We start from the raw sequence: 144179 nt of genomic DNA on the forward strand, positions 1-144179 counted from the left end.
TGGGAAAGGTTGAGGGAAGGCACAGTTGAAGCCGCACAAGCCGCATGGGAGGGAAGGGGGACAAGGGACAGCTCATTTGGGGGCCACAAAAATAGCTTGGGTGGGGGAACAACAAGGGACATTGCAGTTTGGGCCACATAAGGCACTTGGTTGGGGGGGACAAGGAACATCATAGTTGGGACTGCACGAGCCCAAGGTGGGAACAAGGAAAACTCAAGCCCCTTGGAGGGGGTGGACGAGGGACAGTACAGTTGGGGCTGCATAAGCCCATTGGGAGGGAGGAGGACGGGAGACAATACAGTTGGGCCACACAAGCCCCTTGGAGGGGGTAGACAAGGGATAGTGTGGTTGTTACCACACAAGCCCCATGGGTGGGAATGGTTGAAGGACAGCACAGATGAGGCCACACAAGCCCCATGGGAGGGAAGGGGGACAAGGGACAGCTCAGTTGGGGCCACACAAATAGCTTGGGTGGGGGCACAACAAGGGATAGCGCAGCAGGGGCCGCATAAGCTCCTTGTTTGGGGGGGGGTGCGGCACAGCACAGTAGGAACCACATAAGCTTGTTGGGGGAGGGGGGCCACCTGAGTGAAGGACAACGTGGTTGGAGCCACATAAGCCCCTTGGAGGGGGGTGAGGGACAGTGCATTTGGGGCTGCACAAGCCCATTGAGGGGGATGAGGGACAGCACAGTTGGTAAATGGTGGGACAAAGGACAGCGGGAGGTGGAGGACAGTACTCACTTTTTACAACTTGTCCCCTTCAAGTGATGCATACTTCTACTATTGTAGAATGAGGAGTACTCTGCACCTGCTGGGATGTGATATACATTGTGAAGTTTAGAAGCTGCAGTTATTTGTGTTCTCATCCTCTTTCTCTGCAATGATAGAATACAACTCCATACTAAATTAAAAAATGCCTATAGAGAGGGTAGGGGGAGGAGGACTGGCCATGTCTACAGGATCTTAACGCCCTCCCCTCCTCCCAGTCACCTACTGCATCTTAAAACACCATTAACTAAAAAAATGGAGGTGGTACACAGCCCTGATCTACCAGATGGTGCATGAAGTAGGCAACTTATATGTAGAGATGAGCGAGTACTGTTCGGATCAGCCGATCCGAACAGCACGCTCCATAGAAATTAATGGATGCACCTGGTACTTCCGCTTTGACGGTGGCCGGCCGCTTAACCCCCCGCGTGCCGACTACGTCCATTCATTTCTATGCGAGCGTGCTGTTCGGATCGGCTGATCCGAACAGTACTCGCTCATCTCTACTTATATGGTAAAATGAGATGTTAGAGGGTTTTCTGCAACTGTGATATTGGTGACGTGTCTTTAGAATAGGCCATTGGTATCAGGTCTGACTACAAACACTCACATCAAATCCTTCCTGAGATTGTGGATGTTGGTGATGCAGCTCTAACCTTCATGCAGCGTTTCTGACAGTTAGCCAGAGACGTCCTTCTTCACAGCACAGCCAATCGTGCTGTACTGTGGAGCCGGGAGGAACGCCCCCTCCATCTGCTCGCAGTACTCGTCCATAGACGAGCATTATCAGGGAGGGAGGGGGCGTTCCTCCCAGCTCTCACAGCACAGCGCGATTGGCTGTGCTTTGAAGAAGGACGTCTCTGACTGACTGTCAGAAACACCCTTCTGACCATAGAAGAGCTACGGTACCGGACCGTAAGCTCTTCACACCGGGCACAGATCGGGAAAGCCGACAGTGTGCTGAACTCAGTGCACTGTCAGCTTTCTGGCAGTATATAGAACTGCCTGTGGGCAAAATGGTGAAAGGTCCTCTTTAAGGTACTGGTGGGGAATGGGGGGGAGAGATGTGGGGTGCAGGGTGTACTGTGGGGGGGATGTGGGGTCCAGAGTGGACTATGTGTGGGGGAGATGTGAGGTGCAGGGTGGAATGTGGGGGAAGAGGTATGGGGTGCATGGGTGTATTTTGGGGGGAAAGGTGTGTGCATCGGTGTACTGTGAGGGGAGAGGTGTGGGGTGCCTGGGTGTACTGTGGGGGGGGGGGGGGGAGATGTGTGCATGGGTGTACTGTGAGCAGAGAGGTATGGGGTGCATGGGTGTACCGTTGGGGTGTGAGCTATGGGGTGCACTCTGGGAGGAGAGATGTGGGGTGCAGGGAGTACCCAAGGAGAAATGCATGGAATGGGCGGAGTCAATGTAGGAGTGGGTGGGGTTAAATTTGCCACGGTCCGCCCACATTTTGTCCCTCTTTCTCTCCTCTAAAACTTGGGAGGTATGGGATACATGAAAACGAATTGTGACAGACACAGAATAGCACCAACGCCTACAATGATCCGAACGACTACAGCATCTCCCCCATATCCATCACCATGCACTACACAGCAGTCCCCGGTGCCGCGCTGTCGCCTCGTACTCCTGCGCTACCTAACTAAAGACACAAACACATCGCGCCATTGCCCCGCCCACCCTGTTCCTGTTACGTCACGTCAGCCCCGAGAAAGCTTTGCTAGACTACAGGCTGAGAAGCGCGCCCATGGTGTCACGTGTCCCCGTGTTGTGGTGAAGCTTCTGCAGAATGAGTGTAGGTTTCTGCGCTGTGTCTATTCAAGCTCAGGACGTTACATAGCAATGGACATGTAGTCATAAGATGTCATTGTGTTCATGTTTTAGGGTCCTGCACAGAAGTACGTTTATACGCCACTAGACCAGCTGAAGGAGGGCACGGTGGCCAATGTGTTTGGTGTGGTGATATTCTTCAAACTTCCATACCGTAGTAAAGGGACAGGTGGGTATTCTACTGCTGTGTGTGTATTGCTATAAAAGCTGGACTGTGCATTATTTCCTGGACTGGTTATGGAAGAGCAAGTGTATGAAGACTAAGCGCCGCCCAAAATGTCTGTGCCCGCCCACTACTGTCACAACAACCACAGGCCCCTCTAATTTACTACTGTGTGTGTGTGATTACATTACTTTATCATATTCATTTCCTTTCAATTTATTTAATATTTTTTTTTTTATATCTACGGAATGGCGGTGCGGATTAGGCTTCTAAAGTTAGGAGAAGAATAACCTTTCTGAAGGCTATTTCTATGTGTTAGGGAGAAAAAATGGGATTCAAATGATTGAATCATCCCTTTAAAATGTACAGAAATCTTACTTCAGCCAGCTTGCAAAGATTCAGCCCTACAGCATGGCCTACCGTGCTACCTACTATGATTTATCTGGGCTTGGAGTTTACGTTTATGTCTCAACTCTATTTTTGGTATGAATGGTGGCCTTTAAAAGAGGGTTATTCAGTTTCTAACAGTACAGCTCTTGGTAATTTTTACTGTAGCGGCCAGTTTAGATACTAGAGCACTGTCCCATCTTATGAAGTCTATGGGTCAGCGCTGCAGTAACTGCACAATCTGCAGTATGTAAGTATTACAAGAGCTTTGCTGTCTCTATACAGCTTATCTTCGGGGGGTCCTGAGTGTCCGACACCAGCAGATCTAAATTGGTCCCCTAGGCCATCACTGTTAGAAACCGGGTAACACCCTTTAACTTCTTTGCTCTGTCTGTCAGTTTTTCCATTTTTCAAGGTATACTCTGTGCGCAAATCTTTCTAATAATCGTGATACTTAAAGGGGTTGTCCTCTGTATAATCTTTTTAGTTACTTTGTTTCTATAATAGGCGTGCAGTTTTAATAAAATACATGTATTTAATATTCTGCTTGCTTGGTAACCCTTGTCACCACACTGTGGAATGCTATAGCTCAGGAGTGTCAAACTTATTTACACCGGGGGCCACTTTAGCCTCATGGGGTACCTTGAAGGGCCAACATTATTTTAGATGTGAGGAGATATTGGTGCTAAAAATAACAGCACCGATATCTACTGCTCTGGGACACTTACTGGAAAAGCCGCTGAATTTAGTGCACTGCCGGCTTTCTAGCGGTATATAAAACTGCATGCGCAGGGGAACATGAAAGGACATCTTTAAAGGGATCCTATCACTTGCACACAATTTTTTATAGGTACCACGTCGGAATAGCCTTAAGAAAAGCTATTCTTCTGCTACCTTTCGTCATCTTCTCTGCGCCGCCATTTGCCTACAATCCCGCTTTTCTCGGGGCGTCCCCAATGCTGCGAGAGAACTCTCTCCAGCGCCGCCTCCATCTTCGTCAGCAGCATCCTCTTCTTCCGGCGGTGGCTTGTAACTTCTAGGCCTTGGGCAGAGCAGACTGCTAATGCCCACAGGCCATGAGAACATGGACGCTTACAATACTGTGCAAGCAGCCATTTTACCCTATAGATCTATACAATAGAGCTATAGTACAATCCTATAGTACAAATAGAATGCATAACGTTATATAGGGTGCATGACAATTTTTTGAACATCATGCATCCTACTTATACAGTGTAAATCAGGGGTGTTCACACTTTTTCAGTGTTTGAGCTACTTTATTAGCTGACCAGGGCAAAGGATCTACTAGAGGCGGGCGTGGTCGGGCATGTGGGCGGGGCTAGGCGGATCGTGACAGCGGCGTTCTGTGGCTGCCCAGGGATCCCCGCTGTCTGCTTATTCACAGCGCAGGCTGAGAGTTATCTCTGGACACTGGCAGGCTGGGTCTGCGGCAGCCCCGCCTGCCAGTGTCCGGAGATGACTCTCAGCCTGCACTGTGAAGAAGCAGACACCGGGGATCCCTGCATCCTGCGGTCGACCCATACGTCCTTTGCGATCTACCAGTAGATCGCGATCGACGTATTGGGCACCCTTGGTGTAAATACTATGGGGCTGATTTATCACAGATTGTGTAGTAGAAAAAAGTGGTGTATAAGCCATTTAAAAAAGACAAGTTTTTTTTTTATTATTTATTTATTTAATTCATGGCTTATTCACCACCTTTTTATTTTTTGCCCTATGCTGGCATAAAGATGGCGGCCGCTAGCATAGCGCAGCGGTTAAGATGGCGGCTGTCGTCTTTATTATTATAATATTGCCTGAGGCCAAGTGCCGGGCCGGATTTGGCCTGCAGGCCTTGAGTTTAACACTCGTGCTATAGCTGATGAACCAGTCCTAAGTAATGTATCCATAAGCTTTGCTGTTCTTTGTGTACTCCCGATTTCTGAGCATCCTAGTCCTACCCCACAGTTGGATGTTAGTAATGTATTTACTTTTCCTATTGTAGAAATGATAAATTTTATTTATGTACTATTACTGCTTTCTCCAAACAAGGTTTATATGTAAGGACTATTTTATAGTCTTACCAAAGACCTTGTTTCGCACCTTTTTCAGCCGATTTTTCACGTCAGTGCTTTTACTGATATATTCTTATATTTATTTATATGTACAATGGCAGAATACTTTTTTCATTCATTCTTTTATTCATTCATTCTTTTCTTTTTTTTTCTTTTTTTTTTTTTTGGTGTTTTTACTGTAAGTTTGTCTTCCACTGAAAATATAGGACCAGTTCTGTGTTGCCTATTTTTTTTTTTACTTGCAGTAGGAATCTTATTAGGCAGAATTGTCCTCAATAATACATTTTCAATAAAGTGCCTAGTAATAATGTAAGACTAATTAAATATTCCAAATTACCCAGCTTTTCCTTGAAGCTACAAAATAATGAGAGCTTTGCAGGAACATAAATAAATTATCCTTAAAATGCTTTTTAGTTATGTAGAACTGTAAGAATTTTTGAGGACCAGATAGACTATATAATGAATGGTTTCATACTCCGTTATTGTATGCCTTATAGACGTCTGTAGGATATCCTGTAGTTATTGAGAGGTAGGTTGGTGATTGAATTTTCCTTTCTTTATAGGGACTTTTTGGTAGTTTCTGAGTTCTCAGAGTTCTTGTGTGAATATTTCTACTTTTTTTTTTTTTTTTTTTTTTTAATTAAAGGGAAGAATCTTGTATTTATTTATTATTAGTGAGAAACCAAAACCAAATGTTATGTATCATATGTAAATAAATACTCTGTACATAAAAGGGTAGCGGGGTGTGAAAAGCTCATCGGGCTCTGAGTGGAGGTCGCAGTGGTGAGCATTTTATGTGTACCTGCAGTCATTTAGCATGCATGTGTTTGACATGCTGTTAGATATAGTTAAATGTGCACTATAGCGTTTGTACTATAAATTTTTCTGCTATGTTCAAGCACTAATATTACTGGTGTGGCACGCCATTGCTATATACATTTAAGCTATAATGCTTTAATTTTCTGTATAACTATGAATAGGTGTGTGCCCATAAATTTAGCTTTACAGTGACCACACATGCACTGTTTTTTGACAATCTTTATTATGAGTCTGATGTGAATTATGGTGTATTCTATACAGTACCTGACCATACGTTTTGGTTCTACACTGCTACCTCCACTCATATATTGATGCGTTTTTTTAATTGATTTTAATGTGAGTCTTCTTTTTTCTCTATCTTTTGTATCATTAAAATGTATTTCTGGATTAAATTCGATTTCTTTGTTATTTTGTTTTTGGGTACTGATACCAGATCGGATTATAAAAAGAAGCACTTTGTCTGCAGTTGTGTGGTCACTGTAGGAAGCTGGTATGTGTCAAAGTAATGGTCACAAAATATTTTCCAGCAACACATTGTCCACACCATGACAATGCTTGCCTTCTTCCCAATGCTTGCATGTTGGTGCCATCTCTTCCCCAGGTAGTCCACATGATGTAAAAGAAAATGTAATTTAACAGACCAGCCCACCTTTTTCCATTTATCCAGTTGGATGCTCATTGTAGGTTCTTTGGAGCTATAGATGGGGGCAGCATGGGCACTCTGACCAGTATTCAGTGCCATGGAAGCTATACTGCACTGTGTGTTCTGACACCCTTCTAGCATGGTCATTATTAATGTTTTCAATAATTTGTACCACAGTAGTTTTCTGAGGAACTGAGCCAAAAAGTCTAGCCTCCATTCTGAATGTATACCAGTGAGCTGCTACCAGTAGACAGGTTGTCCTTGAACTTCTTTTAGTAGGTACTAACCATGGGACTGGGAGAACTCCATAAAAACTGCGATTTTTAGAAATGCTCATACCCATTCATCTAGAGATCACAGTTTGGCCCTTGTCAGAATTACTCAAATCCTTACAGTGCTTTTCCTGTTGTCAATACATCAAGATCTGACTGTTTACTTGCTGCCTAATGTACGGTATTCCAGATCCTGTGTCACAGGATAACCACTGTCAAGATGCTTTCACTTATGCTTTGTTTCAATCTGTTCTTCAGTTTCGTTGTAAGAATGACACAACGGACTAATAATAATACATACATTTTATTTATATATCGCCAACATATTCCGCAGCATTTAACAAATTGTAGGGTTCAAAGAACAGACAAAAACATACATTACAGAGTAATAGTCAATTCTCACAGTGAATACAATACAGTGAATACAATACTGTGTAAGCAGCCATTTTCTCGTGGCCTGTGGGCATAAGCAGTCTGCTCTCCTGGGGCCTAGAAGTCTGAAACTTTCTCCGGAAGAAGAGGACATTGCTGTCGAAGATGGAGGCGGCGCTGGAGAGAGTTATCTTGCAACATTGGGGATGCCCCCAGTGCTGTTTGAGTGCTGGGGCCTGCCCCCAGTGCTGCGAGAGAAGTCATTTACATACCGACAAAAACCAGGATTTCAGGCGAACGGCGGCGCGGAGAAGGCAACCAAAAGTAGGAGAATAATAGCCTTTCTTAAGGCTATTCCGACGTGTTACTCAGAAGAAAAAAAATAAGTGTTTGTATGATAGGATCCTGTTAATGTGCAGTTAGACCCTGGACATATAAACTTACATTAAAGCGAATTTGTCAGCAGTAAATGTATAACCCTTGTAGAGGTGATTCTATAGTTTCCATGGAGGAAAAGGTGTTACATTCAGGTGAGCCTATGTGACCTATCTACAGTAACTGTGATGCTGATTTAATATGTTTCAAAATGGTGAAGGACTCCCTTTAAAGGGGAATAATAGGTCATCAATATTCAATCAATAGTGGTTCAACACACTCTTCTCTGCCTCTCTCAAAGTGGATGATTGCCACAGAAGTAGCTGGTAAGTAGTAAGGATTTTTCTGCAATGAAATATTAAAGTATATTTTTTCCCACAGATTTTTGTTCCATTGTCACTATAGTGGACCAGTCCAATGTCAAACTGAAGTGCACTTTTTTCAGTGGAAATCAAGATGCTCTTCCACGAATTTATAAAATTGGTGATATTGTACGATTTCATAGAATAAAGGTATGTTTTATTAGACTGCATAAAAATCATTCATCCGTAAACTACAAATGCACCCTGTTTGTGGAATGTGGACCAGGTAGCATCCAATATCATAGAATATAGAAAGTTAAAGGTGTTGTCCAAGCAAAATTGGCCAACTCTTTTAAAGTTTAAATATGCTAGGAGCAGTGAAAAAAAAAAAAGCATACTCACTTGTCCCCGTTGCTCCGGTGTGCTTCCGTCCTTCCCGTTTCAAATACTCCAGTGGCGTTTTTCAAACTTGTGCTAAAGCCTCAGCAACAGGCCAATCAGCGAAGGGCCTGAATGTCACTACCTGTGACATTACAGGTCCTCTTCCTGAGGTCAATGATTGGACTTAGCGGTCACATGACTGCTGAGGCCAATCAGCAGCTTCAGCACAATGCCGGAAGAGACCTGGAAGAGCAGCCGGACCAGGAGACTCAGGATGACAGCGGAGCAACGGGGACAAGTGATTAAGTATATACTCGAGTATAAGCCAAGGCCCCTAATTTTAACACAAAAAACTGGGAAAAGTTATTGACTCGAGTATAAGCCTGGGGGGGGGGGGATGCAGCAGCTACTGGAAAATTTCAAAAATTAAAATGGTCTGAGTTTTTGGGTGCAGTAGATGCTGGGGAAGGGGAGGGGGTGTTTTGGTTGTCTGTCTGCCCCTTCGCTAAGCTTGAGGACTGTTTTTTCTTCCCCCACTTGGAATTCAGTGTGGCTGAATATAGGGTATCTGCAGTGCTCCTATTAACCCCTTCCCGATGTAACAGGAGCAGATCCCCTATATTCAGTAGACCAGGCACTCTCAGATACAGGGATACCTAATGTGTATGTGTTTCACAGTAATTTTCTACCTGTATGTATTCTAGGGAAAGGAGGGATTTACAACTTTTATTTTTTTTCTATACATCGATATTGTGGCTGGACACAGACCCCCCCCCCCCCTCCTGAAAGAAAAAAAAATTGCTGGCTCGAGTATAAGCCGGGGGGGGGGGGGTTTGGGGGGGGTTGGGGCTTTTTCAATACAAAAAAATGAGCTGAAAAATTTGCCTTATACTCGGGCATATACGGTGTGTGTGTGTGTGTGTGTGTGTATGTATGTGTATATATATATGTATAAAATAAAAAATTATATATATATATATATATATATATATATATATATATATATATATATAATTTTTTATTTTATTTATTTATTTATTTTTACTTAATTTATTTTTCACTATTTCGCTGCCCCTAGCTTATTTAAACGTTAAAAGTTTTGTCTGGACAATCCCTTTAAAGTGATAAAATGCTATTACTATTCTACATGTTGCATATGTCTCCAGATAAGTAAAATTCCACTTTAGGTTTAATGGTGAAATCCCTCTATTAAAAGTATCTGTATGTTCACATGCGACTGACTTGCTCATTTGATACATATGAATGGCATTCTTCCAGTTATTTTTATTTTCCTTTTATCAACATGATGCATGGTACTACCACTGAAGTTTTACCCCTTTCAAAAGATGAATTTATTTTGTACATCCAAGCAAAATATATAGCTTGTCATGAAAGTGTTAAAATGTGTGTATACAGATGCTATGGTATTTAACATTATACAGTTAGCAGGTTTCTATAGACAGTAATATTACTACAATGATAATGTAGCTTTACATAGTTTGCATTACATAGTATAGAAATAAACTATCAGGGCCACAGTCTGTACATATTGCATACATAATCATCCCTAGTAGTATGAGTGGAATGAGTTATAAGTAGTAGTGGATCTCTAAATCCCTAGTACAAGCCATTCCACAAGTGGCTTATCCCGGATCGGCTATAAAGGGAGGACTGAGGACTGTACTTTCTCATCCTGACATGAACAGAATGATCAGAGTAAGAATGTGGGGAAAAATGTCTTGTATGATTGGAAGTTTGTAATCTTTTAAATGCATGTGGTGTTCCTATTGCAGTTTTACTAATGTGTTGTATGAATAAACTTTCCAGTCCTAATTTAGATATGGGAAGAATATTCGGGTTTTAGTGAGTAAAATCTTGTGAATTTTTTGTTTTCCATGTTTACACTGTAAGACTAGGTTCAGATCTACTCCTGCCTCTCTGTTGTCCGGGTCCGCCTACACAGTGGTTACCCGTGAACACCAGGTGTCTGCCATTTTTATACTAAAACCTGTTCCCAGGACTTTTCTTTCCACCAATTTCCTTTAGTTTCTGCAGTGGAGTCTTCAATGCAAATGTGAAGTTAGCCTAAAACCTTCATCGTGTATAATAGTAATAATAATAGTATAATAATAATTTGTTCTGGTTTTTTTTTTTTTTTTTAATCCTTTGCTTTTTCCTTTTAGATCCAAAAGTTTAACAATGACTTTCAAGCCGTCAGTAGTAGTGGGTTCTCAGCATTAGTATTTGAAGGTGCTGTAAATGCTCCACTTGTTCCAAGGACTTCAAGTAAAGGTTACAGTTTCACTTCAGAAGATCGTAAAACTATAGAGTCCTTCCGAAATTGGCAGTTTGGACTGCAAAGTTTTTCTAGCTCAAGACGGAATTTATCAGATGTTCAGCCCGGGCAATATTTTGATCTGCTCTGCCAGCTTGTTGGTAAAGCTAAGATGGATAAAGCCTCATATCTCCTTAAGGTATCGGTAGATAATCTTTTGTCAACTTTCCTATGAACTTGTTTTGATATAATATTATACTTATATAATATTATTAATCTTGTGTTTGATGTTGTAATCTAATGTGTAAAGAAATAGTGTTGTAATCAGTTGTCCAGGCAAATGTTTTATATTTTATACAGGCTGGGGATATATTTTTTTTTTTTTTACAAATTTGCTGCAGTTTTTTGAGCCAAAGCCAGGAGTGGATTAGTCGGAAAGGAGAAGTATAAGGCTCACACAGAGTTTTTTGGTCAGGTATCCGCCTCAAAATCAGCCTCCCAATAGAGTTCTATTGGGAGGCTAATTTTGAGGCTGATTCCTGACCAAAAAACTCTGTGTGAATTCAGCCTTAGAACTTTCTATATATTTCCCATTCCTTTTGTAGCCATTCTTGGTTTTGGCTCAAAAAAGCTGCATGTTCGCAATTTGGGGCCTCAGCCTTAACCCTTTCGCTGCCAGGCACGTACACTGTACGTGCTCCCAAGGTGGCACTTCAGTAGCGGAGGACGTAGTTAGTACGTCCTCCCTACTAATGCCGATATCTCTGGACTGCATCAACATATCTTGATGCTTTAAAATGCATTTTAAAGAAGAGACTCTCATCTTTAAAATGATACCAGGGACTTGATGATTTTACTTACAGTCTTGGAACGATTCACTGTTGAAAACACAATTTGGCATTGAGATCCAACTGCAGATCTCAATTCCCGACAGCGTTTCAACAGTGAATTGCTCCAAAACTGTACATCCAATCATCGAGTTCTTGATATCATTTTAAAGATGAGATTTTCCTCTTTAAAATGCAAGATATGTTGATGCAGTCCAAAGATATACAGCTCCAAAGTGTCCCCCCCCCCTCCTGTCTAAGCAAGCAATTTGCGATCTAACAAGAAAGGAAGAGAGACACAGAGCAGTGCAGCAGAGAGAGAGAGACAGAGAAACGATCTGACTCTGTATATAACTTGTATGTGACAGCAGGAGGGGGGTGGCAGGGACTCTATTGTCCCTATTAACCCTTCTCCTGCCAATCAGAGCGTATACTATACATTTGTCTCTGATTGTCACATACAGTTATAATGTAATTTCCCCCTGAGCTTTACTAGTGGGGTATTCTTATGTTATACCTCCTGAACATAACCAGGAAGTTTGTTGGCGCTGTGACCCAGACGTTTACCATTGTCCAGGTCGCAGAGCCCAAAAAAAAAAAAGTCGCACCAAACACTTACACAACATATACATAAAGTCGCAAATAAAGTTTACATTTCACCCAATACCTGTCCTGTCTATACCTGAGCTTTCTACAGTAAAATACGTCTCTAGTGATGTCCGTTACACACTAAAATAATAGTAATAATGATTATCACTAGAGATGAACGTATAGATTGCTAAAATTATTATAGGGGGATGGAAAATAACATTTTTATGTAAAGTCCTATTTAATTTGCATGCACAAAATGGGATGGCGCATTTCTGCGATTTTGGCGATTCTTTAACACCCGCCCCTGTAAATATATACATGTGCGGTATGTATGAACTCCTCACATATTGCAGTTTTATGGACAGTACATTATGTTTGCAGAAAGGGATTTCTTGAGCCGCACTTTAGTGGCAAATTTGAATTTATGCGCAATTTTTGCTAGCAATCTCTGTTTGCGGCAAAGTTGAATGAAGGTGGTTGTATATATAAACTATTAAATTGTGTTTTTATATACGGTATGCTGTGTACTCTGAAAAAAGTTAGATTTTGGTATCACAGTCACAGTTTGGTAGGTGCAGTATAGCTTTTTAACATATTAGTGAACAACAGCAAAATCCTGCTTGTCTTCTGTATTCGTGTTTTTGGGAGTCCGAGCTCTTGTTGTAGTTGATGTTTGCGGTACATATAGTATATATATACACTGTATACACCATAAGCTATTATTTTAAAAGTATTTTGTATATGAATGTGAGATTGAACATGAGTTTTAGGTGCAAATATGTGTTTTAGCGTATTTTTTCAAAAAATTATTTATGTTGGTCGCAAAGTTGCATGAAGGTGGATGTGGCTATCGATGACCCATTAAGACATTTGTAATCTTCAGGTTGTCTACTTTCAAAAAATATATAGGGTTTAGGGGTTCAATTTTCATGGTGTGTAATCCCTACATTTTATAGGATGATACTTTTTTAACATTTCCAGCTTCAAAGCAGAATTTTGTTCCTTCCAGTTCTAGCGATTTTCTGAAGACACGTGCATGCGGGTTCAGGCCATAGTGATATGTATGAACTCTGCACATGTTGAACTCTTATTTTTAGGAGGTTTGGTGCATTTAATTTTTTGTTTGGTTTCCACTTTTAACAACTAATATACATTTATTTGCATTTTTTCATAAAACATTCACTTTAAATCAAAATTGCATGAAGGTGCCTGTTCGTATACAGTACCAAGTGGCATTCTAACAATGCTGCAGGTGTCTACTTTAAGAAAATATATAGGTATGGGGGGTTGGATGCTTTTTTAATGTTGCAATTTAGGTTTGAATTGTCCATCTCAAAACTGTGAAAATTGCTCTGGCTACTGGTGGTGCAAAATTTCCAGTGACCCTTGGCAGCGAAAAGGTTAAAAAGGTTTGTAGTAGCGCTTTGTGAAAAAAAAAGACACGTTCCTCCTCTTGTTTATATTTTCCCCGATTATAAAAAAAAAAAAAAAAAAAAGAAAATTAAAAACCATGCAAAAATAAAAGCCCTATATGTCAACGGAAAAAACACAGAAATTAGTTGAATAACCCAAATGATAAAAATGTTACAGCCCTCAAAGCAGTACATACAAAGAACCCGAAAATGTGTCTGGTGTAGGGGCTATGCTTGGTATAGCTGCTTGGCTACTTTCACTTGAAAAGGGCTAAGTTGCCTCTTATTATATGTGACCAATGAACATAATGTCTTCATCACGGAGAAGAGGCCACAGCATTCGTCAGTGCTACAGCCTATTTAAACACCTGATTGGTCTTGGGTGTTGCAACCCCACTGATCATAAATTCTTGAGGTCATTAGAGTCCAGGAAAACTCCTTTAGGCTAAGGCCCCATGGGGCCGTAATCGCAGCGCTAAAGCGCTGCGGAAAGAACCGCGGCATGAATGCATTGCGGTTCTTTCCGCAGCGCTTTTAAGAGAAAGTTCACAGAGTTTTCCTCTGCGGACTTTCTCTTAACATTAGATCTACGGGAAGGCCGCCGGCGTTTCCGTAGATATAATTGACATACTGCGATTTGCAAAGCCGCAAGGGCTTTGAAAATCGCAGCGTGTCCGCACTGCGATTTCTACCGCAAAGTGGGCATGGGATTCGCATGAATCCCATCCCCTTTCCTTGCACTGTAAAATGCCGCAATTTTTCCCGCAACATCTCCACTGCGGGCAAATCACGGCGTTTACGTTCCGTGGGGCCCCGGCCTTAGGCTGAGGCCCCACATTGCGGAAATGCATCTTCTTTTGTTGCATATTTTGCTGCGGTTTTTTGAGCCAAAGCCAAGAATGGGTACAGAGGGAATGGGAATTTGTTCTGGGAAAGGTGACCATCTCATAGCCAGACTGTAGGTAAGGCTGGAGTATCAAGTCTTGGATGAGTAGAAGATGCGGTTGAAAGACTCCCCAAATGTTCAGTAAAAACTGTTGCTAGGATGAATCAATCTAAATGAAACATGTGCTCATCACTATTTGGAGTTTGAAGAAGGTTTCAGCTTTTGAACAATGCTGACAAAAATGCATGCAATTTTGCCCTTCTTGTAGTTCTTTGACAAGTTGAATACCTCACAGTCTCCTATGCCAATTGTCTCGGAGGTTTCGTAGGCCACTGTTCCAGATGGTGTTACATCATTGATTGTGTCCTGGAACATTTTTGGACGGCCTTAGCCATGAGAAGGGATTAGGCTAGGTTCACATCTGCGTTCTGGTTTCCATTCAAGGAGTCCGCTTGAGGAGCCCCAAGTGGAAACCTAATCCGCATAAAAAAGTGGTTACCCTGGGAAACCTGCAGATCCCATAGATTATAATGGGGTCCATGTTGTTTCTGCGTGAAAAATGTGGAGAGAAAAGTGCTGCTTGCAGGACCTTTCTCTCCACATTTTTCATGCAGAGAGAGGAACAGAACCCCGAACACAGATGTGAACAGAGCCTTAAAGGGATTGTCCAGGATCAAATTAATTTTCTATACTAATGTAAACACCTTTACCCTGCCTACTTTCTAAATTATGTACTTTAACAAAAATGTGTACTTACTCATATCATGTCATGTGCCCCAGTCACATTTTCTGATTATCTGGAGATCTTTCATTTCTCCGTTTCCAGGAACAGAACGTCACCAATACTACTCCCCCTAACCTCATCGTACTTACCTGTCTTTTTGTCCAGACTCCCTTCTGCAGGGATGGCTCCTCCTCTTCTTTGACTCTGCTGGCATGTGCACAGTAGTCCTGGCCTTTTGCTGTAGCCAGCACTATATCTCTGCTGCGCAGGCATCGGAGGCACCTCCGGTCTGTGCACGCCACGGCAGAGTCAAAGAAGAGGAGGAGCCGTCCACACAGAAGGGAAGTCTGGACAAGAAGATTAGTAAGGGGAGTTGGCTGAGTTATTTAGTAGGAAAGGGCTAATAATGGGTGGTATAGCTATGGAGACAGGGAGGGGGATCCAGTAGATTCAACGCAATGACTGAAGACTTACTGCTTAATGCTGTATACAACTATCCTGTCACGAAGTCAAATAAAGTGAAAGGATACTGGGGTATAAATCTGGAAGTTACAAACAGAGCTTAAATCATTCTGACTTTGATCATGATCATTCTGATCATGGATTGTTCAAAGCTCCATAAACTGATGAGTACTTTGCACGTTGTTTTTTTTTTTTTTCCTTTAGGTTGCTTTGTTCTAGTGAGAGTTATTACAGAATATTAAGGACCTCTTTTGAATGAACCTAGCTGTATTTGAAGCTTATTACTCCGTATATGGAGAAACTCATAAGCACAGAACTAACTCCTCTTGGGATAGCTCAAGATATGGCTCTTATAATATTTCATAGGACATTTATTTATCCTTATCTCAAATGACCTCTTCAGGGAAAAATTATTATGCAAAATATTCACAGACATAGTTGCTGATGTTCTTTAAAGGGATTCTACCATTAAAACCCTTTTCTGGTTGACACATAGGAATAGCCTTAAGATAGGCTATTCTTCCCCCTACCTTTTAGATGTCTTCTCCGCCCCGCCGTTCGGTATAAATCCCAGTTTTCGTCGGTATGCAAATGGGTTCTCTCGCAGCACTGGGGGTGTCCTCAATGCTGCGAGAAAACTCTCCAGGGACACCTCCATCTTCTTCAGGAACATCCTCTTCATGCGTCAAGTAAGTGGCCATTGTCTTGTGGCCTGAGGGTATGCCCAGTTGGCTCTGCCCGAGACCTACAAGTTAGACCGCCTGTGCTGGAAGAAGGCGTGTGAAGAAGGGGCAACATGGTGGCTCAGTGGTTAGCACTGCAGCCTTGCAGTGCTGGAGTCCTGGGTTCGAATTCCACCAGGAACAACATCTGCAAGCAGTCTGTATGTTCTCCCCGTGTTTGCATGGATTTCCTCCCATTCTACACAGACATACTGATAGGGAAATAAATATACATTGTGAGCACTATATGGGGCTCACAATCTATATTTAAAAAAAAAAATGTGGGGAGAAAAGTTCTGCTTGCAGGACTTTTCTTTCTGCATTTAAAAAAGAAAAAAAATTCCATAGAGTTTTCCTCTGCGGAATTTTTAATAATAATTAAAAAAAAAAAAAAACACAATTTTTTCGCAGTTTTGCCTCTGATTTAAAAATTTTAATAAAAAGTGATCAAAACAGTAGACATTCCCCAAAATGATATACCGTATATACTCGAGTATAAGCCGACCCGAATATAAGCCGACCCCCCTAATTTTACCACAAAAAACTGGGAAAACTTATTGACTCGAGTATAAGCCTAGGGGGGAAATGCAGCAGCTGCTGGAAAATTTAAAAAATTAAAATGGCCGAGTTCTTGGGTGCAGTAGATACTGGGAAAGGGGAGGGGGTGTTTTGGTTGTCTGTCTGCCCCTTCCCTGAGCTTGAGGACTGGGTTTTTTACCCCCAGTTGGAATTCAGCTTGGCTGAATATAGCGTATCTGCAGTGCTCCTATTAACCCCTTCCCGACGGAATAGGAGCACTGCAGATCCCCTATATTCAGTAGACCGGGCACTTTCATACACAGGGATATCTAATGTGTATGTGTGTCACAGTCATTTTCTACTTTGAGGGCAGGTTCACACTAGCGCCCAATCTCCGTTATGCATAACGGTTTCGCCATGGGCAGCAGAAGACGCTCACCAACAGACACTGAATGCCGGTTTCTGTCCTCTCCCGACAGAAAACGGAAACCTGCATAACTGAGATCAGGTGCTGGTGTGAACCCGCCTTTATATGAATTATAGGGAAAGGAGTGATTTAGAACTTTTATTTATTTAATTTTTTTATTATATATATTTTTTTTTAACTTTTTTTTTTACAATTTTTTTAGCCCCCCCCCTGGGGGATTTGAACCTGCAGTCATTTGATTGCAAGTCCCATAGACGGCAATACAAGTGTATTGCCGTCTATGGGAGATTCTCTACATTACTATTACGGCTGGTCATAGACCAGCCGTAATAGTAATATAGCGATGACAGGCCTAGGAGCCTTCATTAGGCTCCCAGCTGTCGTCGGAACAGGTCGGCTACTGCGAGCTCGCTGCGCAGGAGCCGGCCTGCACCTTTAAAGGTATGGGCCAGGCCTAAGGGAGGAGGACATCTCCGGAGGGGGGAGGACATCTCCGGAGGGCACCTCCGCTGTAACGCTTACAGCAGAGATTCTAAAGCTTATGCCTACAATCAGAGATCGCAGGCATAAGCTTCAGCATCTCTGTTGTATGCATTACAGCGGAGGTGCCGGTTTCTATGGCGACCGCTCTGCAGAGCGGCGCCATTACACTTACATACCCGGCATCCAGACGGGGCGGGTGCCGGGGCCCAAAGCATCGCCGCGCTCCTGCTAGGAGCGCGGCGATGCTGTACATTAAGAGCTGCAGAAGTACTTACGGTACTTCTGCTAGCAGGGCAGGAAGCAGCCACACGCCGGGTGCGGGCCTGAGCTTACGTGGCCACGTCACCCGGCGTGTGATGGAGTAGTGGGGGGGCGGGGTCTGCTATCCTGGCCTGCTAGCAGAAAATTACCGTAATGACCCGAATATAAGCCGAGGAGCACTTTTTCAGCACAAAAACTGTGCTGAAAAACTCGGCTTATACTCGAGTATATACGGTAACTAAAAAGTACATCTGGCCCCACAAATAAAATACACCCTATGGATCCCTGTACACGGAAATATAAGAAAAGTTACAGGTGTCAGAATATGACTTTACGACAACTTTTTTTTTTCCCAACGTTTTGGATTTTTGTTAAGGGGTTAAACTGTAAATAAAACTATATAACTAACTTTGGTATCCCCAGAATTGTACCAAAACATAGACAACAGGAGGCATGTAATTTTGGCTGCACAGTGAACCCCATAAAAACTAAGCCCATAAGAAAGTTGCACAAATGCACTTTTTTACCAATTCCACTCTACTGTACAGAGTAGTAAATGGTACCATTAGAAAGTACAATTTGTCCTGCAAACATTATGACCTTATATGGCTCTGTGAGAGGAAAAATTAAAAAAAAAAAAGTTATGGTGTTTGGAAATTGGGGAGTCGAAAAATTAAAATTGCAAAATGTCACCAGTGGGAAGCGGTCGAGTCTCCTTTCTCAAATATTTCCAATATCAATGAGGCACTGGCAAAGTGTTTCTGTGTTGACAATCTTTTAATAAATATCAGCACAGATCAGCTGTTCCAGCAGCCTCTTGACATCAGAATCTGGTGCATGCGCAGACTGTTTTTATTCAAGTAATAGGAGTGGTGCTGCAATTCCCCTGAACCTTTGCTATACAGTAGACAGGGTTGCTGCGCACGCCTGTGTCCATTCTTCATCCTCTATACTAGCCAGCACATACAGGCTCTTGGAACAGCTGATCTGCGTGGGGTGCAGGTGTTGAACCCCCACTGATCACATACTGCTTACCTATTCTGTGGATAGGTGATCAGTATGAAAACTCCATTTGGGGGCTGAAAGACCCCTTTAAATCCCAGTCTTTTAACAGTACGCAAATCTATGTATGGACAGAAGACCATTATATTGTTATAACATGGATTTGCAGGTAGTTATGGGGGAAGGAGTGGAGTTGTAGTTTTATTACTGATACAGCTTTGCTTAACTTTGTCCTCACTTGAGTTGCTTATTGGAATCTGTGCTCTCTCTAACCTCCCATGTTTTATTGTTTATACTTAGTATATAAAAGTTACCAAAAATTAGTATTCAGAGAAAATCATTTGTATTTACTTTGTTCCTTCTCTCTTCAATAATACAAGATTTGTAAGCTAGTCAAACATGAACATGTGACATCTGCTTCAGTATTCTTATTTTTCTCTGTCTGATCACTCGCCAAGGGATTGGGAACAGAATTAAAGCAAACTTGTTACTCTGAAAATGCAGTCCAGTTTGCAAGGCGCATGTTATGGACCAGGAGTAAATAAACAGATTTAGTTATAGTTTTCTTTGTGGCCCTGCAGCTGTACAGGGATGCCTAGGGCATCTTTATTGCCGGGCCAGGTGTACCTTTTAGTTATACCATTATTGGGGAATGTCTATTGCTTAGATCACTTTTTATTCAAAACAGAGATGAAACCGCAATAAAAAAAAAGGCAGCTTGACGCTTTTGAAAAAAAAAATTTTTTTCCCCAATTAACATTGACCCTATGGGAAAAATATTTTTGTTTGTTGACCGAGCATTTTCAGACACTAGGAAACCTAATATATATGTCATTTATTGGACCTGGAGGTGTGGGGGGAGGGGGACAGGCCATAAATTTAGAAATACCAGTAGGTATATTTATTTAATGGGGATAGAAAATGCCACAATTTGGTCTGTTTTGTGACATTAGTGTGCTTGGGCTTGTTCTATTCTGTTACGTGTGTGCTACCTAAGTTTCAAGGTATTTTCCGATTGTTTGCTTTACAAAGTTGAAAGGATTTAATGCTGACTTTGATTTACTGCTATTTAACAGTCTCACACGATACTGCAGCATGCACTCTGTAGTGCTGTCTTTAAGATTTTCTTCTGTAAGATCTTAACTCAGTAGGTGATCTTTGAAACCATATGTGCTGCATTGCTGATGAAACCATGAAACAAAATCGCCTGTAAGCTTGGCCTTTTGCATTGTTTTCTGCTATTATACATTTAGTCTTTACAGTGACATTTTAAACAAAAATATTCTGTAGAGAAGAACGTATAAATCCTGAATTCTCTTGAATGCAGTGGGAGGCTGGGCTTAAAGGATTCAGTGTTGTTCCAATCAGTATGGTTGCAGATTTCATTATACATGTGCAACTTCTCAAACAGGATTTTTTTTTGAGTGTTCTAGGGGTACCAGGCAAGGGGGAAAGCTTATATGTGCAGTCTTTGCAGTGGATAAGCTTTCTTACTTTATGTATACATATGTGCATGTGCTCCAGATTTGTGGAACACAGCGGGGGAGACCAGAAATCTCTTTCCTCTGCCTCCCCTAGGAAAGGGGTGTTCGTCGCTCTCATTCGTCATAGGATGAAGAATTTGTGTTGCATGTTTTCTTTGTTAGAAATCTAGGAAAGCGTAGAAATGTTGAAGTTGTTACCTGGTTTTTAATATTGGCAGTCTATCATTAGGATAGACCATCAATATTAGATCTACGAGGGTCCCGGGTCCCACCTGTCCAACCGGATAGCACTCTGTAATGTTAACAAACTGCTAGCTCTTCTGCTCTCACGTCATGCAAACTGTAGTGGAAAGTGTAGGTACTGCAGGGATGTTCCATTGAAGACTGTGTGTCTGATAGGATAGGCAATCAATACAAAAAAAGAATGACTCCTATGGTTATATGAAATTAAATTATCGTACATCAAGTTTATGCCCCTATTTATAAATAAGAAAAACTCTGATAATCACTTGTCCACCTCTCTAATGTTCTATCCTCCAACCTGTGATAGCCTGCATTCTATCATAGGAATGTGTTATGTGAACCATTTATGGAGGAGTTTGACTTTTCAACATGACCGCCCTTCTTGTGTGGACTCTGTTAGTATTGGAAGTTATTCATCGTCTCATATCCTCTCATTTCAGGTTTGGGATGGTACTAAATGTACCTTCCTACCCTGGAAGATTTTTGTAGAAGATGAAGCACTTGAAGGAGATCGAGATTCTATCAGTCGGCTACAAGGCATTACTGTAGACATTTTGGTTTATGACAATCATGTGGAACTTGCAAAGTCTTTAAAGGTAAACTATTTAGAATCTGTACTGTTTATAATACTCTTCTCTCTAAGCAAGGATCTGGGATTACCAGTAATTCATACAAGACCAGAAAGGGGTATCCCCACAGCAACAAAAATAAAGATTAAAACCTAACTTTTATTAAAGTCATTTAAAATAAGTCTATGAAGTTCATGTGTACCTCCTACTACCACCTAGTGCAATAAAATCACTATTCCTCACTGAGTGGCAAGTCTTTTTATGCAGGCGTGTGTTCTGTGATACCTAATCCGTTTGTCGGGTGTTCACCCTGAATCTAGGTACTTGTTCACACCACTCTTTCTAGCCCTCCTAAGCTGACAGGTGCTCGTTCTGACCGCTCCCTCTCCCCTCCTCAAACAATTGGGTTTCACATTGACTGTGCTGGGAGTCTCTGCCTGAGCCTGGACACTTATGAGAACCTGCAGCTCTGGACCCTGCTAGTTATTCTGCCTGTGTCTGTGAGGACAGATTGATATTCTAGGACATCAGATATGTTTGTCCCTTATATTATAGCGTCTCTACGCGTTTCATCAAGATCATCAGGAGACGATTAAAATTTTTGCATGCTGCCCTAATAACTATAGCCTGCCATCTAGCCTATTGCAATACCAGCGATATGGCATGTGGTAAAAACCACAGTTGAGACCGGGACCCTGATGGTGGATCCCGGTTGTAGTAAAGAGGCTGACAGACTTTATTTTTGTTGCTGTGGGGATACCCCTTTCTGGTCCTGTTTATAATACTCCTTGTAACAGTGAAAAACTTGTTGTTTTAGGAGAACGTTTATTCACCTCCTACCATATTGGCACTACCTAAAATAAATAATTTCATCTGGCACTTCTAGAAAAGCCAGACATTGTTATCATGCTAGCAGTTTCTTTTTATTCTTCTGATGATCGGAAGATTTTAGTGAACTAATGTATGATTAAATGGAGCAAAGTGTAGTTACCATTGCCTTTTCAAGCATTTGTTCCAATACGTTTTAACCAGTTCAGGACCATGACATATTTCAGTTGTGTGTTTGTCTTCTAGTTCCATCTCAGCAAAAGCCATACTTTTTTTTTTTTTTTCCATACACAGAGTTGTATGATGGCTTATTTTTTGACAGAGGCGTGAGGTGTTCACACACATCAAATATTAGGCTGTGTGAATACGGACTTGACACACCCATTATCAAAAGAGCTGTTTACCTTTGTGAATCTATGTGAGACTTGTAGTAGTGAGGAGAAGTGGTTCAGGAATCAGTACATATATTTAATTCTTTTATAAAGGGAGAGGGCTTGGCGCCTGAATTTTAGATACAATTAATAAAAGGTATATTTTATTGTTTATTGAGGACACCCACTTTTCTTTAATGCCTAGCATATGCTACTATGCATGTCACCTATATGACAACGGTCCTTTAAACTAACAATTTCTGGTATACTGGCTGTCAACATACAGGTGAAATACATAGTAACATGTACTACTTATTACAGCAAATAACCATGTGCAGTTCTTCAGCAAAAAAGCGCAGAGTAAACCCAGACAAAAGACCAAAAATGTGGAGGAATAGAGCAGTTACTATACTTTGCTTAGATAGTTTGTTTTCAGTGTTTGGTTTTTTTAGAACTTTAAATATTTGCATGTAAAATATCCAGAAACCCAACAGAAATCCTACATAATACTGCATACATTATGTACATATTTTTTTCACTCATGTTATTTTTAAACTATGTTTAGTAGTCAAGCGAGATAATGCTGCCCCTTTGTGGCTTATTATAGTCTGTTAAACATGTAACATGGTTGTTCTCTAGCAATGTAACTGAAAAGATAGATAGATAAATAGATAGATAGATAGATGGACTTTTTAGTTCTACTATTTTGAGGAATTTGCTGTATATTGTGTTAATCACTTTTTAAACAAATTTTTGTCATAGGTGAAAGAACAGATCTAGCAGACAATTCTTACAATGGGAAAGTACCCACTATATGCAGTACAAGCAGGATTGTGTTATACAGTCCAGGTCTTGTGTCTGTCAAACTTTGTTAATGCTGAAGTCTTCTGGTTGACTGGAGCAGAACCAGGGCACTATTGGAAACACTTGACTTTGAGCTCTGTTGGCATGTACAACCTGCCCTTAGTAAAGATAACAATTAGAAAGAAACTGTTGCCTTTAGAAATTACTTAACCCATTCCCGATATCTTCCATAACAGTACTGCAGTTATCGGGTCTATAAAGGATGGCAGCCGCTCTGCTACAGCATGGCCACCATAGCTACTGGGTCTCCACTGTAATGTATAGTGGAGATTCTGAGCTGTTCCCATGATCAAACTTCACTCTGTTCGCAGGCATTACAAGACAGGACCCCATCCCCCCCAAAAGTTAAATAATTGTTACTGTTACATGCCGGCTCCCACACATTGAAATCTCTGGAGCCAACCTGTTCCTATGACAGCTTGAAGCCTTATGAAGGCTCTCAGGCCTGTTATTGGAATATTGCCATTGAGACAGGTCTATGTATTGAATGGTTAAAATATATATATATATATATATATATATATATATATATATATATATATATATATATATATATATATATATATATATATATATACATACACACACATTTGAAAAAAAAATCCTGCTGCATTTCTGCTATGTGGGTTCTTGACCTAAAAGGCACAGCCTATTTTGACAATCAGGATTTTTTTTTTTTTTTTCATTTTTTAATGTATCCGTCACACTAGCCATTTGCAGTACATACAAAGTGTTGAAAAATTATATTTTTGGGGGGCGTCACAGAAGGATAAAGACGACAACAATTCTGCTGCATTCACTGGGAATGCTAAATAACAATGATGGTTCAAGTCTTTCAACTATGATAACTCATTATATCTCATTGGCAACCCACCTTCATGTTGCTGTAATGGGGGAGCTCATAGGGTGACGCTGGGAGCTCCCTTTCTTTTCCAAATTGGCATAATCCGTGATAAACATTAACCCCAGTCAACAGTCCATGTACACATAGGTTGACAACAGTAGATCTGTGTCATTCAGGAAGATCTGTATTTCCGACTCCAACCAGTCATCTTTTCCTTCTCTCCCTTCAAGTAATGGCACTACTTCTTTCTGAACAGATTGGTCAATTCCAAGTACATGCTAGCTAAAAATGGACTAGAGTGTTTAAGTAAGCAGTGTACAATTTTTCTTTTCATGCACATAGACACACCGGATACAGTAGATCTAGTGGATTTAAGCTAGTCCTACTCTCTGAAGTCTTGAGCCTAAATCACAATGTAAGATCACCTGCACAATGACTTTATAGCCCTCATGGCAGCACTGTGCTTCATTGTGGGGAATATGCAAATCTGTTTCCCAGGATGTAATTAGGAAAACAGTGCCTTTGTACGCTGCCTCATAGGCTGTGCAGATGAGATCCAACTAGATCGAAACAGCACTGTCCACAGCTGGGATTCTGTTCCTTTTGGAATGGATATACTAGTTTGGCAATAACCCCGTATCATGTTATTAGGCTTATTGAAAAAGTCATGCATGATGTTAAGGGGGCTGTCCTAAGAGGCAGCATACAGAGGCAATGTTTTCCTATTTACATCCTGGGAAACAGATTTGCATATTCCCCATAATCCCCTAGTGTAGCAAAAATGGCTTTGTAAGTCTCCATATGCCTGCAAAGGTGCCCACTCCTCAAGGAGTGTTATTATCCCCTGACCCTGTGCCTCATTGTGTTACTGCTATATTACATCTTGCTTGTTATCAGAAAACACTTAACTACAACTGTATCTGAGGTTGCTGTGGGACCATAATAGGTTTTGTGTGTTCATTCCCCCTAATGCTTGTTGATGCATATTTAGGGTATGGGATATGTTTAGCATTCACACTAGCCCTTGTTTACAGTATGGACTTTTAGATAGCATTTAATAAGAACTTTAAATATTTCAGATTGGAAGTTACATTGTAATTCAAAATCTGCACGCAAAAGTACACAGCTCAGCCAATGAAAACCAAGGACATGATACATATGTGGAATTTCACCTTCATGGGGGTACATGCTATGGGCGAGGAATCTCAGTGCTTCCAGAAGATGATTCAGATGTTAAAGAACTGCAAAAGTAAGTTCAGCATTGGTGGATACCTTCACATGACCCCTAAATTCCATCAAGTAAAGCTAAATTTCTACATGTGTAACTCTTGCAGTTGTCTGATTCTATTATGTTTGTGTCATTTTGTTACGCAGGGTCTGATTTTGTTTGTGTTTAAATCAAATAGTTTAAAGTGATTTCCTGCTTAAAGGTAGACTGTCCCCAGAACTCAATCTATCAACCCAGCCTTACACAGAGGTTAGGATCACCTGAATCAAACAGTGTTTTCGCCTTGCCTCCATTGTCAAGATTTTGCTGTTTTGGTCAATATGCTGATTAACTCTTTGGAGCAATGAGAGCAGTGTCTTTGCTCTAAAGAGGTAGGCAACAATGTCCTTACTGCTCCAAAGGGCTGTTTTGCATATTGACAAAAAAAAGGTGATCTGACAAGGGACACCGATTCACAAGAGGAAAAAAATTGATTCAAGTGATACTAACCTATTATCTATCTGTGGGGTTGGGTTGGTATTCTAGGTTCTGGGGACAGGCTTCCTTTAAGGCTACGTTAACATCTGCGTTGAAGTCTCTCTGCCAAAAATCAGTGGAGAGAAAAGTCCTGCTCAGAGGCATTTTTTTTTTCTCCACTGGTTTTAGTATCAAAAACTGACTGAAGCCTGACTGACACTCAGCATTATAATCTATGGGGTCTGTGGGTGTCCACGGGTAACCACTGTTTTAGCGGACAGGCTCTCCATTGTTTGGCACAAGTGTGTGCCTTATTGTCAAAACAATAAAGTGATAACTACTTGTAGCTTTTGATAACAAATGTGTCCCATGTCCAACTTAATATGAGTGAAATTGTGGTATTGAAATGAAGGTGAGCTACAAGAACCAGTTATCTCACTTGAACATTTTGTAGCTTTTGTTCAGTTTAGCATTTTTGCCTAGGAAGCCCCTTTTTAAATGTGTCAGAAAACGGACTTCCTTTTTGTGCACTTTTATTTTTCTAATGTGGCTAACTTTGCAAAGTACCTTGGACGTCTGTATTGCAATTGTTTTTGAGCCTTCCTCCAGTTATACTGTATTCATTATTGGGCTTCATTATGTTTGTTTTATGTAAGGGTCCTAGGTGCTGTCAAACTACAATCAAATCCACCCTTAGATCCTGTGTTTGATGTAACCACTTCAGATACGCAACTAAGTACGTATACAAATTAATATGCTTGTGTCGTTTTGGACATAATATAGTGTTTATAAGAATTTGCCAGGTCCAACATACCCCCTAAGTTAATAATAACACTCTGTTGGGCCTTTCATAGGAGCAGAAACTTGCTTTTGTGGCCATAACCTGATGAAGCAATGCAGAGAAAATCATCTTCTTATATATATGCAAATGAGCAAGTGCAGCGGGGGCAAGCCTGACCTGCCACATTTACCTACAGGCAGCTGGAAGTGCTTTGGCTGTAAAAAGATAGTCTCAATCAGTGGCTACTCTATTTGCAGATAACACAGAATCCACTAGTAACAATAGGTAATTTCACATTTTATGTCCTCCCGTCTCTACACAGGTGAAAGAGCATGCCTAGAACACTCTTCCATAAGGAATCAATTGGGTCTTCTCCAGATCATTGTGTCTATGGCCTATAGTTCATCTTCAGGAAAAAGGAAGTGACAGAGTATTTTAGTTGAAAGAGTTCTGAATGTAAAAACATAAAAAAAAAATTCTAAAAATATGTTTTAACATAAATATGTGATTTAAGCAATAGGTTACTTACCGGCAACATCTTCCCTTTAATGTATTCAGCCTGATACCCCTGGGTCACCTCCACCAATTAACCATATCAGTATAATATATGGGTGGTTTGTACTAATTCCTATATTACCATTGGCCCCTATAGTTTGCTCAGATTATCTTCAGAGAGAGATCTCACCCACTCACTCACTCACCCACTCACTCACCCACTCACTCACTCACTCATATTTTCATTGTCTCTAATCACATAGGATAGTCTGTTTCTAGGTTTTTGAGAGTCATGTGTAAAGGAGAACTTTCTTTTCTTTACCCCCAGAGTCTTGATAGTCTAGTAGAAAGGATCAACCAGATTTTTCAGCATTTTCTTCAAAATTATGCCAGTGTACACCAAGATATTGGGTTCAGAACTTTAACTTTGGGCCATGGTTTCCTTTTTCCTATAAATATCTAATATTTGAGCCTCAGGCAAAAATCTTGTCTGTGAGGCAGTCCGTTACTGATTTTCAGTCATTATTCTTCCTTTCATGTTGCACTGTCAGGTACTAACTGTTGCAGATGTCTGTAGAAAACCTCAGAATATTTGGACAGAGGTCCATAAAAATGTAGTCATTTTCTACTAATTCAAAACGTCTACTGACAAGCGCTGTCATTATATTCTTTATGGACTGTAACATAACAGTTTAGGCAATTCTAAACGTAAACATTTTTGTAACTATTAAAAGTTTTGCACACGGGGGGCGGATTTTGGCACCGAGAGTGATGCGGAGAGCCACGTCACTCTCGGGTCAAAACCCGCCTGCCACAACAGTTGCGGTCGTGGCTTCCCCCTCGAGTCGGCTCAAATGAATGGACCAACTCCGGGGGTTGATGCTGCCAGGCGGAAGTCACAGCTCAGTGAGATGAGAAAAGGTAGAGGAGAGGCGGAGTAGAAGAAGAAGGAGGGGAGAGAGAGAGAGAGAGAAAGAAGAGAGAGGGGGACAGAAGGTGAATCCAGGATAGGCAAGGAATTACATCTGGGGGTGAGATTGTTGCGTGGATCTCCGTTATGTTAACATTGATAGATTTATATTCAGTGGAGTCTTGCTAGGGAAAAATGTTTTGTTGTCAGCTGGAATTTTTTTTTTCTCTTGTTTTGCAGTAAATCAAGTATGTTTAATATCAAGAGATCCCGAGTAGTATCAAGAACTGTTGTAGAGATACAATCATACAGTAAGTTCTTTTCTTTTCTTTTTATCTTCCATGCAGGTCAGATGTCGCCACCCTTTGATGCTCTGGAGAGATACCAGCAGCTTTCTGTGACAGGTAAAAAACCATTAATGGATTAGAAGATCACAGTGAGAAAAGCTTCCTGCACAGTAGGTTGTATAGTTATCTACAATGAGCAGCTCTCTTGTTGTGGGGCTCCTATCAAACTAGGTTTTGGATAAAGGAAAGTGATAATCAGAGAAGATAAAAACAAAACTGATACAACACTTTTTTTTTCTTTTTTAATATGGTGAACCTGAGCAGCTGAAATAAAGAAATTATTTAATTCCACCTAGAATAAGAAATAGAACCTCTTAGTTTCTTATTTGCAGTACTTCTGTGGAGTCTGTTCATTTCTGTGCCTAATTCACTAACGGGGAAGATTTTATTATTGTATTGTTACAGTTATTGTGGAGATGCAGCTAAGTGTAGTGCACAATATCTATAAGGGTACACTCACACTGCCTTCACTACAGTCCATGCCCTGATCTGATGTAGATTGGACTGTAATCTGTCCATGCCATCTTTTTTTTATTTATTTTATTATAATTATATATATACAGTTTTTTAGTGAATGGGGATAGATGAAGATGCTTTGTCTGCATCCATGGGCGTAACTAGCAAAGACTGGGCCCCATACCAAACTTTTGTCAAAAGCCTCCCCACAGCATAGCACACCCTTTCCTGGCCCACACACAGTAGAACGCCCCATTTTCACACACTATAATGTTCTACAGTGGCCCCTCCACACATTATAATGTTCCACAGTAACCTCTACACGGTAGTATGTCCAATTGTGGCCTCAACGAATACCTGAACCTGAAATTTTTAAGGTACACCACCCACAAACTATTATTATAATCTGAGGTCTTATAATGATCAGAGGCCCAGTGGTACTCCCCTCTCCTGGGCTCCACCACAGTCCTCTTTACTTACGTCACAAACGTGGGTGACACCGTCCTGAACCACGTGACGTCTGTAACCTCACTAGAGGCTGAAGAGGTGGTGGAGCGCAGGAGAGGTGAGTAACATTGGTTTTTATGTTCGCTCACTTGCCCTGGACTTCCGATCATTATACTTTGGGTTCTGAAGAAACTCCAATGTACAATAATAGTAGTTTTTGTTGGGGTTCGCTCAGTAAATACTCTTGCAGTGGGCTCGCTACTTTACTTACTGCTCCCTAACTCCTGCTCACGATGGCCTCTACTTTCCCTTCTTCCCTCCAGGGGGCCTCAGTGATATGATATGAGACGCATGGAGCCCCCGAGAGGACAGAAGGGAAAGTGGAGGAGGCCATGAGCAGGAACACAGATCGGTAAGTAAATGGGTCCCATTACTGGGATTAGTCCAGCAGGTAAGGGCCTATAAACAGAGAAAAAAAACAGGGTCTCGGGGCCCTGTGGCAGCTGCTACTGTGGTACTGATGCCACTGTCTGCATCAGTCATTCTGTTGGCTCTACATAGGAGTGTGAACATACCCTAAGCATGCTTACTCACAATATACTTTCCCCTTTGTGTTAGGACGCTGCTATAAGCTAATTGTATCAGTGTTAAAGCTATTGTATATAGCTTGAAATTCCCGGTTTTGGTAAAACAGTCATGTTGTACACTCTGTCACCAAGAGCTGTGTCATTATATGGTTACTAAGGTTAAAGAAAGACTCAGGTCCGTCAAATTCAACCTATAATCTTAGAGCAATGATGCAGAGGAAGGGCAAAAACCCCTATGAGGCAGACACCTATTGCCCCATATTGGAAGAAAAATTGTTTCCCCTGCTTTGCCAGAATTAATTTGTCTTTATTTTGGTATGAACTATGAATTGTAGCCTTATTTGTGAATACTGCTTTTACTGCAATTTGGAGTAATGAGTATGAATGTTGCAGTGAAATTAAATATTTCTGTAATATATGGTTTATTTATGACTTTTACTCTGAAATTTCTTTTTGTAGTGCTTCCAGTTCGTCATCAATGGCAAATAACACCTCTCGCTGATATCATTAAAAACAAGGCTCCACAGAAATATCGTATCAGGGCAAAACTGAAAAGCTTTCAACCTCGTCACCTGTATCAGTCTGTTAAGCTTCACTGCACTAAATGTAATTATTTGTAAGTACAATTTATATGTTGCAAATTAAGCCGGCCATACACTTACAATAATTGTTCTTGATATCCATAAACTTATATGCTTGGATCATCCAGTTATGCAAACTCACATGGCACTTTTTGGGCTAAGAAGTACAGTCCGTTTATTGACTGTATTTGCCAACCTGTCTGCAGTCCTCAGAAATGAACTCTCAAAATCTTATTGATTTTGTGATGCTGCATTTCCCTAACCTGAGACAAGCTACTGCCGGACTCCTTAAAAGGAGTCTATCATTTGTAAATAAGCCAATCATTATATAGCCTTTAGAAAGGCTATTCTAGGCATACCTGTGCTGAAGAGATTCATTCATCTGTTTTCTCCCAAAATAGATTTTTCTGATATGCAAATGAATTTTCTAGGAATATAGGAGGCGTTATCCCTGTGCTCCAAGCTCACCTGCGTCATCATCCAGGAGCGTTGTTAACGGCCCCCTTCTTAAAATCAGGACACCATCACCGCCTCCTCTTCACTGCTTTCAACAGCAGCCTTTCTGGTTGGTGCGAGTGAAATCTCGCGCATGCGTTGTACGCTTGGCCACTTTAGCTTCAAGGCATGTCATGCTGTGCTGATGCATCATGGGATAGATAACACTGTACAGAGCAACAGAAATAGCAAAGTCAAGTTGGAGACTGATCAGGAATGAGGAGAAGCTGGATTGTAGGTATATGAGGGCAGTATACAGTGGGGCAAAAAAGTATTCAGTCAGTCACCAATAGTGCAAGTTCCACCACTTAAAAAGATGAGAGGCGTCTGTAATTTACATCATAGGTAGACCTCAACTATGAGAGACAAAATGAGAAAACAAATCCAGAAAATCACATTGTCTGATTTTGTAAGAATTTATTTGCAAATTATGGTGGAAAATAAGTATTTGGTCACCTACAAGCAATCAAGATTTCTGGCTCTCACAGACCTGTACCTTCTTCTTTAAGAGTCTCCTCTTTCCTCCACTCATTACTTGTAGTAATGGCACCTGTTTAAACTTGTTATCAGTATAAAAAAACACCTGTGCACACCCTCAAACAGTCAGACTCCAAACTCCACTATGGTGAAGACCAAAGAGCTGTCAAAGGACACCAGAAACAAAATTGTAGTCCTGCACCAGGCTGGGAAGACTAAATCTGCAATAGGCAACCAGCTTGGATTGAAGAAATCAACTGTGGGAGCAATAATTAGAAAATGGAAGACATACAAGACCACTGATAATCTCCCTCGCTCTGGGGCTCCACGCAAAATCTCACCCCGTGGGGTCAAAATGATCACAAGAACGGTGAGCAAAAATCCCAGAACAACGCGGGGGGACCTAGTGAATGAACTGCAGAGAGTTGGGACCAATGTAACAAAGCCTACCATCAGTAACACACTACGCCGCCAGGGACTCAGATCCTGCAGTGCCAGACGTGTCCCACTGCTTAAGCCAGTTGATGTCCCGGCCCGTCTGAAGTTTGCTAAAGAGCATTTGGATGATCCAGAAGAGTATTGTGAGAATGTCCTGGCCAGTCTCCAGTTCTCAACCCTATAGAAAACCTTTGGAGGGAGTTGAAAGTCCGTGTTGCCAAGCGACAGCCCCAAAACATCACTGCTCTAGAGGAGATCTGCATGGAGGAATGGGCCAACATCCCAACAACAGTGTGTGCCAACCTTGTGAAGACTTACAGAAAACGTTTGACCTCTGTCATTGCCAACAAAGGATATATAACAAAGTATTGAGATGAAATTTTGTTACTGACCAAATACTTATTTTCCACCATAATTTGCAAATAAATTCTTACAAAATCAGACAATGTGATTTTCTGGATTTGTTTTCTCATTTTGTCTCTCATAGTTGAGGTCTACCTATGATGTAAATTACAGACGCCTCTCATCTTTTTAAGTGGTGGAACTTGCACTATTGGTGACTGACTAAATACTTTTTTGCCCCACTGTACATGAAAGAAGCCTGGAGGATGACAGACAAGTCAGGTGAAGGGGGCAGGGATAGAAAAAAGGGTTTTACCCAGAGTGCTTTTTTATGGAAAGGTATGTTTAAGATAATGTAGGCATGTTGTCTCGACTGTAAATGACGGGGGGCTATAGGGAGCAGATCATATGATAATAGAGGGATATTCTGACAGAACAGGTCTCATTAATTCTTAGAAGAAGATGTACCGTATTTTTCGGACTATAAGACGCACTTTTTTTCCCCCAAATTTGGGGGGAAAAGAAGGGTGCGTCTTATAGTCTGAATGTGGCGCCTGGCATCCGCTGTAATAGAGAGGCGGAAGCCGGCAAGTGATAGACGCCATTACAGGTGCCGGGGCCTGCGACATCGCTGCGCTCCTCTGCCCTGTATGAAGCCAGCAGCGGGAGGAGTGATGCTGCTATTCCGCTCCTCCGTCCCCCCGCCGCTGGCTTCATGCAGGGCAGGGCAGCGATGTCTCAGGCCCTGGCGTCTATCCCTCCCCGGCATCCGCCTCTCTAGTACAGCGGATGCCGGGTCTGCAGTCTGTATCAGCTCCCCTTCTCCCCCGGGGCCGGTCCCCACCGGCCTCGTACATGTAAAGTTGCAGGCCGGCTCCTGCGCGACGATATCGCAGGAGCCGACCTGTTCGGGTGACAGCCGGGAGCCTAATGAGGCTCCCGGGCCTGTCACTGCTGTATTAGTATTGCGGCTGGTCTCTATGACCAGCCGTAATACTAATAGACAGAATGTCCCATAGACGGCAATACAGTTGGGACTTGCAATCAAGTGACCGCAGGTTCAAGCCCCCGGGGGGGGGGGAATAAAATAGTTAAAAAAAAAAGCTTTAAAAATATGAAATAAATAAAAGTTCTAAATCACCTCCTGTCCCTAGAATATATATATATATAAAAGTAGAAAATCATATATCATAAACCACCGGGTTTTTTTTCAATAAAAGGTGATCTAAGAAATAGATATTCCCCAAAATGGTATAACTAAAAAGTACTTCTGGCCCCGCAAAAAAAACACTCTATGCATCCCCGTACAGCTGCAGGGTCACCTGTCAATGTGGCCTTGCAGCTGTTGCAAAACTACAACTCCCATATATTAAATATTTTACCATTTTTTGCTTCAAAATTTTTTTCCCTATTTTCCTCCTCTAAAACCTAGGTGCGTCTTATAGTTCAGTGCGTCTTATAGTGACATTGACGTGACATGACATTTAATAAGAGGATTGTCCTAATTTCTCATATGTATGGCAGGAAAAAAAGTAGAATAGCATAAAGAGATACTCTGCCCACTTGCGGTCTATGACTTGTACGATATCACTTCCCACTCATATATCCTTTCTTGAGCTTTGCACGGACAAGTGCTCCCTTGGTTCGGAGTGGTACGACCAATCCACAGATTGGTGATTCTGGCATTGGAGTTCAGACTTTGAGGAAGGAGGTAATCCGAAACGCGTCAGTATGACACATCATTCCTACAATATGTGTGTATTACCGCTTTTATGAGAAGGTACAATCAATAAAGAAGGAGATTTTTTACTTCTACTATTAATCTCTCATATACTTAGTCTTTAGTTTTGTTATATTGTAGTTTGTACATTGCTATATAGTTATATGCTAAAAACAGTTACCGGATGTCATCCTTTCTGATAGACCTCTGCCAGATTTATGAAAGATTCTCTTTGAGTTGTTTACTTGTTAACCTCCATTAACATAACTATTTTATACTGACCTCTTGTTTAGACTGGATACTCCAGATGAAGAAAAACTGAGCAAAATTTTTGAAGATCGCTTTACCGGCAGTCCTAAAACAAATACCCCAGATACTTTTTGGTATCGGTCAGCAGTATGGAACACAGTAACTCTTGATAAACGGGCTGTAGCTATTCATTTTTTGAAAAAATATGATATTTTGCAAAGTCCTGAAGACTCTCTAATCCTAGTAGAAGGTAAGAATCCCGTATTGAAAGCCAGGCTTGTAGTTCACAATGGAGGCCTCTGGGTGGCAGCATCATTACATGGAAATATTATATTCTGTGACTTGGTTATACAGAAGGCTAATGAAATGTTCTTTTTTGCTTGCATCACTTGCGTTTATAGTTTTCACTGAACCCTAGGATTGATTGTACTTTTTTAGTCAGCATGAATGACCACACTATAATCCCAATTATCCTACTGAATAGGTCTTTACTTTGAATTTGATAAGGATTGAAGGTTTGTTCGACAGCACACATGTAAATGATGCATATTCATTTCATAATGTTTCCTAATTTATATTTCTAGAATCAATTTTAAATATTTTTCTTGTTGTCAGTGGTTCTTGATTATTACTTAACCCTTTCCTGCCGATGGCATTTTTTGATTTTCGTTTTTGACTCCCCTCCTTCTAAACCCCATAACTTTTTTATTTCTCTGCTCCCAGAGCCATATGAGGTCTTAATTTTTGCACGACAAATTTTTCTTCATGATGCCACGATTAATTATTCTATATAATGTACTGGGAAGCATGAAAAAAATTCAGAATGGGGTGGATTTGAAGAAAAAATGCATTTCTGCGACTTTCTTACGGGCTTTAGTTTTACGGCGTTCACTGTGCAGCCAAAATGACATGTCCCCTGTATTCTGTGTTTCGGTACGGTTCCAGGGATACCAAATTTATATGGTTTTATTTACATTTTGACCCCTTAAAAAAAATCCAAAACTGTGTTAAAAAATTTTTTTTCTAAAAGTCGCCATATTACGACAGCCGTAACTTTTTTTTATACGTCAGTGTACGGGGATGCATAGGGCGTCTTTTTTTGCGAGGCCGGGTGTACCTTTTAGTTCTACCATTTTCGGGAAATGCTTTTGCTTTGATCACTTTTTATTAAAAATTTTTATCAGAATCAAAACAGTGAAAAAACGGCGGTTTGGCACTTTTGACTATTTTTCCCGCTACGGCGTTTACCGAACAGGAAATATATTTTTATAGATTTGTAGAGCGGGCGATTTCGGACACGGGGATACCTAACATGTATGTGTTTCACAGTTTTTAACTACTTTTATATGTGTTCTAGGGAAAGGGGGGTGATTTGAATTTTTAATACTTTTTATATTTTTTTTTACTTTTATTTTATTTTTTTGCATTTATTAGAAACCCTAGGGGTGTTGAACCCCAGGGGGTCTGATCACTAATGCAATGCATTACAATACTAATGCATTGCAAAAAATCATCCTTTCTTTTGCAGGCTGCATAGACCAGCCTGCAAAAGAAAGAATTTGCAGACAAGCCTGGGAGCCTTGTAAAGGCTCCGGCTGTCATGCCAACGTGACGTCGGCCCTGGAGCATGCTCCAGGAGCCGACGATCACCACCAAAATGGCGGTGCCCATACGCTGCCGGGAATATGGCGCCTCCGGCGCCTTTGACCGTGGCGCCGGAGGGGTTAATGCCTCCGATCGGTCCGGGGACCGATCGGAGGCATTCGAGCCGGTTGTCTACTGCTTAAAGCAGTAGACACCCGGCAGCTATGGCAGATGAGACAAAAATTTAACTTTTTGGCAAGGCACATCAGATCTATGTTCACAGATGGAAAAATGAAGCATATCTTGAAAAGAACACTGTCCCTACTGTGAAACATGGAGGAGGCTCTGTTATGTTCTGGGGCTGCTTTGCTGTATCTGGCACAGGGTGTCTTGAATGTGTGCAGGGTACAATGAAATATCAAGACTATTAAGGGATTCAAGAGAGAAATGTGCTGCCCAGTATCAGAAAGCTTGGTCTCAGTAGCAGGTCCAGGATCTTGCAACAGGATAATGACCCAAACACACAGCTAAAAACACCCAAGCATGGCTAAGAGGAGAACATTGGACTATTCTGAAGTGGCCTTCTATGAGCCCTGACCTAAATCCTTTTGTGCATCTTTGGAAGGAGCTGACATGCCATCTGGAATAGGCGCCCTTCAAACCCGAGACAACTGGAGCAGTTTGCTCATGAGGAGTGGCCCAAAATGCCTGTTGTGAGGGCCAGAAGTCTCATTGACAGTTACAGGAATTGTGTGATTGCCTCAAAAGGTTGTGCAACAAAATATTGTCCAGGACTACTTCATGAATTTTATTTTTAAAAGAAATTCTGTTGAAGCGAAAAGCAATGTCTGACTTTCATTTGTTCATTTTTATAGAATTTTTATCTATTACTTTTGTCAGATTCAAGTTATTTCTGTGACCGTTGTGGGTTTTTCTTTCATTAAACGAGGGGTACCAACAATTTTTCCATGTGTATATACTCTTAATCAGGACAGATTTACTTCTGCTGAAGATAAAAACTATTGCATTAATTGTCTGCAAGTAAAAATTGTGAAATAGGGAAAACAATTTAGAAAGTTGTATTTTTATGTTGTACAGTACAATACTGTCAAAAATCTCACAGGGGTGAGTAGGGATTGGCAATTATGATCCAAATCAAGATTGACTATTTTACCTCAATTATGATTAATGAACATTTATTTTAGGACACTCCTGTTACATGTTACGTCCCTTATTTATATGCCACACCATGTCACTGAATCTTGATTTGGTTTATTCACATATCACAATCCTGATTGAACAGTGAACTGTTAGAGACTTATCCTTTAGCGAATTAAATGAACCGATGTTCAATTTTGCTTATTTTGTGATTAATTGTCCAGCCCTACCACAAAGCTGGACTGTCTGGTGAAATATTATGCAGCTTATTGTGGAGTTAAAATACTCACTAGAGGCTGTAGCTGAATCTCCTTACTTCTCTGTCAGCTCCCCCTACCCATAAACTTCAGTAAGCTGCAGCAGTAAGCTGTGTTACAAAGGGCATAGTACAAATTTGAACATTGAGTTCAGAAACTGATTAGTGTAGATAGAAGGGTCATGGAATTAACAGGAAAAAACATTTTTCGTTGATGAAATGTATTTTTTTTACTAGCTTCTGCCCGCGACTTCGGCTGTGTGTTGTTGGTGTCGATAATCTGCCTGCTTCAGCATTTCGGCAGTTCTCAAGCTGGCCTGCCGCTAAACTTGTTCCTCATGTCGTGCCTGTGATTGTTCCAGCATCTTAGCAGTTCGCTGGGATGCCATATAATGAGTGTGTTGGCATCGATGATCCACCTGCTCCAGCGATTTAGCTCCTCTAAGAGCTGCTTGATGCCTAGCTTGCTCAGGCCTCCTCAGCTCCGCTTGAGGAGAAGTCTGTTGACTTCTGGCTACCTTCATAGCTTTCGTTTTATGAGAATTTTGCAACAAATAAAATTTTTGTTTCCCCAGCATGTTTAAAATTTGGAAACTGCCAATTTGGATTAAAGGGGTTTTTCCATCTCAGTGTCTCAGCACTCTGTCTGCAGTGTCTGCTTCTCACTTCCTTTATTTCTCCCCCCCCCCCCCACCCTTCCCTCTGGCTGAACAGTACACAGAACACTTATGCAGAACAGATAATATGCAGATTATTGTACATAATGGACTCAGTGTTATCTGTGTGTTTACATACAGAGATAACAGACTGGGCTTTATCAGCAAACTGAAATTAGCTGAGCTGATTGTACTTGCGGGCAAGAGCAGTTTAACATTAGTAGGATACATAAATTGGTAACAGTTGTGAAGCCATGTCAATTACTGGGATAAAAAGTGTCCTATATATTAGTCCAGGTTACAAACTATGTGCCAAATTTCATACAAACACACACACATACAAACTTTCACATTTATAATATTAGTAGGATAGTCTCACTTGGATTTCATTCACATCAGTACAATTCACTACTTCTCTAGATATGTACTGCATGGACCTAGGGCTGTTTCTGAGGGAGTAAAAAACAGTTATAGAGAAGATTCTTTTGTACTCACTGTGAAGTGTATAGCAGCTAGTTTATACCCACTAGCTCAGAGAGAACTGCAATCTTCAGATATAGTATGTAGAGTGGGAAACTGGTAAAAACTACAGAATATGCAATATAATGACCAGAAATATTGTTACTCCTCATTTACACACAACAACTTATCCTGAAGTTAAATAAAATGTCATAAATGTCATGTACTTTTTAAAGTGTAAGACCTGGTTCACATCTGAATTCGGTATCTTCTCCCCCCACCCCCAAATGGAATACAGAACGCATTAAAAAGCAGTTAGCTAAGAAACCACACGGACCCCAAAAACTATAAAGGGGCCCGTGTGCTTTCTGCGTAAATCATGCAAAGAGAAAAGTACTGCAAGCAGGGTCTGTGCAACCATTGGCTAAACTGACAGCAAAGTGTGACCTCTGACCTTATGCAGGAGGGATGACTTAAGTCGTCAGCATCTGCAGTAAGAAGGAGGACGCTTTTCATGGGACTGCATACTGGGTTAGTAGCTTATACTACTATGTGGGGGGGGGGCTACTGTAGAGCATATTATACTGTGTGTGTGGGAACAGGCTATTGTGGAGCATATTGTGTCCCCAATGCTGTGAGAGAATTCTCCAGCGCCACCTCCATCTTCTTTAGGAACGGCCTCTTCACATGTCTTCTTGTCAAACTTCTAGGCCTCAGGCAGAACCGACTGCGCTTGCCCACAGGCCACATAAAAATGGTTGCTTACTGTGTAAGCGGCCAATCTTTCTTGTAAACAAAGTTCCTAAATGTAGCTTTAATTACTTTGTGGGTTATAAAGTCTAAGATGGGATCATTTAATGGGGTCTGAATTATATAACCACTTCAGAACTGAATTGGTTCCTAAAAATTTGCAAATTTCTTGAATATTTGAAATTTTTCTACTAAATTTATAAGCCTTTTAGCATTCTACAATATGTAAATCTTGTCCAGGATAAAATTTTATTTTAAAATTAGGCCATTGAAGGGGGGGGGGGACACTCACCTGTCCTGGAGGCTCCAATGCTCACAGCCGGCAAGGACTTCTGCCTCAAGAAGACATTGGCGCAGCAGGACAATATCGCGCTAGGATGTCACCAGGGACAGGTGAGGGGATTTTTTGGTTCACCTTCCCTGGCCTAATTAAAAAAAAATATAGATATATTAATTACCGTAATATAAATTTTAAGAAATAATAAATTGGAAGGTGACAGATTTGTGCTTAGGAATCTTGTATTTTTTGCATTTACATACAAATTATCTTGTAATTATTCTAGGTGCCTCTTTTAAGGAGCTTTGTAAGCTGTCAGGTCATTTTAACACTATAATACCTGTGAAATCGAAAGAGGAACACTTGGAGGTAGACCTCTCAGCTCCATTTCTCATCCAAGGCAAGAAGTGGCTTTATGGGTAAGTAGAGCTTAATGAGTGAAATGCAGGCTACATCTAGACGTACATTATATTTGTAAAAGTCAGCATGTTACTCAAAGTTAATAATGTTTAATAAATGACTAGTGTTTGACAAATTAATGAGAATTGATTATTAAGATGCCAGTATTTCTTTATAGGTGTATGAAATGTTCCAACTTGAAGTCCTTAGAAGAGCTGAAGTCCTTATCACTGGAAAGAGGATGGAATGCTAAAGAAATAGCAAAAGGTAAAAAACAAACTTCTAACCCTATGATTATGTATTCTCATATTCTCCATGTTCTGCCCACAGTCTGCTGCTGGAGCTGACTTCTTAAGCCTCCCTTGATGAGCAGATTCTCTGCAGCTGAGTTGCTGCCAGAACATCCCCAAAGTGTTGACTGGGGGGGGGGGGCGGTGGAATGACAGGTCCCACTGCCAATCTACCTGCCATTCTTAAAAATCCAGCCCAGTACTGAGCATTTACCAAAATGCTCAGCAGACAAAAGTTGTCCGCTGAGAACCAACATCATTCTTGGACTTTTCTCATCTTGCCCACTTCCGTAGTCTGGGCGAGATGTACACCCCCTCCATTATCTGTCCGGCCATCGGCTTACAGTACTTAAAAACAGAACTGCAAAACAGAATTTAAAGACTGCATTCACATGGCCATCATTGTCTATTCACTCCAATATGTATACAGTATTTTCTCCTCCTGAATGCACTATATAGTATGTTTTGCAAAGGTCCCAAAAAGTTGTTCTTGGGGACTGCACTACACACTTAAGGAACTGTTAGTACTTCCTGTCTTCAGTTCTACTAAGATTGGTTCTTCAAATCTCAGACTACGCATTTAACCCTTTCACTGCCAGAGGTCTCTGGAAATTTTGCACCTCCGGTAGCCAGAGCAGTTTTCATAGTTTTGAGTTAGACAAATAAAACCTAAATTGCATAATTAAAAAATAATGCTAACCCCCCCCCCATACAAAAATGTATTTCAGTTGCTAAAAGTTGAAACCAAACAAAAAATTAGATGCACCAAACCTCCTAAAAATAAGATTTCAACGTGTGCAGAGTTCATTCATATAACTAAGGCCTACACCCGCATGCACGCGTCTTCAGAAAATCACCAGAATTGGAATGAGCAAAAGTCTGCTTTGAAACTGGAGATGTCAAAAAAAGTATCATCCTATAAAATGTAGGGTTTACACGCCATAGAAAGCAAGTGAACCCCTAAACCCTATATATTGTTTGAAAATAGAGAACTTGAAGGCAGCAAGGCAGGCCAGCAAGATTTTGTTGTTATTCACGAATTTGTTAAAAATCTATAATGCATCTAGCAAACTGTGACTGATACAAAAATCTAACTTTTTTGAGATTGCACTGTATAATGTATATAAAAACACAACTTAAAGGGATCCTATTTTTCAAACCCTTTTTTTTTCTAACACATCGGAATAGCCTTAAGAAAGGCTATACGTCTTAAGAAAGGCTATATGTCTTAAGAAAGGCTATACGTCTCCTACCTTTCATTGTCTTCTCTGCACCGCCGTTCGCCTAAAATCCCATGTTATGTCGGTATATAAATGAGTTCTTTCACAGCACTGGGGCGGCCCCAATGCTACGAGAGAACTCTCAATCACCGCATCCATCCTCGTCTGGAACGAGGTCTTCAGCGCGTCTTCTTCCGGTGGTATCTTCTAACTTCTAGGCCTCGGACCTAGGGCAAGCCGACTGCGCATGTCCGCCGGCCACGAGAAAATGACTGCTTACAATACTATGTAAGCGGTCATTTTTCTTGTGGCCGCCAGCATGCGCAGTCGGCTTTGCCCAAGGCCTTGTTAGAAGGCCAAATCCAATTCAACCGACTGATAAGAGCTCAGAAATCCTGGAGTTCTCTGAGAAGCTCCGCTACTTAAAAGATAGAGATGAGCGAACAGTGTTCTATCGAACACATGTTCGATCGGATATCAGGGTGTTCGCCATGTTCGAATCGAATCGAACACCGCGTGGTAAAGTGCGCCAAAATTCGATTCCCCTCCCACCTTCCCAGGTGCCTTTTTTGCACCTATAACAGCGCAGGGGAGGTGGGACAGGAACTACGACACCGGGGGCATTGAAAAAAATTGGAAAAAGTCATTGGCTGCCGAAATCAGGTGACCTCCATTTTAGACGAATAGTGGATTTCAAATCCGGGTCATATGAGAATGTGAACTTTGTGACTATGAGACAGGGATAGCTGTACAGGCAGGGATAGCTAGGGATAACCTTTATTTAGGGGGGAATGTTATTAAAAATAACTTTTTGGGGCTCTATCGGGTGTGTAATTGTGTTTTTTGTGAGATAAACTTTTTCCCATAGGGATGCATTGGCCAGCGCTGATTGGCCGAATTCCGTACTTTGGCCAATCAGCGCTGGCTCTGCTGGAGGAGGCGGAGTCTAAGATCGCTCCACACCAGTCTCCATTCTGGTCCGACCTTAGACTCCGCCTCCTCCAGCAGAGCCAGCGCTGATTGGCCGAATTCCGTACTCTGGCCAATCAGTGCTGGCCAATGCATTCTATTGGCGTGATGAAGCAGTGCTGAATGTGTGTGTTTAGCTCAACTACACCGGTGGAGTAGTTGAGCTAAGCACACAGATTCAGCTCTGCTTCAATCAGCGCTGGCCAATGCATTCTATTAGCTTGATGAAGCAGAGTGTGCACAAGGGTTCAAGCACACCCTCGGCTCTGATGTAGCAGAGCCGAGGCTGCACAAGGGTTCAAGCGCACCCTCGGCTCTGATGTAGCAGAGCCGAGGGTGCACAAGGGTTCAAGTGCACCCTCGGCTCTGCTACATCAGAGCCGAGGGTGCGCTTGAACCCTTGTGCACACTCTGCTTCATCAAGCTAATAGAATGCATTGGCCAGCGCTGATTGAAGCAGAGCTGAATCTGTGTGCTTAGCTCAACTACTCCACCGGTGTAGTTGAGCTAAACACACACATTCAGCACTGCTTCATCACGCCAATAGAATGCATTGGCCAGCACTGATTGGCCAGAGTACGGAATTCGGCCAATCAGCGCTGGCTCTGCTGGAGGAGGCGGAGTCTAAGGTCGGACCAGAATGGAGACTGGTGTGGAGCGATCTTAGACTCCGCCTCCTCCAGCAGAGCCAGCGCTGATTGGTCGAGTTCCGCACTCTGGCCAATCAGCGCTGGCCAATGCATTCTATTAGCGTGAACTGAGTTTGCACAGGGGTTCTAGTGCACCCTCGGTTCTGCTACATCAGATTGCTACATCTGATGTAGCAGTGCCGAGTGTGCATCAGATGTGTAGTTGAGCAGAACTGGCTCAGCACTGCTAAGTCTCTGCATTCGCATAGGGATGCATTGGCCAGCCTTCGGCCAGTCAGCGCTGGCTCTGCCGGAGGAGGCGGAGTCTAAGGTCGGACCTGAATGGAGACTGGTGTGGAGCGATCTTAGACTCCGCCTCCTCCAGCAGAGCCAGCGCTGATTGGTCGAATTCCGTACTCTGGCCAATCAGCACTGGCCAATGCATTTCTATGGGGAAAAGTTAGCTTGCAAAAATCGCAAACTGACAGGGATTTCCATGAAATAAAGTGACTTTTATGCCCCCAGACATGCTTCCCTTGCTGTCCCAGTGTCATTCCAGGGTGTTGGTATCATTTCCTGGGGTGTCATAGTGGACTTGGTGACCCTCCAGACACGGATTTGGGTTTCCCCCTTAACGAGTATATGTTCCCCATAGACTATAATGGGGTTCGAAACCCGTTCGAACACTCGAACAGTGAGCGGCTGTTCGAATCGAATTTCGAACCTCGAACATTTTAGTGTTCGCTCATCTCTATTAAAAGACACAAACAGCTCAGATCTGCTCCGAGATCAGGCAGCTACATCACTTGACAAATGAGCAGATAATCCCAAGGGCTATAGAAGCAGAGTGTAAACAATGAAGTGAATAAATTAAGATAGCGGCCAAACAAAGCAGTTTTGATAAAGCAATGCATTTAGGAAAAGTCTTAAATCCACATAAACTTGCAGTATAGATAGGATCCTTGTGGTGTGACAACCCCTTTCAGATGCTTCCTGATACAGGGTGGGGCACTTTAGAGCCCTATATCTCAGGATATAGGATGAGAATCCCATCTTTAAAATTATACCAAGATCTTCATGATAACACTTACAGTTCCGGAGTGAATCGCTGTTAAAAACGTTGTCGGGAATTGAGATCTGCACTTGGATCTCAATGCCGAATAGCGTTTTCAACAGTGAATCACTCCGAATCTGAAAGTGTTATTGTAAAGATCTTGAAATCATTGTAAAGATGAGATTCTCTTCTTTTAAAATGAATACAAAATCATCTTCATAGCGCCAACCAGTCCTGAGATATTGGCATTAGTGGTAAGAATGTATTAGATATATCATTGCCTACAGAAGTGACACCCTGGGAGGACATATAGATAAGTGGTTGACAAAGAAAGGTTCAATACATAAAATATAACTTTACTGGATGTCGGCAGCATTCTCATGCCATATTCAGTTGTAGTAAGTACACTTTGTTGTGTGTTAGAAATAATAAAAGTTTTATAATGATATAGGTTTGTAGACTAAAGCTCATAAAGGGGCTCTATCAGTAAAATTATGTTGTATGAGCCCTACACATGCCTGAATAGCCTTTACAAAGGTTATTCAGGCACTGCTAATCTTAATTTAACCCCCCACCCCCTCCGTTTTAAAATAACAACCTAAAAACAATTATTCAAATGATACATACCGTGCATGGTGGACGGTCGTGCACTGTCAGACGTCATCTTACTGTCACGTCTTCCTCTTCTTTCTTCTTCCAGCGACGCCCTCCTGTCCTCTCTCTTCCACGCCTTGATCTTCTTTTCTTCCAGCGGGTTGTGTTCAAATCCCGCGTGTGCGCAGTAGCGCTCCCTCCGGCGCTATTTTTGTTGTAGTTCTAAGTACCCCTTAGAACTACGTGAGCATACTGCGCATGCACAGCACGCTCGCGAACTTCTTAATTCTGGAAGAAGAGCAAGGTGTGGAAGAGAGACGACAGGAGGGCGTTGCTGGAAGAAGAAAGAAGAGGCAGGCATGACAGCAAGATGATGTCCGACAGTGCACAACGCCCACCGTGTATGGTTAAGTATCATTTGAATAATCGTTTTTAGGGTATTATTTTAAAACGGGGGGGGGGGTTTAAAATAAGGTTAGCGGTGCCTGAATAGCCTCTTTAAAGGCTATTCAGGCATATGCGAGGCTCATACAGCATAATTTTGCTGATAGAGCCCCTTTAAAATATTTCACACCTCAATTCCATAACACGTCTAAGTTCCAGTCAACAGAATAACCTATGGGTTGGACATCTTTTCTAGCCAATATAGCACCAACATGTTAAGCAGCACCTTCAGTTGACGAAGTTGGCAACACTTATATTGAAATCTCTTTGAGACAACCACCCAAAATTGTTATAAAGTGGTGCTGTAGGAGAGTGATCTGCTCGAAGATGGTTCATATGGAAAACTGAATATCCACCACAGAAAATGTGATCTGAGTAAAGGGGTGGACTTTGGGAGAGGGTTCACTGTATGTTGTTAGAGGGCAGCCTAGTAGAGCACCAGAATTAAGGCTGGGTGTAGATATGTGTCAGAGTCACTGCTAGAGATTATATCACAGAGACCACCGAGAATCGGCAGACCCCATTATAGTCTTTAACTGCTGTTGTAGCAGTCCAGCTCTCTGTCATTAGGTTGCCCTGATGGCCCTGAACAAAGGAAAGTCCGACGCTAGAGTGAAAGAGGGGGTCTTGAAAATTACTACAAGTGTTTAATAATATTTGACAATTTTTTTGTTTTGTTAGTGTTGAATCAAATATCGCATGGTTTATATATGGCTTGAGTACATGTATAATTTTTGTTTTGATCTAGTTTTGGGTGTTGAACTCTTAACGCATATGTTTGTTATGAATCTCACCCTTGAAGATGATACTGGATCTGTAGATGCTTATTTGTGGCGGCATTCTGTGAGTATAACATTCTTTACCCTAAAAAAATGTAATTCAGTCTAGTGGTTGTTGTTTTTTATCCTGCACCTCATGTACTTTCTTCTTTACGTATGAAGTTTCAAACAAACATGCTGACTACAGTCTCTTAATACAATCCGCTTTACTGCCATGGTTTCTGTGACGACTGTACTGACTTTCACTTACCCAGGACTAGGTACCAAGTCTGAAAAGCCCAATGACATACATCATTTGATAGGTGCACCACTCTGAGCTTTTTGGTGTTTGGTTTATTCAAGTCTGTTCGGCTCTTTTACTGTTGATGAAAATGAGAATATAATAGCCAAGTAAACATTAACTCAGTGGTTTATTTGGGGGTGGGGTCTCTTTGTGGTGTACAATACAGTGTCACTGCCCTCTTGTCTAGTCTAACCTAGTTTGCATTGTATTTTTGTTTACTGAACTTTTTTGTGTTAAGAGCATTTTCCAGGCAAAAAATGCTAGTGCCGTAACTTAGTGTACAGAGCTGGAAGCAGCCAAGTCCATCCACTGTGTTGTGGCAGTGTTGTGGGCTGCAATAATAACTAATTACCATGAGACAGTGGATGGAGCTGTCTGATTCCAGCAATCGTGTTTTAACAGCTCTGCAGCTACTGATCTCAGCTGATCAGTAGAGCTATTAGGTGTTCGACCCCCACCCATCTGATATTGAATAATAGGTCTTCAAAATCTTTGCTTGGAAAACCCATTTAGGCTAAGGCCCCACAGCCCCGAAGCACAGCACTAAAGCGCTGCAGGAACAACCGCGGCATTAACGCATCACGGTTCTTCACACGGTGCTTTGAATAGAAAGTCCACAGAGTTTTCCTCCGCGGACCTTCTGATACAATTATATCTACGGGGAAGCCGCAGACAAATCACGGCTTTTCCGGCCCATGGAGCTCTGGTCTTAAAGTGTTTATTTTAAGGGTAAATTCCAATTCCCTTTTTTTCTAGGCTTAAAATAACAAACTGGCGAATAGAAACGGACACCAGCTCTGGAGCTTGCTCCGTGTGCTGGCGAACCCCAGGAAAATGGCCGCTATTAAATTGGTGCCCCGGTCAGCTTTGACTGAGGCACCAGAGGGGTTAATGCCCTCGATCGTGCGGGCATTAGCGTCAGTTGTCTGCTGTATAAAACAGCAGACACCCTGTGACTATGACAGCCGCCTGGTTCCTGAGCGGCTGCAATCTTTAAAGGGGCTCTATCAGCACAATTATGCTAATAGAGCCCCACATATGCGTGAATAGCCTTTAAAAAGGCTATTCAGGCACCGTAAATGTTATATTAAACCCCGGTCCCGTTTTTAAATAAAAGTATTAAAACATATATGCTAATCGTACCTGAATGTGCACCATGGGTGGGGATGCACGGTGCGACATCAGCTTCAGGCACGCCTACCTCTTCTGTCTTCTTGTAGTGACGCCCTCTGGTTTCGTGTCTTCTTCCGTCTTCTTGTCTTCAAATCCCGCACCTGCGTAGTAGCACTTCCCTCCGGAGTGCTACTGCGCAGTACACTCGCGAACTGCCATTAAGTAAAATGGCGAGTGAGTCTGCGCAGTAGCGCTCCGGAGGGAAGCGCTACTACGCAGGTGCGGGATTTGAAGACAAGAAGACAGTAGAAGGTAGGCGTACACCGATATTCACAGTTTTCGTAATTATGCATATGAGTTTTCTCGCAGCACTGCGGGCGGGCCCCTGCTCTCAAACAGTCCTGGGGCATCCCTTGTGCTGCTTGAAAATTCTCCAGCGCCACCTCATCTTCTTTTGGCACACCTTTCCGCCACATCTGCATGTGCGGTCCGCTCTGCCATCGCATTTCAGGCAGAGCCGACTGCACAAGGCTGTGCGGCAATTTTCTTGTGGCCACTTACACAAGCATACTGCATGCACAGTACGCTCGTGTAAGCAGCCTCAAGAATAAAGCTGCAGACATGCGCAGTCTGCTCTGCCCGATGGCAGAGCGAACTGCAAATGCCTGGGATTTAGATCTCAAAGACACCGCATAGGACGCAGCGGAGAGTTGGGCCAGAAGATGAGGCATCGCTGGAGAGTTTTAAAGCAGCACAGGGGACTCCTCCAGTGCTGTTTGACCACAGGGGAACACCCCCAGTGCTGCAAGAAAACTCATTTGCATAACGGCAAAATACTGGGAATATCTACCAAACGGCAGCGCGGAGAAGACTTCTAAAGGTAGGAGAAGAATAACCTTTCTTAAGGCTATTCCTATGTGTTTAGTAAAATATGGGATTCTAATGATAGATATCTAGTGTAAAGACAATTATCTTCTATTGATATCTACAGTACTAAATATTGTTGTTGTTTTTTTATGTACACACAGAAACAATTTTTTCAGATTCCTCCTTCTGTGGTTCTTATGGATAGAGATCTCCAGGAAAGACTTCATAGGATCATGAATGAATTGTGTCCATCAACAAAACAAATTAGTAAGTATTTTATGTCTCATTTCATACCGCAAGTTGAAGCTGGATGTTTCCTTTTAATTTTCTTTATTTAATCTCCATCTATTTTACCTTTATTTAACTATAGATCTGCCACTGCCTTCAACAGCAGTTTTATTATTGGTTTTTTTATTGTTATTAATACTCTTTCCACCCTTGTGCAAAGTAACAACCCTTGTTGTCCCTGGTTAGACCCAATGGACAAAGCAACACTTACACATGGAGGTTAAAGGGATTGGCCACTTTCAGACCAATATTGACAAACAAATGTACAATAAAAAGATATACAGTTTTCCAATATACTTTCTGTATCATTTCCTCAAGTTTTTCTAGATTTCTGCTTGCTGTCATTCATTCTGTTACTTCTAGTGGATAAAAGTCTGACCATGGTCATGTGACTTACGGTCCATAGTCATGTGATGAATACACAGGTGCTGCTCGTTAGAGTCACAGCACAATAATCAGACATCTGCCTGGTAATCAGCTGCACACCTGTGTACTCATCACATGACCATGGACCATAAATCACATGACCATGGACAGAGTTTTATCCTCTAGAAGTAACAGAATGAATGACAGCAAGCAGAAATCTAGAAAAACTGTGAGGAATTCATACAGAAAGTATATTGGAAAATTGTATATCTTTTTTTATTGTACATTTGTTTGTCAATATTGGTCTGAAAGTGGCCAACCCCTTTAAGAAAGCCCATGGTAGCTGTGTCCGTCAATATTCCATATCTTACTCCTAGAGCGCCATGGTTTTAGCTTTTACACTACACAACCCCATTAAGGCAGGCTGCATGGCTAGTTACTTGACTTTAAAATCGTTAAAATTGAATTTTTTCTCCCTAACACATAGGAATAGCCTTAAGAAAGGTTATTCTTCTCCTACCTTTAGAAGTCTTCTTCGTGCCACCATTCTGTAGATAACCCGGTTTTCTTCGGTATGCTAATGAGTTTTCTCGCAGCACTGGGGGCGTCCCCATTGCTACAAGAAAACTCTCCAGTGACGGCCTCTGTCGTCTTCTATCACACCCTCTCTGTGACGTTTTCTTCCAATGTCGTCTTCTGGCTTTAAATTGCACAAGAGTACTGTGTAAGTGGCCACATAAAAATGGCCGCAGACATGTGCATGCGTGCCATTTAAAGCCAGAAGACATTGTGGAGACAGCGTGCCAGAAGAAGACCGAGGCCGTGGCTGGAGATTTCTCTCGTAGCACTGGTGACACTCCCGGTGCTTTTTGAGTGCTGGGGACCGCCCCCAGTGCTGCAAGAGAACTCATTAGCATACCGAAGAAAACCGGGATATCTACAGAATATCCAACAATAGCAAAGGAGAATCCAGCAGGCTTTCTTCCAGATAAAAGAATTCTTTGTTTTTTTGAATAACCATAATTAAAAAATATATATGTGCTCCAAGGAAAAAAGATTTAGACATGAGACATAGTGGTCAAGGACTGACGTGTTTCGAACTAAACGTTCTCATGTCCAAACCTTTTTTCCTTGGAGCACATATATATTTTTTAATTATGGTTATTCAATAAAACAAAGAATTCTTTTATCTGGAAGAAAGTCTGCTGGATTCTCCTTTGCTATTGTTGGATATTCCCTCAGAGGTTGTTTCCTGGGTCAGAGGAAATGTTGGAGGTCCGAGTAGCATCTCCATCCAAGGAACCATGAGTGTGTCTCATTTTCAGTATTTAGTGCTGAGCTCTGGGCTGTGTTTCCCTCTCCCTCATTCCCTCTTTTACGGACATTATATCTACAGAATGGTGGCACGGAGAACACTTTTAAAGGTATGAGAAGAATAGCCTTTCTTAAGGCTATTCCTATATGTTAGGGAGAAAAAAAATCCATTTTAATGTTTGAATCCCCTTAACTATTATTACATTACACCATATGTGTGTCATAAGTATTGCAGGTGGGTTTGAATTTATATACTTGTTGTTTTTTTCTTTTTAGCTGAATATCCCTGGATGAATTGTTGCATAAGATCATACAATTCTTGTAATGGAGGCAAAGAAAGAATATGTTATGAAATATTTGACACAATACTTTCAGAACCAGATATGGACATATCCCCATAAAGTACTGTTTTCCATTTACTGCATCCATTTACAAATTATTTGTTCAGATGTTTTCATGACACCAGAATCCTGATAGTAGACCCTGAAGTAAGTTGGTGGAATATGTCAGAATACATTGGTATGCTGGTATGGCTCTGGTAAAAGTGTAAGCTATGATGGTAGTATAACCAGAGCTTGAGCTGAAAATCTGTTGTGGATTCATCTGTATTAAACAGAGAAGCTGAGAAAAGAGAAATGCTCTAAATCTATTTCATGTATGGAACTTGGTTTGTACGATTAAACTCATGTACATTTCTTTGTTAAATATTCCACCTTATTTTTTTGTGTAATTATGTCTCTCAAAACCATATTGGAAGGAGAAGCTTTTTACTCCATATGTAAGTGTTCATCGAGTTATATTTCAGGACCTTTGGGGTAAATAAAACAAAACCCTAAAACAAGCCATTAGCACTGTTATCCCATCAGCATTCCACAACACAGTACAGTATTAATACACCTAAGGAAATAAGCCACATCCTAAAGGCCACAAATATCCGCACCCTTAAATTGTGCCTAAAATTAACATTTTTGATGTTCTACTAGCATTTGTGTCAGTAGTAATTAATGTAATATACCTTTATTAATAGAGATGAGCAAACACCGTTCGATCGAATAGGTATTCAATCGAATATCAGGCCGTTCGAGGTATTCGTTCCCAATCAAATACCACGTGGCATACGCAGTAAAAATTCGGATCCCCTCCCACCTTCCCTGGTGCGTTTTTTGTACCAATAACTGTGCAGGGGAGGTGGGACAGGAACTACGACAACGGAGGCAGTGAAAAAAATTGAAAAAACCCATTGGCTGCCGAAAACATGTGACCTCCCATTTATAAGAACGGCCGCCGCCATGTTCGCCAGATTTGCGGGCAGAGATAGGGAGAGAAACATATCTGCTGAGGGCTAGATAGGCATTAACTTCAGATAGGCAGGGAAAAACCAAAGAACAATAACAGCTCTTCTCAGAGCTATGCGCTGCAGGGACAGGAGTCCAGCATTCCACGGACGGTTTAAAACAGGGATACAGAACAGTTATTTGTTGCTATATACGTGCACACCAACTTTTCTCTGGGGTGTCCCCCACAAAATAGCAGGAATCCACAGCAGTTACTTCTTGCTATATACGGGCAAATCAGCTTTTATTAGGGGTGTCCCCCCACAACATAGCAGGAATCCACAGCAGGTACTTCTTGCTATATACGTGCAAACCAGCTTTTATTAGAGGTGTCCCCCCACAACATAGCAGGAATCCGCAGCAGGTACTTCTTGCTATATACGTGCAAACCAGCTTTTATTAGGGGTGTCCCCCCACAACATAGCAGGAATCCACAGCAGTTACTTCTTGCTATATACGTGCAAACCAGCTTTTATTAGGGGTGTGTCCCCCCCCCCCACAACATAGCAGGAATCCACAGCAGTTACTTCTTGATGCAAAAAAGATTTTTGGAGCTCACCACACATAGTCCTTAGTCCAGTTCGGGGTGCACGCTAGGCTTTCGGACCAAAAAAGCCAGGGAATAGTAACAAACAGAGAAATCTTTTTCATTTCTTTGTATAATGTCTGTATTTTTAACTCTTAATATGGATTAAAGAAAGATTTTCACCGTCCTCGGAGTGATGCCGATTTCTCTACATGTTAGTTACTTCTTGCTATATACGTGCAAACCAGCTTTTCATTTGGTCAATCCATGTATGGTCATTTGGATTGACCATGTATGGTCAATCCAATTTTTAAGGGTCTACCCCCCAAAGCTAAGTGGGAGACACAGCAATTCAATCAGGCTATATGAGCTCAATCCAATTTTTTTGTTCAATCCAGTATTGTTTACTCTCCATGATGTGAACTATTCCTTTGTCTATTGAGAAGCAACCCAACATGAAGTCAGCCGTGTGTGCCATTGTGTTACTTGGCATGACTTCGCTGCCCCAACTGTAAGGGTCACTCTCCATTTCCTCCATTTTCCACTCCCCTTCACACCATCCGTGCTGAAGCAATGGGATGCACTGAACTTCACCCTCAAGCCTCGTGTGGGATAGTGACATGAAATGCCACTTCATCCCCATCGTCTTCCTCCGCCAGCCAATGGTGCGAAGATGACAGGAGTGTGCTCTGAATGTTTTCAGCCTAGCAGAGGCTACTTCTCACTTACGAAAATGGCCGCACTTTGACGTGTATATCAGGTACAATGGTGTAGGTTTCAAAGAACCTTTGCACCAACAAGTTGAAAACATGGGCCATGTGTGGACCGTGTTTGAGTCTGGCAAGCTCCAAATCTGCTACCAGGTTGCGGCCATTATCACATACGCAAACATGCTTGGGCCCAGATGCAGCGGGGAAAACCATATTGCCATATCATCCTGGATGGCATCCCTCACCTCAGAGGCAGTGTGCTGTCTGTCCCCCAAGCTGATGAGCTTCAGCACATCCTGCTGACATCTCCCCACGCCAACGGTACAGCGTTTCCAGCTCGTAGTTGGGGTCAAGGTTGCAGCGCAGGAGTAGGCTTTCAGAGAAACCCTGCCATGAATTTTGGACTGGGAGAGGAGATAGGCCACCCCAGTTTGCACCCTGGGCCCAGACTCCACTACATTCACCCGGCCTGTCATTAAAGATAAGCAGCATCCCTGACCGCAGGCACTTGTTGATGCATCGGTGGTCAAGTTATAGAAACTGCGATTGGCATATTAATATTCAGTTGCAGCTGTTCCAAATCCCTGCCTCAAATTCACTATATTACACCTAGTCAGTAGCAGTGAGGATAACAGGGGCCAATTACAAGGGCAAGAATACACTGAACTACTTTCCTGTCTGCACAATCCCTGCGGAGATCTGGCGGTAAGCACACGGATCCCATTACAGTCTATGGGGTCTGTGTGCTTTTACAGCACAGTGCTTTGCGCTTGGTATTCCGTGCTGGGGGTCGCCATGCAGACTTCCCGGACGGAATCCAAATGCTGATGTGAACGAGGGCTTAGACTGTATTTCAGCACAAGCTTTCACTTTTGGGACGTTTCTGATCTCCCTGCACTTCGCTCTGTGCTGTAGATTACCTCCTATAACTGCTTCCCAGCACAACCCACCATCCTTTCATTGAAAGCTGTACCCTGGGGGATAGCCGGGCAGCAGTTAGGGAAGGTAAAATCTACAGCACTGATTGAAGCCAGGAAGATGAATAACAGCCCAAAAGTCCTTTTCACCTAATCTGCATATAAAGAAAACGGTAATTTGTCTCAGTAATGGAGCTGTAATACTGAATAACAGGCAAATGTGAATAGTGTATAAAGAGTACTAAAAGGTACTGGAATTACTTTGATTACAATTTTCCTGCTGACTGACTCCCTTTAATGTGGTGCTGAACTTGTTTCCATCTTAACTTTTATTTCACATTTGCTGTAATTTCAGCTATGCATACTACTCCAATATACTGTTTGGTTATTTCTTCCTCAATTACCAGATTAAACATTTTTTATAAGTTATCTGTATTCTCATTAATATATTCTCTTAATATATTTAGTGGCAACGTTAAAGTGATGATCCCATTTTTAGAATTAAAGGCAAATTACTTAGTGCAAGTATGCATGTCTGATGCTTTTGTTGCGATGGTTTATTTGCAAGTATTTTTCTAGTCTTTCTATTGCCTACAGTATGTGGTATGAATGCAGCTATTGTCCTAATTAGTCATCCACTAATAATGACGTATCTTGAGGATGTTGCTTTTAGATGCATTGTCCATTTTCAATTGTAACAGTGCTAACAATTCTTCCATTATTTATCGCTTCACTGAGAAGATTGACTCTTCTAGGGCATTCCCTTTTCAATCCGATAATGCATTTTTATGATGTGTCCTGAAGTTTACGTATTTGCTTTGGAAGCTTGTAAAATAAAGTGATCTTGTACAGTGGGCATGAATAGATTTTAAAGGTTATTACAATATTTGTGAGGGTCAATCTGCAATTTTGTTCGGGCCAAACATATCCAAACCAAAACTGCTATTATTATACTCTGGGGTTTCTTCAGACTGCAGAGTATAATAAGTGGATGTCTGGTGATGTGATTAAGTTTAATACCAGTTTTAGGCCGGGTTCACACGGAGTATCCTGGCTCGTGATTTGGTACGTAGACACCGTGGAAGCTTTTGCGGGCCGTATACGCTCCCATTGTTTTCAATGGGAGCCGGTACCATATACGCAGCACTATTTTGCTGCTGCCGCAAAATCACAGCCGCAAAATAGCGCCGCGTGTATGGTACCGTCTCCCATTGAAAACAATGGGAGCGTATACGGCCCGCAAAAGCTCCCGCGGCGTCTACATACCAAATCACGAGCCAGAATACAACGTGTGAACCCGGCCTTATTCAATCGCTGCTGGCTTCAGATTTTATGACTGATGTTCAGAAGACAACAGGGAGTCGTGCAAGAGCATAAGGGAGGTGAGTGACACGTTGTTTTATGTTTGATCACCTCCCATGTCCCTCTGCTTTTTATACTCTGGGACCTGAAGAGACCCCAGAGTATATTAATAGCAGTTTTTGGTTCAGACAAATTCACAGCATGCTATTGTAGTGTATTTTAATGGAGACTTTTGTGAAGAAAATAATCAATGTAGAAAGACCAGGGTTCACCATCCCTCCGGCATGTGTGCCAAGAGTGGCAGGCAAGACATAACTTTGTGGCACAGCAGCTTCCTGCCTGCATGCTGTCACCTCCGCTCTACCATAATTTTGTAAGCCTCCGACACCCAAACATAACAATCCTGTGCAAAACTTGGCACTAAGCGTAGAGCACTTCACAGAGAGAACTAAATGATCCTGAAGGGTTTTTTTGTTATGACTCCTACTATCTTTTTTATCTTGCTATTCTGAGCTTTTGTATGTTGTTTTTATTGTATTATTATTGTATGTTGCTGTAACACGCTGAATTTCCCCATGGTGGGACTATTAAAGGATTATCTTATCTAACTGTGCTCATCACTCAGGCTCCTCCAGCACTCCTGATTTGGTTTGCAGAGTGCAGTGGGATACTATAGGCACAAAGTCCTCCACTATGCTATGGACAGGATTGCTAGGTGTGGGTGCTGGATGCTGAAAAAATGGGGGGTGAGGCGGTCATCAGGGATAAAGCACAAGGTAGGTAGGCAATACTGTGTATAGGGGGCTAATATGGACCATTATACTATGTATAGGTGGCCAATATGGACCATTATACTGTATAGGGGGCCATTATGGAGCATTATACTGTATAGGGGGCCATTATGGAGCATTATACTGTGTATAGGGGGCCAGTATGGAGCATTATACCGTGTATAATGTGCCCAATAAGGAGCATTGTACCATATATAGGGGGTCCTGGCATTCTGCTGCACTATTTTGTTAGATTTTTTTTTTTCAGGCTCATACAGCTGTGATACTGGTAGGTAATCTACTAACTGTATTACAGCTACAAATTGTGTTTATAATAACTTGTGTAGGGTTTAATGACATTAATTATTGGCACGCCGTACATAAAAGGTTGCCTACCCCTGACGTAGACTATTCTTTCTCACATATAAAGTAATTTCACATGCCCCTTTTGTCTTTTGGGTTTTTTTTGTATGTTACATCTCATAAGCCTTTCTTCATGCACTCTAAATGACTGCTTGCATTAAGCATAACATATTTGATCTTTTCCGTTTCACCCATTGCTATCTTTATTGCTGCAGGTGTATATTCTCTCTGTGAAACATCCACGTACTCTGGCTTCTTCACTGTCCACTTCAATCAGCTCAGAACTCTGCTTGTTAAGCTCAGCTGTCGCTTGTGTCTAACGCCTAAAGACATTGCAGGGTAAAAATACTATTGGGGAATCATCATGGCTTGTATATGTGTTTAGTACTATCAAACAAAAGCTTTGTTTCCATTTTGGTTCCATTCAGAATTGTATTTCACACTTTTTATATAATTTTGCGTACATATTTGGTACGGCTTAATAACTTGCAATTTTTCAAATGTAAAGCTAAAGATATATTCCTATCTGAGACATTAAGGACAAATCCACAGGATGTGCCATAAATGTCCAATAGACTTGGGTCCTGCCTCTGGGACGCACACATCTCGTCTGAAGATAGGCCTTGAATAGGCATGTTTTTGAAGCGGCCATTCTAACTATTAATAAATATGGGTCATGTTTGTAACCAAGAAATCTGTATTTTTATTTTTTCTTTTGTGCTGGCCGTGGCCTAGGCAGCATAAAATCCCAAACCGGTTCCTTTTAGGCAAAGCCCCACAGTGCAGAAACACAACTTTTTTTGTAAAGCCAGGAATGGATTGAGCAGAACTTGTAAGTACTTCCTCTATATTTCCCATTTCTTTTGCAGTCACTATTGACTTCGGCCCAAAAAAAAAAAAAAACCCTAAATCTGCAATAAAAAAAAAGCTTTGTTTCAACAACGTGGGTCCTCAGTCTAAAGGTTTTTTTTGGGACTATTAAATTGGCATCACATTCATCGGTCTCAAGTCCTTAGCTCAGTTCTATTCAAGTCACTGACCCCTCGTTCACATCTGCGTTGGTATTCCGTCTGGGGGAGTCCGCATGGGGACCCCCCGAATGAAATAACATACGCAATTGCAAGCGCTGTGCAGTGAAAGCACACGGACCCCATAGACTATAATGGGGTCTGTGTGCTTACCGCGCGCTGCCGCACAAGTCATGCGGACAGGAAAGTAGATTGTGAACTACTTTTCTGTCCACATGACCCTTGCGGAGATCTGGCGGCAAGCACACGGACCCCATGATTACTTTTACTGCACAGCGCCTGCAATTGCTTTTGGTATTCCGTTCAGGGAGGTCCCCATGCGGACTACCACCTAAGTGAATGCCAACACAGATGAAAGCTACGATATGAAACACAGCCACTGCACATATGCATAGCTCTGTGCATGGTAAGTACGCAAATAGCTGCAGCTTTGACCATGAGTGCCAAAGCTCAAACAACTGACCAGTTGAAGGCCTGGAATAGGTCAACAATTAACAAGTCTTGAAAAACCCCTTTATGGCTGAGGCCACACATTGTAAAAAAAAAAAAAAAAGCAACATTTTTTTTGTTCACTCTTAGCTTTGGATTAAAAAGATGCTGCAAAATTTGCAACAGTTTTTTTTTCACACTCTGTCAATGCAGCCTGAAATTTTCCAGCATAAAAACACACTTTTTCAATTCCTCACTAGTCAAGTCAATGCTGTTGCATTGTAAAACCAAGAATGACAGGGGAACATGAAACTCTTTTAGCACTAGATTAATGGGGATTTTAAAAAGATATGATGAAACTGTATGATGGATCTGTTAGAATTCCCCAAGACAGAAAATGAATACAATAGTTTATGTGGTAAGTACTGCCGCATGCAAACACTAATAAATGTACTTTATCATATTGTCAACACATTTGACAAAACTGCTTGCAAAATTGCAAATGTAAACACAGCTTTTCGGTTTGTATGCATTTTATGTAAAGATGTATGAAATTTGTGTAAATTAATTTAAGTGTCATATTATAATTTTAATAATTTAAAGTACCAGAAAGAACTGTTTATTTCTAGTGTTAGGACGGGTTCACACCCGCGCCCGGTCTCCAATTTGTAGGTTTCCGTCTTTTGCCCAAGAAACTGGACAGGAGACGGAAACTCGGCAGTCAGTGTCCGCCCATGAGCGTCTTCTGGTCTCTGCTGAATGTCTGACTTTGTGTCCGCGGAGAGGCAGAAGATGCTCATGGGCGGTCACTTTGCAAAACCCATTCAAGTCCAGTTTCTTGGGCAGAAGACTGAAACCTGCAAAGCAGAGACCAGGCGCAGGTGTGAACCTGCCCTTATGCATTTAAATAATGTGTATATGGACAGGTATTATATGTTGTAATATACACTGTGCACGTATGTGTGTGTAATAAAAATATATATATATATATATATATATATATATATATATATATATATATATATATATGTGTGTATATACGTGTATATATATGTGTATAATATAAACAAATTCTATTTTGAAATTTGGGCTGTGCAGATATACAGTATTTACTTGATTGCTTGCATCTTCAGATCTAGTTTAGTCTGTTTTATTTTTCACATTTATACATTCCAAAAACATGTACTGGATATGACTTGCAGTGTGTTTTCACCTCTGTAGACCTGAGAGGCTGCAGGCTATGTAAAGTTTGGATTTTAGCTCCTCCTGTAGTAATTGATGTTTTTTTGCCACCCTGTGCTAAATAATCCTGGCCAGGAGCTATGTGTTTTAATGAAACATTTTTGTTTTAATACAATTGTTAGTTTTTCCTAATTGATTTGATAGATAGATAGATATATTATTTTTATTTTTTTTTATGAACACCAATGTCAACAATGGGGTTTCCTCCACCCAAACATGCATTGCAAATCTGGAACAAAGAGACACTTACAAATGTGTAACAAGGCATAGATTATAAAATTAAAGGTATCACCATTTTGGCTTTACTGCAGAGATTCGGTATTACATGGAAAGAATTCAGCCAGCTGCTTCTAGATCTTACTTGCAGCATTAACAGCTTCTGTTCATTCCCCCACTCCCCCTCCTGCTCAGCCTTTGTGTCAGCTTTAGTGCAAAGAGAACTAGCTCTGCTTTGCCCAGACAGAGAATGGCACCGCTGCCGCAAGTACTACTACAATGTAGTGAGGTAAAGGATTATCTTTTCTTTGTTTGAAAAATCCCATAGAGCATGTGATCCTGCCTTAAAAATGCCAGTCTTGGTTTTAAGTAGCCTCCCTTCTTGTCGGAGATGCATGCAGATACATGTGAGGGCACCCAGCAAGGTGTGCTAATTGTTCAGAGTGACATTAGATGGAGAGATAGTGTATGGAAGGGAGGAGAGAGGCTGTCTCCTTTCCAGGCACACACAGGCGCAGAGAATAGGCTTGTAAACCCTGCAGGCGGGGCTCTCTTCAGTGACAGCAGCAGTACAACCAGGGAGAAGCCTTCAGAAAGAGAGGTCCTTCTTCTTCTGCACCTTGACAACCAACAGGGCTCCTTCACCTAATCCTCAGCTACACTACCTACAACTCAGACAAAGGAAAATTGAAGAAAATTGCCAAGTCTGCTTTCTTTTCCGTCCATGAAAGCCTGTTGTCTGTCTTTTTATGTCCAGCCTTTAATCTGATCTGATGACATCTCTGCAACCTGTTTACTCTGAGCCTGGGAGGGATTATTTTCATTTGTGATTATTAGGACGAGGAAAAGCCGTCCCTTGATGTCTTTGCAATGAAGCACTGAAAGAAAATTTAAATGAGCAGCCAGGGGAAAGCTAACAGTTCTTACAAAGACAGTGGCACGAAAAGGGTGGAGCCCTGGTATTTGTATGAATGTACAGCATTGGCAACCTGAACTTTTTCTATCAACAGCTTGTGCACTGATGCTGGAATGACTCCCACTCATTGAACTGCAGTGTCATTTACACTATGTTGCAAAGGTGAAACTTTACTCCAAGGAGTGTGTAATTTATTTACACCATATTATTTCTCTGTCTGTTCTCACTGCTTTTGTCTGGCACCCTGGAATCAAGTGACATGCACGGAACCAGCTATTTATTTCTTGCTTTGTAACTGAATGTTTCCTTTTAAATATGCAGTTACAGTTTTACACGATATTTTTTGTCTTTTTTGGAGCATCGATAGTGAGTAATCATAAACTGCAAGATGATCTAAACAAGGCAGAATATGAAGATGGCACAACCTGGTGCCATGATCTATCTCCTTTTCCAGATAAAGTTTATGCTAAAAGGACAAGTAGTCCAACTGTTGATGAGGAGTCTACCCCAGACAGGGTGTTAAGGAACATTCTTTGTAAAATTTTACATCCAGGCTTAAGCAAGCCTATAGACTCTGCATTGATTGAACAGGATTCACATCAGCAAAATGGCAAACAAGAACAGAGAACACCTGCATCAAGTATGCAATCTGAAACCTTTCCCGTGGAGCATAGAAACACAGTCATGGAAACCAGGTATAAGGCAGAAACACCTGAACCGCATCCTAAGGACCGTAACGCTATGGTATATATCCGTGCAAGATATAAAAGGGAAACGTATGAACATCAGTGGAAGAAGGGAAATGACAGCTCGAACAAAACCAACAGCGAAAAGAATTTCTTAATGGATTTGAATGAAACTTTGCAGAGTTCTAATGGTGGAAAAGAGAGAGAACCTCAAGCGTTGTCCTTGAATGGATCAGGACCCTTTGCTACCAATGATTTAAAGATGTTCTCTGATAACCTGGAAGTTAACCAAGCTTTAATACCAAAAAACACAACAAATAAAAAGCTGCACATAAAGAATCCATTTTACCCTTTAACGGAAGATTCATATGGCGCATATGCAGTCATGTGCTTATCCATCATTATATTTGTTATTGGGATTATGGGTAATATGGCTGTAATGTGCATAGTCTGCCATAATTACTATATGAGAAGCATATCCAATTCACTTCTGGCAAATTTGGCATTCTGGGATTTTTTGATCATTTTCTTCTGCCTCCCATTGGTAATATTTCATGAACTAACAAAAAAGTGGCTGCTGGAAGATTTCTCTTGCAAAATCATTCCGTATATTGAGGTAATATTTCTTAAATGTATATATTGTGGTCCATACTAGGCCAGTCTATACACTGGTATACATTTATAGTGCACTAGCTGTTTTTAGCGCCAGATTGAGTATTGCAAACTGTTTTGAAAATATTATAATTTTATATTTAATATATTGTTTGGACTAAGCTGTAGTGTTGTAATAGTACATACAGTAGTACCAAATGAGTACCTAGCTGGGAAAGGCGGTCACCACCAGCACCTTGTAAAGCAGTCAGGTGACCTCCCTTACCAAAACAGGAAGGAAGTGTTTTATGCAGCATGTGTTTTCTCTTGCATACCCCCACAGTTAATAAGTCAGAGTCAGAGGACCATTTGCTTTGCTATGATTGGAATGGCTATATTAGTGGTATTAAACACTCCCTACTTAGATGGTTAAACAATGTTGTGGGTAAAGCTTCATTTTTACCCACTGCATCATTTGGCTATTGGCCACTATGGACATACCTCATAACTTTTTGGTTGGCCAAAGAGGGACAGTTATAGTTCATTGGGTGAAAGCTTAACATTTGTTGGCATAGCTATATATTTTAACAGGTTTTTATTAAAATATTACCACAAGCGATATATGAATATAGGCATTTTAAGGTACCATATAGTTTCTGTCATTAATGTACATCTATTTCCAGCATCAAAAAAATGGACATTTGCGGAGTAAAGAGGGTCTTGAGTCAGAAGTATGGGCTGTCCTTCCAAAAGAGGGACACTTGGGACATATGCATGTGGGTGGGAAGGATCTCAGATGTATCTACACATTTAAAGATGATTTTTTTTTTTCTCTAGAAACAGTTCATGTCCTGTCCATGCGTAGTGTATGGAAATTCATCCACATACAAGTGAATAAGCCTGAATTGTAATACTAGACACAACCTGTGTACCAATGTGGCACTGCTTCTGTAATAAAAAGGCATACCTCTTTTTTTTCTTAATCTATGAAACTCCTTTATTAGATCAGTATAAACATATAACTGATTGTGTCTATGTCCTTTATTTTATGCGCTAGCTTTCTATGTATGTGTAAGTAATACACTAATATTCACTAACATAGAGTTTCACCTAACCAGTAACAACTGGCACATTATCTAGACAGGAGAGAGAATATGCCAAGTTTTCATCTCCGCTTTGGCATTAAATATGGACTCCTTAAGCTGTTGTGCTTGTCTCCAATTGCCATGCATTTTTGTTCCTTATTTAAAAGTGACCAGCTTTATATCAGTGCCAGTTTTGTGCCATTCAATCTGGATCCCTGCCAACCTCACAGCTAACTGGCTATAGTCCACTATAACTCACATTATGCATGATTGGAAGACAAAAATTGTGGATATTAAACATCCGTTAAGCTATCCATTAATGCTGAATTTCATTATTTAGAAAGGTATATAGTAAAGATGTTTTGGGTTTTTTTTACCCTAAAATATTTCTCTTCTCAATTTTTGTAGTGGTTTAGTCTCAGTTGTAGATTGCTGGAATGCACATTTTTATTACTTGTAACAGCTTGTTTTTTTTGGTTTTTTTTCCATTGAATTATATAGTCACACATTGAAGCTACATTTTAAATGTTTTATAGTTAATTTAGTATTTGATATGATATATAATCTTGAAAAGAACTCAGTTCTTTACAAAGGCCAACAACTACAATAATTTCATATAAATTATAGGAATGATATTCACTTTCATTTTATTTACCAAAAAAATACAACATACAGTATACCATGATAGAACTTCATAGGAGTGATTGTTGTAATTATTCAACTTGTATGAAAAAAATATTGAATAATTTATTATGTTGACCTTAATGTGGGTCATTTGACTCACATAGGATCTGCACAGTTAATTAACCTAGTTTATAAAACCCAACCTGTATACATAACCAGTCTCAGCCAATTAGTATTCTTTGTATACAATTGCCGTAAAACAACCTTCTAGTAGGATTGAGCGATCGGGATCGGATCTCGATCAGCGATCGAGTAAATTTCGCGATCGGGTTCCAATCCTGCCTAAAAAGATCGGAAACGGAATTCCAATCCTGATCGCTCAACCTTACCTACACAGAACCGCTGCCGCTCCCCGGAGCTCTCGGCCATTGTTGTCTGTTTTCTCCTCTGTCATTCACACACCAGCAGAGCGCCATACGCGCCCCCGCCTCCCTAAGCTAGTGTTACTGATGCTGGGATTAGGTGCCTTCTCCCAGCATCTGTAACACTAGTCTAGGGAGGCGGGGCGCATACGGCACTCTGCCGGCGTATGATTGACAGATGAGAAGACTGACATCAACGGCCGGGAGCTACAAGGAGCGGCAGCGGTTCTGTGCATGTAACCGGACAGCAGGGGAGGACTAAGTAGCCGTCGGATTTTTTAATCGATACACATCCTGGAGTCCAAAAATTGAAGCCTTCAATTTTTGGACTTTACGCTGTGTAGTGAATAGGATCATTTTTAAAATCCGATTTTCAATCATTAAAAAATCCCATTGACTTGCATTAGGATCGGAATTGGGATCGGGTTCGGATGGAAAATGATCGGAAATCGGATTTTAAAAACGATACTGAAATCTCAATATCGACTTAACCCTACCTTCTAGTTCACAATAAAAAAAAAGGAATTCAGAATAATTACATAATGGATAGTTAGGATATAGTGGTCCCTCAAGTAACAGTATTACCATATTTTTTGGATTATAAAACACACTTTTTCCCCCAAATTTGGGAGGAAAATATGGGGTGAGTCTTATAGTCCAATTGTGGATGATGGAGGAATCAGAGGAGCGGGGTCACTGCATTGTCTGACTCCTGCTGCCGCTGGATTTCAGCAGCGGAAGGAGTGGGACGATGTGCTCTCCTTGGAGGAGCGAGTGTTCCAGCGAACCCATCCAGATATCCACCGTGCTATTACAGCGGATGCTGGGCTTGTAAAGATGATGGTGGCCGCTCTGTTGTAGAGCAGTCGCCATAGCTACCGGGTCTCCAGTGTATTGTACAGCAGAGAACCGGAGCTAATGCCCACAATCAGAGTCCACAAAAAAACCCAAATTTGCTAAATTTTTAGGACAAAAATGACAGTGGCAGGAAGGATATGTGTAAGCATATATCACAATACACCTCAGATATAGAGCTTACAAGGGAAAAATACTATAAGCGACCCTCAATCATAGGAGCTACTGGAAACTAAATTAAACACTATTTATTTTTAAAAAAGCTTACTATGATAAATCCTCTAAGTGGTGTAGTTTCGAAAATGGGGGATAAGGTGTCAGTGGAGTCCACTGTACTGGCATTTCACATCCTGATCTTAATAAAATCTTTTAAACTGCTGTGGTGTCTAATGCTCAAAGGTACCGTATATACTCGAGTATAAGCCGACTTTTTCAGCACGTTTTTCATGCTGAAAAAAAAAACCCTCAGCTTATACTCGAGTCAGCGTCCACAGAGCACAGAAAACTGGAAGGACTTGCATAAATTAAATGAAGGGGTAGGTCCTTTAGTGCTACAGCTCTGTGATTGGTTTTGATTAGGTCACGTGACTGTGATGCCATCAAAGGTCCTGTAGCCACTGGTATGTAACATCTGCAGATAAGTCAGTGGCCATTTGGTGCAGGATTAATTGTGTCTTATAGAAGATGTCTGTCGTATGGAGGAGAGGAAGCTACTATAAAGTGAAAGTAAAACATACAGGTACCTGCTGGTGTTACTATTCCTAGTAATGTCAGGCATTTGGGGTTAATAATTTAGTTTTAGTAACTCCATGTGCCTCACATTAACAGCAGATAACCCCATCATGTCCCTCACATTAACCTGTGTGCCCCATATAATGGTTACTAATATGTGAAACACATGAGGGTACTAATAAAGGACCTTAATTATGAAGATACCTAATTATTACCTCCATATGTCCCACATATCATTAACTCTTATGTGAGGCACACAGGGGTTAATGTGAGGGACATGACGGGGTTAACTGCTATTACTATGAGGCACATGGAGTTACTAAACTGTAATGCACATGACCAGACTTTTTATCTGCAATGGTGAATCCCCCCCCCCAGGCTTATACTTGAGTCAATAAGTTTTCCCAGTTTTTTGTGGTAAAATTAGGGGCTTCAGCTTATATTCGGGTCGGCTTATACTCGAGTATATACGGTAAATTCCTGAAGGGTTATAATCTCCAAAATTGGGTCATTTTGGGAAGGTTTCCATTGGACTGGTGCTTTATGGGGCTTGGGAAATGACATGGCACCTGACAAATATTCCAGCAAAATCTGCTGTTCAAATGCCCTGTGGCACTCCTTCCCGTTGGCACAGTGCTTTCTGGCTAAACAGCAGTGGAGTATTTCCGTGCTCAGGAGAAATATATAACAAATTATGTGATGCATTATCTTCTTCAACCCTGTGTGAATATCTAATGTATTATTGAAAAAAAATTCAATGTCTACATTTGACTTACATGTTATTTAATTCCTGCTTAACACTTAAAGGATTAGCAAAGTTTCCAAACGCTTTTTTGAATTATTTGAGTGGTTTAGTTTCTAATAAGTTTCCCTGAACTGAAGAGGTCCCTAGGAAATGGGTTTGGAAAATTGCTGTTGGACTTGTAAACTTTTTAACATCCAAAAATAAATTGAAGGATGATTAAAGATTAAGCCAATATAAAGAAGAGATATGGTAGATAATATTTAGTAACTAATTCAGATAGTATAACTATCTGAAAAGCGGAGCATTCCATGTTTTGAAAATTTGTAGTTTTTCCAAATGTTCTCCAAATTTCCTATTTTTTCATAAACACACAAAATATTGACCGAAGTTTACAACTAACATGAAATAAGATGTGTTACAAAAAAAATTCTCAAAATCAGTTAAAGCCCAAATTTATTTGGCCAAAAATTGACCCATGTCAAGTCGTCATGGGTTATTGAGAGAGAAAAATCAGAAGTGGAAATGTTTGAGAGCTTCCTTTTATATTTTTCACTCCTTTTTAAGCCACTCCTGACTTTGTTTAACCCCTTAAGGACCAGGCCATTTTTTGGTTTCGCATTTTCGTTTTTCCCTCCTCACATTTCAAGAGCCATAACTTTTTCATTTTTCAGTTCACAGAGTCACATGATGGCTTATTGTTTGCGGGACAAATTGTACTTTGTAATGGCACCATTCAATATGCTGTGCAATGTACTGGGAAGCTGGAAAAAAATTCAGAATGAGGTGCAATTGGAGAAAAAATGCATTTGCGCCATTTTCTTATGGGTTTAATTTTTACAGCGTTCACTGTTTGGTACAAATGACATGTTACCTGTGTTCTACGTGTCAGTACGAACGCGGTGATACCAAATTTATATAGTATTTGAAATGTTTTGATACTTTTAAAAAAAAATGATAAACTTTGCAAAATAGAAAAAAAAATTGTGTCATCATGTTCTAACACCTGTAACTTTTTCATATTTCCATGTATGGAGCTGGTTGTGGTGTCTTTTTATGCGGGACAAGATGACGTTTCTATTGATACCATTTGGGGAAAGATCTGATGGTTTGATCACTTTTTATTCAATTTTTTATAGGAGGCAAAGTGTTGAAAAAAACGCTTTTTGGCTGTTTTTTTTTGCCGCTACGCCGTTCGCAGTACGGGATAAATGTTTTAATATTCTAATAGTTCGGGCATTTTGGAGCGCGGGGATACCTAATATGTTTATGTCTAATGTTCTTTAATTACTTTTATAGCTAATCTAGAGAAAGGGGGGTGATTTGAACTTTTATATTTTTTTTATTTTTTTAATACTTTTAAAAACTTTTTTTTTTCTTCTGTTACATTTATGATCAGACCCCTTAGGTACCTTGAAACCTAGGGGGTCTGATCGCTCATACTATTCACTGCAATACTACTGTATTGCAGTGAATAGCAAAATCCCAGCACTTCTATTAGACGACAGTTACGTCAAGGGTCGCTAAGGGGTTAAAAAAAAAAAAAAAAAAAGCAACCAAAGATACGTAAATTGTGCAGCACAAAAAGAAAGAAAAACACAGCATTTTACAGTACCTGCAAAATGGGATTCTAATAACTAAAAATATCCACAGTGGACATCCTGCAATTTTAAAAACCATTGCCATGTAATTGCAGAGTTTTCCTGTGAAAAGCACTAGATGAAGATGCAATGCTTTTTCACTGTGGCTCGCTATGTGAGGCGTTAGGCTAAGGTCCCAAATTGCGGAAACGCAGCTTATTTTGTTGCGTTTTTTTGAGCCAAAGTCAGAAGCGGATTGAACAGAAGGTAAAAGTATTAGAACTTCCTATGTATTTCCCATTCCTTTTGTAGCCACTCCTAGGTTTGGCTCAAAAAAATGCAGCAAAATCTGCAACAAAAGAAGCTGCGTTTCCGCAACGTAGGGCCTCAGCCTTAAGTTGTTTTTAAGCCATGTCTCAGACCACATTAAATCATTTTGGCACAATTACAACTTTGCATTGAAAGGGAATCTGACAGCAAAAAGTATCACCTTCCCCAAATACCACATGGCAGAAGTCTTGTGCCTTTAAAAATTGACCCTGCAGGCTAGATACAGGCTAGATATAGTTCAGGCTAGATACTGATGCTAGCCAAAGCATGAGTGCCTGGTCTGTGCATGTGCCAGGTACATTTGATTAGCCATAACATGAAAAGCACTTGCCTACTATTAAGTCACCCTTAGGTCTTTAATATAATACAAATCCTTCAGGAAATGCACTCTAAAATACTTTTTATACAGCCCCACTAAGGGACTTGACCCTGCAATCATGTCTGTTAGGGGTCATTCAAATCTATCTATCTACCGTATTTTTCGGACTATAAGACGCACCGGACCATAAGACGCACTAAGGTTTTAGAGGAGGAAAATAGGGAAAAAAAAAATTTTAAGGAAAAAAAATTGGTGAAATATTTAATAACCTAATAATATAATATTTCACCAATGTAAATAGAACCAGGGGCTTTCGGACACAGGGATACCAAATGTGTATGTGTTTCACAGTAATGTTTTTGTTTTATATGTATTCTAGGGATATGGGGGTGATTTGAACATATCTATCTAATCTATCTATCTATCTATCTAATCTATCTATCTATTCTCATCCATGGATGGAAAGAGACACCCTGCAGTGAAGCTATGCAAGAAGAGAAAAAGGGGCGGGCCAGACGGGTGAAGGAGGTGTGGTTTTCTAAGCAAACTTGAAAACACGCCTCTTTCACCCATCTGGCTCGTCCCTCCTTCACTGCCTCTCAGATCTGGCTCTTGCAATGAAGCCACACAGGCAGGGAAGTAGGGGCGGGCCAGACGGGTGAAGGAGGCGTGGTTTCGAGCTTGCCGAGAAAACCACGCCTCCTCCTCCCGTTTGGCCCGCCCCTCCTTCCCTGTCTGTGTGGCTTCATTGCAAGAGCCAGATCTGAGAGGCAGTGAAGGAGGGGCGAGCCAGACGGGAGAAGGAGGCGTGGTTTTCTCGGCAAGCTTGAAACCACGCTTCCTTCACTTGTCTGGCCCGCCCCTACTTCCCTGCCTCTCATATCTCGCTCCTGCAAACATGCGACACAGACAGGGAAGGAGGGGCAGAGCAGGCAGGCACCGTGCTGCTCTCCGTGCTGCTCCTCATAGACAGGACACAGACGCTGCACGCTGCATTCGGACTATAAGGCGCACACACATTTTCCTCCCATATTGGGAGGAAAAAAAGTGCGTCTTATAGTCCGAAAAATACGGTATATATTTATTTATTTACAAGCAGGACTGTTTTGATACAAAAAAGTGTTAATAGACTTTTGTTTGTAAAACAGATGTCAAAAGTGCAAAGTCTTGACCCGTTTTATCTCCATGACATCCTAATCTGTTGTATTTAACGGACAGAAAGCCCATTCCCTGGCCTGTTCTGACCGATGAATGATGCCACACACACACAGGTAAATCACAGGTAAATTCACTTGAGTGCACACTGACAACTGAGGCTCAATCACAGGTGACCCATCCAACCCATGATGTCACTCAGGTGCTGGAAGAGACCAGAAGAAGTAATCGCCAGACAAAAAGAGAGGTGAGGCAAGGTTAGATATAGCTGTCTTGTTATTTTCACTCTCCTCCCCTGAGCACATTAGGTAATGAACTAGGAGGAAAAACCTCATGAATATTTGGTAAATCAAATCTCGTGGCGTTCACCCATCTATGCATTGCCCTGTTCAACCAAATTTTCTTACTGTAAAAACGGATGCACATTTTATTACACAATTTCTCCTGAACACGTCAATACCCAAATGTGATAATACACTGGTGTACAGGCAAATAGCAGCGCTTGAAACAGAAAGAGCACTAACTAGCTTTTGCTGGAATAGTTTTCAGGTACCATGGCCCATTTAAAAAGGGCTCCCAAAAGGGCTACAACAGTGGAAACACCAAAAATGTGACCCCAATTTGTAAACTAGACCTATTAAGGAATGTATCAAGGAGCTTTAGAGCTGTATGGGCACACGGTGGTGCCCATACAGCTTACAAGATATGAATAAATAGGGAGAAGTCAGAGGGCTTGTTTGGTACAATGGTCCATCCATCTTTTAATAAATAAGGTTGTATAACTGAAGCTGTATGAACCACTCACCAGCTAGTATCTATGAATATACAGATGTTAAATGCAGGGAGCACAGGGTAACTTCTAGATGGAGGGGTTAAGTTCGAAGGAATAAAATACAAAAGATATCATAGGATAAAAAATGTATGCTAAGTGTGCAGAGGTGTAGAACAATGTGATCAGGTCATTTGAAAATTCACCTAAATATATATGATTTTAGGGCAGTTTTGAAGTTGCTGTATTGGGTATTAGTTTGATTATCCAGGGTAAAGCATTTAAGTGCAATGATACAGCTCAAGAAATGTTTTGGAGACTGGAGTGGGGTGTTTGGATAAGAGCATGCAAGTCTACGGTTATTGGCAGAACAGAGAGGATGGTGAAAAGGAAGGAGATGTTGGAAGGTACAGTGCTATGGATGGATTTGTGGATGAGTTTTAAAACATTTTTTTATTGTACTAGCCTATGCCTGCACTTCGTCTGCGTGTTGGCGTCAATGATCCGTCTATATTCAGCAAATTGCTGCCATCGATGGTTTGTCTGCTCCAACTTTTCGGCAGCTCTTAATCTGTTCTGCTGCTGAACTTGTTCCTCACGCCGTGCCCATGATTGTCCCGGTATCTCAGCAGCTCGCTGGGACACCATATAATGCTCGTGTTGTTGGTGTTGATGATCCGCCTGTTCCGGCGTTTCCACATCTGTCAAGCTGGCCTGCTGCTGAATTCATTCCTCGCGCTGTGCCCATGATTGTTCCGGCATCTCAGCAGCTCGCTGGGAAGCCATATTATGAGCATGTTGTTGGTGTTGATAATCCACCTTCTTCGGGGTTTCGGCAGCTGTCAAGCTGGCCTGCCGCTAAACTCGTTCCTTGTGCTGTGCCCGTTATTGTTTCGGCATCTCAGCAGCTCGTCATAACAGTCGTGAGGCCATGTGATTTACCGGGCTAAAAGAAGTCTATGTTTTAATTGAGGTTACAAACTATCGAAGTGCCAAATTTCATCCAAATCCATTCAGCAGTTTTTGCGTGATTGAGTGAGTAACAAACATCCAGACACACAAACTTTCACATTTATAATATTAGTAGGATTCTGTGGTGGCCAAAACAGTGGAAACCTCTAAAATGTGACCCTATTTTCTAAACTAGACCCCTCAAGGAAATAAATTAAATTTTTCATTAATTACTGCATAAGAAAGGTTGAAAGTTAAATCAGTTGAAGTATATCATGCTATAAGGAGGTGATAAACCATGGAAAATGCATTTATAAAATTAATAATCCATTGATATGTGGTACAATCTGAAGCACTCCTTCATGCATAGGCCAACTCTTTGGGGTCGTTGTTAAACTGATAAATGGGGTCGTTGTTAAACTGATAAATGGTGTCTTTCCTTTTGGAACACACTCTGCACCTTTTTTTGGGGGGTCTTGCCTTTATTTCCAGATTGTGATACTTCACTTGGGAGGTGCTGCCCTACTACAATACGGGCTTCTGCAGTTCCAGAAGTACTGGAGCCTGGTCCCCAAATATCAGGGTCCTGATAACTTATTTCTGAAACTCAAGGAATGTTCCTGTCCTGCACATTGTAATATCACATAAGCGTTATACAGTGTCATCTGTACAATGTGCATGGCCAGCTTTTTATACCACACTCTGGTTTCTCATGGCGCTATATGGCTTCAAAACATGGTCAGATAGATTAACCCCTCCTATATACTTATTATAGGCCAGGATGCTGTTAGGCTTGGAGGTAGTGATACTGGTACCACATATAGGGGCACTACTGTTACCATGAATTGTGGTCAGTACAAGGACATTCCTCTTGTCCTTATTCTTGATCCCAGCATGTTCTAAGGGCTGCACAACCTGTACCCTAGGGAGGCATCTCTGCTTTTTGCGCAGTCTCCCATAAGCTGCAGTTCCTCTGTAACTGAGGCACCTAAAGAGTGGGATGCTGTTGTACGAATTATCCACATAGGGGTGATAACCCTGGTCCAGCACAGGGTTCAGCAAATCCTACACTATTTTCCCATTAACTGAAAGTCAAATGAAAATTACAGTACAGTGAAAGGGAGAAATAGTCGGTAATGGCAGGAGGCACTACAAGAAGCTCACAGTAACTGTCCGGCTCACTATTCTCAGAGGGAGTGATGTGAGTGCAGCTACTGTTGATTTGACCTACCTACCATGACTGAAATTTGTCTGTACAGATTGCAATGATCCAGGGGGGAGGGGGGAATTCTCTCCTAATGCTCGGAAGTTATTGGTGCTATGTATATGTGCTATTTTGGATACCAGCTTATCTGCTAGCACATCATTGGATCTGTGCTGAAAAGCTGCTATTGGCCGATCAGATTTGACAATCGCAGTTGCGGGAAGGGGGTAGGAGGGAATTGGCATGGTATAAACCCAGAAATGGCTGCTGGATTGTCCATTGTCATGGACAGCAGCAATTCAGTATGGAAAACTCGGCAATATAATATAACAGTGGTGTTGCGCAAAGTCAGTGAGTTTCCGTGGCTTAATAATACGACTGGCTGTATTCCAGTCCATGAGTAAACAGTTTTTGAGGCATACCAAAGGCCAGTCTTAACAGACATAAAGTTAAGATAGGCCTGGGACCTTTCAGGAATTTAGTTCTCATCTGTACCGCATCCTCCATTGGACACTCCATCACAATATCCTGTTTTATCAGTTTCAAAATGCCGACACCTAATGGACCTCATTATAATCTATGGGGTCCACATGGCTCTGTGTGTAATTGCTATTACAGTGGTCTACTTGACTGTTATTTCTAGTTTGAGAATGGTCCTTTTTGTTTCACCGTGACTGCTCCCCAAGGTCTTTAGAGGCATAGTTGGGTGAGTTTGTGGAAGGCCCTTTTCTGTTCCAGCATAACTTTCCACAGGGCCATGGTTGAGCAAGTTTCTTGTGGAAGAATTTGGTTCACACATTGCCCTTACCTCAACCCCATTGAAACGCTTTGGGATAAACTAGAACAGAAATTGTGAGCCAGCACTTTGGACAAATATTAAGTTCTCACAGGCACACTACTTCCCAGAAGAATTAGAGTAGGATGTAATTAAAGTTTCTGTAGGTTTCCCATATAGTGTATGTGTGAATATCTATATATTGCAAAAAAAATAAAGTATACCCTATCTGAATTATTTTGAACTTAATAACAAACATCTGGTCCTTTTTAGAATTGGGTGATCTACCATTTCATTATTTATTCAAAAATTAAGCCAATATGGAAAAGCCAGTTGGGAAAAACGAAGTACAGCCCTCATGAACCAATAGCTTGTAGATCTACCTTTAGCAGAAATAATTTTGAAGTAATTTTTTACATGACTTTTACCGGTTTCTCATTGTTCTGTAGGAATGTTTTCTAAGCTCATTGAGGTTTGTTGGCATTTGTTTATGCACAGCTCTCTTAAGGTCCCGTGATACCATGATCAACTGGGATGAGGTCTAGACTTCGACTAATGCAATGGGAAAGTCATTAGATGGCCTCATATTTGACTGAAGAATACTTTTTGTATATAGAAGGCTAAATATCTCCACTTGTCTATCCAAAGGGCCTTGTTCTAGAAGTCTTGTGGTTTGTTTTGTGGTAACTTTTTAAACTTAAAGGGAGTTTGCCATTCTAATAGTAGACCATCCATATAAAGGTCTCAGAAAATCCCTTTAATAGCAATTTCATGAACTTTTAAAACAAATGTTATAAGAGATCTAAGAAAAAAAAAGAAAGATACTGTTTTATACACAGCCTATATTAGTACTTAACCTGATTGTAAATAGATCCAAAAGTAATTATTCCCCTCTAAGAATGCATATATACAACCTATCTTTAGGATAGGTCAACAATATCTGATTGGTGATCATGTGAATGGAGCTGAGCAGTACCAAGCACAGCCCCTACTCAATATACAGCACAGAGCTTGGCATTCTGTGGAGGTGTCAATACTCAACTGAACACAGCGGTCTATTCAAACAACTGATCTGCAAGTAGTTAACTTTTGTAAAACCCCTTTAGGCTAAAGAGACAGCTAAAAAATGCAACTGAAAACACAATACATTTATGTTTTAGATTGCTTTTTCAATGTGTTTTGCAGTAGTTGCCTGCAGTTGTCTGTGGTTTTTTTTGCCACAAAGTAGAGATGAGATTGAATGAAAAAAAAAATCTCATTCACTTTGCAGGGACTGTATAACAGATTTTTTTAGGAGGAGATGGTAGGGATATGAGGGGTGAGATCAGTGCTTCAGGGAGCTTAAGGCTGGTCTTACACTACTGTAATGATTCTACGGTCAGCATGTTGCTGATCAGCAACACTAGTTGCTGATCGGCAACATACACTCCGCAGATGTCCGTGTCCTGCCGCACTCACCCATAGAGTTCTATGGGCGAGTTCGTGCAGTGCCGCAATTCACGGACATTATGAACATGCTCTATAAATTGTAGACCACAGTTGCGGCCCAGCCACACCACGGATAAAATATCCAGTGGTGTAAGAAGCCGCATTGAGTATAATGTGTCCGCAAATGATCCACAATTGAAAACCCTTACATTACGGTCGTGTAAGACCAGCCTAAAGTCTGACCTCAGTGCACCAATTGCCTTATTTGCATATCTTTATATTCTCTATATATTTGCTACATGGAGCCTAAACGTGGAATGTGACATTTACGGTAGTTATTTTGGGCATTTTTATTTTCTGAGATAACCAGAGAGTTACTCTCCTAAATACACCTAGAAAATAAGAGTTAGTTTACATGCCTTTTTCCAGGGGCCATATCTTTTAGCCCCTTCCCACCACAAGCATTTTTCGATTTATATTTTTAATTCCTTGTCTTACAAGAGCCATAACTTCTTTATTTTTCTGTTCCTCCCCGCTCCACAGTACAGCGCGATAGGTGCTGCTGGGCAGAAGGGCATCCCTGGCTAACTGTCAGAAACGCCCTTCTGACACTAAAGCGCTACGGTCCCGGGACCGATAGCGCTTTACATCGGGCACAGATCAGGAAAGCCGATAGTGCACTGAATTCAGCGCACTGTCAGCTTTCCAGCAGTATATAAAACTGCATGTGCCCGATCTGATGAAAGGTCCTCTTTAATGTCTTATTTTCGGGGAAACACGGTACTATCACCTTATCTAGTATTGCTGAACCATTGTGAACTTCTTTTCTTGGTACTTTCTAGGCAAAAGCAGGTGGGATGATTTGCCTCAAGCTAAACTTTGTTGCACCAATTGGCTGTGCTGCAGGTATTAATCTTTTCCATGCTGCAGCCTACTGTTTTACCATCACACTGGGGACAATGAACTACACTAGGAGTTATGTTCTTTTTTTGAAATCCTGTCTGGAGACTTCAATTGCCACCCATGCACTTACATGTCTGTGTAGAGTGACCATAGTGTAACTTGGGCAGTACGTTCCGTGTGAGTTGAGCGCAACCCTGTATAAACAGGGACACTGCTCTGTGGGTTTGAGACGCCAATGCTATCTGAAAAGGCTGTTACCTGCTTTCAGTGAAAATGCTGTGTAATTTCTGTGAACTGCTACAAAGTACTGCTGTAATCAAAAACTACCCCAAGCAATCTGCTTGGTGAAACTGTGACCTGCAAGCATTGATGTACTTTTTCAGTTGTAACTTATAGAAACACTGGTGTGGTGTGGAGCTGTCTGCCCAGATTCTCTCTTTGGGTAGGCTGAAGTGAAACTGTGTACAGTGTTGGACATGGATGTCTAGGGCCCACCAGTGGAATATTTTCTAGAGGCCCACCACCAGGACCCGTACAGAGCAGCTGCACCAAAACAGCGTGGCTACAGGTAATAACAATGCCATGCTTCTCACTCGCCATATGATGTACACCACTGCACTACCTTAACCCTCCTCTATGCTATGTATGGCAAAAAAAGTAGCGTGGGGGCCACACGGTGGCTCAGTGGTGAGCACTGCAGCCTTGCAGCGCTGGAGTCCTCGGTTCAAATCCTGCCAAGGGCAAAAAACCATCTGCAAGGAGTTTGTATGTTCTCCCCGTGTCTGCATGGATTTCCATCCCATACTCAAAAAAGACATACTGATAGGGAAAAAATGTACATTGTGAGCTCTATGTGGGGCTCACAATCTACATTTAAAGAAAAAAAAAAAAAGTAGCGTGGCTCCTGGAATTAACATTAATATGGCCCATACAAATATAGTACCCATAACTGCAGTCATCAGGAATATGGTGAGTGAGCAGTGCCCAGCATGAAATCTAGGAGCTGCATGTTTTGGGCCCCTGCTGATCAACTGTTTGAAGGGAGCATAGTGCTTTTGTGAGCGTCCTCACCCCTTCGCTATTTACATTGCACGGATCTGTTTTATAGTGACCATACAATGTAATTAGTCTGTGATATCACATGTCTGCTATAAAATAGATGAGGTGTGATGTAAATATGAAGGGGTCTCACACAGTATAATATGCTCCACGGTGGCCCGACACTTTATAATAAGATCCACAGTGGCCCCCACACAGTATACTGTTTTTCATGGTGGCCCCACACAGTATAATATGCTCCTCAGTGGACCCCACACAATATAATATGCTCCACAGTGACCCTACACAGTATAGTAAGCTCCCAAGAATATTTGAGGTTCGGCAGAACCCAGAGTATAATAATCAAAGGCCGAGGTAAGTTTAAAGAAAATAACAAACATTTATACACACCTTGCCTCACCTCTCCTAGGCATACTCTCTCCATACGGCTGTCTTCAGCATCTTGTTTGGTCTTCTTCTGCCTGCCACTGAGGTCACACACCCCCATAAGTCACTGCAGGGGCCTGTGATTGGGCCTCAGTAGTCAAATGGGACATACTGATGTCATTACGCTGGCTCACTCCACGTGATGTCTGGTGCCAAATCTCAGGCCTCAGCCATGACTTCTGGGGCGCATGAGCTCAGTCACAGGCTGGAAGACCCCAGAAGGAGATGCTGTGAGCCATTGTAGTCCCAGGAGAGGTGAGTAAAAGTATTTGTTATATTTAATCACCTCCCCTGGGTTCTTCGATTATTATACTCTGGGGTCTGAGGTGACCCCAGTGTATAATAATGGCATTATTGGAAAGGGCCCAAAATAGGGGTCCAGTAGTGCCCTCTAAAGACATGGAGTCCACCAGGGAATTCACCGGTTCCCATTTGGGCCAGTCTGACCCTGACTGTATATAATCATATTCAGTGTATGCACAATTACATATAGGCTAACAATGTGATGTACTTCACCCCCATCTCTTCATCTTGTTGCTATCCTGATTTAGCTTTGATTTTCAGGTCAGTGCACACGTGCATGTATGTAGTAATAAATTTATAATACTCTTACCCTGACATTTGCCATGAATAACTTAATGATGCAGAAATATTTGTTCTCTGAGTATTAGGATAGTGATTACGTTGCTGAATGGCAAGCATGTTTTTGGCATAGGACCACAAAGTCAATAATTGTGTCATAAAGAGGTGGAAGATTTGCATAATTCAGAATACTGTTGACTTCAGACTATAAAACCATGCAGTGTTCTGACTGTATTGTAGGCAGGCATCTTTATTGTTTAGTGCCTCAGCATTAAAGCTAGTAAATTGTATTCCTGAATGTTCTAAATGCAAGTTAGGAGGTTACAACTCATTAAAATTCATATGGAAAATACCGCCATGGAATGCATTATGCTTTACTACGTCGGTTTATGCTTGGGCAGAAATGCTGTATAAAAATTAGTTTAACGAACTTCATAAATAATGCAGAGTAAAGCATTTTGCTTGTGGTCAAGATGTGCATTTATTAATGAATTGTTCTAATGAATGGCTCAACAAATGTCCTCTGTTTCACCGCACTATGTCAAGTAACAATGCGCTTTGTTATAGAACTGGTGGGAAAGTACACACGCTTTGTCAAACCATTAATCTTTTACTAAGCATCCAAAAACTAATTGCACGGGAGGTTGTTTCTTATCTTGTCATATCACGCATCTTTCAGAATGAGACCGCAAAGCGTAACGTCTTGTAGAATGGCCTGACATATAATAGTTATAGTACTAATATTTAAAGCATTTGTTTTATAGTGTAACATAATTTCAACAGAAAAGAAACCAACAGCAGAATATTAAAATTTTATTAATATTTTTTTTAATTTATTTTCTATTCCTTTATTATAAGAATGATGTCATTCCTCATCAATGATACTGTACATATGGCACCATCACTGAGATTTTCTGTTATATGATCCATTCTTGATATTGGTTTAAAAATTGCATGAAAAAGTTTAAGAAAATATATAAAAGTAACTACATGCAGGTTTCCATTTTAAAGACGGCCTTTCACCGTTTGGGGCACATGCAGTTTAATATACCGCTAGAAAGCCGAAAGTGCGCTCAATTCAGCGCATTATCGGTTTTCATGTTCTGTGCCCTCAGTGAAAAGCTATCGGTGCCGGTACTGTAGCTCTTCACTGTCAGAAGGGCGTTTCTGACAGTTAGTCAGGAACGCCCTTCCTCACAGCAGCATCTATTGCGCTGTACTATGAGAGAGGGCATTCTTTACCGCCCATTGATAACACTGGGTGGTGAGGAACACGCCCCCCCCCCTACCCCAGTACTCGTCTATGGACATTCCTCACTGTTTTAACGTTCAGAATCAGTCAGCGTATCCATAGTGTGAATGGGCCCTTAGGCCGCAAAAGGCTTTAACCAGCACTTTAGCACCTTTATACAGTAGCAGTGGGATGCTGATGCAGGGCATTCACATTCTGTCACGGCTTTCCCCTGCTGATCAGGCCCAGATGAATGGCCCTAATCAGCACAGAGTCTCAAGCCACAGAATCCAAGGTCAAATAAGAAAATAAGAAATTTATTATTTTATTTTTTTTTAGCATCCTGCTATGTTCTCTGCCTCCTATTGTAAACAATGGGTATCAGAATTTGCACACAGATTTGGGGGACGAATCCACATGCAAATCTGTGTCAAATTCCTCAGTGTGAGCTTACACTTACCCCTGGTTCACACTAGTGTATATATTCCATCCGATTAGAGTCCGCACGGAGACCCACCAGACGGAATACAATCGCAGTTAGGGGCAACATGGGGTTCAGTGGTTAGCAATGCAGCATTGCAGCACTGGAGTCCTGGGTTCGAATCCCGCCAGGAACAATATCTGCAATGAGTTTGCATGTTCTCCCTGTGTTTGCATGGATTTCCTCCCATTCTACAAAAAAATACTGATAGGAAGAAAAAAAAAAGTACATTGTGAGCCATATATGGGACTCGCAATCTACAAAAAGAAAAAAAAAAGGAATACAATTGCAAGCGCTGTGCTGTCAAAGCACACGGACCTTATAGACTATAATGGGGTCCATGTGCTTGCCACGCACTGCCCGCACAAATGATTTGTGTGCGGCAAGCCCACGGACCCTGTTATAGTCTATGGCGTCCGTGCACTTTGACAGCACAGCACTTGCAATTGTGATTGTATTCCGTCCGAGGGGTCTCTATTTGGACTCTCCCCGGACGGAATACATATGCTAGTGTGAACCAACCCTTAGGCAGCCCATCCACTTTAGATAGCTGTTTGACCAAACAGTTTTGTCAAACATGTATCTCTCCCAACATTCCCCCACTTGTGCATAACAATTAACAAGGAGAGGTGAGAGACTGGCTCTTATCCCTGAACACTGTTGCCTGACAGTTTTGTGTTTTTAAAATTAATACTCTATGGCAAATGGATAAGACTATGTACTTGGTCAGTATGATAAGCCAGCTTGTATGTATTGCTTCCTTTTCATTTTGATCAGAAATACTGGAAAAAACTGATGACATTGAATAAAAAGACTATATAATTATAAATATTTGCAGCTTGAATATACATATTATTGTGCATTACATATACACCATGGTAGCTGTGATTATTTTATGGAAAGATAACAATTCATACCAAATACAAAAATTCTAACCTAATGTAAGAAAACATTGTAGGGTTTCCTGCCTGAACAAACCTTTGTCTATATCCGCTATGTCTTTGGACATACTGTCCTTGGATGTCCCCAATATTTCCACTAAATGACCTGTAATGGGCCACTGGTTCAGAGAACTGCTGACATGGCATTGCTTTGTAGGTGTGAAGAGCAGTAGTAGCTGGTAGCACATCACTGGCTGTTTTCACCTGCCAAATGCAACACAATATACATTGTCAAAGAAAGTGCTAATGGAAAAGTATAATATTGTAAAGTGAGGTCATTGAAACTGAAATGGTTACTATTAAAAAAATGCTAAATCATTGACAATGAAAAATGTGCATCTCCAAAGAGGAGTAGGGCTTTACTGTAATGTCGAAGACTAATTCTGAACCCATGGCTTATGGAAATAGTTCTAAACCCTGGGGATGAGAAGCTTTGCTCAGCATATTAATTATAATTCATTAGGAAAATAATCTGCCAGAGAGAAGCTCTGAGATAAAATAAGCATTTATAGATATCTTAAAGGAATTTTACCTATGGCAGAACATGTCCAGGAAAAGGCTGCTAATGGCACAGAATAATTATTTTTTGATGTTTTTCCACTATTCTATCCTTTGTGAACATGAGAACATGCTGAAATGTGAGTTGTAAAAGTAGGCAAAAATGTAGCATGGATAAATATATGGAAAATGGAGTCAAAAACTTTTCAAGTCTCTGAAAATTAAATGAAAATAAGCATACAAATTATTTTGTTTGTTTCAAGAACAGTGAAACCTCTTTGAGATAAATACAGGTGATGAGGTTTTGGTAAGGAGGCGGTCTTCGTAAAGCGGTTGTCCGAGATATTTTGAAATCCCTACACTAATCTTAACCCCCCCCTCCTACTTTCTAAATAACATTATTAACCCCTTCCCGACATGCGCCGTAATAGTACGGCGCATGTCGGGTCTGTAACTATGGCGACCGCCCGGGAGCCGGGCGGCCGCCATAGCCGCCGGGTGTCTACTGCTTTAAGCAGTAGACAACCGGCTCTAATGCCTCCGATCGGTCCCCGGACCGATCGGAGACATTAACCCCTCCGGCGCCGCGGTCAGAGGCGCCATTTCCCGGCGGCGCATGGGCGCCGCCATTTTGGCCGGGATCGCCGGCTCCTGGAGCATGCTCCAGGGCTGACGTCCTGTTGCGATGACAGCCGGGAGCCTTGTACAGGATCCCAGGCTTGTCTGCAAAGCCTCTCTTTTGCAGGCTGGTCTATGCAGCCTGCAAAAGAAAGGATGCTTTTTTGCAATGCATTGCAATGCATTAGCATTGTAATGCATTGCATTAGTGATCAGACCCCCTGGGGTTCAACACCTCTAGGGGGTCTAATAAATGCAAAAAAAAATAAATAAATAAAAAAAGTTAAAATATAAAAAAATATAAAAAGAATTAAAAGTTCAAATCACGCATATAAAAGTAGTTAAAAACTGTGAAACATATACATGTTAGGTATCCCCGCATCCGAAATCGCCCGCTCTACAAATCTATAAAAATATTTTTCCTGTTCGGTAAACGCCGTAGCGGGAAAAATAGTCAAAAGTGCCAAACCGCCGTTTTTTCACTGTTTTGATTCTGATAAAAATTTGAATAAAAAGTGATCAAAGCAATAACATTTCCCGAAAATGGTAGAACTAAAAAGTACACCCAGCCCCGCAAAAAAAGACACCCTATGCATCCCCGTACACTTACGTATAAAAAAGTTACGGCCGTCGGAATATGGCGACTTTTAGAAAAAAATAATTTTTAACACAGTTTTGGAATTTTTTTAGGGGTCAAAATGTAAATAAAACCATATAAATTTGGTATCCCTGGAACCGTACCAAAACACAGAATATAGGGGACATGTCATTTTGGCTGCACAGTGAACGCCGTAAAACCAAAGCCCGTAAGAAAGTCGCAGAAATGCATTTTTTCTTCAAATCCACCCCATTCTGAATTTTTTTCGTGCTTCCCAGTACATTATTTAGAATAATTAATGGTAGCATCATGAAGAAAAATTTGTCCCGCAAAAATTAAGACCTCATATGGCTCTGGGAGCGGAGAAATAAAAAAGTTATGGGGTTTAGAAGGAGGGGAGTCAAAAACGAAAAACGAAAATCAAAAAATGCCATCGGCGGGAAGGGGTTAATAAAAAAAAAAATTATATTTACCCATATCCCTGAGGAAGGTCATGTGACTGCCCCAGGAACATTATCTGATTATCCAGTGATGATCCATTTACCCATTTCTGGAAACGGATCATAACTACTACTCCCCCATTCACTCCACTCATGCTTATCCATCCATGGTTTCTTCGAGAGAGACAGCTCCTCCCTCTGTACTGGCAGGGTGCACTCTCTTCTCCTAGCAGTGTGCGCAAACTGCTTCCAGTAAATCACCTCTACTGCGGGTCTACACAGGTGCAATAGAGGTGACTCGTTGTTGGAGAAAGAGTGCGCACACGGTACAGGAGGTGGAGTGGCCATCTCACAGGAAGAAGCCATGGAGGGTAAGTATGTAATATGGGTTGGGGGTTGGGCTGATTAGGTAAGGAAGGACATATAGGATAGGTAGAGAGACGGGGTTAGGAAGTTACTTAGCAGGATGTAAACAAAAGTAAGAGACACAAGGGGCCCCTAGAAATACCCATATCACTCAAAACACACTGAAAAGTATATAGTGTAAGCCAATGGCTGGTCAGGTAATGGAGGGGGTGTACATCTCACCCAGACTACTCAGGTGGGTAAGATGAGAAAACTCCAGGAATGTTTGTTCTCAGCAGACAACTTTCGTCTGCTGAGCATTTTGGTAAATGCTCAGTACTGGGCTGGATTTTTCGGAATGACAGGTAGATTGGTAGTGGGACCTGTCATTCCACCCCCCTCCAGTCCACACTTTGGGGATGATCTGGCAGCGACTCAGCTGCAGAGAGTCTCCATGTCAAGGAGGCTTAAGAAGTTACTCCAGTAGCAGACCTTTGGCAGAGCTTGGCTGGAGAGCTGACAGAGACAGGTCATATTTTTGAAGCTATGTCCTGAATGATTCTACTGTTTTTGGGGGGATTTCTGTTATTCTAGGTGAGGTAACCTATTCTATGTTCAGTTAGAGCCTAGCCGGGCAGGTATTTATTTTTGTATTGTTTCCTTTTGTTGCTACACTACCTTTTTGAGTGAAAATAAACTCTACCTTTGTTTTGGACTAAAAGAAACTGGACTTGTGTGTCTATGCCACCCCACCTAGCAACCCCAGACCCTGACAATAGGTACATTTATTACCCCATTAATTGCACCAATAGATTTTTTTAAAAAATGCCCGGAAAACCCCTTTAAGGAGGTGGTAATTTGAAGATGTTTCTGGACAGTTGAACAATTTAGTGTTCCTTATGTAGGAGGCAGATATTGTAAACATTATTATAAATGATTTTTTGTTTTTAAGAAAAACATTATATTAAATAGAGATTGCTAGGCATGGTTAAAACGTAAAACAAAAAAGTTAAGAACAGGATTGTCATTGCTGCATGATCAGGTAGCATACTGTGATCCTGTGTGTGGGGGAACCTTCACTTCATACACCCGAGTTAGGAAGAAAGCGATAAGGCTTTGTGAAAGGAAGTGATTTCTTGAAAGGAGGAAAACCAATGTTCCCAGATTTCACAGACTCTATCTAGGGTATCCAACTATGTGGGATGACCATTGACATTAGCTGAAGCTAGAGAGCAGAGGCGCTAAAGAGAACATTAGAGGAGTGTAAATGGAAGAAAAAGGAAGGAAAATTAGACATTCCTTCAGTGATTATTGACCATATAAGATTCAGGTGTATACCAAGTTAACTGTGAATATCATATTTAATGTGGCATTTAGGTTTATGTTACCTAGCACACTAAAGAGCTTTACCACTAGAAATACTGAAGGCATATCCAAGATTATAGTTACATAGTAGGTGAGGTTGGATGAAGACATCAGTCCATCAAGTCCAACCTATAACTCTACAATCTACTACAGTGTTGATCCAGAGGAAGGCAAAAAAACCCATGGGGCTCATGCCAATTGTCCTATTTCAGGGGGAAAAATTTCTTCCGGATATACATGTCATCAGCAGTACCGTATATAATCTAGTACCAATCTGAAAATTGCAACTCAGCCCAACTTGCTTGACTATCACTTATATTTTACCCAAGAGAAAACTGTGAAAAGTATTGTTTTCTTTTATTTTTGTCATGATTACTTTGTTTCCTCTTTATTAATTTTAGATAATGTATATATTAATCTCAACATGCACTTCCAGTACTGAAATGTATTGGCTCCAAAATGACCTTCTTGGGTAATATCATTTTAATTATATATTCCCACCAGTTAACCCATTGTGATTGAAGAATCCTTGTTTTCACTGCCACCATTGGATTTTACTTCAGTAAGAGAAATGCTTTGGGCTAATATAACGGCATTCAGAATTCTAACAAGCAGCGTGTTATCTAGGGAACTCATCTGATCTTATCCATCTCTTATAGTTAGTTAGGGATTTAAACGGCATAAAACAGTATTTGCAATTGCCTCACTTGAGGTTTCCTTTTTATTTCATATAGACAAAAGAGTGACAATTGTATTGTTTCTATCTGCCTCACACTGATGTAATAGGTATCAACTTTCCAGCTGACACTTGCTAAATATTTGTACTCGTAATGATGTATTGCAGCGTTTTACATCAATTTGGGAATATATAGCCATCATGTTATTTGTGCTCTGTACACCAGTCTTGCAGTGTTGCACAATAATGCACAGTACAGTTACCATCAATGGTTTGGGAAACAAACCTACAAAGCAGAACAATCAGGTCTGAAGATTTTCTTAGTAAGCTGAAAGGTTCTAAAAGTAAACATTCTCCCTTCCCTTTAAGTTAGGGCAGTGAACCACTAGGCTCCCGTTTCATATACTCAATATTGAGAGATGCTTGATAGCTAAATATTGGAAGCCGTCTACATCCCCATTGGCTCTCCAGAATTAAATAAGTTTGAAATATAGAATATTTGATGGCTCTATTGAATAAGATAAAATGGTTTAAAGTGATCTGCTCAGTAGAGGATTTGCTAGGCAAGCTAAACCTAAGACAGTTTTACACCCCTTAACCCTTTCCTGTCTTGTATGATATGTTTAGATAAGAGTTGGTAAATTGGTAAAGCTCAACTGGTCAGAGAAGTCATCCATACAGGGTAGACCTAGAGTAAAATGATTCACGACTGATACTCCATTCTAGTTTAATCTTCTGTTAACTTTTCTCTTTTCAGTTCTCTTTTTTTTCTTATATAGAAAAATCTGAGTCAGTGAATCTGAGGACAGTGATGTGTTGTAATGTAAATTGCTCTATGGACATGCCATATTTGTGATTTATCATTCTTGGCTTGACCATAAAATACAGTTAAAAGACAGTAAAGATTCTGTTATTTCTAGTAATCCCTTCTCCTGTTTTCCATTTACATGAAACACTATCAACATGGGACTTGTAGTTCGCCAGCCAGAAGTCTTAGTGTTTACAGGAGCAATCACATGACTTTAGCCACGCCCCCCGTGGGCGTCAAATGACATGTGAATAGTCACGACCAACCAGAAGGCGCCATGTCATAGGAGGCGTCCACTGTGGGCATGGCTTAGCTTTAAAAGGTCTGGCTGATGGTGCGCTCATCGGCAGACCTACACAGTACCACGTCCTACCACTAAGGGTGTATCTATCCTCCTGATGAGCTAGACTTTCAGGGTAACTAGAGAAACGCAGCGTTGAGGAAGTGTTTTCTATGCACATATACTTACCTGATTCCTTGTTGTAGCTGGGTCTAAATACATCAACATCATACATAGACTGATCTGCATATGGGGGCTGTTTTGTACTAGGAGCAGTGGATACTTGCTAAGGGCTATTTGCTATCCTTATTTGATGGACCTTTGACCTAGGTGCAATCTATATATCTCTATAACAATAGCCCTTGCTAAGTGTTATTTACTATCCTTATCATATGGACCCTTGACAGGGAGCAATCCACATATCTCTATAACAATAGCCCCTACCTGCCCCTGGAATCAGCAGTGTAGCAGACACTATAATCCATATATATCTACTTAATTTTGGGAAAAAGGAACTTGGGAGTATGTATATATAATAGGGGTTGGGGTTCTACCTACTCCATCTCCATTAACAGATATACGCTCCCTCACTTGTTTTTAATCACATTTTGGGCACTTGTTTATTTTTAACATACCTAATAAAGGTTAAGTTTTAGATTTACTCCTTCAGTGAATGAAACTATCATGCACACTGAGATAATTGTCTCAATAATTCAATTATTATTTACAAGTAAAAAGGAACAGCTCACAGCCAGTAATGTAAACTAAAAATCCATATTCATTATATATCATATATATATATAGAGAGAGAGAGAGAGAGAGAGAGAGAGAGAGAGACAGGTAGCATAGTAAGTAAACATCATAACGCTACCATCTGCCAGTTCATCAAACCAAGACTTTAAGATAAGGGCTCGTTCACATCTGCGCCCAGTCTCCGTTCTGCAGGTTTCCATTTCCTGCACAAAACAGAGGCAGGAGACGGAAACCTGCAGGACTCTTTCATACCCATTCATTTGAATGGGTTTGAAAGATGTCCAGCCGTGAGCGGCGTTTTTTTTTAAAATCGGACACAGAGTCGGACATGCAGTACTCTGTGTCTGATTTTAAAAAACCGGTTTCGCGGCGCAGAGCATAAAACGCTCACCGCCGCTCACAGGCGGACCCGCTCTGACAGCTTTCCGTCTTCTGCATGCAGAAGACGGAAAGCTGAGAACGGAGATCGAATGCTAGTGTGAACCTAGCGTAAGTCTGTTGGTGCTGCTAGATTGGTTATTTTTCATTTGAGGCTGAGCTGCATGGTTCAGGACAAGAAATTCTAGCAATGTCTACTGTCAAAATCAACTGCAGTTCTTTTTGGTCAGAGATAAAAACTAACTGTATGGGGATCTTACTGTATATTATTCTAATAGTGTTCTACAGGCCCAAAATAATGTAAGACTTTTAGTGTGCTCCACTCTTGACCCCCTCCAGTTTGCCTATCGGCCGGGCATTGGGGTAGATGACGCCATCATCCACCTTCTTCACAGAGCTCTCTCTCACCTGGAGAAACCCAGGAACACTGTGAGAATAATGTTCTTTGATTTCTCCAGTGCGTTCAACACCATTCAGCCAGGGTTATTGAGGGAGAAGCTGGACCTTGTTGGAGTGGACCATCACCTATCCAACTGGATCCTAGACTACCTCACAAACCGCCCCCAGTATGTGAGAGCCCAGGACTGTATGTCTGACACTGTGATCTGTAGTATGGGGGCACCACAAGGTACAGTTCTTGCCCCATTTCTCTTCACACTGTACACTGCTGTCTTTAGGCACAACTCATCCAGCTGTTACTTACAGAAGCACTCCAATGACTCTGCAATAGTAGGCCTCATCACTGATGGCGATGATAGGGAATACAGACACTTAAACCGTGTCTTTGTTGAATGGATCCAGCTGAACCACCTCAGGATTAATGCTGGGAAGTCCAAGGAGATGGTGGTGAACTTTAGTAAATGGAGAAGTGCTCCGACCCTGGTGGAGATCCAAGGGACATACATTGAGATAGTCAGGACCTATAAGTACCTGGGTGTGCTCCTCAATAATAAACTAGACTGGGCTGATCACCTGGAGGCACTGCACAGAAAGGGTCACAGCAGAGTCTACCTGCTCAGGAGGCTGAGGGCCTTTGAAGTCCAGGGGCCACTTAGGGCCTTTTTCAACTCTGTGGTTGCTTCAGTCATCTTTTTCAGTGTGGCGTGCTGGGGGAGCAGTATATCAACCAGGGACAAAAATAGACTTGACAGGCTGATCAGAAGGACCAGCTCTGTCCTGGGGAGCCTCCTGGACCCAGTACAGGTGGTGGGTGACAGAAGGATACTGTACGAGGTGAGCTCCATGTGGGAGAACAAATCCCACTCCATGTATGAGACCTTGATGGCACTTGGTAGCACTGTAAGTGACCATCTGCTTCACCCCAGATGTGAGAAGGAACGCTATCGGAAGTCTTTCCTTCCAACCGCGATCAGGCTACATAATCTACATCAGACCAAGCGAAGATCACCCCGCTCAGAAAACTAAATGATTATGATTATGAAGTCTTCCTTCTTTCTTCCTCTGTTCCTTAGCTGCTATAGACTCCTAGTATATCTTCTCTTCTCAGCATATGGGTGTCTACTTCCGTAATATATTACTGTGTATTATCCTGTATCTGTACTACTATGCTGCTGTAACATACTGAGGTGGTTGCCGTGTGGGTTATGTTGACACAGAAAAAAACACAACATGAATGACCACATCTGAAGACCTCTTTGAAAGCTAAGAAGTTCTGATCAGTTTTGTGATTTATTCTTGTCTACATGGGGCTGAAATGTTTTGCAACATATTGCATATTAGATTCATAAATCTGAAAAGGGAAAACTCTTGTAAGTGAGGATTACTGTATGCGCAATTGTTTTGAGAACAAACCAAGCCTTAAACAAAGCATTTCATTACAAATTTAGTTATGAGGTACTACTTGTGAATTTTTTGTTGTGGCTTTGAAAGTGCCAATGCCCTTCTGTGGGCAATTTTGGCTGTAGATTTGTAATAGTGTTTTTCTTTAAACCTTTAGGCAGGAATTTTGGCTTGTAGGTTGAAAGTAGTATCGTTTGAACATTATTTTGAGAATTGTCCTTTCATGTTAAATTCTCTTTAAAGAATAGTTTTGAACCAGGGTCAAAATGAGCATAATTGAAATTCAAATAACTGTTCACGTCCACCATTTTACAAAATTTAGAGATGAAGAAGGTACCTTGGGCAGTCTTAGAAATGACCAGGTTAGAAACTCAATGGCATTGTGAGAGTACTAGTATGTGAAAGAAATACCTATGTTGTTGTTATGGATTTTATCGGAACAAATTATTACCCATGCTTTCATTGTCATCCCAGATGAAGAACAAGTTGTTGATATTTCCGCAGCAGAATAAAATATTAAAATGTTCTTGTACTTGGAGCTTTTAAAAGGAAAGAGGTTGGGGCCACACGGTGGCTCAGTGGTTAGCACTGCAGCCTTGCAGCGCTGGAGTCCTAGTGTTCAAATCCCGCCAAGGGCATAAAAACCATCTGCAAGGAGTTTGTATGTTCTCCCCGTGTTTGCATGGATTTCCATCCCATATTCCAAAAAAGACATAATGATAGGGAAAAATGTACATTGTGAGCTCTATGTGGGGCTCACAATCTACATAAAAAAAAAAAAAAAAAGGAAAGAGGTTATGGTCTAGGATAATCACGTCTTACAGAATGTGTCCTCTTTGAAGACTAGGCTTGTGGGAGTTTTTCCTGAGAAAGTCATTCATGGCCATTGGTTTGAGAAATATAGAATGTTGGAATGCTGATACATCTGTTGAGAGTGGAGTAATTGTCCAAGGGGGAAATTTAGAGTTTCAGATGGCCTAGTTTCCTAAATGCTTAAGTAGAGCTCTTGAGGTAGGAGCGAGGGTGGAGAACCAGTTTTTGCAGATGAAAATATATGAAATAGATTATTGGTAAGAAAGTTGATGCCGAATATAATTGGACATCCCATTGGATCTTCTAAAGATTTTTGTACTTTGTAATTGTTGGCTGCTGCTTATATTGCTAAATGTATATGGATAACAGAATTGTTGAAAGAATTTTATGTGTCAGTTAGAAAGCAGATGGCTTCCCCAATGTAGACCTCGTGTTCTTGCATAATAATACATCTGCTTTTGTCGGCAAAGATTATCACTATGTTACTGTCATTAAGGAGTTTGATGGCAGCCAGTTCTGGATGTATGAGGTTAAGTTTAATTTTACATGTGTATTTTTTTTTTTTCTAAAATTTATATTGACCAAGGAAAATAAACTGTCAGTAGTTGTGCCTATGTGCTGTGTGATTTTGAAGTAGGACATAAGATGGACATTGACTGGAACTGGTAGAGTGAGCCAAGGACTGGTTGAAGTAGTAATGGGATGAATTTATCATCTGGTAAATGTTTTAAGATCTTAAAGATAACCTTCAGGAAAGGAGGTGGGACAGGAGAGTCCCTTGGATAGCAGTATGGTCTCTTCTTGCAATAGGTAGTGTAAAAGGTTGAAGAGTTTTACAAATTCGACAGAACACTTGGATTTATGATCCTTTCTTTATTTGTGCTCATGTTTGGTTCATCCTCGACGTCCCCTTGGTCTACTTTTCTTTTCGTATAAACTTTGTGACTGAGTAATGAGACGAGACCTAAAAAAAACTAGTAGAGATGTTACTGTAGAAGGGCAAAAATTATAATGGGAGATCTAAAACTGGTGAATCGAGAAGAATAATAGACAAATGCCAATGCAATCCTTCGAAGGAGATGTTGTGTCCCCATAGGTGGATAGTTGGGAAAGATTGATATAATGAATTGCTGGGTATCGGTAAGTTTAAAAAATTATTAGGGTAGTTCAGATGAACTTAATGCATTTTGAGAAATTGGGCCCAATGTGGAAAGCGGTATAGGTATTGGTAGGGGGAGGTATGCATTATAGGGCTGATTTCAAGTAATTTTTTGCATAGGACAAAAGTATCTAGGAAGGTTGGAAGTGAAAGGTAGAATTGATTTTATTTCTGATGAATTGGGGTTTGTGAGCGTATTGGAAAGGACCTTTCCAGTGAATACTTGAGTTCCAGTCCCAGACTACCTGTTCCTTGGTTAGATATTGATATATTCAATTATTTATTAATTAATTCTAACTGTATATTTCTACTATATATATATATATATATATATATATATATATATATATATATATATATATATATATACAATTGTAAATTTATTTCACAGTTCTTATCTGGTCCTTTTCTTTAGATTGTAATTAGCATTTCTAATATGTACACACTAGAGATGAGCGAACACTAAAATGTTCGAGGTTCGAAATTCGATTCGAACAGCCGCTCACTGTTCGAGTGTTCGAATGGGTTTCGAACCCCATTATAGTCTATGGGGAACATAAACTCGTTAAGGGGGAAACCCAAATTCGTGTCTGGAGGGTCACCAAGTCCACTATGACACCCCAGGAAATGATACCAACACCCTGGAATGACACTGGGACAGCAGGGGAAGCATGTCTGGGGGCATAAAAGTCACTTTATTTCATGGAAATCCCTGTCAGTTTGCGATTTTCGCAAGCTAACTTTTCCCCATAGAAATGCATTGGCCAGTGCTGATTGGCCAGAGTACGGAACTCGACCAATCAGCGCTGGCTCTGCTGGAGGAGGCGGAGTCTAAGATCGCTCCACACCAGTCTCCATTCAGGTCCGACCTTAGACTCCGCCTCCTCCGGCAGAGCCAGCGCTGATTGGCCGAAGGCTGGCCAATGCATTCCTATGCGAATGCAGACTTAGCAGTGCTGAGTCAGTTTTGCTCAACTACACATCTGATGCACACTCGGCACTGCTACATCAGATGTAGCAATCTGATGTAGCAGAGCCGAGGGTGCACTAGAACCCCTGTGCAAACTCAGTTCACGCTAATAGAATGCATTGGCCAGCGCTGATTGGCCAATGCATTCTATTAGCCCGATGAAGTAGAGCTGAATGTGTGTGCTAAGCACACACATTCAGCACTGCTTCATCAAGCCAATACAATGCATTAGCCAGTGCTGATTGGCCAGAGTACGGAATTCGGCCAATCAGCGCTGGCCAATGCATTCTATTAGCCCGATGAAGTAGAGCTGAATGTGTGTGCTAAGCACACACATTCAGCACTGCTTCATCAAGCCAATACAATGCATTAGCCAGTGCTGATTGGCCAGAGTACGGAATTCGGCCAATCAGCGCTGGCTCTGCTGGAGGAGGCGGAGTCTAAGGTCGGACCTGAATGGAGACTGGTGTGGAGCGATCTTAGACTCCGCCTCCTCCAGCAGAGCCAGCGCTGATTGGCCGAATTCCGTACTCTGGCCAATCAGCGCTGGCCAATGCATTCTATTAGCCCGATGAAGTAGAGCTGAATGTGTGTGCTAAGCACACACATTCAGCACTGCTTCATCACGCCAATATAATGCATTAGCCAGTGCTGATTGGCCAGAGTACGGAATTCGGCCAATCAGCGCTGGCTCTGCTGGAGGAGGCGGAGTCTAAGATCGCTCCACACCAGTCTCCATTCAGGTCCGACCTTAGACTCCGCCTCCTCCGGCAGAGCCAGCGCTGATTGGCCGAAGGCTGGCCAATGCATTCCTATGCGAATGCAGACTTAGCAGTGCTGAGTCAGTTTTGCTCAACTACACATCTGATGCACACTCGGCACTGCTACATCAGATGTAGCAATCTGATGTAGCAGAGCCGAGGGTGCACTAGAACCCCTGTGCAAACTCAGTTCACGCTAATAGAATGCATTGGCCAGCGCTGATTGGCCAATGCATTCTATTAGCCCGATGAAGTAGAGCTGAATGTGTGTGCTAAGCACACACATTCAGCACTGCTTCATCAAGCCAATACAATGCATTAGCCAGTGCTGATTGGCCAGAGTACGGAATTCGGCCAATCAGCGCTGGCCAATGCATTCTATTAGCCCGATGAAGTAGAGCTGAATGTGTGTGCTAAGCACACACATTCAGCACTGCTTCATCAAGCCAATACAATGCATTAGCCAGTGCTGATTGGCCAGAGTACGGAATTCGGCCAATCAGCGCTGGCTCTGCTGGAGGAGGCGGAGTCTAAGGTCGGACCTGAATGGAGACTGGTGTGGAGCGATCTTAGACTCCGCCTCCTCCAGCAGAGCCAGCGCTGATTGGCCGAATTCCGTACTCTGGCCAATCAGCACTGGCTAATGCATTGTATTGGCGTGATGAAGCAGTGCTGAATGTGTGTGCTTAGCACACACATTCAGCTCTACTTCATCGGGCTAATAGAATGCATTGGCCAGCGCTGATTGGCCGAATTCCGTACTCTGGCCAATCAGTGCTAGCCAATGCATTCTATTAGCTTGATGAAGCAGAGTGTGCACAAGGGTTCAAGCGCACCCTCGGCTCTGATGTAGCAGAGCCGAGGCTGCACAAGGGTTCAAGCGCACCCTCGGCTCTGATGTAGGAGAGCCGAGGGTGCACTTGAACCCTTGTGCACCCTCAGCTCTGCTACATCAGAGCCGAGGGTGCACTTGAACCCTTGTGCACCCTCAGCTCTGCTACATCAGAGCCGAGGGTGCGCTTGAACCCTTGTGCACACTCTGCTTCATCAAGCTAATAGAATGCATTGGCCAGCGCTGATTGGCCAATGTATTCTATTAGCCCGATGAAGTAGAGCTGAATGTGTGTGCTAAGCACACACATTCAGCTCTACTTCATCGGGCTAATAGAATGCATTGGCCAGCGCTGATTGGCCAGAGTACGGAACTCGACCAATCAGCGCTGGCTCTGCTGGAGGAGGCGGAGTCTAAGATCGCTCCACACCAGTCTCCATTCAGGTCCGACCTTAGACTCCGCCTCCTCCAGCAGAGCCAGCGCTGATTGGCCGAATTCCGTACTCTGGCCAATCAGCACTGGCTAATGCATTGTATTGGCGTGATGAAGCAGTGCTGAATGTGTGTGCTTAGCACACACATTCAGCTCTACTTCATCGGGCTAATAGAATGCATTGGCCAATCAGCGCTGGCCAATGCATTCTATTAGCGTGAACTGAGTTTGCACAGGGGTTCTAGTGCACCCTCGGCTCTGCTACATCAGATTGCTACATCTGATGTAGCAGTGCCGAGTGTGCATCAGATGTGTAGTTGAGCAAAACTGACTCAGCACTGCTAAGTCTCTGCATTCGCATAGGAATGCATTGGCCAGCCTTCGGCCAATCAGCGCTGGCTCTGCCGGAGGAGGCGGAGTCTAAGGTCGGACCTGAATGGAGACTGGTGTGGAGCGATCTTAGACTCCGCCTCCTCCAGCAGAGCCAGCGCTGATTGGTCGAGTTCCGTACTCTGGCCAATCAGCGCTGGCCAATGCATTCTATTAGCCCGATGAAGTAGAGCTGAATGTGTGTGCTTAGCACACACATTCAGCTCTACTTCATCAGGCTAATAGAATACATTGGCCAATCAGCGCTGGCCAATGCATTCTATTAGCTTGATGAAGCAGAGTGTGCACAAGGGTTCAAGCGCACCCTCGGCTCTGATGTAGCAGAGCTGAGGGTGCACAAGGGTTCAAGTGCACCCTCGGCTCTCCTACATCAGAGCCGAGGGTGCGCTTGAACCCTTGTGCAGCCTCGGCTCTGCTACATCAGAGCCGAGGGTGCGCTTGAACCCTTGTGCACACTCTGCTTCATCAAGCTAATAGAATGCATTGGCCAGCACTGATTGGCCAGAGTACGGAATTCGGCCAATCAGCGCTGGCCAATGCATCCCTATGGGAAAAAGTTTATCTCACAAAAATCACAATTACACACCCGATAGAGCCCCAAAAAGTTATTTTTAATAACATTCCCCCCTAAATAAAGGTTATCCCTAGCTATCCCTGCCTGTACAGCTATCCCTGTCTCATAGTCACAAAGTTCACATTCTCATATGACCCGGATTTGAAATCCACTATTCGTCTAAAATGGAGGTCACCTGATTTCGGCAGCCAATGACTTTTTCCAATTTTTTTCAATGCCCCCAGTGTCGTAGTTCCTGTCCCACCTCCCCTGCGCTGTTATTGGTGCAAAAAAGGCGCCAGGGAAGGTGGGAGGGGAATCGAATTTTGGCGCACTTTACCACGTGGTGTTCGATTCGATTCGAACATGGCGAACACCCTGATATCCGATCGAACATGTGTTCGATAGAACACTGTTCGCTCATCTCTAGTACACACATGTATTTTTTACATTATTATCTTGCCTGATGAAGACCAATTCAAAGTTGAAATGTATTGCAACCTGCAACTAATAACATTTCGGTCAAGTACCTCTTTGCATGTGTTTTCTGAATGGTCTATCTCCACACCTTAGAATCTTTGCTTTTCCCATTGCTTCCTATTTAATTTTTTAATTCACAAACTATATAATTCCAGAGCAGGGAAAGGGCAGCCAGCTGCAGACCCCACAGTCCTAAGGAACCTTATTACAACACACGTTTACCGGTGTTGTGTCTGTTTCACATAATTTCTCGACGTGAGCATATTGCCTAGCTCTTTTTGGTGGCTCCTCACCTTTAAACTTAGACAGGCAGTCAGAAAATGCATCAGATTTATCACTGTGACTGAATTATATATATGTCATATCGTTAGACTAAAGACATACCACCTCTTAGTTGGCTTACTTTGTACTAAAATTTATGCCAAAATTTTTTAGCTCAACAAGATGCACTGAGATGTGCAACGTTTGCAGTTTCAGCATTTGTTCAGTTTGATCAATGCATCAAAGCTGGATTCCTTATGCATGAGGCTGTATCTAAACCATAAGGGTAGAAATGCATATAATACGAGACTTGCGTTTTCTTTATTTTGAATTCTAGAAATGTATACTTAAAGTTTCAATTAAACATCTTGTGTAGTGAATGGCATGAAATGTTAGCTGGCTTTATATAGTAAATAGATGTCATGGTTAGGGTAGAGAAGTACAATAGACATTCTAGGATTTATTCACTGTAATATATACTCTGACAATATTTTCTGGAATGCTTCGTTAACTAACAAAGTTTGTTTGGAAACTCCTTTAGCTTATTTAGCCAGGCTACAGATGTCATGAGGAGCTGCACTCTGCTACTGGTAGAGACTTGTTCTCAGCTCTTCTTCCCTAAGTCCCTAGTAACTCCTGCTCATAAAGGAATATGTATGGTTCTTATATGAGATACTTCTAACTCTGTTACTCTCCTCTATATCATACTAGATATATTTCATGCTCAGGAAATCGAAATCTTGATGTATGTACTGTTGCCGCTCTAGAAAACTGATAAAACTGGTGACACTTTCAAAACACACACTCACCGTCTCACACAATAGTAGCAGAATAATTTACAGTGTATTCATTATCATGTTAATACTGACAGTGTTAATTGGTTATGAACATTAATTGGGACAGGAGGTGTAATGCCAAAGTACAGAGTAAGGAGAAATGAAAGTTTCTATGGAAGCATTCTCATATAAACAAGAAGGGATTTCCCCAAGACTGGCCTTACATACACCGGTCTTGAACTACTCTGCACAGGAGTGACATGTATATCTTCATCTTCCTGTGTGTCAGGAAGTCAAGTCTGTACCAGTTATAGCCTATTACAAATTTGAGCTATAATTTATGCCATTTCCTGGCACTAATTCTAGTGAATTTGCAGGGTAGAGGCCATACTCCTCTATTATGCTATCCCCAACTCTCTACATTAAAAAATGCAAATATTCCTACTAAACTAGTCTTAAGCAAAACTATGCAACTTTGTATTACTATAAATGAAAGTGTGATATATTGTGGTACGTTTCTGAAGAAAATCTACATTCACATTTATGCTGGGAAGTAGATTCTTCTGGTCAGACACAAATGGATCCCGAGGGATCCCGTTGACTATAATGTGGTTTGTCAAGTGTCCATCCATTTTTTTTTATCTCCAGACAATAAAAAGTCAGGCTTACAGCACTTCTATGCCTGTCAATTTCTGACATACAGGTATCTACACCACATATTCTTCAGGGTATACGCCAAACTATTGTACGATGGTTTATAGTTACAGCTATTGTTATAAATATTTAATGAGTATCCTCATATTACAGATTCTAATGTTGCCCTTGTTCCTCCTGATCCCAAATTTTTTAAACCTTTTGAAATCCATGAATCCCTGTAATGCACAAGCTAGTGACTCACATTATATGGCTGTATTACACCATGTCATTCTCAACCTTGTGTCCATAAATCCCTTACACTAATCATGTAAATGGCGTCATCTTCTACCATTTTGATAACGCAGGGAATATTAAGACACTCTTTAAAAGTTCTCAGTCAACGTAATATATATATGGAGACCCGCTCTGTGAGGTTGTAGATTGTCCTATGATTGTTTATCCCCAATAAGGATTACATAGACTGACGCTTGTGATTGCATGTTTTTTTATGCTTCTCTGAATGTTTTATCCGACTGTTGTTACTAGTCATGTTCTTGTTGTTAAAAGGTGATTTCCATTACTGTTTATAAAGAGGACTTCATGTTGAGTTGTGCTTATAAATAGAACATTTTTAGAAGGATATGTTGATCCACTGATAAGTATAATGGGAGTTTCAGACAAGTATATGAATTGGAGTAATAACACGAGCATTGTTACTTCACTGCATGTAAATGTTACCATTATCACTACCCTTTATTTTATCACCTTTACGGTACTTGACTTGTAAAGAGAACATACATTATATAGTTCTATGTTCATCTTATTAAAAAGTAAAATGACATCCATGGATACAGGATACATGTAGAAAGCCATAGATACATAAACAATATAACCTGTACAACATTTCAGGCACAAAACCTATTACCTTAGCCTTACTATAGTAATTATGAAATGTTGTATGATATTTCTAATGGAATGCATATACTAATTACGTTTGTGTATTATAATATATTATCTTTCTATTGTACAGGTGATATACACTGTATGACATTTTAACAACTTAAAACTTTTGTTATTGTTTTTTTTTTTTTCATCTCGTCCACCAACTCTTTCAACAGATTCCACCATAGTTGCAATTTTTTTTCTAGCCTCATTCACAAGCAATTAGTGCTGTTGCTTTCAGCGCCCAATATGGTAATTAGGCTCTCTACTGTCAGATGGGTGGTCCTTGTTGGTCTACTCCAGCCCAGGACCACCTACCTGACAGTAGATAACCTAATTATTTTGTGCTGAAAATAACAGAACCGATTCCTCAACAATGGTGGAGGCAAGAATCAGAGGTGCAGCGTGTATTGATGGATACAAAGAGTTGTTGTCTTTAAGATTTAATACCAAAATCTCTTTCCATATAATTGCGCAGAATTCATTTGTTTTATTTAAATGTAAGATATGAATTATGCTTTATTTTAGTACTGTATACAAGTTAAACATCTATATCTGCTTTTTTTTTTTTCAGGTGGCCTCACTTGGAGTTACTACATTTACATTGTGTGCCCTTTGCATTGACCGCTTCCGTGCAGCCACTAATGTACAGATGTATTATGAAATGATTGAGAATTGCACATCAACAACTGCCAAGCTAGCTGTTATATGGGTGGGTGCTCTTCTGTTAGCATTGCCTGAGGTTGTCCTCCGGCAGCTCACCAAGGATGAGTCAGCAGTGAGTGTCAACACTCTCAGTGAGCGCTGTGTTGTCAAGATTTCCACAGATCTTCCTGATACCATCTATGTTTTAGCCCTTACCTATGATGGTGCTAGGCTATGGTGGTACTTTGGTTGTTATTTTTGTTTGCCTACCCTTTTCACAATAACCTGTTCTTTGGTGACCGCAAGAAAAATCAGAAGAGCCGAGAAAGCCTGCACGAGAGGTAACAAACGTCAGATTCAACTTGAAAGCCAAATGAACTGTACTGTAGTAGCCCTTACAATTTTGTATGGTTTTTGTATAATCCCTGAAAATATCTGTAACATTGTAACAGCTTATATGTCCACTAGTGTCTCCAGGCAGACTTTGGATCTTCTTCATCTGATCAGTCAGTTTCTTTTGTTCTTTAAATCATGTGTTACCCCTGTCCTTCTGTTTTGCCTTTGCAAGCCGTTTAGCAGAGCTTTCATGGAATGCTGTTGTTGCTGTTGTGATGAATGCATTCAGAAGTCCTCAACTGCAACCAGCGATGATAATGACAATGAGTATACAACAGAGCTAGAACTTTCCCCTTTCAGTACTATACGTCGTGAAATGTCCACATTTGCTTCAGTTGGAACTCACTGCTGAACAGAAATTGTCAGTTTTCTCTTTATTTGTAAATACTCTGTGATATACATTTTAAAGGATTTTTAGTTCTTGATTTTTTTAATGAAACATTCAACTTGTGTAAGAACAATTTTGGTATCTTCTGTATATTTATTATGTTCTAGGTCTCCTAACAGGGTATGTTTCCGAGAAACTGTTAACACGTTTCTGCACCTTAATTAGGTAGTTGTTAGCTTTTTTGATAATCACACTGGTAACTTTTTAATATATTATATATAAAATTAGGTAAAATTATTATACTCCAAGGTGGTTTGCACTGAAATGAAATATTGTAATGTTTTGTTTACTTTAACATTTCCAAAATTAGCTGTTGAATAAATTTTATTTTGTTTTTATGAAATGCACTTGTTTGTTTTCATTTTGTTAAACTTGTTAAACTTCTCCATAAGACTTTGTATAGTATACTTACTGTCTGAATCATATATCAGTAATACATATATTTTAGTACCAGGTTCCTTAAATATATTTTTGATCATGTCATGGAACACTGAACAGTACATGGCAATTGGGAAATTATAGCTCTGCTACTGCAACATCATCATCTGCTCGATGAGGCCTTGCACATGCGCAGTATGTGCCACGAACTTTCACACATGCATAGCCACATATGTGCATATGCTCATACACACTGAACACTACTAGAGATGAGCGAGTAGTACTCGATCGAGTAGGTATTCGATCGAATACTATGGTATTCAAAATACTCGTACTCGATCGAGTACCACTCGCTGTTCGAATGGAAAAGTTCAATGCAGAACCAGCATTGATTGGCCGAATGCTATACAGTCGGCCAATCAGTGCTGGTTCTTCTCCTACCTTTAGAAGTCTTCAATGTGCAGCTTCCCCGCGGCGTCTTCCAGCTCTTCATTCACTCTGCCAGGCATCGGGCCTGGGCAGAGCCGACTGCGCATGTCCGCTTGTAGTGCGGGCATGCGCAGTTGGCTCTGCCCAGGCCCGATGCCTGGCAGAGTGAATGAAGAGCCGGAAGACGCCGCGGGGACGCTGCAAGGAGAAGACTGCATGGAGGATCCAGCCTGACCCTCACTCATGGACTTGGTAAGTATAATTTGATCGAACGTTGCCTACTCCTGAAACGAGCATTTTCCCCCCCATAGACTATAATAGGGTTCGATATTCGATTCGAGTAGTCGAATATTGAGGGGCTACTCAAAACGAATATCGAACCTCGGACATTTTACTGTTTGCTCATCTCTAAACACTACAAGTGCATACTACACATGCATGTGATTTTGCTGAGCAGATGATGACGTCGCAGCAGTGGCACTATCGTCTCCCAATGGCTATGGGGTGGATCAAAGCTACTAGGATCTGTGGGTATGCCTCCTGTGCTCTTAGGAACCTAATTTGTATGATGAATAAAACACCTTTTTCTCTGCATCCGCAGGGCTGTAAGACATAATGAAGGTATGATAAACATGTCACAGCATCTACAGTGTCATGGTGGCAGTTAGAAATGGTTGAGAGAGGTGATAGACTCCCTTTAATCTTCATTTGCAGAAATCCAGCACAATGAAGAAAAACACATTAAAAGGTACTCTATATGGAACATGGCTACAGCTGTTTATGGAGGGATTCAGATTTTATCGCTATAAGAATATAAGTATGCTTTAAAGAACACATACACTCATTGTTCTTTTTCATTATATAAGGTAATGTTGTGAAAGAGGCAGAATCATGAGCAGAGCAGTTGGCATTTTCCACACCTCTTGGCAGGTCATACAAAATACATTGCTAAGCAGGCAAAGACAATAACTACAGGAGGAAAGGCCTCCAGGGGCAAAATAATTCTAGTTCTGTAGTCCACACTGAATCAGGATGAGAAAGAAAATCAGAGTGAGAACAGTTGGAGAGATTTACTAAACTTAAAGTAAGATTTAAGTTTTACAGTGCAAACTAAATTTAGCCATACAAATACCTATAACAATTAGTTGAGAGCTATCTTACCTGACATGCCCCACACACATGGTTGCTCCACTTGGTTCAACATTGCATATTTATTGAAGTTTCAGAAATGGAAAGCTGCTTCCAGAGAAATTACTTTGAGAGCTAAAGGATTGGGCAACTGAAATCCAAGAACTTATCTGCCCCAATATGCAGGTGAGAGTTGGGAGGCCACTATGCATATTAGATGGTTGGTCAAACCTGTCAATCTAATGTGTATGGGCTGCTTTAAACTAGACCATTTGTAAATTAAGCAGATTACAGATCACAGTGGATGATAAATCTGGTGCATGTTTAGATGGTCTAGTCTAGGGATAATACCACCTATTAATTGGCTTACTGTATTTTTTTACTGAATTTTGCCACACATTCACACATTTTAAAGGCATTTCCCCATCTCCCTTCCTCACCAGCTAGCCTGATATCTCTTCTTCTCACTTCCTGTATCTTCAACAAGCTGGTGAATGGGCTTTGATTGATGGACAAGACATTATAAGACAAGACACTATAAGATTGATGGACAAGACACTATAAAGTACATCAGTAGATTTAGTAGTAGACATTGCCTTTACCATGAAAGGTTATTTATTGCTAGAAATCTAATAAAAATTAAATTCAGGTCAAATAATTTGCACACACAGTAACTATGTATTACATTACCTTAGTTTGGACAGAAAAAACTTACATGCTGCCAGGAATGAGAGTTGGATTACATTCATCTCAACACTTGAGATGACACGCAATGTGGAAGTCCCCTGTCCGAATTCTATAATATATAGTTTAATAAAAAAATGTATGATACTTGGACCACCAGATAGCAAAAGAGGTGTTGCGAAAGGGTCCATGGAGATCCTCCTCTTTTTATGGCCACATAGAAATTGCCTACCCTGCCTTTTTGGTAAGAACAACATTGATTATAAAACCACTTGTATATGAAGTGTCTCTTTGAATGCAAGGTACTTTGCTACGGCCAAAATTGTAAAGATTAGATGGCATGTCATGTATGTTAGTATCTAAATAAAAGTAGTTTAAAGAAGTATGGTTAGTGAACCAGTCATGGGTGTCAAAAACTTATTGATGTAAGTCGGTTGTGACATTGTCCAATCTGATCTCTAACCCCACAGTATAGTAGCACAAATTGCGAACAAAGGTTAATACTGACTGATAGAAAGGTGTCAGAAGGTGTCAGTGCATCACAGCTTAATTTGTATGGGACCGGATAGCTATAGACCTGTAAGAGTTGATACGTTGACCCCCGTCTATCTGCAAAAGCCATCAGAACTGGACCACTGAGCAGTGGAAGAAGATGGTCTGATTTCTCAATAACATAAGGTGGATGACCTAGAATGTGTGCATCGCTTAGGGGGCGTTCACACTACCGTTGGTGTCCGTTATGAAGGTGTCCGTTTAAAAGAAAAAAACGGACACCTATCATAACGGACATTAACGGACACTAACTGATGCTAACTGATGTTAATGTGCCCATTTTTTTAACTGATCCATTTAATGGATCAGTTAAAAAAAAAAACGGACACATTAGTATCAGTTAGCATCAGTTAGTGTCCGTTTTTTATACTGTCCGTTTTTTTCTTCTTACTGTTTACGCTTTCTGAGCATGTGCAGAAAATAAACGGACAGAAAATAACGGACTGTAACTGATGGCCATCAGTTACTGTCCGTTATATGTCCGTTGCCCATAGACCTCAATGTTAAATAAAAAACTGACACTTTCTGTCCGTTTTTTCAAACGGACCAAAAAAATCCTGCATGTGTGATTTCTCTGTCCGCTTAAAAAAACGGACATGGTTGTTAACGGACCCTTAAGGACACAAACGGACACAAACTGACAACAGATGAAATCCCATTGAAATGAATGGAAATTGTAACGGACACAGCTAGTGTCCGTTGCTAATATCTTGAACGGACATTAGCAACGGACACTGCAGTCGGACACCACCGGTAGTGTGAACGCCCCCTTACCTGCAGAAGAGGTGATACCAGGATGCAACATAGGACAAAAGGTAAGTTGCAAAGGCATTGTGATGAACTGGTAAATGTTCTGCTGGAAAACCTTGGATTCTGTCATTCATATGTTATTTTGACAAGTACAACTTACTTAAACAATATTGCTGTCCAATTACACCCTATCTTAGTAATGATATTCCCTAATAGTAAATTCTGTCAGTAGGATAATACTACCTGCTACACTGCAAAAATTGTGCAAGAATGATTTGAGGAACATAACAAAAAGTTCAAAGTGGTCCAAATTTCCTAGATCTTTATCTGACCAAACCTTTATAGGATTTGCTGAAACAAGTGTGATCTATAGAGGCCCTAAATTGTTACTTTCAGGACTTAAAAGATCTTAGTGCCAGATACTACAGGATTTTCTCAGGGGTCTGTTAGTGTTATGGCTAATTGGTGTATGCCACATTGTTTCTGACATTTGCACAACTTGTCGTATCATGATGAGTAATTTTCTTATTACCTTAGTAAGAGTGAATTCTTTATGTAAGCTCTGTGAACTATGACATACAATATAGTTCAATGGCAGAATCATATTTGCTATATCTGTGCGTGCATAATACATTAAAAATGTAATCTGTCCTGCACTGTGTGAACAAGGCTTACTGTATGATGCTTCATTCCCTTCATTTGAACTAATCCCCTGAAACTATTCTCAATTGTACTTGCAAAATGCAGTCTGCAAATTGTTTTTGTGGATTTATTTGGGTCTTGATTCAGCAATTCACATCATTATCATTTATGTAATGAAAATCCTTCAGCCTTTAGTTAGCCGGGAGCTCATTTTTATGTCAGGATTATACGTTTGTGTACCCTTCATCTAGAGATCTGACATTTAATTGTTAAGCTACCATCTTTATGCATTCACAAAGCATAGATTCAATAACTGATACCAGTCACCTTTAAGAACACATACAATGAATGGGTTTAAACTAAAACATACAGTAGATGAATTCCATAAAAACACAGTTCCCCAAATAGGAAAGGTTGGGAGATTAAATAGATTGTTGTTTTAGCTAGGCTTTGCAGGAGTAGAAGCAATGATTGAAATGCATTGATTAAAACCAGTTATAGGAAAATGATGAGTCAGGACAAGTATGATAATGTATTATCAATTTGTAGGTAGAGTCGCAACTGACAGCACTTTCTGATGCCTTTCCAAGAAGTGGGAAATAGGAAGAGTACAAGATTGGAATTGAATTTACGGCAACCACTTTAGTGAATATAAACCATACTTCTAATCCCACTAACCTAATCCATAGAAAAACATAGGTAGCATACATCAAACTGTAAAGACTGGTGACTTTTAACTTGGTATTGTCAACGCATGCCACCTTTGTCATTGGTGAGTTTGTGAAAATATGAACTTCTAGATTTGCACTAGACATCTGTTAAGTGTAAGCATCTAGAAGTAACCACCGCACAGCTATGAAGTAGATAATGCAAACTTCTAGGGGTATGGGTGCCACTGAGTACAGAGGTAAGTCGTCATTTATTCGTTACACAGTTTCATTGTCTCTCAATGTGAAATAGCAAAAAAGTCAATGGTACCGCACACTCTAAAATTATATGTGGTGCTAGCAAAAAAGGGTCCTTCGACCCAAATATACTAGTGAAAATAGATTTTGCTGCACACACTGTTTTGTGATCAAAGAAATATAGAGATTTATTTTACAATATAGTTAACGCCTTTTGACACAATGCAAAATATTGGCATAGAAAGACAGGCTAGATCAATTGGATATGACGTTTCAGTCCTTAGACCTTCATCAGATGCGATCTAGTGTGGTAGGCCTTGATCCTGCTACCACACTAGATCGCGTCTGATGAAGGTCTAAGGACCGAAACGTCATATCCAATTGATCTAGCCTGTCTTTCTATGCCAATATTTTGCATTGTGTCAAAAGGCGTTAACTATATTGTAAAATAAATCTCTATATTCCTTTGATCACAAAACAGTGTGTGCAGCAAAATCTATTTTCTCAATGTGAAATAAGCACAAATACTGTGCATCAAGAGCTTCATGAAATGGGTTTCCATGCTTCAAAAACTGCCCACAAGCCTAAAATTACTGTACACAATGTGAAGATTATGCAAATCTGTTTTCCAAGATGTAAATCGGAAAACAGTGCCTCTGCTTGTTTCCCTCTAGGGGCAGCCCTCTTACACATCATACATGATTTTTTTTAACAAGCCTTAATGCTATGATGCGAGGTTTAGCCAAACCAGTAAATCTATTCAGTTTCGCATCATAGCATTAAGGCTTGTTAAAAAAAAAACTTGTTGTTGTTTAAGGGGGCTGCCCGTAGAGGGCAACAAGCAGAGGCACTGTTTTCCTATTTACATCTTGGAAAACAGATTTGCATATTTTTGCCATAATCCCCCAGTGGAACGAAAAAGTCTTTGTAAGTCTCCATACGCCTGTGAAGGTGATCTCTCCTTAAGGAGTAATATTATCCCCAGAACCTATACACAATGTCAAACACTAGAGTGGTGTAACTTATGAGATCACTGGAATTGTTTTCTGAATCACATTTCACTATTTGGCACTTTAATGGACACATCTGGATTTGGAAGATGCCTGGAGAGCAAAACCTACCAGAAAGCACAGTGCCTATATACAAATATAGTTGAGGAGGAATCACAACTGTTCTCTTAGCATAAATTCCTATGTACACACTGCAAGATTTTGTGATAAGCCTTTCCAGAAGAATGGAGCTGCCTTAGCTATAAATATTCATGGTTTGGAAAGACCATAAAGCTTATACAGGAGTCATGGTAACATCTTCATATGTATCTGGGCACACACTTTATATTCTATTTGTCACATTACATGAAGACAGATAGCCAAACTTTATGGAAGCATTTTCCTCTCCTGAAATATAGTTTTTTTGTTGTTGTTGTTGTTTTTGTTTTTTTATAGGAGATTGACTATAGGACCTACGGCTTAGGTTTAGGCTTATGTTCCTATAGACCTGTAGTAAAAAAAAAAAATCATGTTTAATCTATATTGTTGTAATTTTCTTAATAGGTTCATTTTCTCTTAAAGCACATGTATCAGAGGAGGTATTTTTGTGTATTACATTCCAGCCCCCACCATTTTCATCAGTGTGACTCCTTGGCTCTGCAGAGAAGCTGCTGTTCAGCCACCTGCTCAATGTAACATTTAACATCACATGCTAGAGCTGCAGTTCTATTGTTCATATTCAATACTGTATTTTATATACAGTCCTATGAAAAAGTTTGGGCACCCCTATTAATCTTAATCATTTTTAGTTCTAAATATTTTAGTGTTTGCAGCAGTCATTTCAGTTTGATATATCTAATAACTGATGGACACAGTAATATTTCAGGATTGAAATGAGGTTTATTGTACTAACAGAAAATGCGCAATATGCATTAAACCAAAATTTGACCGGTGCAAAAATATGGGAACCTCAACAGAAAAGTGACATTAATATTTAGTACATCCTCCTTTTGCAAAGATAACAGCCTCTAGTTGCTTCCTGTAGCTTTTAATCAGTTCCTGGATCCTGGATGAAGGTATTTTGGACCATTTCTTTCTACAAAACAATTCAAGTTCAGTTAAGTTTGATGGTCGCCGAACATGGACAGCCCGCTCTCAAATGATCTGAAAACAAAGATTGTTCAACATAGTTGTTCAGGGGAAGGATACAAAAAGTTGTCTCAGAGATTTAACCTGTCAGTTTCCACTGTGAGGAACATAGTAAGGAAATGGAAGACCACAGGGACAGTTCTTGTTAAGCCCAGAAGTGGCAGGCCAAGAAAAATATCAGAAAGGCAGAGAAGAAGAATGGTGAGAACAGTCAAGGACAATCCACAGACCACCTCCAAAGAGCTGCAACATCATCTTGCTGCAGATGGTGTCACTGTGCATCGGCCAACAATACAGCGCACTTTGCACAAGGAGAAGCTGTATGGGAGAGTGATGAGAAAGAAGCCGTTTCTGCACGTACGCCACAAATAGAGTTGCCTGAGGTATGCAAAAGCACATTTGGAGAAGCCAACTTCATTTTGGAAACAAAGATTGAGTTGTTTGGTTATAAAAAAAGGCGTTATGCATGGCGTCCAAAAAGAAACAGCATTCCAAGAAAAACACTTGCTACCCACTGTAAAATTTGGTGGAGGTTCCATCATGCTTTGGGGCTGTGTAGCCAATGCCGGCACCGGGAATCTTGTTAAAGTTGAGGGTCGCATGGATTCCACTCAGTATCAGCAGATTCTTGAGAATAATGTTCAAGAATCAGTGACGAAGTTGAAGTTACGCCGGGGATGGATATTTCAGCAAGACAATGATCCAAAACACCGCTCCAAATCAACTCAGGCATTCATGCAGAGGAACAATGACAATGTTCTGGAATGGCCATCCCAGTCCCCAGACCTGAATATCATTGAACATCTGTGGGATGATTTGAAGCGGGCTGTCCATGCTCGGCGACCATCTAACTTAACTGAACTTGAATTGTTTGTCCAAAATACCTTTATCCAGGAACTGATTAAAAGCTACAGGAAACGACTAGAGGCTGTTATCTTTGCAAAAGGAGGATCTACTAAATATTAATGTCACTTTTCTGTTGAGGTGCCCATACTTTTGCACCGGTCAAATTGTGGTTTAATGCATATTGCACATTTTCTGTTAGTACAATAAACCTCATTTCAATCCTGAAATATTACTGTGTCCATCAGTTATTAGATATAACAAACTGAAATGGCTGTTGCAAATACCAAAATATTTAGAACTAAAAATGATTAAGATTAATAGGGGTGCCCAAACTTTTTCATAGGACTGTATATAGTACAAAGCCACCACAACATCACTTTTAGGCCATGTATATGGAACATACTGTATATGATCTGAGACTACAAGAAACGTATTCACAGATGAGGAAAGAAGAGTCACCAAAAACTCTTTTCCCATCAGATGCAACAAGAGACCTGACTTAACCCTGTAAGACCGCTAACTAGTTTGATGCCTAAGAATGGCAACACAAAGTTGGTTTCAACATAGTTTTTTTGCATTCCAAATTTGTGTGGTGCACTGGTCAATATAAATAATATGCGCAAATGATGTCATCGGCGCTTCCATGCAATGCACCTTGGCTTCATTCCGCACAAACCTCTAGTATGTCTAGTATGTCACCATGCACATGTGAGTGACAGCATCAGAATTTTAGCATGATACATCACCGCGTTGCTATGTTACAGACACCAGACTCATTGGTATGGAGATCAGAGAGTCCTGTCAACAGTATTATGGCAGGACGCCTCATATGCCACATTATCTGCCATGTCTGGTGTACCCATCGTTTCCAGATGCCCAAACATGGCTGACATAAATCAGATAAATCCCCAGATAACATAAAGCACAGAGTTGAGCTTTTAAGCACATCAATTCCAGTAAATTTGATACTTTCCAACCATCTATTATGCATCTGGAGAACATGTTTGGCTATGGGGGTGCCTCCTTCATTCATTATATCTCCTAGGTGTTCCCTAATTCTTCCTCTAAATTCACAATTGATATTGTCAACATACTCCATTTCGCATACACATGTGATCCTATATACAACACTCTTTGTACGACAAGAGGTGAAATGTTTAATTTCAATATCCTTTGTCATTGTCCTAAAGCGTGAGCCCTCCTATAGGTACGAACAGACCGCACTTCCACTGAATCTAATACATCCATTTGGGGGTTTGTGCCATTTGGTTTGCCTTACTGGGGAGATTTGACTCTGAACTACACTATCTTGTAAAGGCCTGCCCTTACTAAATGTTAGCTGCAGATGATTCCCCCACCAACTCTCTCAGATTGAAATCCAAGGTCACAATACTGCAATGCTGTTCTAAGATTTTATTGGCCATTGATGCCTCATTGTCAAATGTAGTAATGAGTCTTAGTAGATTGCCCTCTTCTTCGTTGGTATTCTTCTTCATTAGGAAGATTGAGCAATCTTTTACAATTGTCTCCCGATAGGCCCGTTGGAGAATGTAGTTCAGATAGATCAGTGTAAATAAAGAAATTGTTGTCTTGGATCCCTCATCTATTCCTTATAGTCCTTATTTTGATAGCAATTCTTCCTGAATCTAAGGTACTGCTTCATGGGGATCCCTCTTCTCCCAAGATAAGGACTTTGCAGGTTTTGTTTGGGGACACAATATCATATGTATAGTTGCTGATAAGTCTGTCTTTATTCTGCTGGTCAGTTCCATTATGGTGATACCAAGTTTATATAGGCATTTTATGTTCTACTACTCTTGCAAAATAAAATCACTTATTTCCCCAATATAATTTGTTTTAGTGGCATCGTATTAATTAGTAAATTATTTTACAGGATCAGATGTCGCTTTTATTGGTACCATTTTGCGTTATAGATGACTTTTTTTATAAATTTTTTTGGGAGGCAGCATGACCAAAAAAAACGTAACTATGTTGTTTTTTATTTTAATTTTTTACAGTTCTCATTGTCAGTCACTGTTCCCTATAAGGCTCACAATCTACATTCCCTATCAGTATGTCTTTGGAGTGTGGGAGGAAACCCACACAAAAACAGGGAGAAGATACAAACTCCTTGTAGAAGTTGTCCTTGGCAGAGGCCACACGGTGGCTCAGTGGTTAGCACTGCAGCCTTGCAGCGCTGGAGTCCTGGTGTTCAAATCCCGCCAAGGGCATAAAACCATCTGCAAGGAGTTTGTATGTTCTCCCCGTGTTTGCATGGATTTCCATCCCATATTCCAAAAAAGACATACTGATAGGGAAAAAATGTACATTGTGAGCTCTATGTGGGGCTCACAATCTACATTTAAAAAAAAAAAAAAAAAAAAGAAGTTGTCCTTGGCACCATTTTTATGATGCGCTATTACGTCAGTAAGCAGCAACGAGCTTCTGCCCCAGACGTAACCGTATGTAGTGGGGAGAGAAGTTGTTAAAGAATTATTTTAATTTGAGACCCTTGTTTCATGGTTCCATACAAGTGAGCTCTGCAGCCTGCTCTCTTATTACAGCACCATCAGATTCCCTAGACAGATACATTTCTGAGAGGTAGGATCTGCATCTATGGAATATTTATTGTATATTATGTGGAAATCAGAGTAACCCTTTAAATCCATGCTTTGCAGACTGAAGTGATTTATTATGAAACTTAGAGGATTTGGTGAAATTCTGTTACATCTAAAGTTCCTTTTGAATTATGTTATTGTTATAATTTGTGTTAATTTGAAGAGATTTCCATCTTCAAACAACCCCTATATGTTAGAAGGGTCTCTTGACAATAAGATTATCACAATGTGTCCCCCGCTAGGACACCAGCAATCAGGTGTAATTCTGGGGGTAACCTGGCTTTAAGTGTTCAATTTTCCTGCATTGCCACCAAAGAGGAAGTTCAGTATTACAACTGTGCCCATTGAAGTCATTGAACTATCTCTGTAATATCTAGAGTGAGGGATATGGTTTGTGACAGCCCTTTATTATTTCTAAGAATTGAAGATCATAAACAGATGAACCATCTCAGAATGCCCAACAAGGATGTATAAAAATGGCTAACCAAACTAAAAATGCCTAATGACAGTCTAATCCCAAATCTCACTGGCCTCTTGCATGCGGTCAGTAGTAAGTATTATTTGCAGGTTATGACATCATAGAGTGCTTAAGACACAGATAATTCATCTATAATCTTGTGAGCACCCAACAGTGATGTGTTATTTATATTTCAGCTGTTCTCACACATGATAGAGGAGCTATCGAGGAACCTCACAAACTGGTCACCAAGAGGCAATTGCAACCTCTGCACCCTGTATTGTTACCAAACCCTGTTTAGACAATATCTTTACTATATACAGTCAATAAAAAGAAGAAAATCTGCAACAGACCAGCAATAAAAAATGTAAAGGTCAATGAAATGTCATACTTTTGTTACTTCTGTTCTTAGTCTTTACAGCTGCTATACGTTGTAAACCAGAGGACATGTTTCTGCAAATCATGTGAATTATATAACACTTTGTTGCTTTGGGCAACTTGTAATTACTTGCCAAACATACGCTGGCTTACTTCCAATCCATTAGTCCATTGCATGTTAGAAAAATTGTCATGCTTATCATTGTCATGCTGTCTACACCAGAGTTATAGAATGGTGTATATAATTCCCTGTATTAAATGAATACCACATAATACGTTATTTCATCCTTATCTGCAGCTAAGCTGTAAGTATGGCATTGCTCAGAACAGGGGTCTTAAACATGCAGCCCCTAGGGCGGTCATCTTCATCCTTAGAACCCCATTTTAACTCTTTATGGCCTTGCACGGCGTAGCCATTAGGCATACTTCCTACACATTCCGGTCAGCTTCACTGTATTGACTACAATCAAGCTGACCAGTACAGTATGTCTTACACAGTATGTTGCAGTCATGCAGGAAGGCTATTACCAATGGAGACACAGAAATGTGACTGCTTAGCCAATCACATAACTACGTTAACAGGACAAGGAAACCAAGGGACCAAGTTGACGGTAAGTGGACCCAAGAAGTGCTAGAGTGTTCAGGAGTCAGAGAGGTGAGTATTATTAAAGGGCCCGTCCAGTTCAGGTCAGTACTGAGAGACAAATATTAATATTTGTATAATGTAAAGTAATAGAATTTGCTATATACGTTCTGTATCGAATCATTGCAGTTTTCTAGATCTCTGCTTGCTTACCTCCAGTGGATAAAAATCAGTCCATGATCATGTGATATACAGTCCATGGTTATATAATGGAGTTACAGATGGATAGGTCATTATATGCACAGCACAGTAATCAGACATCTGCCTAGTAATGACCTGTGCACCTGTGTGCTCATCACATGACCACGGACTAATTTTTATCAACTGTGAGTAAGCAGAATGAATGACAGCAAGCAGAGATCTAGAAAACTTTAAGGAATTCTTACAAAAAGTATATTGTAAATTGAATACAGTCCTATGAAAAAGTTTGGGCACCCCTATTAATCTTAATCATTTTTAGTTCTAAATATTTTGGTGTTTATAACAGCCATTTCAGTTTGATATATCTAATAACTGATGGACACAGTAATATTTCAGGATTGAAATGAGGTTTATTGTACTAACAGAAAATGTGCAATATGCATTAAACCAAAATTTGACCGGTGCAAAAGTATGGGCACCTCAACAGAAAAGTGACATTAATATTTAGTAGATCCTCCTTTTGCAAAGATAACAGCTTCTAGTCGCTTCCTGTAGCTTTTAATCAGTTCCTGGATCCTGGATAAAGGTATTTTGGACAAACAATTCAAGTTCAGTTAAGTTAGATGGTCGCCGAGCATGGACAGCCCGCTTCAAATCATCCCACAGATGTTCAATGATATTCAGGTCTGGGGACTGGGATGGCCATTCCAGAACATTGTAATTGTTCCTCTGCATGAATGCCTGAGGATTTGGAGCGGTGTTTTGGATCATTGTCTTGCTGAAATATCCATCCCCGGCGTAACTTCAACTTCGTCACTGATTCTTGAACATTATTCTCAAGAATCTGCTGATACTGAGTGGAATCCATGTGACTCTCAACTTTAACAAGATTCCCGATGCCGGCATTGGCCACACAGCCCCAAAGCATGATGGAACCTCCACCAAATTTTACAGTGGGTAGCATGTGTTTTTCTTGGAATGCTGTTTCTTTTTGGACGCCATGCATAACGCCTTTTTTTATAACCAAACAACTCAATTTTTGTTTCCAAAATGAAGCTGCCTTGTCCAAATGTGCTTTTTCATACCTCCGGCAACTCTATTTGTGGCGTACGTGCAGAAACGGCTTCTTTCTCATCACTCTCCCATACAGCTTCTATTTGTGCAAAGTGCGCTGTATAGTTGACTGATGCACAGTGACACCATCTGCAGCAAGATGATGCTGCAGCTCTTTGGAGGTGGTCTGTGGATTGTCCTTGACTGTTCTCACCATTCTTCTTCTCTGCCTTTCTGATATTTTTCTTGGCCTGCCACTTCTGGGCTTAACAAGAACTGTCCCTGTGGTCTTCCATTTCCTTACTATGTTCCTCACAGTGGAAACTGACAGGTTAAATCTCTGAGACAACTTTTTGTATCCTTCCCCTGAACAACTATGTTGAACAATCTTTGTTTTCAGATCATTTGAGAGTTGTTTCGAGTAGCCCATGATGCCACTCTTCAGAGGAGATTCAAATAGGAGATCAACTTGCAATTGGCCACCTTAAATACCTTTTCTTATGATTGGATACATCTGGCTATGAAGTTCAAAGCTCACTGAGGTTACAAAACCAATTTTGTGCTTCAGTAAGTCAGTAAAAAGTAGTTAGGGGAATTCAAATCAATAAAATGATAAGGGTGCCCATACTTTTGCACCGGTCAAATTTTGGTTTAATGCATATTGCACATTTTCTGTTAGTACAATAAACCTCATTTCAATCCTGAAATATTACTGTGTCCATCAGTTATTAGATATATCAAACTGAAATGGCTGTTGCAAACACCAAAATATTTAGAACAAAAAATGATTAAGATTAATAGGGGTGCCCAAACTTTTTCATAGGACTGTATGTTTTCATTATATAAACAATAGCATTTGTCTGTCAATATTGGTATGAACTGGACAATCCCTTTTAATTTATTTTTTTTTAATCATTTTTATTTGAAGTGTCTCGACAACCCATTTAGATGAGCAGTGTTTTAGGAAGAACTTAAGAAATCCTTTCTGTTTGTAGTTCATGGTACATCTACATTTTAAGAAGACATATGGAACTGGACTTAGTACTTTTTATCCATGAGCAAAGAGAATTAAATGTAGTGGCAGATGCTGAACTGTTTAATTGGAATTGTACGGGATTGTTACTGTGCTCTCCTCAAGCTTAGAAAGTACTGTATTCATTTTATTCCGCAAACCTGTAAATGCCATTTCAAAATATGTTTTATGAGAAAGGAAATTAAACTATGTTTCCATTCTGTCTGCCTCATTTTATGAGCCTTAGTCACTACCAAGAGGTCATAGCAAGCGTTAGCTAGATTCTTACTGAGCTAAAGGCAATTTTCATTTAAAACCGAAGAAATGTAAAATATATCAATTACACCTTGTGTAATAACCATTTACAGTGATCCCACCAGACCAGAAGTTTACATAATGTATCCCATCAGTGCTTACTAGTAAAGTCAAGCCCTTTTGCAGCAAGACAGTAGATTAGCACTGCTAGTATGGCAGTGCATTACAGTCAAGAATGTCAGTGTTACATATCTAAAACCCTGCAATACAGAAGTATTATACCAAGCAATCTAATGGTACAAAAGTAATAAAGTAATGAATTTTTTTATTTTACAAAAGTAAAAAAAAAAAAAAAAAAAAAAACAGATTTCACAAATTTCTCCTAACACATACAAAGTTACTCTGAAATGGCATTACCTGAGGGGTAATGTAGGAGCATGATCAGAGGAGGGTTTGTTTTAGGGATTCTAATTACAGTACGTATGGGTTTTCATTAGGAATTGGGATAGGCCTGTCGGAAAAGATGTGTCTTTAATTTGCACTTGAAGCTGTAGAAATTGGAAGTTAATCTGATTGTCCAGGATAGAGCATTCCAGAGAAGTGGTGCAACTCGGGAAAAGTATTGTATACAGGAGTAGGAGGTTCTGATAATAGAGGATGTAAGTATTTGGTCATTGAGTGAATGGAGAGCATGGGTTGGGCGGTAGACAGAGATGAGGGAGGAAATGTAGGGAGGTGCAGCATTATGGAGAGCCTTGTGGATGAGGGTGATAACTTTATATTGTATGCTGTAATGAATAGGCAGCCACTATTTGTGGTTCCATTTAAAAATTCAATTTGTCTTGGTAAAATTTAAAAAAATTGAGGCTCCAAGAAGACAGGAGTGAAAAAAAAAGTATGCCTCATCTTGAAGGCCAGAATAGGCTGTGTCATTAAGGGCTTAACTCTTAAGTGATAACTGCAGAAAAATATCCACAGTGGAAATACTGCAATTTCCAAAAAAAGTTGTGTTTTTGTAAACAGTAGCATGTCAATTATACCCATGGAAGCAATGACACTACACTTTCCGTAGGTATAATAGGGACAGAAAGCCTGCAAAGGAAAACTCTATGGACTTTCTATGAAAAGTGCTGCAGAAAAATAAGTGCTATCCGTCTCTGATGTGATTTTTCCATAGCACTTTTTGGCTGTGGCTTGCTACATGGGGCCTTAACCTTAGAGTGAATCTTAAAATGTATGGGTAAATAATATTACTTTCAACTAATGCAGCCCTTACATTTGACATAGTAATGGCTGCAAATGAAATAAGTTCCAGTCTATGCCAGTGATGTCTTACAGCAGAAATGAGATTATCAATTTGCTTCTATTGCAGTTTTGTAAATTGTTGCAACACATTAAACAATCCATAAAATCCAATGTCACTCCAGAGAAAAGTTTGAGGTCATGAGTTTGTCTTATTCAGTTTATCGATTGTTGTCTTGTGACCTAGATCAATGTAATTGTTACAGCATACTGCTATTATTCATGTTTAGGAGCTGGTATACTGACAATTCTATTATGTAGCTATACATTAATATAAATATATACTCATTGACAAACAAAATGACGCTCCATATTTTATAAATGTAAATTTGTAAATAATGTAATGATGTTAATGTATCAAAATACAACTGAAAAGATAAGTTTTTCGGGGGAAAACTGTACAACTGAAAGGAGACTCTAGGTCTCTGTTGGTTTACCTCTAGCCTGGAAGCAAGATGTGATATGGTTGCTTGGGGAGGCATACAGGCACCACATGGTATTATGTAGCATATTTGCCCATGTTTCAGCTTGGTCCATAGATCCTGCACACCCTGAGGTTGCCAAAGCTATTGTCTCAGCTGGTCCCATAAGAGCTAAATTGTAATAAATTGGGTGGAGACATTCGTGGGAAACCTTTACTATGTGTAGACTATCTTGCTGGAAAATACCAGTTGTAAGTCATGACATGAGAGGCAACAGGATATCTTGCACACATTGCTAAGCTGTTAAGCATCCACCTTATTGCTACTATGGATGACAGACTATCATATGTGACGGCTCCCCAGATCATTACACCAGAAGTTTGGGTTGTGTGCTGGTCCACAACAAAGACAAAATTAAGGTGTTAACTACAAAGCCTCCATACTGAAGTTTGAGCCAAGGTCTAGAAAGGCTAAAAGAGAAATTTGTGATACATAGGAAGTACTTAAGCCTCTATCTACTGCTTAATCTACTCCTAGCTTTGGCTCAAAAAACTCAGCAAAATGTGCAACAAGAAAAGCTGCATTTCCACAACATGAGGCCTCTTGCAGATGACCTTGGGCTGGCCTCTTGCTGTGAATGAACGGCACTCAATGAATAGGGGCCATGGAAGCATGGCTGCAAAACGGGACAGGAATTAGACCTATCCTGAGTTTTGCGGCCTAAACTGTCAGCCCACACACTGATCTGTGTAATATACCGCCATGTGCGTGGGCTGATACAAAAGAATGGGTCAGTGTGCTATCTGGGAAAAACTCGTACATGTTCGTCTGCAAGGAGCATAAGGGAGAAAAAATAAGAGATGATGAAAGTATTCTTTGGTCTCCTTCTTGGTACAACTACAACTGGTTATTGAAGGATTGTCTCATATCCTATTGGGGCATATGAACATAATGAAATCCTAGATTGGGCGTCCCCATTCAGGAACCACTGCTTTGTAAGTCTAGTTCACATTCTGGTGGGTTGAAGGTATCTTTGTATTACAAGGACTGACATTTCTCAAAATGGCAACAAGGGAAAATGCCTTGCTGGCTACAGTTTTGCCCAGCAAAATAAAGTGTATGCTGGAGCATTGGGACATAATTTTTGGAAAGAATTGTCTCTGATGACAACCCCTGTAAGCTCTCTCATTAAAAGGGATGAATGATGACCTTAAGAAAAGGGAACTCTTCATACATCACAAAATTTTATCACACAGGATTTCAATCCAATTAATTTTAAGTGAGGAAGAGATGATCTAAATATGTCATGAACACTAAACAATCACATAGAAAATCACTGTACGATTACTGTCAAGCTCTTTCATAAAACCACACAAAAACCTTAATAATGTGTTGAATCTTCATCCAAGATTTTGTTGCCTCAAGGGAATCAAGTGTGAACAAGAAAAAAATGACCTTTTTTAAGATTTAATTCACGCAAGATCAATTAGAGCCTGGTCCCTTGTTCTTTGGCGGAATCAGACAATACCCACGACAAGGTTGCTATGGTACTCGGGTAATTAGAAGGAGCTCACAGATAATAAAGCATTTATGCTCTGACAGGTCTTCTCCAGCACAGATGAAAAGTACGGCTGTGAGAGCTTATTGCTGTAGTACTTTACATAGCACAGCCAGCTCTGATCCTACGACACCATTTTGTTAAAATGGTCATAAATCAGTTCTTCACAAGACTAGTGCTCCACTGGTGAATGTTATTGAAGTCTGAATCTAGCAGGTCAAAAGATAAACCGTACTAGGAGAGGGCTTATAGTGTGCAGGTCAGAAAGGATGGTATAATGCCGAACAGATATAGCAAAGTTTAAGGGGACGGTCCAAGATCACTTATTGATTGCCTCTCTTTATGATATGTCATCAATATCAGATTGTTGGGGGTATAACAAACCAGCACCATAACCAGTATGCTCTTCTCAGTACAGCTTATGGAGCCTTAAAGGGGTTGTCCCATCACAAGGATCCTATCTATACTGCTTGTTAATGTGGATGTACGACTTTTCCTAAATACATTGCTTTAGCAAAACTGCTTTGTTTGTCCACTATCTTACTTTATTCAATTCATTGTTGACACAGCCCTGACTTATCTACTCAAAAGACAAGTGATGTATCTGCTGCTCTCAGGGGGGAGGGAGGAGGGGCTAAGTGCAGGAAGCGAGCCTGTGTATCTAGCTAATCCTGTGTCTACACCATGTGACCTAGGTCCTGCACTCAGATAGGGGAGAGGAGCTGCTTTAATTTCTTCCTTTCTCCCAGTTATCAGGCTAGCTGATACAATTGTGTTCATTATGGCAGAGACAGGCAGTCTCTGTATGTAACACAGAATGGAGTTGCTGCTGCCTGTACTTCATAGTCCAATATGGGTGGGCGGAGCTACATGCTAATTTGGGGGTGGAGCTAAACGGCAGGTTGCATGTGAAACCCCACCCACCAAATGATGCAAGAAACCAGGAAGAAAGAAGATTTTACAGCAGTGAAGACTGGTGAGTATGCGACGTGGGAATACCCCTTTAAGCAGACAGCTCCATTCACTGTGCAACGCGGCTCCCATTCCAGTAAATAGAAACTGATCCTGATCTGCTTCTGGCTCCACACTCAGATCTTTTTTCCAGGGCCGTTTCTTCTGGCTCCCGAGAAAAAGAAGCGATGCTCATTCTTCAGGCCGTTTCACCTCATGATTCGGCCTATAGACACACCCTCCTCCAGACTAGAGAGCGCAGCTGGATGCCGATGCAACACACCGGCTTTCAGTCGCGGCCACCTGGTTTTTGGTCCAGGACCTGAGGCGGCCTCCGCCTCAGGTTCTGGACCAAAAAACTCCATATGAATTTAGCCTTATACATGTTGCTGATGTACATTTACATCACTATGATCGCCTGAGGCTGAACATAAACCCTTTAACTGCCAGAATCATTACAAGGTTTCTATGCATAAATGGTCCGTAGAAAGTATTCTGCCCCTCCCTCCAGGTGTGTTTGATCTTTGGGAGGGGGGTAGGGGTGGTTGCCGATATGTATTTTTGGCAGCCGGGGGTCTGATCAGTGACACAGGCTGACAGAGTCTTATACCTGGTTCATCCTGCCCATAAATGAGGAAGGCAGATCAGACGATCACTGGTTCAAGTTCATTAGGGGGGACCAAAAAATTATAGGAAAAAAAAAACTGTTAAAAGAATTAATAGATAAATAAAACCCACAAAAAAAACTAAACTCTGTCAACATAAAAAATGTTACGCCTCTCAAAGGATGATGCATAAACAATTGCTTTCAGTTTCCAAATGCGTTTTTTTTTCTGTGAAATTAGTAACACATAAAAAAGAATATAAATTAGGTATCGCTGTGATTTTATAGCCACCATTTTGTATGCTGAATGGTAAAACAATTTAAAAGGAAAATAGCAATGCTAGAATTTGATTTTTTTTTAGCTCTTGCTACATTTTTTTTGAGCCAAAGCCAAGAATGACTATAAAAGGGAAAGGAAATATATGGGAAGTACTCATACTTCTTCCTTTTGTTTAATCCTGGCTTTGGCTCAAAAAAAACATCAAGTTGTTAAATAAACAGGAATTTTTATTTGCCTGATCAAATTGATACAAAACATGTCTATGGAGAGCTCCTCATAGCAGAGAGACATCTGCACTTTTACCACAAAGCAGGAATTACTATCTAGCTTTCTAATGACAGAAATGACTAATTTAATTCTGTAGACGGTTGTAGAGATGAGTGAATACTATTCGAAACTCCCGTTTCGAATAGCACGCACCCATAGGAATGAATGGACGCAGCCGACACACAGGGGATTAAGCAGGCGGCCGCTGGCAAAGTCTGCGTGCCGGCCGCTTCCATTCATTCCTATGGGTGAATGCTATTCGAAACGACTGTTTCGAATAGTACTCACTCATCTCTAGACGGTTGCATAGATATGTCTCTCGCTCACTCGGCTCCCATCCCCTCTCCATAGACTGCATTGCAAACTTATCTGCTTGTGTACAAAGTCCGGATTGAAATCACTCAGATACAAAGTAAAAACAGGAGTAATACATAAAGACCAAGCTACTTTTTTCAGTGATGTATATTGCAAAGTTTGTTTTCTTTACATGCACTATTAAGAGATAAAAAATAAATAAAAATATGTGAAAATGGGTGAACCTCGCAAGATTTGTTTTGTGAATATTCACTAGCTTTGTCTGCCTGTTTAGTTTTAGGATGAACCCAAAGTGCTATTATAATAGTTTGGGGACTTTTCAGCTCTAAAAGGATAATAAGCTGATCCTTACAATACATCACCACCATGTGACTGCTGAAGTCCAATCACCTACAGTACATCAGCACCGCCGCATGTGACTCCTAAGGCTCAATTACAGTTCTTAGCAGTCCTCCGGGTGAGTGATACGACCCAAGAGGCCGGAAGAGGACAGAATACTGTGAGGATACACAGGAGAAATGAAAGAAGGTAAGTATAAGTGTTAATTATGTTTTGGCACTTCCATTGGGCCTTATTATACATTAGGACTGAAGAGGCCTGAGAGTATAATAGTGGTCAGTGTGTGACAACCTACTCCCCCCCCCCTCCCAAAGTTTCAGGTTTGAGTCTATTTCCTAATGGCAGTGTTTAACTGACACTGTATAACAATAAATGTACTCATGCGATCAGTTATTGGTAAATAATATAATGAATAATAATATCTAGTTCTATGCACATGTTCTTATATACCGTCTCCAATTTATATGCATTTATCTGCTTAATTTAATTATTGTACTAATTTATATAGTAAAAAATTGGTTTATGGATGTAGTTAGTAAGTGAATCCCACTGTCTTGAATATTTACCGGAGGTACAGTTCTGTATTTTCCCAACGTCGTGTCTAGCTAAAAGCAGCTAACCCACTGCTCGAAACACAGCTTAATTGAAAGTGATGAAGTGGAAGACTGGAGACGTACAATGCAGAACAACACTTTACAGACAAATGCCACAGGGAGCATAGGCCTGTGGAGATTTCCTATTTCTCAAATAAAAGGATTCACATAAAATATCACACATAAAAGGCACTGTACTGGCATTTGTGCTTTAGGATATTTATCTCAGTTCATACATTTCAATTATAAATAGCTGTACCTAGCATAAAAAATACAATAGGAAGACAAGATATTGAATACAAATAATCATCAAAAAATAAAAATCCATCCTAGTCATAGTATTTCTGGATAAGATGACATTGATGGAAATGAGTACACTGGAATCCAACTGGCAGCATAAAGAAAGTAGTTCCCCTGCTGAGAATCAGGACTCCAAAACATTTTGCAGAAACTGGGACAATGGGGAAGCATGCCTCTTTGTATGAGCTTACTATTGCCCACACAGAGTCAAATAGTCACAATATTCCTGACTAGAGATGAGCGAACAGTAAAATGTCCGAGGTTCGATATTCGTTTCGAGTAGCCCCTCAATATTCGACTACTCGAATCGAATATCGAACCCTATTATAGTCTATGGGGGGAAAATGCAACATTCGATCAAATTATACTTACCAAGTCCATGGGTGATTGTCGGACTGGATCCTCCGTGCAGTCTTCTTCTTGCAGCGTCCCCGCGGCATCTTCCGGGTCTGAATTCACTCTGCCAGACATCGGGCCTGGGCAGAGTCGACTGCGCATGCCCGCACTACAAGCCGACATACGCAGTCGGCTCTGCCAAGCCCTGATGCCTGGCAGAGTGAATGAAGAGCCGGAAGACGCCGCGGGGAAGCTGCACGGAGAAGACTTCTAAAGGTAGGAGAAGAACCACCGTTGATTGGCCGACTGTATAGCATTCAGCCAATCAATGCTGGTTCTGCATCCAACTTTTCCATTCGAATAGCGAGTGGTACTCAATCGAGTACGAGAATTTCGAATACCGTAGTATTCGATCGAATACCTACTCGATCGAATACTACTCACTCATCTCTATTCATGACCTGGCCATTGTAAAACTAAATAAGAACTTGATAAACCACAACATGGACTCTGTTTTGGTTATGGTTAGTGATATGCAAGAGATCTTGGTTAAAATTCTGAAGAAACTAGATGCAATAGATAAGCAGATATCTGTGGAACTTTGATGTGCAGTATTAGAATCTTTTGGTCATTGTGACTTGTTGACATTGAAACGTTTTTCAAATGATACATAAACACCCCATCAGTATAAGGGTGGTGACACACTATATACCAAAAGCAGGTATAACTGCACTCAGTTCTGGGACTAAAGATGTTTTTTCTAAGGGTAGAGACAGTGGCGTAACTACCACCATAGCAGCGGTAGCAGCTGCCACAGGGCCCGGGACATCAGGGGCCCGGTGATAGCCGCTACCGCTGCTATCATTATTCTCGGAGGTCTTTTCGGACCCCCGAGTATAATGATCGGGGCCCCCTGTTGGTGGAATACTTTCCACCAACAGGGGGCCCCGAAGCTGCAGCAACGGCTGAGACACAGGAGCTGCAGCTCCGGTTCCTGTCAGCGCTTCAGGACGCTCCCCCTCTCTCCCCCCTCCCTTTCTCTGCTGTCCTCTGCCCACCAATGAGAGGAGGAGGCGGGGCTTATCCCTGCCGAGCTCCTGCCGTCCTGCACTGGAGGAAGAAAGGAAGAAGGAAAGTGAAACTAAAGCTACACAGGTACGTACTGGGGTTACTTATTAATGTCAGGCATATGGGGTGATTACTTGTGTTTTAGTAACTTCATGTGCCTCATATTAATAGCAGTTAACCCCATCATCTCCCTCACATTAACCCCTGTGTGCCTCACCATAAGAGTTACTGATATGTGAGACATATGGGGGTAATAATAATGAAGATACTTTATTATTACCTCCATGTCTCTCACATATCAGTAACTCATATGGTGAGGCACACAGGGGTTAATGTGAGGGAGATGATGGGGTTAACTGCTATTAATATGAGGCACATGGAGTTACTAAATTGTAATGCACATGACCAGATTTTTTATCCACATTTTGTCCTGGTATAGCGGTCAGCGGTGACGTGACAGTATTTACTCCTGTAGGGGCCACTATTGGGTATAATACTGTGTGCAGGGGCCACTATTGGGTATAATACTGTGTGCAGGGGCCACTATGGGACATAATACTGTGTGCAGGGGCCACTATGGAACATAATAGAGCGCGCAGGAATGCGTAGGAGGGACTCGGTCGAGATCTTCGGTGTCGGGGGGGCCCCATGTCAAAAGTTCGCCACGGGGCCCCGCCATTCCTAGTTACGCCACTGGGTAGAGACACACTATGTACCTGGATGTAGTTATAACTGCATTCAGTTCTGAGGCCACAGTTGCTTTCTCTTATGGGTAAGTGACACACAGATTAATTCCAAGGTATTTCTCATTACTGAGGGGTGACACACTATGTATCTGGATGTATTTATAACTGCACTCAGTTCTGAAGCCACAGGTGCTTTTCCTTATAGGTAAATAACACACTAATTAATTCCAGGCTATTTCTCATTACTGAGGGGGTGACATACTATGTACCTGGATGTAGTTATAACTGCACTCAGTTTGGGGGTCCCAGGTGTATTTTCTTATAATTGACACACATATTAATTTCAGACTATTTGTCTTCACTGAAAAGTGACACTATGTACCTGGATGTAGTTATTATTGCTTTCAGAGTTCCCGTGACACAGGTACATGATGGTTGGCATGCCCATCTGACCACTGTGGCCCAATTACAGGCTCAGCGGTGACCTTGGGCACATGACGCCACCAAAAGAGCGCCAGACACCATGAGGGAGCCTAAAAGAGATGAGGTAAGGGAGTATCCTTTTTTTTTTTTTTTTTTTTTTTTTTTTCCCTTAAACCTCCCCTGGTCCTCCACTAATTATACACTTTGGGATATTTGGGTTGAATCTAGCTCATTCCAAAGTGGTCAGCCCATCCCTATTCCTAGTCATCCCAAAGAACGATTTGGCAGAAGTTTACAATATTTCCCCTTTAGCCAAACACATTACCTGTCAACCTCACCTTCCTTTTATAAGCCCTTGACTATGTCTAAGGATGGGACCCCACGTTGTGGGTTTTACAGTACTTTCAGTACCTGTACCATTCACATATTGCTGAAAAATACCTGCAGCAGAAATACTGACATACTGAACTTTCAAAAACTATTGCATTTTTGTAAACTGCAGCATGTAAATTTTACCTAAGGAAAAGCTGGTGCTTTTCTGTATAGGTATAACAGAGATTGAAAGTTTTCCTCCACAGACTTTTTATGTCACTGCAGAAAAAAACCCAATGCTTTTCCGCAGCGCTTTTTGGCTGCAGGTTTAGCCTAAAACAGGATATATATGCTACGCCGCACCTCCCATGAGGCGACCTGAAGCGACCGCTTCAGGCGGAGCTATGCCAGGGCCTCGGGAGGGTGGCATTTTTGCTGACCTAAGCCAGTCCAGGACAAGCTGTCCTGGACTGGCTTAGCGTCACCGTGTCTGCAGCCCGACACGGGAAGCGAGCGGTGTATTGGGGCGGCCCTGCTGGATGCAGCGCTGCTCCAGCGGCCACCCCTCACACTCAGGCAGAGAGCAGGTCCTCTCCCTGCCTGCTCTGCCTGCGAACGCCGCTCGCTCCGCTCGGCCACGCCCCCTTTCCGCTTGGTCCCACCCCTTTCTTGCGACCCGCACCCTCAGCTCCGCCCCTCCTCCGGGGTGGGGGGGGGTGGCTTTCTGACGCCGCTTCAGGCGGCAGAAAGCCCAGGTTCACCCCTGCATATATGTGAAACCTGAACAACAGTTATTTGGTGCATTTTCAATAGTAAATATACCTGTCTGTTGTAAAACCTTAAGCAGCATTCACTGCAGTGCCTATGACATGATGCATTTTCTATGTGACAATAAACTGAGATTTAGCACCCGCATATAATGTCTGACATTTTTTATACCATAAAGTCATAGTTAGTGCGTTATGAAACATGACTTCAAGCTAAAACATGTGCAGTATTGCAGAGATACTCCTCTCACTCACTTGTTATCACCTGTAGAAGGTTTTGCATGTTCTGTAGTAAACCATTACTTTAATCTGTATTAACAAGCCTGCATTTGGACTTCTTTGGCATTGTACTTACTTGAGTATTGCCACACCGAGATTAACAATTATCACCTTACAAAGGCAGAATATTATGCAATGTAAATGCTTTTTAAAACGCCAGCCGCATTTTTAGAATATTTAAGTGAAGTTATGAGGGACAAGCATGGGCAAATATCTAAAGACTCTCTCTGTTGTTGTCAAATACCAGTGAGAATTTTTACTCCATTCATGTATTAAAGGAGTCAACTTTATAATTTATTTCTTTATACTTTAACAGATCACAAATTGTCAGATCATAGCAATATAATAATAAACAGCAACCACAATATTACACAATTTTTGTAATGGCACATTCAGGATAGTAGAAGGACATAGATAGGTAAATACTTTACAAATAGAGATGAGCGAGTACTGTTCGGAGCCGATCCGAACAGCACGCTCGCATAGAAATGAATGGACGTAGCCGGCACGCGGGGGGTTAAGCGGCCAGCCGCCATCAAAGCGGAAGTACCAGGTGCATCCATTCATTTCTATGGAGCGTGCTGTTCGGATCAGCTGATCTGAACAGTACTCGCTCATCTCTATTTATGAATAAGGAAGAATTAAATTTTTTCTGTGTCTATGTCTACTTATATATATTTACTTTGGACAGCTTCCAATGGGCATATGTTCAGAATACACATTCGAAATACGGATGTATAATAAAACAGATAACTCACACCTCTCCTTCTCATAAAACACATGAAAATACAATGGATATGTAAGTGGCAAACAATAATCCATCTATACCCTACACCCTGAGAATAATAATTTCCCTTCCGATTCTATCTGCATAAGTTCAGACCGAACCGGGGGTTCACTTTGTCCAAACACAGGATGAAACAAATCTTGAGGTTCAGCCATCTTTAGTTAGGAGCAGGACATAGCTGGTAATGAAGGACAGATTTGCAGTTGTCTGTAACTTTGATAACAAAGGCGGCAAAGGAGCAACAGTATACAGGTGACAGGGGGAATTTAGCATAAGGAAAATTTTCAGGCTAAGCCCCACGTAGCGGGCTGCAGCAAAAAAGCTGCCAGTGATTGACATGCCGTGATTGCCACAAAATGCGACGATTTTGGAAATCACAACATTTCCTCTGTGTGTATTTTTCAGCAAAGTGTGGATGAGATTTGTTAGAATCCTATCCACACATTGCAGGTACTGTAAAGCGCAGCGCTTTTCACAGAAAGTCCACAGAGGTTTCTGCATCCATTATACCTATATGGAAACCACCAGCTGATTAGAGTGTTACAGTTCAAAAAATGTGTAAAAAGGCAGCAAAAACTATTTCAGAGCGGAAACGCAGCTTCTTTTGTTGCTCATTATGTGCGTTTTTTTGAGCCAAAGCCAAGAATGGCTACAAAGGTAATGGGAAATATCTAAGAAGTTCTTATACTTTTCCCTCTGTTCAATCCACTACTGGCTTTGGCTCTAAAACCTGCAACAAAAAAAGCTGTGTTTTCGCAACATGGGGCCTCAGAAAAGAACTGGAAATAAGAAGCTTGCTGTTTACTACAAACTAAAAAATGGGAAATGAAATAAACCTATGTGGAATAGACACCTACATATAACTTACAGAAAAGTTCCTATTAGTAACCTTCTGTTCTGAACTCTTCCTATGGTGAGATAAAAAAGAATGTGGAATATTTTTCAGTTTTTCAAATTATCACAAAAAAGTCAGATGGAATGAGCGGTCCATACTGGTTCCAACTGAAGATGACAGTCACAGACAATGGAATTGTTCATAAGAAATACTCTTTCAATTATGCTAATGAAAGGGTTATTATGCACTTCTAATTTCCATGAAGAACAGAGCGTTTCTGTGCTGACATTCCTGATTATTACATGCCTGAAGACCCAACAGATTGTGAAAAGGAAAGACTTAGACTTTAAAGTTTTATTACAAGTTGAAAGATGCAGTAAAATCAGTGAAAGGGACACAACACTTCATCATTCTTTCTGTGCTTCTCCTTTGAGGTTACTACATATGTTATAACTTAATACTTAAGGTTTTAGGCCCCACGTTGCAGTAATGCAGCATTATTTGTTGCAGATATTGCTGAGGCTTATTGAGCCAAAGTCCAGAGTGGCTTGAAAAGGAATGGAAAACATAAAAGAAGATCTTAGACGTTTCCCTTCTGTTAAATCCACTCCTGACTTTGGCTCAAAATAACACAGCAAAATCTACAACAAAAAATGCTGCATTTCCACAACACGGGCCTTTGGCTAAAGACCCATGTTGCAGAAACAACCTCTGTGTTTTACAGTATCAGCAAAGTGAATTAGATTCTGGCTTGTCCCATCCTCAAACTCTAAGGGAAAAAAAACACAATATGTTTCTACTACATTTTTTTTTCCACAGCGTTTTTAGCTGCGCTCCATAACTTGTGGCTTTGGCCTAAAAGACACATAAGTTTTCATCAAAAGTTGAAAAATCTGCAGGGTCTTGCTTGCTATGTAAGCCTTCATACATATAGTGTGTGTGACACTTTTGGAAAATGTAAAGAATATAAGAATCCAATCATTTGGAAACCGCATGTAATGATATTTTATTCACATTAGAACACATACCAGATTTTGAAAGTTAGGCATTTAATTTGAAAAAAATTACATTTAGAACAACACATCGCAAAAAAGTTGAAACAGGGTTAACAAAAGGCTGGAAAATAGGTGGTACTAATGAAAAACAGCTGGAGAAGGGTCACAGCAACTTTCTCCTATAAGTGACACTCTTATTAACTCCAGATTATTGCTCACTACTGAGAGCTTGTGTGATCATGTGTAAAGAAGGGGACAGTGAAAACCAGGGAAGGCTGATGACACAAGCATTGCTCAGGGAACACAGAGAAGGCTTCCAGTGCTCCTTGCTGGATAATTTACATGTGAATAAAAGCTGTCTAATTCAAAAACGCTGATGCCGATCAATGAATAAAAGGTATGTCTATAATAGCCTTTATAAAGGCTATGCAAAGATATGTTTAGTTAAAAATCGCTAATGCCATTAATAGACTCTCTTTAAGAACATGGTCATAACCCCACTACTGAAGAAAACCTCCCTTGACTAGAGATGAACAAGTAGTATTCGATTGAATAGTCAAATATTGAGGTCTACTCGAATCGAATTTCGAATTTTCGAATATTTCATTACTCGTGCATCTCTACTGTATACGTTTTTTTAATGCCTACGTTGTCCTAGTTCCTGTCCCACCTCCCCTGCATAGTTATTGGTGTAAAAAAAAAAAAGCACCAGGGAAGGTGGGTGGGTAATCAAATTTTTACTGCATTTACTGTGTGGTATTTGACCAAGTACGAGTATTTTGAATATCGTAGTATTCGATCGAATACCTACTCGATCGAAACTACTCGCTCATCTCTATCCTTGACCCATCCTGTGCTGCTAACTATTGACTTGTTTCTAACCTCCCCTTCATTTCTAACCTCCTGGAACACTTGGTTAATTGTCTCCTATTCTGATGTCTCTCTGCTCACTCTCTTCTGGACTTCTGACAGCCGGGTTTTCATGTCTTTAACTGCCCATATGATGCTGTTTTGAGGCATACAGTTTCAAGGCATCACAGCTCAGCCTCTCTGTGTACTTATAGTCTTTTAGATTAGATAAAACAATACAGACAGAAGGATAATTTTATTGTCCCCTGCCAGGCAGAGATGGTACTGCATCTAACTGTCCATATGATGCTTTTCTGAGGCATACAGTTTCAAGGCATTACAGTTCAGCCTCTCTGTGTACTTATAGCTTTTAGATTAGATAAAAGAAAACAGAGAGAAGGGTAATTTCACTAATTTCATTGTCCCCTGCCAGGTAGAGATGGTACTGCATCTAACTGCCCATATGATGCTGTTCTGGGGCATCACAGTTCAGCCTCTCTGACTGTGTACTAATAGTCTTTTAGACTGTATTCTTTTATTTAGACAAAAAGGTAATTTCATTGCCCCCTGCCAGGTAGAGATGGTACTGCATCTAACTGCCCAGATTATGCTGTTCTGGGATGGCAAAACAAAGACCAAAAAAACCTAGAAACCAACATGGTGTCTGATCAAAGCAGCACTGTGAAGATATGAGTGCAATATACATAAAATAAGTGCAGAATGTGATAGACACTAGTGATGGATGCTATGATGCTTTGTTTTTGATGGACAACTTCTTTAAGTCTAGGATTAGTCTTAATAAAAAAAAAAAGCAGGGCAATGGTCTTGATATGGCATATAAGCTAGACCTACACGTGTACAAGTATTACATGCAGTGTTGTCATGGCATTAGGATTTCAGTGCAGATAATGTGGCATGCAGATCTAATCTTGTTTAGAGATTCTTAGTAGAATGCGTATAGACAAAGATATTGTAACTATGCACTAAATGCAATATACAGTATGTTTGTAATATACATGATGCCCCTATTTTATTGCATGCTTATCTGATTAAGTAGTAAAAACTGACAATATGGTTCTTTGCGCCACAAAAAGTTCTATCCCTCTGATTTATATTATGAGCTTGCTTATATTCTAGCCTTCTCTGGCACTAGTACATTCTACAAATAATGAACACACAGTTCAGTCTCCTGCCCCCTATTTGATGCTGCCCTAGGTGACTTCATCTCCGCACATACTATGTGTCAGGCATAGCTGAGACATAGTTTCCAGGCTGCTTTATTGTCAGTGTGACAATGCCAATGTTCTATTTAGTTATCACCCATATATTTTTGGACACACAAACACTGTCAGACTTTCCTTGTGTATGAAAAAGGAGAGGTCATTTAAGTTAAAGGAAAACAATCAAGCATGCTACAAACCAAGAAAAATGTCTGTCACACTGAAGAATAGCATTTTTCAGCTTAGCTGCTTTTCATTTTGTGTTTGACCTTCCCAAAGTCATAAATGGTAGAAGAAAACAAGATTACTTTTTTTGGTTTGAAACAAAAACAAGGAAAGAAATCTTTGACAATCACAATGTAGCAGGTTAATTTCCAAAGACCATTTTGACAGTTTTAGCATTTTATGTCAGAAGGAAAACACTGCCAGTAGTCTTGGTTATTATGACCCAAGAGAGAAAATATTTGAAAAGTTTTTGGGTTTTTTTAAGAAAAAACTCAGCACAAAATGTTCAGCTATAATACCTCTCAGAGCACAATATATCTGAACCCATCGCCGGTCTACGAAGAACTGCATGTGTGTCTTTCCCAGCTTGTGCTTCTGCCATATACTTCAGGCAGACTGGTTCTGTTGTACTGACACAGCAGTATACAGTGGGGCAAAAAAGTATTTAGTCAGTCACCAATAGTGCAAGTCCCACCACTTAAAAAGATGAGAGGCGTCTGTAATTTACATCATAGGTAGACCTCAACTATGAGAGACAAAATGAGAAAACAAATCCAGAAAATCACATTGTCTGATTTTGTAAGAATTTATTTGCAAATTATGGTGGAAAATAAGTATTTGGTCAGTAACAAAATTTCATCTCAATACTTCGTTATATATCCTTTGTTGGCAATGACAGAGGTCAAACGTTTTCTGTAAGTCTTCACAAGGTTGGCACACACTTGTTGGTATGTTGGCCCATTCCTCCATGCAGATCTCCTCTAGAGCAGTGATGTTTTGGGGCTGTCGCTTGGCAACACGGACTTTCAACTCCCTCCAAAGGTTTTCTATAGGGTTGAGATCTGGAGACTGGCCAGGCCACTCCAGGACCTTGAAATGCTTCTTACAAAGCCACTCCTTTGTTGCCCTGGCGGTGTGCTTTGGATCATTGTCATGTTGAAAGACCCAGCCACGTTTCATCTTCAATGCCCTTGCTGATGGAAGGAGGTTTGCACTCAAAATCTCACGATACATGGCCCCATTCATTCTTTCATGTACCCGGATCAGTCGTCCTGGCCCCTTTGCAGAGAAACAGCCCCAAAGCATGATGTTTCCACCCCCATGCTTTACAGTAGGTATGGTGTTTGATGGATGCAACTCAGTATTCTTTTTCCTCCAAACACGAAAAGTTGTGTTTCTACCAAACAGTTCCAGTTTGGTTTCATCAGACCATAGGACATTCTCCCAATACTCTTCTGGATCATCCAAATGCTCTCTAGCAAATTTCAGACAGGCCCGAACATGTACTTGGTTAAGCAGTGGGACACGTCTGGCACTGCAGGATCTGAGTCCCTGGCGGCGTAGTGTGTTACTGATGGTAGGCTTTGTTACATTGGTCCCAGCTCTCTGCAGTTCATTCACTAGGTCCCCCCGCGTTGTTCTGGGATTTTTGCTCACCGTTCTTGTGATCATTTTGACCCCATGGGGTGAGATTTTGCGTGGAGCCCCAGATCGAGGGAGATTATCAGTGGTCTTGTATGTCTTCCATTTTCTAATTATTGCTCCCACAGCTGATTTCTTCAATCCAAGCTGGTTGCCTATTGCAGATTCAGTCTTCCCAGCCTGGTGCAGGGCTACAATTTTGTTTCTGGTGTCCTTTGACAGCTCTTTGGTCTTCACCATAGTGGAGTTTGGAGTCTGACTGTTTGAGGGTGTGCACAGGTGTCTTTTTATACTGATAACAAGTTTAAACAGGTGCCATTACTACAGGTAATGAGTGGAGGAAAGAGGAGTCTCTTAAAGAAGAACTTACAGGTCTGTGAGAGCCAGAAATCTTGATTGTTTGTAGGTGACCAAATACTTATTTTCCACCATAATTTGCAAATAAATTCTTACAAAATCAGACAATGTGATTTTCTGAATTTGTTTTCTCATTTTGTCTCTCATAGTTGAGGTCTACCTATGATGTAAATTAAAGACGCCGCTCATCTTTTTAAGTGGTGGAACTTGCACTATTGGTGACTGACTAAATACTTTTTTGCCCCACTGTATATACTTTAAAAGGAGGGACTATAACCTAAGTGTGGGGGGCTATATCATGTGGGGGGGGGGCACTATTAGTATAATATTGGCCTAATAGCAACCTCACAGGTCATAGTCACTCCTGTATAAGTAATGCTATTAACTATTGAGGGTCACTATTACAGTAATAGTGCCCACCCACAGATAGTATTCTTCTCCGTCAGATAATTAATAGCGCCTTCTGCATAAATAAACCTGGGTGGGATCACTAGAATTGTAATAGGGGCCTAATAGCTCCCCCACAGGTAAAAGTTTAATTCACATACAGTAGTGATAATAATTGTGGGGAGTACTATTGCTGTAATAGCACCCCTTGTAATGCTTTTAGCTGTGGGGGATACTATTACTTAATTATCCCTCCCCCACAGGTAATAGTCATCCTACCTTCACATACTGTTCAGTCTGCTCTGTTGAAGTGTATAATTATATTGAACGTACAGAGCATTGATGCAGCAGGTGGGCAGGAGATGCACTGGCACGCAGGGTGTGTGCATTATTGCTTCTCCTCCCGCCACTCTGACTCCATCTCTATGGTACCGCTGGGAGCCAGGAGGAGAATAGAAGATGCACACAGGCTGTGTTACTGAGCAGTTCTGACCTACACAGCACTGCTCTGTAAGCACAATATAATTATACAGTGCACAGGGTAGGGTAGGGTACGGTAGGGGCACACAAAATTGCTCCTAACACTGTGGAGGTAACAGTAGTACCAGGGAAGATGTGCAGGCCACGACTCGGGGCAACTAGTGGAGAAACTTGGCACTTACTGTCTGCACCCAAACTGCTTGCTGTCGCCACCCCAGTCTGGGGCTATGTGATCTGCCACCTAGGGCTATATGATCATCTCACCTCATGGTAGATGTGACCCTGGCTGCATTACTTTATACGTCTATATTTAGTAGAGATGAGCAAGTAGTATTCGATCGAGTAGGTATTTGATTGAATATTACTGTATTCGAAATACTTGTACTCGGTCAAGTACCACTCACTATTCAAATGGAAAAGTTCGATGCAGTACCAGCATTGATTGGCCGAATGCTATACAGTCGCCAATCAACGCTGGTTCTTCTCTTACCTTTAGAAGTCTTCTCCGTGCAGCTTCCCCGCAGCGTCTTCCGGCTCTGAATTCACTGCCAGGCATCGGGCCTGGGCAGAGCCGATTGCGCATGCCCGCACTACATTTTCTTGTAGTGCGGGCATGCGCAATCTGCTCTGTCCAGGCCCGATGCCTGGCAGTGAATTCAGAGCCGGAAGACGCTGCGGGGAAGCTGCACGGAGAAGACTTCTTTGTGGAAAATTGTTGCAGATTTTGATGTGTTTTTGTTTAGCCAAACCAAGGTGTGGCTACAAAAGGAATGGGAAATATATAGGAAGTACTTACACTTATACTGCAGCAAAATCTGCAACAAAACAGGTTGTTATTCCGCAACGTGGGGCCTCAGCCTCAGATAGATCAATATTTGACAATAAGCCCTTGTACAAAAATTCATTCCTGACAATTGGCTATTAAATAACCCTGTCTAAAAGGTCCCTAAGGAATTGAGTGATTTGAGCAACTTCAAACAAAGCTTGGTCATGGGTGCTAGTCCAGCCAGGGCCAATATTACAAACACTGTAGATCTTATTGGGTTTTCTCATGCAATGGTACAATATACCAAGAATTAGAGAAAGGGGATCATTTAGACATAAATAACTCAGTGATGAAATTGACCAGTGAGGGGGACACTGAGGAACAGGCAGTAAATGGTTAAGCAAGTTTCATTGTAAGGGAACCATAAAAGTAAGACTTTAGTGAGTAAAATAACACAAAAATCAATGAAACGAGTCAATATTTCTGTTGCTAATGGATCAGAAGAACCCTTCCTGTTGGATGTCAACAGTTGACATTGGTTGGGGTGTCCAATAAGTGTATAATGCAATACAATATAACGTATATTAACTGCATATTTGGTGTATCCTTCTATATGTAGTCTAAAAGCCTTATTAAAGTTTCTTACCTCAAGCACTGAATAAGAACCAGTTGAAGTCCAGGGCTGGCAAGATGCCTGCTTCTTAGTAACTCTGGTACTTACAATGATCACAACACTTCATGCCATGTATAATTAAAGAGTACCCACTGACCTCTGAGTACAGTATGGGTACTGAACATTTCACAGAGCATTTACGTTCTTTAGTGGATTCTGTTTCTGTACGATATTAATGTTGACATTTGCATGGCTGTCTTAATGCTGAAAATTAAATGGGCTTCTTATTAAAAAATAAATGCGCTTTAGTGTCCTCCGTTGATGTTCATCTGAGGTCAAGGAAAAGTTGTTTCAAGCAGTGTGCATAAAATTCATTAATAATGAAGACATGCATGTAGCGGCTCTTGGAGTGTGCCCTTGTGCATAGACAGGCCAGCTTCTTGCTCTTCGGCTGAACATGCCGATTTCCAATGCTATTTTTAGATTGCAGATGTTACATATTACAATACCCAGTGTACCATGTGTACATAGACATTTATTGCAACTATTCATTTATCTTGAAAGATGTAGCCAAAAATCAAATGTTCACATAACTTATTGGTTATTTTAGAATATATCAGTAACATTGAAGGTGTTTGGTAAATGATCAGCGTTGTCTTTGGAAGCTTTTGAAGCCATTTTTCCTACCTAATATGGAAACACATTCTCATCCTTATGGGGTGGTTATACATTTATTTAAATTAATAAAGTGAAATTCATAGGCAGAGAGTATTCCCTGAAGACAGATATACATCTCAGGGCTGCTATTAGGACAGCACAGGGGTACTACTGCCTGAAGCTTAGGCAAATAAAGGACCCAAACTCACCTGTGACCCATTTAAGGAAGACTGGTCACTAGAGATGAGCGAATGCTATTCGAAACAGCCGTTTTGAATAGCATGCACCCATAGGAATGTATGGAAGCGGCGTCTATTCATTCCTATGGGTACGTGCTATTCGAAGCGGGAGTTTCGAATGGTGTTCGCTCATCTCTACTGGTCACCTCTTCTGATTTTTTTATTTTTAGTTTTATTACATTTATTACATTTCCCATATAATAATTCTGGGGCATCATTACCTATAACTCTGCATTGTGCTGTTCCTCTGTTATTACTCATAGAAACTGATGTATATATTGCTAACTGGATATTACTATTTTCTTTTTCAAAGGGGTCAAAGTGTTTAGGGACCCCCCAACTGGTAACACCCAGCTGTCAATGTATTCATGAATATCTATCAAGAATAACATATGGATGGTGCAAAGTAGAGTTATACAGGAAGATGATCCAACATTATTTTATGGTGTATACAAATATTTACTAAGACATGTCTGGAGAGCTTACAGGCCATCTTTAATAGGCAATGATATCTAAATCAGGTTCCCCACAGATATTAGTCATTTATGTCCCTCAATAGTAAATGCATAGACCCCAGTTAATTTTTAGAGATGAGCAAACACTGTTCGGATCAGCTGTTCCGAACAGCATGCTCCCATAGAAATGAATGGAAGCACCTGGCACGGCGACCGGCCGCCGGCAAAGTGTACATGCCAGGTGCTTCCATTCATTTCTATGAGAGCGTGCTGTTCGGAACGGCTGATCCGAACAGTGTTCGCTCATCTCTATTAATTTTCTGTTCCCTCTCTATATGGAGTCACTAAAGATATGATATGGACATAACCTGCCATTTTTCAGCAAGTACATTCAGGTGTACTGTATATTGTAGATAAGTGTGATATTAAGAATAAAGACTGTGACTAAATAGCAGTAATTCATAATGTCCATTAACCACTGTTGGCAATAACATTCATATACATACCAAGAACACATACTAGTGTAAAGATTATAATCATGTAATGTATGAAAAACATTGTTATCCTTAAAAGCTGAATGCTAGATATAGTTGCTTATGCTTGAAACTGGTATAATGTTATATGATAAGATGGTACCTGTATCCAGGATGGGTGCAAGAAAAACAACAGCTCCCCAAGGTTACCACACAGGACCGGGAGTAGCTGGCTATATATGGAACTGCTTAAACTTTTTCTGTTTGATTGAGATGCGCCATACCAATCAGTAATCAATATGAAAACTTATGTTGTTGTTATCGCTCTTCCTTTCTCTGCTGCTATTTAACCCCACGCTGTTTTAATATAAGTGTATCAGTATTTCCTTCTTGGTTGAGAGAGGAACTAATACCATCATAGTATCTCTGGTGTCATTTACTTACTGATGGCACTCAGCCTAATTAATTAGGATGACAGCAGTTACCCGGGATTATTAGTCAATTAGTCATAAACACGGCTTTGACCTTATCACTAGTAGATCTGTAATCTGAGATTGTACAACTTTTATATAGATACCCACAAAAATGCCTTTTCTATTAATAATTTTAATGCTGCTTTCACATGGCAGTGGTTGGTCGTGTGATTTTGTTCAGTGATTGTGAGCCAAAAATAGGAGTGGAGACTACACAGAGGTCAGATATATGAAATTTTTTTAGCAGTGTCAGAATAGGCAGAGAAGCGCCTATTAAATGATGCAAAAACTGAAGTTGGTAGAGATGATGAAAGGTCCACTTTAAGAAGAAGGTATGTATACCATTTAGTGATATATTATGCACATGTAGAAAGGAGGATACTGCAGCTGGCAAGGTGGAGACTTAAGCAAATTTAAGAGTGTTCAGAAATTTTAGGCATTTGTACGGTTCAGACTTGTGCAGTCCTTATGTGGTAGAGATGTATAAAATTCTGTCCACAGAAATACAGAGAGACCAGGAATCATCAGTTAAAGTGAGGGAGGGCTATCGGTTTCATTTTTACTGAGCTTCTGCTGGATTTCAGTTACATGAACTTCCCCCAAATGTAAGAGGTGGCTTGGACTGTAGGAAGGAGTTGAGAAGAATGGGTATCCTCAAATGCTAAACAGAGCTGGCATGTTTCTTAATATGCACCCATTGTTTGTCTGATGTTGAGGTCCTCCAGTACAGTGTTTGAGCTAATACTGCAGAATTACTATAGTGGTATAAATTTGGGGAACAAGGCCTTCAAATAATCCGTGTCAGATCATAGTTACAAATGCTACCCTTTGGTGTTTGTCTATAAAAATTAGTCACGCACACATCACCTGGAGAAAGTGTTTCGGTCTGGGGATGGGTAAAGATCTCCGATGATGTAGTTTCTTAGGGATCCCTGTCATTTTATATAGTGCTACCACACCAGGACATTTCAAATGCTGCTAAGTGATCTAGTCATATTTACAATTGAGAAATGAAGGACTGAAAGTTAAAGTGGTTTTCCGGGTTAAAAAAAAAAAAAAATTTAAACAAAGGTCTGTTAGTGTTTTGAATGGGTTAATAAGTGCACCCATATAACTTTAGCAGTGTTTCTAGTGAATTCTGTGTTTCTCTGGGAAGGCCTAGCATCTTTTGCATTTGTTTACTGGTGTGCAGCTTCCTATTGCAATGCATTCTGTTTCTTGTAGGCTCTCACACTATCTCCAGCTCACTACCTCTCTAACACCTCCTCCCTGTCTTCTTATCTATTCCTCCCACTTCTAGCCTTTCCTAACTCACTGAGCCCACCCCCATACCCTATTATACTTTACCTGTCTTCTTCCGGTCTTCCTTCGCGCAGCACTGTACTGTAGCCTTTAGTCTCCCATCTTGCACAATAGAGATGTATTGTCGGCTTCAGTGGATCCCCCAAACAAAAACCTGGATGCAGGTGTGAACCTAGCATAACTATTTGTTTTATGAACTATAAAATATTGGACTTTGTGCATCCTAGTGTGTTTCTGGGTTGTATCCATGACAGATCAGTGTACCATCCATGTGTCATCCATTTTTTTTTATTTATGTCTCTGCAAAAATACCAATGTACCGTAGTCTTCTTTATTTTTCAGAAATCACCTACCTGAGGTGAATCGAAAAAATAGTGCGTGCCACAAATATTCAAATTGACCATTGAATGGCTCCCTTTACTATAATGGGTCGTTGCGCTGTCCATTTTTTCACGGACAGCTCACAGACATAAAAATGGTGAGTATAAAAGAGCCCTTAGGACGAGATGATTACTGAAATTTCTAAAGTCTAAAGCCCAATATTTGACGCTGTAAGAATTGCTATCAAAAAGACATTATGTAAATTATTTTAATAAAGAACAGACGTTAACAGCATGTAGCAATAAAACAGCATCCAAAGATTGTACTTTTGTGTCTTGGCCAGAATTAAAAAGGTAATGTGCAGCCAAGATCATTAAGATGCAGCATTTATTTATGTCTTAAGGTAATTACAGTCTCAATGATACCAGATTCTAAATCACTTATTCTGAAGAAAGACTTAAAGTGTTTTTAATCAAATAAAACATTTACTATGCAGTTTAGTTATTGCCTCTGACTGGCCCATTATTTATACTCTAGACACTTGATGTCCTGTTCTCTTCAATGTTCTGTCCTGGTTTATTTATATGTCTGTTGCAATCATTATTTATTAGGATATTACATTTAGCAGGAGGTTCTAAAATTTATTTCATGATGGTTTAGATCTGAAATGCCAGCGTGCTAGTAAACAGCTAGATAATTCGGATGCCCTTCCAAACATTAGCTTACTACAAAATAAGTCATGAGTCCACACTTTTATGTTATGCATCACAATGACGGTGTAGTTGCTCGAGGTTACGATCACTGTCTTTGCTCTAATGAAAATTGTCCTTCTATACACCAAGCTCCTATTGAGTTCATACTGGTCTTCTTCATTGGGGCCAGTCTGAGAACAAAGAGCTGCATTGCACAAATATGGCAGAACAGCAGCTTTAGGCACTGTAATATAGTATGGCACATGGACTTATTACGCGTGCCTATGTATGTTCCTGTATATAGGCCTTTCCATTTTTCACTGACCTAGTGTCCGTAAAAAGGGGCAGGTGGACTGTTGAAACCCGTTGAAGGGGCTTATACACCACAGTGAATAACGGCCATAACATGGCTGTTTTAAAAACCATGAAAGTTTATGGACCTATTTAAACATAGAGCATGACAAAAAATTTTGACAGGCATGAAAAACAGTCCATCAAAAAATGGATGTGAATAGACCCATAAACACATATGGTTTAGGCCCCATGTAGCAAGCTGCAGCCAAATAACGTTTTCATCTGTGGATTTTCAGTCAATATTATACCTATCTGGAAAACGCCTGAGTTTCCGCAGATATAATTGACATGCTGTGATATACAAAAATGCAACTGTTTAGGGGGCCACACGGTGGCTCAGTGGTTAGCACTGCAGCCTTGCAGTGCTGGAGTCCTGGTGTTCAAATCCCGCCAAGGGCATAAAACCATCTGCAAGGAGTTTGTATGTTCTCCCCATGTTTGCATGGATTTCCATCCCATATTCCAAAAAAGACATAATGATAGGGAAAAATGTACATTGTGAGCTCTATATGGGGCTCACAATCTACAAAAAAAAAAAATGCAACTGTTTCAAAATCCACAGCATTTCCGCTGTAGATATTTTTCTGCAATGTGTGGATAAGATTAGCCAGAAACCCATCTACTTTGCACCACGTTTTTTTCCGCCAAATCGCACCAAAGTAGGACCCTCACTTTACAAGTAGCTAAAAAAGTCTGTGAGATGGCCATTATTCACACCTCAGTTCTTATTCACACAACAATGAAAAGACTCACAGCAGTTTTTGCAATGTTCTTCACACGTCCATTTTGAGAACACTTTGATGTCAATGTGTTTCTTCATAGGTCCAGGTTTTGACTGACCATCAAAAAAAACTGGAATGCTCTATCTTTATCTGTTTTCATGGACACTGAAACTCAATAGAAATCAATGGATCCGTTTTAACTGATATAAAACAGATTGATGTCCATTTTACGTCCGTAAAAAATGGATCAGTGGGTTTCAGTAAAAAAAAAGACCAATGAAATTAATCTGATGCCAAACGGATGACACTTTTGTCCGTTTTTAATGGTCATTAGATTAGTCAAAAAACATCACTAATACATGTGTTCTTAGGCTATATTCACACAACAGTGAATAATGGCCGTTTAATGTACGTTTTTTTTAACGGATGTCACACAGCAGCATTAATCTCACTGTCAGTGAATGGGGGCTATTCACAAGACCATTATTTTAGGTCCTGTCTAGAGATGAGCGAGTAGTATTTAATCGAATACGACTATTCGATCGAATACTCATATCGGTCGAATACCACGCGGGAAAATTCCATTGAATTCAATGCAAAAACGTCTCGAGACGCTATAATATAAGGGACGAACATATCTGATGTCCTAGAATATCAATCTGTCCTCACAGACACAGGCAGAATAACTAGCAGGGTCCAGAGCTGCAGGTTCTCATAAGTGTCCAGGCTCAGGCAGAGACTCCCAGCACAGTCAATGTGAAACCCAATTGTTTGAGGAGGGGAGAGGGAGCGGTCAGAACGAGCACCTGTCGGCTTAGGAGGGCTAGAAAGAGTGGTGTGAACAAGTACCTAGATTCAGGGTGAACACCCGACAAACGGATTAGGTATCACAGAACACACGCCTGCATAAAAAGACTTGCCACTCAGTGAGGAATAGTGATTTTATTGCACTAGGTGGTAGTAGGAGGTACACATGAACTTCATAGACTTATTTTAAATGACTTTAATAAAAGTTAGGTTTTAATCTTTATTTTTGTTGCTGTGGGGATACCCCTTTCTGGTCTTGTACTTTTTCATGAATCCCTCCATATACTGAATTACCCCTTGAGTGCGAGTCGGCCATGAAACATTAATGTTTTTCACAGCCATTTTGCCCCTCTTTTGTGTGAATCTAGCCTTAGACAAACAATGACAAGTGATGTTTTTCATTGCCCTAATGTCTGTAAAAACCTGCTGTGTTGTCCTGTTGAAGTCTATGGAAGGGGTTTAGTCATATGAACGTTAGTGGTTGTAATAACAAGGGTCTATCTATATCTGTTGTGACGGACAAAGATAGAACTCCGCTCTGGATTGGACCCAATGAATGGGCCTAGTCGAGAGGAGGGAGTGTCTTCGGGCTGAATCGCGAGGCGACTTGGCCTGAAGAATGAGCATCTCGTTTCTTTTATCCGGGAGCCGGAAGAAATATATATGTCGACAAATAGATAAGATATATATGTATATATATATATATATATATATATATATATATATATATATATGTGTATATATTACATATATGTGTGTGATAAAATATATATTTATATATACTAATTTACTAATTAATTTTACCTTATCCGCATTTCATGAGTTTCTCATAGTAGGATCCACCCATTATCGTCCAATTATTTGCTGTTTTTCTTTAGTAACGTACACGGGAACATTGCTCACTGAACGTACAGTATCATTTCCTAATGACAAATCTTATTATAGGAATACCTGCTTCTCCAAGTAACCTTCAAAAAAAAGGCAATGCGGAAAGTTGTCAGAAAACATATAATCCAGAAATAAACACAGCATTTGTTAAGCTTCATTTAAAACCATCCTGCTCTGCGACTTTATTATTTCCACACAAATATTATCCTTGGGGTATAATTTCCCTTTAGCTAAGTCGTGCAGTTCTTCTTTCTTTTCTTAAGAATATCTCACATTGCTAATTAGTACTTAACAATGTCTCCATGCACAGTAAAGTTGTGGTTGTGACAAGAATGCAGTTAAATGGCTTTTCTAATTACCAATGTAAACTTGGTATAAGTACACATTTTATCCTGTCATTTCAATATTGAAATGTGGTCTGTTGGAGTTTCATTTCCAAAGCCAGCAGTGCGTGCGTCTCAACCAACAATCATGTGAAAGTCACATATTCATTACGGCTCTTTCTAGCTCTCCAGCTGTGCCCATCCTTTCACATCTATCACTTCACAGGCATGAGTCACAAATGCAAGATGTTTAGTGGGGTGCTCTTTTAAAAGATGGCTGAAAGATACCAGAAAGTGATTACTGCTGTCTTGCTGTGCATTGATTTATACAGAGCTTCTTCCAGAATTCTGCTGCTATTTCTAATGGCTTAGAGAAAAGACTGGAAGAAAGAACAAATGACGTTCTTGGAGAGAATACAAAAGCTCCACGGTAGCATTTTCTCTTAATCTTCAGTGTCAAGGGTACCAGTCTGTGAAAGCCCATTGTCATTGCTCAAGTCAAACAAGGTAAAATGTATGTAAGGACTAGTTTAGTTTTGGAGTACAAGCAACAAAGCAATATTCACTGGCGTACAATGTATTAAATTGGATTGGTTTCCTTCTACAAGTTTAATTGATAAAAAACCTTCCCACATTCTAACACTATTCCTCATGTTACATGTAGATACTAAATGTGGCCTAAAACATCAGCTGCTCTAACCTCCAGTCATCATCTATTATAGTTACATGTCAGTCAGGATCGCATTATCCGTGAGGCCAGGTGAGCCTCTGGCCTCAGGCGGCATATGTGCAGTATATGTATGTGCTGTATATATGTCCTGTCAGCTGTATATATTATATATATACACTACCGTTCAAAGGTTTGGGGTCACCCAGACAATTTTGTATTTTGCATGAAAACGGAAAACTGAATAGAAAATATATTCAAGATATTGACAAGGTTAGAAATAATGATTTTTATTTGAAATAATAATTTTCTCCTTCAAACTTTGCTTTCGTCACAGAATGCTCCATTTGCAACAATTACAGCATTGCAGGCCTTTGGCATTCTGTTAATTTGCTGAGGTAATCTGGATTGGATTGATTGACACTTTTGCATACAATATCGTCAAGCTGCTCCCACAACAGCTCAATGGGGTTGAGATCTGGTGACTGCGCTGGCCACTCCATTACAGATAGAATACCAGCTGCCTGCTTCTTCCCTAAATAGTTCTTGCATAATTTGGAGGTGGCTTTGGGTCATTGTCCTGTTGTAGGATGAAATTGGCTCCATTCAAGTGCTGTCCACAGGGTATGGCATGGTGTTGCAAAATGGAGTGATAGCCTTCCTTATTCAAAATCCCTTTTACCTTGTACAAATCTCCCACTTTACCAGCACAAAAGCAACCCCAGACCATCACATGACCTCCACCATGCTTGACAGATGGCCTCAGGCTCTTCCAGCATCCCTTCAGTTGTTCTGCATTTCACCAATGTTCTTCTGTTGATCCAAACACCTCAAACTTCGATTCGTCTGTCCATAACACTTTTTTCCAATCTTCCTCTGTCCAATGTCTATGTTCTTTTTCCCATATTAATCTTTTCCTTTTATTAGCCAGTCTCAGATATGGCTTTTTCTTTGCCACTGTGTCCTGAAGGCCGGCAACCCGGAGTCGCCTCTTCACTGTAGACATTGACACTGGTGTTTTGCAGGTACTATTTAATGAAGCTGCCAGTTGAGAACCTGTGAGGCGTTGATTTCTCAAACGAGAGACTAATGTACTTGTCTTGTTGCTCAGTTGTGCAGTTGTGCCCCCAATTATCTTTCTACTCTGGTTACAGCCTGTTTGTGCTGTCCTCTGAAGGGAGTAGTACACACTGTTCTGGGAAATCTTCAGTTTCTTGGCAATTTCTCACATGGAATAGCCTTCATTTCTAAGAACAAGAATAGACTGTCGAGTTTCACATGAAAGTTCTCTTTTTCTGGCCATTTTGAGATTTTAATCAAACCAACAAATGTAATGCTCCAGATTCTCAACTATCTCAAAGGAAGGTCAGTGTTATAGCTTCTCTAACCAGTAAAACTGTTTTCAGCTGTGCTAACATACTTACACAAGGGTTTTCAAGGGTTTTCTAAACAAAGGATTATGTAGATAATCTTGTTTCCCTTAGTCCTAACAGCGGCACAATGTGGGGTATTTCGTGCCCCTGTGTGCTGGTAGGACAGGCGGAATTTTAATTAGCCATGTATTAATTTCACATGGCTTGTTCCCTTTAAGAGGGCACAGATACCTCCCCCCTGTGCGTAAATAACAAGTAATAATACATACATTCCAAAATAAACAACAATAGGGGGGGAATCCTTGTGCCGCTGTTAGGACTAAGGGAAACAAGATTATCTACATAATCCTTTGTTCCCTGTCGTCCCTACCAGCGGCACAATGTGGGGAAATAGCAAGTAATCCCCATAAGGGTGGGAGATTAAACACAAGCAGAATGTAATACAGTACGCCCGAAGGCAGTAGCTTCTGAGCCATACCGATCAAGTCGGTAGTGCTTCACAAAGGTCAATTCTGAAGACCAGGATGCTGCTGCACAAATCTGGTCCAAGGTGAGAGCCTTGACCTCTGCCCAAGAGGTCGATACTGCCCGCGTCGAATGGGCCCTTAGGACGGTCGGCGGAGGTAAGTTCTGACTCACAAACGCCAACTTGATTGCTTCCTTCACCCAGCGAGAGATGGTGACCTTAGAAGCCTTGCGGCCTTTATGGCCCCCTACATAATTTATTAACAAGTTCTCAGATCTCCTGAAAGCGCGTGTGCGCTGAAGGTAAATCTGCAGGTTCCGGACTAAATCTAGGGTATGCCACTTCTCCTCCTCAGGGGAAGTGGGCACGGGAAAAAAGGTTGGCAAGCAAATGAGCTGACTCACATTCGCCCTAGAAGAAACTTTCGGCCTGAATCCTGGCAGAAATCTCAACTGAACACGGTCTTCAAAGAAGGCAATGTAAGGAGCTTCCGATGAGAGTGCTTGAAGCTCCCCTACTCTTTTTGCCGAGGTGATAGCGAGGAGAAAAGATACCTTATAGGTCAGCCACTTTAGATCCACCTCCTCCAGAGGTTCGAATGGAGCAACACAAAGTGCCGTTAGGACCTTGCTGAGGTCCCATTGGTGGACAGGAGCAG

General features: G+C 40.9%; 2 protein-coding genes across 3 annotated transcripts; both read left to right on the forward strand.

The window, feature by feature from the left end:
* The first annotated feature begins 2467 nt into the window (after positions 1-2467).
* POT1 (protection of telomeres 1) lies at positions 2468-84817 on the forward strand. 2 transcript variants are annotated; one of them, XM_075274255.1, is made up of 16 exons: positions 2468-2568; positions 2658-2772; positions 8091-8221; positions 10576-10866; positions 21151-21306; positions 25266-25435; positions 26527-26606; positions 28404-28460; positions 30353-30509; positions 34240-34445; positions 39622-39754; positions 39913-40001; positions 45683-45777; positions 48138-48243; positions 50221-50346; positions 83937-84817. In XM_075274255.1, exons 1-15 carry the CDS (start codon positions 2563-2565, stop codon positions 50343-50345), a joined length of 1917 nt encoding a protein of 638 aa, XP_075130356.1. In that variant the 5' UTR covers positions 2468-2562; the 3' UTR covers position 50346; positions 83937-84817. The 2 variants fall into 2 exon arrangements, with proteins under 2 accessions (XP_075130356.1, XP_075130355.1); XM_075274254.1 differs by lacking the exon at positions 83937-84817 and having other exon boundaries at positions 50221-51626.
* Positions 58979-98868, forward strand: GPR37 (G protein-coupled receptor 37). Its single transcript, XM_075274258.1, has 2 exons — positions 58979-60999; positions 97708-98868. Exons 1-2 carry the CDS (start codon positions 60013-60015, stop codon positions 98524-98526), a joined length of 1806 nt encoding a protein of 601 aa, XP_075130359.1. The 5' UTR covers positions 58979-60012; the 3' UTR covers positions 98527-98868.
* The last annotated feature ends 45311 nt before the right edge of the window (positions 98869-144179 follow it).

Source organism: Leptodactylus fuscus, chromosome 5, assembly GCF_031893055.1.
Source record: "Leptodactylus fuscus isolate aLepFus1 chromosome 5, aLepFus1.hap2, whole genome shotgun sequence".
NCBI classification, from domain to species: domain Eukaryota; kingdom Metazoa; phylum Chordata; class Amphibia; order Anura; family Leptodactylidae; genus Leptodactylus; species Leptodactylus fuscus.

Bases quoted from the DNA above. Each gene is read 5' to 3' on its own strand.
- POT1 (XM_075274255.1), top strand. The intron at 8,222-10,575 runs GTATGTTTTATT...TTTTCCTTTTAG, and splicing joins TACGATTTCATAGAATAAAG to ATCCAAAAGTTTAACAATGA. The intron at 26,607-28,403 runs GTACGTATACAA...TCTTCCATGCAG, and splicing joins CACTTCAGATACGCAACTAA to GTCAGATGTCGCCACCCTTT.
- GPR37 (XM_075274258.1), top strand. From the start codon at position 60,013: ATGCAGTTACAGTTTTACACGATATTTTTTGTCTTTTTTGGAGCATCG. The intron at 61,000-97,707 runs GTAATATTTCTT...TTTTTTTTTCAG, and splicing joins AAATCATTCCGTATATTGAG to GTGGCCTCACTTGGAGTTAC.